At 46.3% G+C, this 121,364-nt stretch overlaps 3 protein-coding genes across 3 annotated transcripts; all 3 read left to right on the plus strand.

The window, feature by feature from the left end:
- Positions 1–13,759: 13,759 nt before the first annotated feature.
- LOC132583093 (vomeronasal type-2 receptor 26-like) lies at positions 13,760–39,412 on the plus strand. The gene is made up of 9 exons (XM_060254759.1): positions 13,760–13,818; positions 18,371–18,662; positions 23,372–23,599; positions 26,909–27,035; positions 27,811–28,687; positions 32,575–32,640; positions 36,390–36,773; positions 38,837–39,128; positions 39,350–39,412. Exons 1-9 carry the CDS (start codon positions 13,760–13,762, stop codon positions 39,410–39,412), a joined length of 2,388 nt encoding a protein of 795 aa, XP_060110742.1.
- Positions 39,413–40,081: 669 nt separating this feature from the next.
- Positions 40,082–52,873, plus strand: LOC132583094 (vomeronasal type-2 receptor 26-like). Its single transcript, XM_060254760.1, has 5 exons — positions 40,082–40,259; positions 40,331–40,947; positions 49,397–49,624; positions 51,149–51,275; positions 51,972–52,873. The coding sequence occupies exons 1-5, from the start codon at positions 40,082–40,084 to the stop codon at positions 52,871–52,873; spliced, it is 2,052 nt and encodes a 683-aa protein (XP_060110743.1).
- A 563-nt stretch (positions 52,874–53,436) lies between these two features.
- Positions 53,437–93,580, plus strand: LOC132583095 (vomeronasal type-2 receptor 26-like). The gene is made up of 8 exons (XM_060254761.1): positions 53,437–53,556; positions 54,354–55,589; positions 64,672–64,886; positions 69,293–69,584; positions 70,498–71,382; positions 74,418–74,645; positions 91,788–91,914; positions 92,679–93,580. Exons 1-8 carry the CDS (start codon positions 53,437–53,439, stop codon positions 93,578–93,580), a joined length of 4,005 nt encoding a protein of 1,334 aa, XP_060110744.1.
- The last annotated feature ends 27,784 nt before the right edge of the window (positions 93,581–121,364 follow it).

Raw genomic sequence — 121,364 nt, forward strand, 5'->3', positions numbered from 1 at the left:
GGGGTTGGCAACAAGCCCAGTCAACGTCCTTACCTTGGCCCGGGCAACAGGGCGCCCTTTGGGGTTTTCCTTCTCACCCACCTATCCCTTATGGTTCGTTGGATTTTCATGCTGTGCCGTTTGGTGACCCGGCCATGCCTTTGGGTGACCACCTCACCGCTGCGACCAGGGAAAAAATCTTGAAAGGCGAATACGTAGATGTATTCAGCTTGTTATATAGAGAACTAGAGAAAAAATCGAAAGACGAGCTTGACGAGAAGGATAAAGAGAAGCTCAAGCGTCGTAAGGTTGACAGAACGTGGGCAAATTGGTTGCCGGGGTTTCTCATTTATGCGGGCGTCATTGCTAGGGCCCAGCCGTGGAGAGCAGCCCCTTTGTTTCAGTATTGCGATATTATATATCGTGCTTACAACGACTTTGCTGGCGGAGCGTGGCTCCAGTATGATGAGCAGTTCCGCATGCGCGCGGCTGTGAATCCTTTCCTGCAATGGAATCAAATTAATCAGCAGCTCTGGCTGCAACTCATGGCGCCTGCTAAACCAAATGTGGGGGAGAGATCTGACAGTGGTCATTTGGTGCAGAAGTCATCAGTAACATCCTTTTCTGGTGCCCGCGTGACCGCGGGGCAGTCGGTTCAGCCACGGCTGCTTTGCTGGGAGTTCACCTCCCAAGGGTCGTGCTCCAGGAAGGCCTGTAAATACAAACATGAGTGCCCGGTTTGCGCGGGCCCTCACGCCTTCACGGCTTGCACCAGATCTAAGCAGCGCTGGCCCATCAAGCGGGCAGGGGGCGGGGCTGGGCAACACCCTCCAAAAGGGCCCCAGCCCCATTCGTCTGAGGGCTCTTAGGCGGTTATTGGAATGTTACCCTCGTCGGGAGGACGCACGTTACCTTGCTGAAGGGTTCTCTGTGGGATTCAGAATCCCATACGAGGGCCCTCGTACTTCAGTTTTTTCATCCAATTTGCGTTCAGTTAGGGGTTTGGAGAGTATTGTCAGGAAGAAGATTAGTAAGGAATGCGCGGAGGGCCGCGTGTTAGGCCCGTTTAAGTCTCCTCCCCTGCCGAATTTGCGCGTGTCCCCCTTGGGAGTTGTACCTAAGAAAGTAGCAGGTGAATACCGGTTGATTCACCATCTTTCTTACCCTAGGGGGCGATCTGTGAATGATGCCATCCCTCCGGAATTGTGCTCTGTTAAATACACTTCATTTGATCGGGCGGTTCAGATAGTTCGACGGTGTGGGCCCGGTGCGGAGCTGGCAAAGTGCGATATAAAATCGGCCTTCCGCCTCCTCCCAGTTCACCCTGGCGACTTTGATCTACTGGGCTTTGCCTTTGAAGGAAGTTATTATGTTGACAGGGCCCTTCCCATGGGGTGTTCGGTTTCTTGTTCGGCGTTTGAGTGTTTTAGTTCCTTTTTGGAATGGGCCTTACAGTTTAGGACTGGAATTCGGGATACCGTTCATTATTTGGACGATTTTCTCTTTGTGGGCCCCGCGGGGGCGGGCCAGTGTTTGTTCTTGTTGAAGGCTTTTGAGGATTTGGCTGAGGAGCTAGGGGTACCGTTGGCTCCGGAGAAGACTGAGGGTCCAGCCACGGTTTTGACTTTTCTGGGCATCGAGCTTGACACGGTGCGCCAGTTCTCCAGGCTGCCCGAGGATAAACGACTCAGCCTATTAGTCCGGATTCGAGCAGTTTTGGTCAAGCGCAAGGTCACCTTATTGGAGTTACAGCAGCTTGTTGGTCACTTGAATTTTGCTTGTAGTGGTGGCTCCAGGCAGGGCCTTTTTACGGCACTTTTGTGATGGTATGGTGGATCTTCGCTTGCCCCATCATTTTACCCGAGTCACCAGAGAGATGCGTGAGGACTTGGCAGTATGGGAGTCATTTCTGCAGGATTTTAATGGTATTTCCTTTTGGCGTAGAGACATGCAGCTCGAAGCTGAGTTGCAGATAGTTTCCGACGCCGCCGGTTCCATTGGCTTTGGGGTGTATTTTAGGGGGCACTGGTGTGCCGAGCATTGGCCACAGGACTGGTTGGGCACCGAGCTGTGTCGGAACCTTACCTTCCTGGAGTTTTTTCCTATTCTCGTTGCCGTGTTCCTTTGGGGCGACACCCTGGCCAATTGCACGGTTCACTTCTGGTGCGACAACATGGCCGTGGTCCATGTTGTCAATAGATTGACCTCTAAGTCTCCGGCTGTTATGCGCCTTGTTAGGGCATTTACCTTGCGTTGTTTGAAGTTAAATATACTGTTTTTGGCTAAGCACGTTCCTGGCATTTGTAACGGGGTGGCGGACGCTCTGTCTCGCCAACAGATGGACCGTTTCCGCCAATTAGCCCCGGAGGCCGACCTGTCGCCCGAGCGCATCCCGGCAGAATTATGGCAGATTGGAGGGAAGAAGTGAGCCGGGCGATACAGCTGGCCATAGCGCCAAGCACTAAAAGGTCGTATGACCGGGCGGCTAGCCAGTTTTTGTCGTTTAGAAGGGGGGCAGGATTGCAGGAAGTGTGGCCGATTCCTGTTGACCAGCTGTTGCAATTCTGTGTGCATCAGAAGCAACGAGGTTTGTCAGTTAGGTCCATTCGAGGCCAGATGGCAGCCCTTGCCTTCATCAGTAAGGCCAGGGGGCACCGCGATGTCACTAAGGACTTTCGCATTCAGAAGGTATTTGAGGGTTGGTCCCGGGAAGCCGGTCCTAGGGCTGATGGGAGGCAGCCCATTTCGCCATCCATCCTGCGTGGGCTTCGTGCTTCTTGGGCTCAGGTTTGCGGGTCTGCTTATGAGGAGGCACTCTTTCATGGCGCCTCATTGACTGCCTTTTTCGGGGCCTTCAGGGTATCCGAGTTGGTCACCCTTTCACGTAATGACGGTTCTGCAAGGGCCCTGCAGTTCAGGGATGTTTTGTTATCCAGTGACCGGGTGGAGTTTAGAGTTCGACGTTCCAAGACCGACCAGAAGCAGCATGGCTGCTCTGTTAAGATCGGGTCTTGTTCGGAAGTGGAGTTATGTCCGGTCGCGGCAATGAAACTTTACCTTGAGTTGCGCGGCAGCTCGGATGGCCCTCTTTTTCGCCATGCCGACGGGGCTCCCTTGACGAAGTACCAATTTTGGGCCGTCACCAGCCGTGCATTGCAACGGTTAGGCCTTGGTGGCCGAAAATTTGGTACCCATTCTTTTAGAATCGGTGCGGCTTCGACAGCCGCAGCGCTTGGTTACGGGGGCGATGATATCCGTCGGGTCGGGCGGTGGAAGTCAGGGGCCTATCGAACTTATGTTAGGCCTTTGAAGCCATAGGGCGGTTTTCTTTGGCTTCCCCCTTAATACTGTTTAACTTGGGCTGACAAAGTTATGTGTTGTTTGGTTTCAGTTCTAATAGTTTTTCTCTTCTAGGGGCTGTGGCCGGCGATGAGAGGAGGAGGATCCTTATATGCGGCCACAGCATTGTCTTTTGGGCGGCACACCAGGCCCGTCGGACGTCGATCGGCTCACAGCTGGGCCTTAGTGACAGAGCGGTAATCACCTGGCTTGGCCGCCGGGGAATGAGGTGGCCTGGGCTTCTGCCTTTGCTATTCAAAGAGCGGGTGGGCCCTCCTCCGCAGATTATTGTAATCCATCTGGGGGAGAACGACTTGGGTCTGATCAAGGGCAGGGCCCTTTCCATTCAGGCCCAGGAGGATTTGGCATTGATAAGGAGGCGGTGGCCGGGCGTCCTGCTTTTGTGGTCGGCCATGTTGCCGCGCCGTGTGTGGCGGACGGCGTGGGACCCTGAAGGTTTGGAGCGCGCCAGAATAAAAGCCAACCGGGCGGTGCGCAAGGCCCTGCTCGGCGGGCTTGGGGAGTATGTACCCCATCCTTTGATTCTATCTAGTTTGCCAGAGCTATACCGGGGTGACGGGGTACATTTGTCAGAAAAGGGCAATGAGTTGTTTTTGTCTGACTTACGGCAAGGGCTGCTGCGTGTTTTATAGTTTGGGGGTTCAGCGGCCTAAGCAGAGGCTTGGCGCTGTCCTTGGCAGTTTGTGGTTGGCATTATGTTTTGGGGATTGGTGAGCTCCCGTAGCATCGCGCCATTTGGTGCTGACTGTCCTGGGGAACCGCAAGCTGTACGGCCCAAGGTTGCCTCCAGGGAGTCCGATGATCCCGGCAAGTGTGAGCGTCCGCATCCCAGGCTGCTGTCTGTGGGGATGGCGGAGCTCAGGTGAGCGGTGATCAAGGTGCCGGGCCGGCCGGGTCTGAGCCGTTGAGTTGGCTCACACCCGGGGCTTTGGGGGCTCGCCCAGTTTCAGGTCATGGAGGTGGTCCGGTTGACCCCTGGCTTGACCTGTCCCCATGTTTTGCCCTTGCCGTTTTGAGTTAATAAAAGTGGCCCTTTAACCCAACCTTGTGTCTGCCTCGTTATTCCGCCTGGGGGGGCAATTCGGCCCCTTCCCAGCCGATCAGTCCATGGACTGCTGAGGCTGGGGGCCGCCCATTGCCTCCCCGCGCGGATGAGAGGCAATGGGATTTTCCGGATGGGAGGGGGTGAGGAGCAGCCTTAAAAGGCTGCTCCCGCCCCCTCAAACGCAGTAGAAAATTGCTCTCGGCCCGCCCGCCCACCCTTTATGCAGTTCAGGCAGAGGCTGGTCGCCTAATTTTGGGGCCGGGTAGGAATTTTTCGCCCTCGGATGATTGGCCATTTCCGGGGGTGTTTTTGCCTACCCTGTACTGCTGATATGTGGTGCTGGCAATTGGTTAGGCGGTGCCGTTATTTAGGTAGGTCACTGGCAGTTTGTGGTTGGCATTATGTTTTGGGGATTGGTGAGCTCCCGTAGCATCGCGCCATTTGGTGCTGACTGTCCTGGGGAATCGCAAGCTGTACGGCCCAAGGTTGCCTCCAGGGAGTCCGATGATCCCGGCAAGTGTGAGCGTCCGCATCCCAGGCTGCTGTCTGTGGGGATGGCGGAGCTCAGGTGAGCGGTGATCAAGGTGCCGGGCCGGCCGGGTCTGAGCCGTTGAGTTGGCTCACACCCGGGGCTTTGGGGGCTCGCCCAGTTTCAGGTCATGGAGGTGGTCCGGTTGACCCCTGGCTTGACCTGTCCCCATGTTTTGCCCTTGCCGTTTTGAGTTAATAAAAGTGGCCCTTTAACCCAACCTTGTGTCTGCCTCGTTATTCCGCCTGGGGGGGCAATAGTCCATGTATACTTCCTCCAAAGCTCAACTATTGTCAAAAATCGGCAAGTATCCTTTAACCTTCCATTGTTTTTCAACATATAGTTGAAAATTTCCCCATTCATTTTTAAACTTCCCTAGATCATTTTCTTTTAACATTCTTGTAAGCTTGTCCATTTCACTCCAATGCATAACTTTTAAAGTCCAGTCCCACTTTTCTGGTAGTTTATCCTGCTTCCACATCTGCGCATATAATGTCCTTGCAGCTGAAAGCATGTACCAAATTATCGTTCTATCTTATTTCGGAAATTTTCCATTTGTAATCCCAACAAAAAGATATCTGGTGCCTTCTTACTATTATAACCCAAAACTTTTGAGATCTCTTGCTGAACCATTTGCCAAAATTGTTTTGCCTTTTCACAAGTCCACCACATATGGTATTTATTATTTTATTTATTTATTTCATTTATATCCCGCCCTCCCCCACCACGGCAGGCTCAGGGCGGCTAACAACATTCTACAATCATACAATAACAAGTAAAACCTTAAAATTACAATATAGAGCAATAAAACATTAAAATATTAACTTAAAACCAATCCAGTAATACAGTTGTGATGCGGTATAGATCTTTAGACCGCATTGGCGGACCCTTGGTTACCGTTTTTCCTAGCAGTCCGAGTATGCTAATTTAAAAAGGGTGGTCTTGCAGGCCCTGCGGAACTGTTCAAGGTTCCGCAGGGCCCGCACCTCCTCTGGGAGTCGGTTCCACAGGGTAGGGGCCGCGATCGAAAAGGCCCGTGCTCTGGTACTCTGATATTTAATTTCCTTCGGCCCAGGGGCAGTCATTAGGTTTTTCCCGGTTGACCTCAGTGCTCTCTGGGGTTCGTATGGGGAAAGACGGTCCCTCAGGTAGACAGGTCCTCGGCCATATAAGGCTTTAAAGGTAACGACCAACACTTTGTACTGGACCCGGTATATAATCGGCAGCCAGTGCAGTTCACGTAGCCCCGGCTGTATATGTTCCCGTTTTGGGAGTCCCAACAACAGCCTGGCCGCCGCGTTCTGCACTAGCTGCAATCTCCGGGTCCGGCACAGAGGTAGCCCCAAGTAGAGGGCATTACAGTAGTCTAGTCTTGAGGTGACCGTTGCGTGGATCACTGTTGCGAGGTCCCGGCGCTCAAGGAAAGGGGCCAGCTGCCTTGCCCGCTTCAGATGGAAGAATGCTGACTTGGCAGTGGCTGCTATCTGGGCCTCCATCGATAGTGAAGGCTCCAGTAAAACACCCAGACTCTTTACCTGGTGTGCTGCTTTCAATGGCGCACCATCAAAGGTCGGGAGAGCTATTTCCCTTCCCAGAGCGCCGCGACCCACGCATAGGACCTCTGTCTTCGCTGGATTCAATTTCAGCCCACTCAGCCTGAGCCATGTCGCAACAGCCTGTAATGCCCGGTCGAGGTTCCCTGGGGCGGAGTCGGGCCAGCCATCCATTAGTAGATAGAGCTGGGTGTCATCTGCATATTGATGGCAACCCAGCCCAAACCGCCGGGCAATCTGGGCAAGGGGGCGCATATAGATGTTAAACAACATCGGGGAGAGAACTGCTCCCTGAGGCACCCCACAATCCAGTGTGCGCCTCCGGGACCGCTCGCTCCCGATAGCCACCCTCTGTCCCCGACCTAGGAGAAAGGAGGAAAGCCACTGCAAGGCCGACCCCTCAACCCCAATGTCGGCGAGGCGGCGCGTCAGTAACCGATGGTCGACTGTATCAAATGCAGCCGACAGGTCTAACAACATCAGTACCGCAACGCCGCCCCGATCCAGTTGCCGTTGGAGGTCATCCACGGCAACTGCGACCCACGCCGCGACCCACGCATAGGACCTCTGTCTTCGCTGGATTCAATTTCAGTAGAAAGATCCTTCATGTTTTTTACATTCCAACATCTGTCCGACACCTGATTGTTCATTTTTGCCAGTTTCTTAGGCTTCATATACCACCTATATAACATTTTAAAACAGTTTTCTTTAATATTATAACATGTCGATATCTTCATAGAGTTCTTCCATAAGTACTCATGACTCCATCTGTATTTTCTTATTTATATTTATCGCCCATTTTATCATTAAAAGATGCACCTATTCTAGATTTATTTTTTTAATAGTTGTACTTTTGGGTTTTAAAGGTTTCTTATGGATCATTTGAATCAGCACTAAAGGAGGAAAGAAATTTCCGTCCCTTTTACCGCATGGTACCCTAATGACGCCCTTCAGTACATAGGAATTGTCCAGTTATTTCTTCATTTCAGGTGGAAATGGGTTGGGCTTATCACAAAGGATGATGAAAGTGGAGAACGTTTCTTGCAGACACTGGAGCTGATGTTTTCCCTGAATGGAATCTGTACAGCCTTTGTATTAAGGACTCAAGAAAATCTGCATTTTGATAGTTTGTTACACATGATCCAAGAGTCTTACAATAATAGTTCAGATTTAGTAGAAAGTAAAGCCAAGGTAGTTGTTGTCTATGGAGAGACAGCCACCATTATAATTCTGGCAGTACATATATGGGTGCCCACATTAATGGCATCATCACCTACATCCTACTTGTCTCTCTCCTTCTTTGCTTCCTCTCTTCACTGCTCTTCATTGGACAGCCTAACAAGGTGACCTGCCTCTTCCAATAAGCAGCTTTTGGCATCATCTTCTCAGTGGCTGTTTCTTCTGTATTGGCAAAAAACATTATTGTTGTGGTGGCTTTCATGGCCTCTAGACCAGGATACATGTTTAGGAACTGGATGGGGAAAGGACTGGCATATTTGATTGTCTTTGTATGCTCTCTTATTCAAGTAATCATCTGTGTTACATGGTTGGGTACTTTTCCTCCATTCCCAGATTTGGACATGAAGTCACTGACTGAAGAAATCATAATAGAATGTAATGAAGGGTCAGTCACGATGTTTTATTGTGTCTTGGGCTACATGGGATTCCTGGCCACTTTCAGCTTCATTATGGCTTTTCTAGCCAGGAAATTATGGTGGCTGTGGAGATCTTCTCCATCTTGGGCTCCAGTGCTGGGTTACTGGGATGCATCTTTTTACCCAAATGTTATATTATTATCCTGTGGCCTGATCTGAACAGCAGAGACATTCTAAAAAGGAATAAGAATTAAAGCATTTGATAATCTATCTGGTCTACAGTCATCTGTGTCCTTGAAATAATTTATGGAATGCGTCAGGCTGTCTGTTTAACTAGTGTATACCTTTAGAGCATTATGCTTGACCAATACAGACTCTCCATAAGAAAAGGTTTAATCTTTAAAGGGACTTTTCCGAAATAAACACTTTAATGAGTATGATTCCAAAATAAAGACAATAATGATGAGTATATCTAGAGCATTATGCTTGTCCAATCCAGTCTTTCCATAAGAAAAGGATAAATCTTTAAAATGATTCTCCCCTCCCCAATACACACAATACTGATGCGTATGTTTTTAGGATTTGGCAACATTCAGGGCAATGGAAATGAAGGAAAATGCAGCTTCTTTCTAGAGAAACTCTTGCATAATCTTGCTTCCTTCCTTCTCTCCTTTAAGAGTTGGAAGCAAGCAGTCATCCATACATTCAGGGTTTGGCGAGTGACAGACTTAAGCTTGATATTCCTGACAATGGGCTGCCTGACAAAGAGCTCTGTCTCTCCCATTCCATTGTATAACTCTCATTGGGAAGGTGGTTGTGCTGTCTGGTCCAATAGGAATGTGTGGTTCTAATTCAAAAATCTTACCAACTCCTAAATTATTTTTATCATTATGTGTAAAATTTGCATAAAGAAGCCGCCGCGCTGGCTGTTTTAAGGCAGTAGCCTTTTCTGGGGGGCGGGGGTCTCGTGGGATTGTGGTGCTTCCTGCCATCCCGGGCCCCTGTTGCATTTGGTAGCCGTTCTCTTCGCAGGGGATCTGGCCTTGTGGTTGCCAGTGGGGGGTGAACCAGTACCCCTCCTCCCCCACCTTTTTTCTTCTCTGGCTGGATAGCCTGGGCCCGCCCATTGGGGTGTGGTCGTTGCTTGGGCTGGGGCTCATTTTTTCAGGTTTCTCCCTCCCACCTCTCCTTTTCCCTTGGGGGCAGGGAGCCTGTGGATACAGGCTGCTGTTTTGGGGCTGTGCTGTGGTTCCTGGCCTTCTGTCTGGGAGTTTGGCTCGCCCCCATTAACCACGCGGTCCCACCACCATACCAATTGTTGGTGGGAGGGGCAGAGAGGGAATTCTGGAGTAACTGGGGGTACCACCCCCTGTTATCTTGCAGCTTGTGTTGGTGGAAGCTTACAGGATGGCACCAAAAAAAGGGCAGGGCAAGTCAAAAAGCAAGCAGCCCGCCCGCCCACCCCGTGGGCGGGGCCAACAGGGAACTCCAGCTGACGAAGCGGGGCAAAGCAAACGGGTCAGGCTGGCTATTATGAGCCAGCTGGATGCCCTGGAACAGGACAGAGTTGCCAGGGGCGCTCCCATTTTGGGGGGGGCGGCGCCGTGCCACTGGCCGGTCGGCGCGGTTTACTTTCGAATCAGAGTTGCTCGCACGGCTATCTGCATTGCAGGGTGGGCCGGCCGAGCCCGAAGCACCGTTGGAACCCGACCAGGAGGAGGACCCGGAGGAAGGCCCATCGGGCGTGCCATCGGGCGGCGGCGCATCTGGCAACGGTGGGCAGCAGACCCCTGGAGGTGTGGGTGTCGTTCCGGGCGATGGTGGTAAGCCCCCTTTCCCACCAGTTCAGGGGTGGCCTTGGGGTCCCATTCAACTTCATCCTCCACCGCCGGCGGCGGGTGGGGTAGCGTGGGGGGCTGGACAGATTGGAGTTGGGGAGCAGTCGGGCCCTGTTCAGCCATGGGCTTGGGGTTTTCATACACCTAGCCCGCTGTGCAGTTCAGTTTTTTCCCCAGTTGGTCAGCAGGCGGGCGCTGTGGCGCCACCTGCCGCCCCTGCCCCCCTGCCCACCCCTGGCATTTTGCCTTGGGGTGGTCAGCAGTTTGGACAAATTCAGGGTGCATGGCCAGCGGCCCAGGGCAGTGGGTGGTTTTATCCCCCCAACCCTTATGCTAACATCCCTTTCCACATCCTCCCCTATGGTGATACCTCCTTGCCTCTGGGTGATCACTTGACAGCTGCCACGCGTGAGAAAATTCTCCGCGGGGAGTATGTGGATGTGTTCAGCCTCCTTTTCAGAGAGCTCGAAAAGAAAAGTAAGGACGAGCTCGATGACAAGGAGAAGGAAAAACTGAAGCGCAGGAAGGTCGATCGGTCCTGGGCAAACTGGTTGCCCGGTTTCCTGATCTACGCCGGAGTTATTGCAAGAGCGCAGCCGGCACGGGTGGTAGCCCTTTTTCAGTACATAGATATTGTCTATAGGGCTTATACGGACTTCGTCGGTGCAGCGTGGCTGCAATACAACGAAGCCTTCCGCATGAGGGCCGCTGTCAAGCCGGGGATGCCGTGGGACCAAATAAATCAGCAACTGTGGTTGCAACTGATGTCCCCGGCAAAACCAAATGCTGGAGATAGGTCTGACTGCGGCCATTTAGTGCAGCGGTCGCAGCAGCAACAATCTACTACAGGGGCCCGCGTTTCTGCGGGCCAGCCGGTTCAAACCCGGTTGGTATGTTGGGAGTTCGCATCGAAGGGTGTGTGTCCCAGGAAACCCTCTAAGTTCCGGCATGAGTGCCCACTCTGCAGCGGCCCCCACGCATTCTCGGCTTGCAGTCGATCAAAGCCCGGAGCGGGTGGCAAGCGCCCCGGAGGCGGCGGGGGCAGTCAGCAGCCCCCTGGTAAAGGGGCCCAGCCCCATCCGCCTCCCGGCTCTCAATAGGTTGTTGTCCTCTTAACCGTCTAAGGCAGATGCCAGATACCTACGGGACGGGTTCACACTGGGGTTTCGGATTCCGTACAGGGGGCCTAGGGCCCCCTTTTTAGCTCCCAATTTGCGGTCAGTAGTTGGGCTCGAGCGTGTCGTCCGGGCAAAAATTGCCAAGGAATGTTTGGAAGGTAGGGTCCTTGGACCTTTCGATGTACCGCCGGTTCCCACGTTGAGGGTATCCCCTTTGGGGGTTGTACCTAAGAAGGCAGCGGGAGAATATCGTATTATTCACCACCTGTCTTACCCTAGGGGAGCGTCGGTGAACGACGCCATCCCTGAGGAGCTGTGCTCAGTGCGGTATACTTCCTTTGACCAGGCGGTCAAAGTTGTCCGGGGTTGCGGGGTTGGGGCAGAGATGGCCAAATGCGACATCAAGTCAGCATTTCGCCTATTGCCTGTTCACCCCAACGATTTTGAGCTGCTGGGTTTTTCCTTCGAGGGGAAATTCTATATGGATCGGGCATTGCCGATGGGCTGCTCTATATCCTGTGCTGCCTTTGAGCGCTTCAGCTCTTTTTTGGAGTGGGCACTCAGGGACAGGACTGGGGTTGGCGACACGGCGCACTATCTGGATGACTACCTTTTCGTCGGTCCAGCGGGATCTGAGCAGTGCGCCAGGTTGTTGAACTCCTTCCAGGAGCTAGCCCTCGAGCTAGGTGTGCCGTTGGCGCATGAGAAAACTGAAGGTCCCAGCACGGTCCTCACCTTTTTAGGCATTGAGCTGGACACTCTGCAGCAGACGTCACGTTTGCCGGAGAGCAAGGTCGCCGACCTTAAGGTCCGGTTGGCCACCTTGAAGGGGCAGTGGAAGGTTTCGCTGCTGGAATTGCAGCAGGTGGTGGGCCACCTTAACTTTGCTAGCAAAGTGGTGGCCCCGGGCTGGGCCTTTTTACGTCGTTTGTGTGACGCTATGGGCGGGTTGCGCCTCCCTCAACACCGGGCCCGCGTCACGGCTGGAATGTGGGCGGACCTTGAGGTCTGGGAGGAATTTTTGGAATCTTTCAATGGTGTTTCTTTTTGGAGGGAGGACCTGAAGATTGAAGCCGAGCTTCAGATTTCTTCAGACGCGGCCGGCGCCAGCGGTTTCGGGGTATATTTCAGGGGCCACTGGTGTGCTGAGCAATGGCCCGCGGAATGGTTGGTCAGCGGGCTCTGCAGAGACCTGACGTTCCTTGAATTTTTCCCCATTTTGGTGGCCGTGTGGCTTTGGGGAGAGCAGCTCGCCAACCATTCGGTCCTTTTTTGGTGCGATAACATGGCTGTAGTACATGTTATCAATTCTTTGACTTCTAAATCTGTGTTGGTCATGAATTTGGTCCGGGCTTTCACCCTGCGCTGCCTCCGGTTGAATATTTTATTCCTGGCAAGACACGTACCGGGTGTATGCAACGGTGTGGCGGATGCTTTGTCTCGCCAACAGATGGAGCGTTTCCGGCAACTGGCCCCGGAGGCGGATCCACGGCCGGCGGAAATGCCCGCGGAACTTTGGAATCTTGGGAGAAGGAAGCCGGTAGGGCCATCCAGTTGGCACTAGCGCCTAGCACGAGGAGGGCGTATGACAGAGCCTCCACTCAATTTCGGGAGTTTAGAAGGGCCGCCGCACTTCCTGATTGTTGGCCGATACCTGCGGCGCACATTATGCAATTTTGCGTGCGCCAAAAGGAGAGAGGCTTGGGTTTAAAAACCATCAGGGGGCAACTCACGGCACTGGCCTTTCACAGCAAGGCCCGCGGTCTCCCGGAGTACACGGGTGATTTTAGAGTAAAGAAAATGCTCAAGGGATGGGCCCGGGAGCGGGTCCAGCGCCGGGATGACAGGCAACCTATCTCCCCATCGGTCCTTCGGGGATTGTTTGGGGGCTGGCCCAGTGTTTGCTCTTCTCCTTTTGAGGCAGCCTTGTTTCACGCTGCCTCGCTTTTGGCCTTTTTTGGGGCCTTGCAGGTTAGCGAGCTGGTTGTGCAGTCGAAGACTGACACTTCTGAGAGGGCACTCCAGTCCAGGGACGTAAAAATTACTAATAGTCAGCTTGTTCTGACGATTCGCCGATCCAAGACTGATCAGAGGCAGAGGGGATCCGTCATCACGGTTGGCATGTGTTCCTTGCAGGAATTATGCCCAGTTAGGGCTGTTCGCCGCTATGCTCAGCTTAGGGGTGAGGCTCGTGGCCCCTTCCTTCTGCACGACGACGGTTCCCCTCTCACCAAATATCAGTTCTGGTCGGTCACAAGTAAGGCCATAGACAGATTAGGCCTGAAGGGCGTCAAATTTGGGACGCATTCCTTCCGGATTGGGGTGGCCTCCACAGCCGCTTCCCTGGGCTATACGCCCTCCGCCATCCAGCACATCGGCCGATGGCGGTCTGCGGCCTATAGAACCTACATTCGCCCCTTGGACACCTAATGGGTAGGTGGGGGGCTTGTTGGGTTGCATTGTTAATTTTGCTGACAGTTGTTTGTCTTTTCAGGTGCTGTGGCTTGTGGTGAGAGACGGCGGGTTCTCATCTGCGGGCACAGCATGGTTTTCTGGGTGGCCCATTTCGCCAGACGGTCTTCAGTGGGCACCCAGCTTGGCCTCAGTGCGTGGGCTACTGTAGAATGGCTGGGTCGTCGGGGGCTGCGGTGGCCTGGGCTCTTGCCCCTCTTGTTCAGGGAGCGGAAGGCCCCACCTCCACACATTCTTGTCATCCATTTGGGCGGGAACGATTTGGGCCTGATGCGTGGGAAGGCCCTCTCCCAGCAGGCGCTGGCCGACCTCCGCATGATTCAACGGAGGTGGCCTGGTGTTACCTTGGTGTGGTCGGCAATTTTGCCGCGGAGGGTGTGGAGGCATGCCATTTCACCCGGTGGTGTTGAACGTGCCAGGCGTAAGGCCAATAGGGCCATTCAGAAAGCCATGGAGGGGGGATTGGGAATTTTTCTCCCGCATCCGGCCATACGGGTCGAGCGAGCCGACCTGTATCGGCCGGATGGCGTCCATCTTTCAGATATGGGTAACCGGGCCTTCTTGGACGAGATTCGGCAGGGGGTGCGGTTGGCTCTGGGCCACCCGTTGGGGCGCTAATGCCTAAGCAGAGGCTTGGCATTGGCGGTGGCTGGAGGAGGTTTGGCCACAGGGTTTTCCAGGGGAGCACCTATGGCCTAGCACCGTTGGTGCGGTGGTCTGCAGGAACCGTAGATGGGCTACACGGCTCAGTGGGGGAATGCAGATCACAGGGAGCCTCACCTGGGTGGATCTTTCCATGGGGATTGATGCCAGCCCAGAGGGTGATGGCTGGAGGCCTGGCCGCTCAGCTACAGCCCGAATACGGCGGGCTTGTGCTGGGGGCAGGGTGGCTCGCCCTTTGGACAAGGCGGGGTCCAGGTGTTGACCCCAGGGCTTGTCTGGTTCTGTTCTTCACCCCCTGCCAGTTACAGTTGTTAATTGTTAATAAAGCGGCCCGATTTAAAACCCAACACTTGTGTCTGCCTCTTCATTCCGACTGGGGGGGGCAAGGTCCGGCCCTTTCCCAGCCAAGCCGGCTTGCAGGCACTTAGGCTGGGGGCCGTCTTTGCCTCTCCGGAAGGAGGGAGGGGCGACATCACCCGACATACGGGTGCTTGTCCTGGGCGCGGAGCTGGGGCTTTATAAGCCCCGGCTCCCCGCCCCTCAGCACGCAGTTTCTTTGGCTCTCTGCCCGCCCACCCTTCCCTTTTTGGCAGTACAGGCGTATGCCGGTCGCCTTATTTGGGGCCAGGTAGGAATTTTTTCACTTCCACACAATTGGCTCACGTGGGGGTGTTTTTCGCCTACCTTGTACAGCCTAGTAGGTTAGGTTGTAGTGTATTTGTTTTGGTCGCAGGCTGGAGGAGCTTTGGCCACAGGGTTTTCCAGGGGAGCACCTATGGCCTAGCACCGTTGGTGCGGTGGTCTGCAGGAACCGTAGATGGGCTACACGGCTCAGTGCGGGGAATGCAGATCACAGGGAGCCTCACCTGGGTGGATCTTTCCATGGGGATTGATGCCAGCCCAGAGGGTGATTACTGGAGGCCTGGCTGCTCAGCTACAACCCGAATACGGCGGGCTTGAGCTGGGGGCAGGGTGGCTCGCCCTTTGGACAAGGCGGGATCCAGGTGTTGACCCCAGGGCTTGTCTGGTTCTGTTCTTCACCCCCTGCCAGTTACAGTTGTTAATTGTTAATAAAGCGGCCCGGTTTAAAACCCAACACTTGTGTCTGCCTCTTCATTCCGACTGGGGGGGCAAGACCATTGTTTCACACAGGGCTTTTTAAAAGAAAAAGGCGAGCAGAAGCTCCTTTGCATATTAGGCCATGCCCCCTGGCATCACCATAGTTTCACACAGGGCTTTTTAAAAAGAAAAGCCCAGCAGGAACTCATTTGCCTATTAGGCCACACCCCCTAATACCAAGGCAGCCGGAACTGTTTTCCTGTGCATTTCTGCTCAAAAAAAGGCCTGAATAAAAGGAATCAATTCCAGTTATGACCTCTTCTGCCTTGTCACTAGCAACAAACCCTCAGAGATTATGAGTATCCCTGTAATTATCGTAATCACTGTCATTTATATTCTCAGTTCAAGTTCCAGAGGCTTTCCAGAAAGAAAAAAAAAACCCTGTTCCATTTACACATCAGATCAGGCAATAGAGATAAACAGTTTTCCAGTTTCTGCTAATTGTCTCTTGATTGGCATGCAAATTTACTTCTGGAACCCTTCTGGGATTACTGATGGTGATGATGGTAGCTGAACCTTTTAATATAGCTACTTGGTCGAGTAAACTGCAATCCTGGACACTTTGTTGTAGGCTTTCAAATGTTAGCGATGATGCTAAAAATTTCTTCAGGAGAGTCTACAACAAGAAGACTTCTGTGATGCTGCTGTTGATACTGTTCCTGATCCCACAACTGGTGTGTGAAGTACATGCATTGCAGTGTACTCAGACAGAACCTCTTCAGATACGACACGAGTGGTACCAGCCCAGTGAGATTATCATTGGTGGGATTGTATCTCTTATTTTTCATAACATCTCCCCAGTTCTCTTTGTGAAACACCCTTCTGAGGCATCTTCTAACTTTCCCATGTAAGGAATCAATTGTGTCCCTATTGAAATGATATTTGAGTTTACTACTTCTGTATATATTTATTCTGCCATATTTAGAGACAGAGAAGAGTAATGTGCATGCATGTTGTTCTGCAAGTAGATTGATATAAATAGTTATGAATGAACAAATGAGTGAATGGATACATTTGCATACCTATCCCACAAACAACATGAGGCAAAATTAATAGTACAAAAAATATTTCGTATGAATAGCTAGTAGATATCAAATATATTTCTTTGGGGTTGCAAAGAGTTACACTCGACTGTGTGAATGAACAACAAATCAAATGTACGTTGAGAATGGAAGAGGCATGGAGATCTAGTATTTTGGTTTCCTTAACCAGTCAAGCACTGGGATTTTAGATTTTTTATAGCATGAGTAAACCTCATTTTTACATTTCTGCATTATGTCGCCTCATTAGATTTTGCATGGTAGCTACAATTCCATTGGGGTCAGGGGTGTATAACCCTCATGTCATCTTCTCACCTGAGAAACTCTAATTAGAATGGGTGATATTATCACAGCTTTTTAAAAATCAGCTTATTTACTTTAATACAAAAACCCACACAACCATTTTAGCCAAAAAATAAAGGATCAAGATACACTGACCTCATGTGACAAGTGTTCAGATGTTGTATACATGGAATGAGATAGTTGAAGCAGATACTGTATAAATTTAGTTTCAGAAAAAAGCTACTAATCAGATGCAGATACATAGATAACTAGCCCAGCTACCTTTTTTTGTACTTTTTGCTATAATGCTATGAAGTTCATTACAAAAGAAGAAAAAGAAAACTGGAATCAATCACAAATATCTAAAGCTGATCTGCGACCATCCATTTATCTTCTCACCAAGAAAGGGAGAGTTTGCCATTGAACTCAAATAAGCCAGAAGCCCTTTTTGAAATGAGGATTTCTTCAAAAGAAATCAAGTATCCACCTCATTTAGAAAAATTAGGAAAGTTACCTCCGTGCTAGCTCCATGCTAGAAAGGGACAATTCTATCCCAACAGGACTATGACAGGGATAGAGAAGGGCAGGGATTTCATCTGGAAATTATGACCTTCAGAACCCCAAGACATTTGGGTGACATTTTTAGGGTGACCAACACAACGTTTTCGTAGTAAAATAACAGTGTGATGTTACTAATGCATCTATATGCAAATTGCTTTATAGAATAATGAGGAGTGAGCATTGCCAAAACCCAGTAGATATCAACTGTTCTTATTGTGGTAACCTAAGGACGTTTTGAATGCTTCATTTTATTTGTCTGACCCATCTATGTATTGCAATTTATTTGTACTTCTAATGTCATGGGATAGTTGCTCAAAGTATTGGTCAGAAGGTTCATGGGGCACAGAATAGCTGTGCTCTGCAATTTCTCTCAGTCTGGCAATCATGAGTCACTAATTTCTATTTGTGTATTGGCAAAGATCTAGCAAGAATGGAAAAACGAAGGATTTAAACCATACCTTTAAAAATAAGATGAGGATGCAAAATATCTGGATTATGGATGGTACAAGAACTATATATCACAATACAAGTCAACATGTGGCATTTATGATTTTAAATGCTGTTCCGTGAAAAGTTAAAGTTATGCTCCATTCTGCTTCTTAGAGAGTTCATTCAATAATTGTACAATTTATTTTATTATGCACTTCTGAGTTGCATTTCACATTATTATTTAACTTCTTTTCTTCCATTCTAACCAATACAGTTGCAGGAGTTTATACGGCATATCATGTGTTGATTTTTCAAAATATAGCAAAACTGCTTTGAGTTGCAGCATCCTCTCCACAAAGAACAGTAAAATGTTTCAGTCCCCTTAGTTCACAACAATGGACCCTAAGAGAAGAAATGAAAAAGCTGTAGAACACACAAATATTTTCTTCATGTTTATGAACTCCTTGGCAATATCTTTAGCACAGACAACAGATTCTCCAGCAAAGGATGTAGTGGGGGATAATGAACTGAATTGATGACATGCCTTGCTTTACTTATTTTAATTGTGAATATTTATAGCCTGCATATGTATTTACGATAAATGAATTAAGATAAATCGACAAGACATATTAGTTTACAAATGGCATCAGGCTGTAGTATATACACTCCTTTGGGGTGCTGGCTGATCCAGCTAGGCTCTTCACATTTTTATAAGCTGTATTATAATATTCTGGTCTTAGGTAGGGTTGAATTCTCTAATGATACCAAGAGGTCATTTTATTTGCAGTTTGGTCCCCAAGTTCTATCAGCACGTTCTGGCCTTGGTTTTTGCCATCAAGGAGATCAATGAGAATCCCTCAATCTTACCCAACGTCTCCCTTGGATTCCACATTTATGACAACTACAATAATGCATGGATGACCTACCGCACCACTATGGACCTTCTCTTCAAATCACACACTTTCATCCCCAACTATGAGTGTGGCATTCGGAAAGGTCTCATAGGAATTGTTGGTGGACTTGGTTTGGACACCACCTCACATGTTGCAGACCTTTCCAGCCTTTACAAGATTCCACAGGTAGGATGAATGAATAGGGTCCTTTTGGTTTCTAAAGATTTTTTATGGCTCATTTGAATCAGCAAATGCCCACAGAAATCTTCATCTGGCTCATTGGTCATTACTTCCCCCACCATAGCTGGCAGAGCTTTATAGTAAAGCATTATTCCTTGTTTCTTGCCTTAGCAGCTGGTTGGTTTCAGTTCCGAGACTATACTAAGCACTTTACTAGAAGTCAAGAAGAAAGCATAAATTGATGTGTCATGAAGGGATCGATGCTGGTGGTGAAACTTCTAACGAATCCTATCATTCTGCTACAACTGCATAAATTACTTCATACTCTGCACAAATGTGCAAAGTTTTTTGCCACCTCCTGACCACAAAGTCGGAACACTTAATTTCCCAGGAACCAGATCAGTAGTGGCACTTTTGCAATGGTTTCTGCTGAGAATTGTCATCATGATTGATAATACAAGGCAACTGTGTGTGTGTGTTTTAGAGTATTTATTTATTTATTTATTTATTTATTTATTTATTCTTCGTATTTATATCCCGCCCTCCCCACCGAAGCAGGCTCTGGGCAGCTAACAAAAATTAAACACCAAACAGTAAAAACAGTGAGCAAACAATTAAATTAACTATCAATTACAGGTTAAACAATTAAAACAATTTAACCAATTAAACAATCAAAACAGTTTAAAATAATTTAAACAATTTTTGGTAGTAGAGTTGCTACAATACATACAGCGGTGTTGGGCATCTACTTATTCTTCGTATTTATATCCCGCCCTCCCCACCGAAGCAGGCTCTGGGCAGCTAACAAAAATTAAACACCGAACAGTAAAAACAGTGAGCAAACAATTAAATTAACAGTGAGCAAACAATTAAATTAACTAACTGACTAAAGGCCAGTCGAAATAGAGGGGTTTTTTTCAGGCCTTGCGGAACTGGGCAAGGTTCCGCAAGGCCTTACATCTTCTGAGAGTTGGTTCCACCAATATTTCAATATATGGCCAATCTACATTACTGCTTATTCTAATAAACTGATAAATTTTGAGGTAGCCTGTACTAGGCACAGAAGTATAATTCTAGCAGGAGCTCCCTTGTACAATAAGCCACACAGCCCTGATGTAGCCAATCATCCAAGAGCTTGCAAAAAAGAGCCTTGTAAGCTTACACAGGACTGGCTACATCAGGGGATGTAGCCTAATATGCAATTGATCTTCTGCTAGAATTCTACCCCTGACTAGGCATATTGATCTATGACATTAATGTGATTAATGTACCATACATATAATTAGTGAAGACAACATGTTATGAGTGAAGGTGCAGCCATTCTAGCCTTTTTTTCTAAAAGGTGTCCTTTTGGTTTCTAAAGATTTCTTATGGATCATTTGAATCAGCACCAAAGAATCCAACAAATTTCCTTCCTTTTTACCGTATGGTAGCCAATGAGGCCCTTCAGTACATAGGAATTGTCCAGCTACTTCTGCATTTCAGGTGGAAATGGGTTGGGCTTTTCATAAAGGATGATGAAAGTGGAGAACATTTCTTGCAGACATTGGAGTCAAAGCTTTCCAAGAATGGAATCTGTACAGCTTTCATAATAAGGAATCAAGTAAATTTGCATTTTGATAGTATGTTACACGTGTTCCAAGACTCTTACAGTAATAGTTCAGATTTAGTAGAAAGTACAGCCAAGATAGTTGTTGTCTATGGAGAGACAGTCACCATTACGCGGCTGGCATGGATCATATGGCTGCCCTTTGTAATGGCACCAGTACAAGAGTCACATTATTTGGAGAAGACCTCTTCAGGAAGGGTATGGATTGTGACTGCCCAGATTGATTTCGCTTTCGATACCTTGCAAAAAACTCTTGATGTGCACATGTTCCATGGTGCTCTTTCCTTCACAATTCAGAAAAATAAGATCCCAGGGTTCCAAATATTTCTTCAGAGTATCGATTCTGCCTTGAAAAACAAAAATGGTTTTATCAAAGACTTCTGGGAACAAGTATTCCATTGTGAATTTTTGGATTCCATTGACACAACCGACATTGATGAAACGTGTACTGGAGATGAGAGAGTGGAAAGTGTTCCAGCACCTTTTTTTGAAATGAGCATGACTGGCCACAGCTACAGTATCTATAATGCTGTCTACGCTCTGGCACATGCATTACATATGAAGTACACAGCAAGAACCAGGCACAGAGCAATTAAATATGGGGACAGACTGGGTATTCTGAATTTGGAGACCTGGAAGGTAATTCCGCCCCATTGTCCATGATTTCTACTGTGACTTTGGTTCAAACCCATTATTGTGAATTTCATCTATCAGTGTGTCATTTACCAGGACTCAGTTACAAAAGCATTGGCACACTTTTATTCTCCCTTGACTAACTCCCTTCCTTGCCAGATATAGATACATCAAAATAATTTTGTTCAGGGGTCGTTTTATAGGAAGATAAGTGGTGGGGCTCATCCAGGAATTGTTATCAATCTGCCCCTAGTATTCAAAGGACATGGTGGAAAGGAGGAGGTAAACTCTCAGAAAGGTTCAGGAGCTGTGCTCCTGTGAGTTTCAGCTGAATCCAAGCCCTGATTTTCTTTATATTTTCCTTATACTATATTATAATGACATGAGCCAAACCACAAGACAAAATCTGTCATAAATTTTGTCCCTGTTCACAGTTCACAAGCAGGAGCTCATGGTTCCTGTTTCACATCTACCATCATGAACGTCCATGAATTTTTAAAGCAGGGGTGTCAAACTTGCAGTCCATGGACCTAATCCAGCCCCAGAGAGCTCCAATGAGGCCTGCCAGCAAATGGCCTTCATCTGCTTCCTTCTCCCTCTCCTGCTTCCTTTGGTAGCCATTTTTATGTTTCTTTCTGTGATGCTGCCAAGCCAAGCAGCCTTTTGCACTTTCCCTCTTACCCCTGCTTTTCCCAAAGGGAGGAGGATGGAGGAGGAACCTCAGCCAATGGACAAGCTTGACTCTGCAATTCTGGTGTGAAATTGATAGAGCCTGGATCTCTTAATCAAACAGCAGAGCTATAGAGCCAAGCCCCTGCATTGGCTGAGGCTTCTCCTTCTCCCTCCTTCTCCCTTGGGGAAGACGGAGAGGGAAGAGGGAAAGAATAGAAGCTGCTTTGCACAGCTGCTTCAATCCCTCTGGAGATTCAAGGAATGAGCTTTTTACCTTGCTATTCTCTCTCTCTCTCTCTCTCTCATATTGTGAGTATGTGTATTTTTAAGCTCCTTTTGTCAGAGCTCTCCTGAGTGCAACTGGATTTTCTCCTGCTTTTCACTGTATCCATGCCCTTATCTAATCTTTCTCAATAGGAAAACAATGGGAACTATTTAGATGAAGAATAACCACAGTCCACAGTGAGGTGGATTTGGTGGAGAGTTTGTGCCCAGCACATTTCCTGTGTAGATTGGAGATTTTGAGCCTAGACTTCCCAGAGAGTAGGTAGATAGTGACCACTATACTGGTTGTCTCTGTTCTTGCACTGACTCACAGGAGTTGTAGTTATTTTTCTGGGGAAGATGATGGGTTTATAGATAAACACATAGCCCTCAGTCTATGTCATGGTGCCTTCACATGTTCATAACCGGCACAAAAAAACCCCAATTCATCTACAAAAGCTCACAATGCCCAGCCATTTCACCTTTTTCTCTTGGGTCTTAGGGCACAGAGCAGTGACGATGAAATTTCTTTAGTGAATGTCAATAAAGCAAAAGTAAGCTCGCACTTTACAGATACACCCCTTAACAGCATAGTCAAGATTGCTACAGCAAAACCATCTCCAAATTTTGACGCAGTAATCCAGAGCAAGAGGTATCAGTTAGAAGAGACTATTAAACAAAATATTGCAAACATACAAAGGTTTTAAGCAAATTTTATTTTAAATAAAAAAGATCTTTAGTTGTGTTTGTCTGTGAGCTATAAAGTTTATATCTCTGCTACCTGGCATTATGACAGGCATGGCGCAGCCCACCAAGTCCTCATTATGTCGGATCCAATCCTCATAACGAATGAGTTTGACACCCCTGTTTTAAAGCAATTTGTAGTGGAACATGGATGAGACAGAAAGAAGAAATTTAAAGGGACTCTGAGCCCCTTTAAACACCTGGTTTTTGTTCACCATGAAAGTTGGAAAAAATCTGAGTGGTAGGGATGTGCTCCCTGTCTCTCAGCTGTTTTGAGGGGGTTTTTTGGTAGTCCCTTTAAAGTTTAAAAAGTCAGCACAAGGCAGCCCAAAACAGCTAAGCATCATGGAAAATACTGTTCCCCACTGTTCAGGGTTGTTTTTTTAATTTCTGCAAACCCCATTTAAAGGGACTGTGGTCCTTTTTAATAGGGCTTTCAGTGCCATGAACCACAAGCTGGCTTAGTTCATGAACAAGCCTCCTGGTTTGGTTCAAGGTTCAGTTTGGGGGTGAAGCCGCTAACCGTGAACCAAATCACATTTTCCTGGATTGTGCCCACCTCTAGTCCAATATGGATATTTTTAGGCATTTCAGTTAGTTCCTGAAAATGATAAAACATCCACATTCATGCTTATCAATAGTTTGTCTTTATCTGCCACTTCATATGTCATATACCTTTAAATGCAATATAACTGCATTCCAAAAATGATAACCTAGATCAAGATAATCAAAATGCAGAAACTATTTCCCAGAACATTTCAATGGCCTTAACTTTCTCAGTCTTTCCATGTAGATTCACTCGTTCCTTCAGAAGATCTCTTTTAACAACAGTGCTGGAGATGAAATTCAGTTTAATGAGGATGGGGAACTAGCAGCTGGATTTGATGTGACAAACTTGATTACTTTCCCAAATAACTCCTATGCCCAAGTGAAAGTTGGAATGCTGGATCCTCAGGCTCCTCCAGGAAAAGAGCTCACCATGGATGAGGACAAAATTGAGTGGCACAAAGTCCTCACTCAGGTGGGATAAGAACTGCATAGTTTCTCAAACAGCAAGATTCATAGTAGTTTGTAGAAAATGGTTTTTCATATAAAGAGAACAAATGGAATGTCTTCTTGATGTTTAGCTGAGAAATCTCACAAAATGAATGGAGCAAATGGTAGTGCTATAACTCTGGCCAAGCATGGGGAACAGTCATAGTTACTGTTGGATTATATCCTTTCCAACAGAGAAGGAACTAGACTTGGTGATGCTGAACCATTCCCTTGAGGTTCTGTTTAGCACACGGATTTCCACATGAAGCTCTGATTCATTTAGGCTCTTAAACATTGCATTGGATCGTAGAAAAAGTTCATCTTTTTTCAAATTAGGTTATTAAATATGGTGATGATATACAGGTATATCTGTATTTAACTAAGCCTCAAGAGGAAGACAGATATGTACTGAACAAACATATGGAAGTTATGGTTAGGTAGATCAATTGGGACAAGTTTTAACTTAATTCACACAAGAAGGCAAGGTGCTGGTGAAGAAGTAGATATTGTGGAAGGGAGTGACTTACCGTATTTTTAGGACCATAAGACGCACTTTCCCCCCCCAAAAAAGTGAGGGGAAAAGTGTTTGCGTCTTATGGAGTAAAGGTACATACCTTCCTGGGGGGGGGTGGAATTTGTTGCCTCTGCCTCTGATCCCAGCGCTTCCCCCGTGCCTGCCTGCCTGGCTCCAGCTTCTTCCAGCAAGCGCTGGGATCGCTCCATGCTGCCGCCACCGCAAACCCAGCGCTTCGCGAGCGCCGGCTGCTGAGAGGGCAGCGTGCTTCCTCCATGCCTGTCTGCCTGGCTCCAGCTCTGACGCTTACAGCAAGCACCAGGATTTCTCCCTCCGCTTTCCCATCCCGGCGCTTGCTTTAAGCATCAGAGCTGGAGCCAGGCAGACAGGCACGGAGGAAGCACCCGCCCCCTCTGCAAACCCAGTGCTTCGCGAGCACCAGCTGTGGAGGGGGCAGCGTGCTTCCTCCTTGCCTGTCTGCCTGGCTCCAGCTCTGATGCTTAAAGCAAGCGCTGGGATCGGAGGGCGGAGGGAGCGATCCTGGTGCTTGCTGTAAGCATCAGAGCTGGAGCCAGGCAGACAGGCACGGAGGAAGCACGCTACCCTCTCCGCAGTCAGCACTCGCGAAGCGGTGGGTTTGCGGTGGGGGCAGCGTGGAGCAATCCCAGAGCTTGCTGGAATAAGTTGGAGCCAGGCAGGCAGGTGTGGGGGAAGCGCCGGGATTGGAGGCGGAGGCAGCGGATCGCCCCCCAGGAGGAAGGTGCGTCCTATCGTCCGGAGCGCCTTATGTTCGGAAAAATACGGTACTTCTCTTCAAAGGGCTAATGTTATGCCATTCACCTGAGGGAAAGAGCTTGGTGGATTCTCTAGGACTCAGGTGCTGCAAGAGTTCATGGGACAATCTTGAAGTGACTGATCTTGTTTCTCCAAGATCAAAGACCATGGGTGCTGCTGGAGGGGGTGGTAGTGAATGTCAATTAGACACCCAATAATATCTGGTGTACCTCAATGGGCAATCCTCTTTCCAATGCTTATATCCATGTGCACCCCTTACCCAGCTCGTTTGGAGATTTGGGCTATATCTGTTGATGGGAAGCTGAATCCAACTACGATGGAAGTTCTGTGGCTAGGCAGGGTGACTGAGGATTGGGAGCCAACTCCCAGCACTTGACAGGGTGCCTCTTTCACTGACACCTACCATCAGGAAACTGGGGGTGATCTTGTACCCAATTATATCTGTAAAAGCTCAGATCACCAATGTTGTCCAACAGGCAGTTTTTGACTGTGCCAACTCAGACAACTGGCCCCATCTGTCTTGCCCTGACCTTGCTACAGTAACACATGGTATGGTCATCTCCAGGCTGGATTGCTTTAACTTGCTTTAAGTAGGACTACCCTTGAGACTGACCTTGAAGCTCCAACTGGTCCAAAATTCAAAAGTGCAGGTCCTTATAGGGAACCCCATGTAGGACATGCATATATCCAGTGCTCTGCAAATTGCATTGGTCTCTGAATCTATCAGATTAGATTCAGATTTCTGGTGCTCACCTTTAAAGCTCTTAATGCTCAGGCACCCACACGTCTTCAGGACTGCATCTCCCAGTACATCTCCTGAAGGGCATTGAAATCTGTGGATAAGAGCCTTCTGGTGGTGTCCAGCCCCAAAGTCATGCGGTTGGCCTCAGCCAGGGCTTGGGCCTTCTCTGCCCTGGTCCAGCCTGGTGGAACTCTCTGTTGAGTAGTATCCATGTCCTGTCTGATCTATTATAGATTCACAGGAATGAAAGGCAGAGATGTTCTGCCAGGATCTTGGTTGAGGCCAATGATGGTTCTTTCCATCTGCCTGGCACCTTAGTCCCCTCTGACTGTGTGCTAACATTGCTATCACTGCCATTTTTGTTTTAAAACATTTCAGTGTTTCTGAATGTTTGATATATTGTTTTTAACTTGTTTTTATACTGTACTGGACCAAATCGTTGTAAACCACCCTAAGCCCTGCAGAAGCAGGTAAGGCAGTAAAAAAATCCAATTAAATAGCAATAAATAAAGATCTTTTTTGACTGCTTGTCTACTTCAGACACAATTCAAGGTGTGGCTTAATGTCTTTAACATCTTTTGTGACTCATGGGACTAAGGTTTCAGGCTTCTAGATGGAGATCTCTCAGAATTACAACTGATCTCCAGATGACAGAGATTAGTTTCCCTGAAGAACATGGCTGCTTTGGATGGTGCATTCTATGGCATTATACACAGCTGAGATTCCCCCCGAAACCCTGTCCTCCCCACGATCCACCTGCACGTATCTAGAGTTGGTGACCCTCCCTGGGATCTCCATACCCAGGTACAGTCTCTGCTGACCTGAAACTACATACAGACATAAGTCAAATTAGGAAGAACTTTTGGGTTTCTTCTCAATCTGTACAGTAAGAAATGTTGTAATAAAAGAACTGCTGTAGTAAGAGCAAGCCCCCACCGTCCCGGGATGTATAACCAATCATTTGGAAATACCTTCAGGAAGATATTGTGGAAGGAGCACTCTCCAGCTATTTCACACAGAACACACAAAACATTTATGTTCTTACAGAAAGCCGTTATGGAAATAATGTTTACAATGCAGATTGTGTTTCAAATTTCTTCTTCTTGTTGAATAAGAAGATGATGATGATGTTTATTTTAAGCAGCTCTCTGTTCCAGAAAGTATTGTTTATGCATTTTTAAAAATGTTAACAAGTATTTAAACAACTTCTTCCAACTTTGAATTCTTTCTTTGCTCAAGGGTAGGTTCCTCCCATTTCTCTGTGCAATGACTTCTGCCTTCCGGGCAAAAGCAGGAAAAAGAAGGAGGGGGAGAAATTCTGCTGTTATGATTGTGTTCTGTGTCCAGAAGGGAAGATATCAAACCAAGAAGGTAGTAGATACGTTGATAAAAATGAGAATCTAACAAATATCCAGAAATCTTCTGGGACTGGAGGCAGGAGTAGTGTTCAGGAGGACCTATATATTTCTGTATGTTTGGACAAAGGGAAAAAATGGCTAGACCTGGTGTTTCAAATGCTCTAGAAACATTCAAAGATCTGTCATTGGAAGAGTAGTGTTTATTGCTTAGGCAGTACAGACAAGGGATGGTGGCAAAATGTCACAAGGCATTTCATTAAAAGGAAGACTCTGCAGACTTTATCATCAGACACCATTCACTGTCTGAGATCTGAGATTCAACATGACATGGAGATGGGAAATTAAAATGTATGACTTCAGTTTGAGCCAAAGGTGAGCCAAGTTGAGTTTGGTGTAGTGGATAAGTGTGTGGACTCTTATCTTGGAGAACTAGGTTTGATTCCCCACTCCTCCACTTGAACCTGCTGGAATGACTTTGAGTCAGTCATAGTTCTGGCAGAGGTTGTCCTGAAAGGGCAGCTTCTGTCAGAGCTCTCTCAGCCCACCCACCTCACAGGGTGTCTGTTGTGGCAGAGGAAGATAAAGGAGATTTTGAGCAGCTCTGAGACTCTGAGATTTGGAGTGGAGGGTAGGATATAAATCCAATATCATCATCATCATCATTAAACTGCTCTGCAATCCTTTGGAAGGTTTGTTAGTACAGAGGTAGGAGGAATCTTGGAAAGGGAGTTTTTAATCCCCAATAAAAATTGCAGTAGCTTTAAAATACTCACATGTTTCTATTTCAGACATGGATTACTGTATCGCTTGCCAAGAAGATCACTATCCAAATAAGGGACAAAATCAATGCATTCCTAAAATTACAAGTTTTCTATCCTCACAAGAAAATTTGGGGATAATTTTAGTTTTTTTGGCTCTTTTCTTTTCTTTGATCACGGTTCTGGTGCTCCTCATCTTCCTTAAGTACCAGGACACTCCCATAGTCAAAGCCAACAACAGAAGCCTCACCTACATCCTACTTGTCTCTCTCCTTCTTTGCTTCCTCTCTTCACTGCTCTTCGTTGGACAGCCTAACAAGGTGACCTGCCTCTTCCGACAAGCAGCTTTTGGCATCATCTTCTCAGTGGCTGTTTCTTCTGTATTGGCAAAAACCATTATTGTGGTCGTGGCTTTTATGGCCTCTAGACCAGGAAACATTTTCAGAAACTGGATGGGGAAAAGACTAGCACATTTGATTGTCTTTGTATGCTCTCTCATTCAAGTAATCATCTGTGTTACATGGTTGGGTACTTTTCCTCCATTCCCAGATTTGGACATGAAGTCACTGACTGAAGAAATCATAATAGAATGTAATGAAGGGTCAGTCACCATGTTTTATTGTGTCTTGGGCTACATGGGATTCCTGGCCACTTTCAGCTTCATTATGGCTTTTCTAGCCAGGAAATTACCTGACACTTTCAATGAAGCCAAGTTTGTCACATTCAGCATGTTGGTCTTTTGCAGTGTTTGGCTCTCTTTTGTCCCAACCTACTTGTGTACAAGAGGAAAAGATATGGTGGCTGTGGAGATCTTCTCCATCTTGGGCTCCAGTGCTGGGTTACTGGGATGCATCTTTTTGCCCAAATGCCATATCATTATCCTGAGGCCTGATCTGAACAGCAAAGAGTATGTAAAAAGGAATAAGAATTAAAGCCTTTGATAATCTATCTGGTCTTCAGTCATGTGTGTCCTTTGAATAATTTATTGAATGGGTCAGGTTGTCTGTTTAACTAGTAAAGACAATGTGCTATTGCAATAAATAAGGTCTACGCCATGCTGGGAATTATTAGGAAGGGAATTGAAAACAAATCAGCCGGTATCATAATGCCCCTTTACAAATCGATGGTGACAAGTACATTTGCATTTTCATAGTATGTTACACATGCTCCAAGAATGTTACAGTAATAGTTCAGATTTAGTAGAAAGTACAGCCAAGGTAGTTGTCTTATGGAGAGACAGTCACCATTATCTGGCTGGCATGGATTATATGGATGCCCATATTAACATCACCAGTACAAGAGTCACATTATTTGGAGAAGACCTTTTCAGGAAAGGTATGGATTGTGACTGCCCAGATTGATTTCGCTTTAATTATGTTGCAAAAGACTCTTGATAGACCAATGTTCCATGGTGCTCTTTCCTTCACAATTCAGAAAAATAAGATCCCAGGTTTCCAAATATTTCATCAGAATTTCAATCCTGCCTTGGCAAACAAGAATGATTTAACTAAAGACTTCTGGGAACAAGTATTCCATTGTGAATTTTTGGATTCCATTGACACAACCGACTTTGATGAAATGTGTACTGGAGATGAGAGAATGGAGAGTGTTCCAGCACCTTTTTTTGAAATGAGTATGACTGGCCACAGCTAAAGCATCTATAATGCTGTCTACGCTCTAGCACATGCATTACATATGAAGTACACATCAAGAACCAGGTACAGAGCAATTAAATATGGGAATCGTCTGGGTACTCTGAATTTGGAGACCTGGAAGGTAATTCCGCCCCATTGTCCATGTTTTCTACTGTGACTTTGGTTCAAACCCATTAGTGTGACATTCATCTATCAGCGTGTCATTTACCAGGACTCAGTTACAAAAGCATTGGCACACTTTTATTCTCTCTTGACTAACTCCCTTCCTTGCCAGATATATAGTCTTATTTTCTTTCTTTTTTTTTAGTTGCCAGGCCAAATATTTACCAGGTTTGTTCACACTTTCAAACGATTTCTGTTTCAAATTTTTAAAATTCCATTCTAATTCTTTATTCAGCAAATGTGTAACTTGGGACTGTAATATCGTAATTTCTTTTATTAATTTTTTCTTCCCTGGTCTTTTTTTCAAGTCCTTTTCTTTTTTATTTATTTCATTTTGCAGTGCTGACGGCCTTTCTTCTTTTGCTCTTTTGTCTTTATTATTCAATGTAATTAATATACCCCTCATTACTGCTTTATAAGTGTCCCATACTGTTTGAAATTCCATATCCTCCGTTTCATTTATTTGGAAGAATGCTGCAGTCTCCTTTTCTAAGAATGACACAATGTCTTTATTTTGTAGTAAATCCTCATTAATTCTCCATCTTCTTGATTTCCTTTGCAATTTTGTAGACCAGCATATTGGATTATGGTCCGCCCAAACCTTTGGAAGAATCTCAATTTTTTTTGTTATGAGGCCCAAGCCTTGGGAACCCCATAACATGTCAATTCTGGAAAAAGAATTATGCCTTGCTGAGAAAAATGTATAGTCTCTTACATCAGGGTTGAACTTTCTCCAAATGTCTTCTATTTTTTCCTGTTTAATCAAGTCAAAGAAAGAATTGGGTAGCTTCCCTTCTTTATCATTCTTCTTTGAACTTGATCTGTCAAGATTATTTTGTATTGTCCCATTGAAATCGCCCATCATCAATACCTGATCATAAGTCTTTTCATCCATTTGTCGATTTATGTCTTTAAAAAAATTGTCTTTCGCTCCATTGGGTGCATAAAGTCCTAGTAGTAACGTTTTTTTCACCTCTATCGTCACCTCAACAGCAATATATCTTCCTTCTTTATCTTTAAAGATTAATTTTGGCTCAAGTTGTTCTTTGATGTAAAAGACCACCCCTCTTTTCTTTTGCTCTGCTAGTGAAAAAAATTCCACCCCAAATTTCTATTCCACAAAAATTTACTGTCTTTTGTTGTATATGAACTTCCTGTAAACAAATTATATTACATTTTTGCTTTTTAATCCAATGAAATGTTCTCCTTCTTTTCTGTGGTGAATTTAGTCCGTTTATATTCCAAGATAGTAATTTGTACTCCATTATGATGTTGGTTCTTTATTTTCTTCAAAAAAGCTATGCATCTCTTGTTCACTTCTTATTGTAATCCTCTTGCCATTTTGTTCAAATCCAAGACCCTCCGGTATTATCCATCTATATCTTGTGCCCTCTGCACGTAGCTGGTCAGTTAGCCTCTTGTATTTTTTCCTATCACTGATCACTTGTCTTGGTAGCTCTTTCATTATTTTAACTCTGCTCCCTTCTATTGCCCAGGCTTTTTGGTACCCTTTGCTCAAAATCTTCTCTGCCACCTCTTTTGATCTTAGTCTTATGACAATGTCTCTTGGCAGGCCTTTATTTTTCGCATAAACTGAGTTGACTCTATAGGCACCCTCCAACATACTCTTAAATTTGTCAGGGTCTTCTTCTATGTACTCAGTGATGATATTCACCATATAGCCCTTTAAATCTGCCTCTTCCTTTTCAGGTACCCCTCTCAGACGAACTTGTGATTCCATCAACTTACAATTGTGTATTATGACCTTTTCTTGAAGTTTTAGCAAGGCAGAGGCCTGTGTATCCACTTTCATCTCTACCTCCTTCACTTTATTTTGAGTCTCTTCCTTAAAACCCTCTATCTCTTTCCTAAGATCTCCAACTTCTTTTTTAAAATCTTTTTTCATTGCCAAATGCAATTTGTCCATTGCTTTTAACATTTTTGCCTCCAGAGCATCAAATTGGGACTGCATCTTATCAAATGATTGGGCTCTTGCACGTGTTATTCTTTCTACTGACATATAAAAAATCACCAAACCTTAAAAAAATCCCCACATAAAGTTTAGCATCCAGTCCAATAGCTTAGAGCAAGTTCTTTCAGATGAGACTAATTTCGTTTTCCTCCCTTCTTCCTGAGCAGAGATATTGAATTTTAACAATTTTGACAGTTTTTCTCCCTTTTAAAATGGCAAACGTTATTTCTCTATGGTACAGTTCCAGTCCAGAGAGGTCTTTCTTAGTCTTTCTTGGTCTTGGACTCAATTCCTTCCTGGTTCAAAGGTTGGATGTCACAGCTTTTGTAATCCTTATAGGCTCTAAATTATTGTCCAGCCCCTTTTAGTTTCACTTCCTGTTACAGCTTGGTCTTGCCAGATATAGATACATCAAAATAATTTTGTTCAGGGGTCATTTTGTAGGGAAACAAGAGGTGGAGCTCATCCAGGAATTGTTATGAATCTGCCCCTAGTATTCAAAGGACATGGTGGGAAGGAGGAGTTAAACTCTCAGAAAGGTTCAGGAGCTGTGCTCCTGTGAGTTCCAGCTGAATCCAAGCCCTGATTATGTTTATATCTTCATCATCCTATATTAGAATGGGCATGAGCCAAACCACAAGGCAAAACTGTCATAAATTTTGCCCTGTTCACAGTTCACAAACAGGAGTTCATGGCACATCTATCGTAATGAACGTTCATGAATTTTTAAAGCAGGGGTGTCAAACATGCAGTCCATGGACCTAATCCAACCCCAGAGGGCTCAGATGAGGCCTGCCAGCAAATGGCCATCATCTGCTTCCTTCTCCTACTCCTGCTTCCCTTGGTACCCATTTTTGTATTTCTTCCTGTGATGCTTTCAATCCAAGCAGCCTCTTGCACTTTCCCTCTCACCCCTCCCTTTTCCCAAAACAGCTAAGCATCATGGAGCAAACTGATCCCCACTGTTCAGGGGTTTTTGTTTTTTGTTTTTTGCTTTCTGCTGAGGCTTCTCCGGGAAAAGAGCTCACCATGGATGAGGACAAAATCGAGTGGCACAGAGTCCTCACTCAGGTGGGATAAGAACTGTATAGTTTCTCAAACAGCAAGATTTATAGTAGTTTGTAGAAAATGGTTTTTCATATAAGGAGAAGAAATGGAATGTCTTCTTGATGTTTAGCTTAGAAATCTCACAAAATGAATGGAGCAAATGGTACTGCTGCAACTCTGGCCAAGCATGGGGAACAGTCACAGTTACTGTTGGATTATATCCTTTCCAACAGAGAAGGAACTAGACTTGGCGATGCTGAACCATTCCCTTGTGGTTCTATTTAGCACAAGGATTTCCACATGAAGCTCTGATTCATTTAGTCTCTTATACATTGCATTGGATCGTAGAAAAAGTTCATCTTTTTTCAAATTAGGTTATTTAAATATGTTTGTTTTTTCCTTTTAGATGCTGTTGTTCCTGGCCGGGGGAGCAGAGTTCTCATCTGCGGGCACAGTTATGTGTTTTGTTATGCGGGCACAGTTATGCGGCACATCAAGCTCGGAGACCTGCTGTTGGCTCTCTGCTGCAGCTCAGCAAACATGTTACGATAGAATGGAGGGGGCGCCGGGGTCTTCAGTGGCCTGGCTTGCTCCCTCTTTAGTTTCATGGGTGTGGGGGCCCTCCTCCGCAGGTATTTATTATTCACCTGGGAGGGAATGATCTCGGGCTGGTTAAGGGCAAGGCGTTGATCTTGCAGGCCCGAGATGATTTCAGGTACATAAGGAACAGATGGCCTGGTACCATTATAGTTTGGTAGGCCATGATTTCGCGCTTGGTGTGGCGCAGTGCCTGGAATCCAGCTGGGTTAGAAAGGGCTCGTTACAGAGTGAATAAGGAGATTCGCAAGGTTCTGGAGAGTGGTTTGGGCCACTATTTGCCCCATCCGGATATTTCTAAGGAATGTCCTGACCTCTACAGAGGGGATGGGGTGCATCTCTTGGAAAAGGGTAATATGCTTTTCCTGAGGGATTTGCGGCAAGGGCTTGTGTTGGCTTTGGGCCTTTCTGTGGGTGCAAAGCCCTAAGTAGAGACTTGGCCTTAGTTGCAAGTTTTTATGGGGTTTATGGCACCATGCAGCCTGGGGAGGACTGGTTAGCCTCCCCCTTTTGGGGAGTTAGGGGTCTGGCAGGATCAACCTTTGGTGTGGCCCGAGGTGTGTGAAAGCAGACTGTCCTGGAGACTCGATTGGATGGGTGCCTTTCTCTGAGACTCGCATCTGGTGTTTGGGCCCTCCGGTGCAAGCCTCCCTGCTGGGCCTGCCTAACGGGAGCTGTGGCTCACAGCTCCAGCTGGGGGGCCGGGTCTCTCGCCCGCTGAAAAGGCAGGGGAGCGGTCTGAGCTGGCCCTGACCTGGCCGCAGTTCGGTTGCCCTTGCCATTGCTGTGTTATTTAATAAAGTGGCCCATAGTTTCACCAATCTAATTGTGTCTGTCTCTTTATTCCGACTTGGGGGGCAAATGGCAACCCTATGGGTTAGGAAAAGTTTCTATATGGGCACCCCTCGAAACTGTTAACGAGGAAGTGCAAGAAATTAATTGGTGGGAAATGTTAAATCTTAAAGGTTATCACAGAGTGGGGGATATGTTTAGAAGTGAAAAACTTAAACCCTTACAGGAAGTGATAGGTAAAAAATATTGGTTAAAAATAGCTGGGCTATATAAGGCAGTAAAAATGATTAGCGAAAATGAAGAACTCTGGATAGATGCACCAATGGAAGTAATATACAAAGAAATGGCAAAGCAGAAAAAGGGTTTGGTAGGGAAAATATATAGAAAGATGATGATAAATAAGGATAAAATAACAGAATACTTACAAAGGTGATGGAGCCATGAAGGTTAGATATCAGAGAAGATGGCAGATAAAATTATGAAAGGAATAGAAGAAATCAAAGTAACCAAATTTAAAGAACTTGAATATAAATTCCTTACAAAATGGTATAAGACACAAGCACAGCTAGCTAACATGATTCCAGGATTAAGCCCGTTATGCTGCCAGTGTAAACACTCTAAAGGCTGGTATGCACACATGTGGTGGGAATGTTCGGAAGTAAAGACCTTTTGGAAGGAAATTATCAAAATTATTAGAAAAGTATGGAATATAACACTAACTATAGCTTTTAATCTAATGTTGTTAAGTACAAAAGGAGTCCCGATGATGGATAAGAGTATTCAAAATTTAGTTAAGGCTATGATACTGGTGGGAAAGGCAGTTATAGCTTTGGGTTGGAAAGACAAAAGTAAATGGACAGTAGAAATCTGGCACAACTATTTGTTTGAATTTATACAGTCAGACATCGTGGCGTCAATCAACAAAGAGACAACATGGGAAGGGAAATCTAATGAAATTAAGACCAGATGGAAGACCTACCTAGATTGGATATTGAAAGAAGGAAGAAAAGACATTCAGTGGAAGATTAAGGGCGTTTTCGCACTGACCTTAATCGGCAGCGACGTCCCTCTTCACCGCGAAGTGTCTGCGCGGATTTCGCACTAATTGCTCCGCAGAACCCGGAAGAGCCGCATAGTCCTGCGGCTTTTGTGTCGCAAATGTAAACTGGCCAAAAACCAGTTTACATTTGCGACGCAGAAGCCGCGGGACTTTGCGGCTCTTCTGGGTTCTGCGGAGCAATTAGTGCGAAATCCGCGCAGACGCTGCGCGGTGAAGAGGGACGTCGCTCCTGATTAAGGTCAGTGCGAAAACGCTCTAAGACTTTGTGCCCATGGCTCGGGTGAAAAGACTAAGAGTAAATAGAAGGAGGGAGGGTGGGAGGATGGGAGAGATGAAAATGTATATAGCTACAAATTTTTGTTGTAGCATACTAAATAGAACAATAAAAAAAATCACTAATAAAAAAGGGTGGGTACCATCAAGAATAAAACAACTAACACTCACTAAATATAATTAAAACAGTTAAAAATACAGCAAAGGGATAAAACTCTGCCTCGACAGTAATGACTATTTACATTTTATTGCTTTGTTCCTGTAAATCTCTGGTATGAAAAGCAGAGAATGATCTAGCCAAGCGGCTAATTCAGCCCTCTGGCACTTTCCTCTCTCTTACATATTTAGTATTATTAACCTGCATATCATAACCAGGATACTGTTACATGGCCTACAGTTGTTGATACAATCAAGGCTTTTTTAGTAGAAAAAGCTCAGCAAGTAATCCTTTGCATATTAGGCCACACTCCCTGACATCACCATTATTTCACACAGGGCTTTTTAAAAGAAAAAGCCCAACAGGAACTCCTTTGCATTTTAGGCCACACCCCCTGACATCACCATTGTTTCATACAGGGCTTTTTGTAGAAAATGCCCTGCAGGAACTCATTTGCCTATTAGGTCACACCCCCTGATACCAAGCCAGCCAGAACTGTTTTCCTGTGCAATTCTGCTCAAAAATAGCCCAGGATACAAAGAATCAATACCAGTTATGCCCTCTTCTGCCTTGATTCCATTGTGAGGATTACTGAAGGCCAATCTGAGTTAGCATAACCCCAAAGGACTATCCCACTAGAGAGAAGGTGCAATGACAGCATAAGAAAATATGTTTGCTTCAGCACTTGTGACATCAAGATGTCACTAGCTACAAACCCTCAGAGATTATGAGTACCCCTGTAATTATCGTAATCACTGTCATTTATATTCTCAGTTCAAGTTCCAATGACCTTCCAGACGAAAAATAACCCCCTGTTCTATTTACTGATCAGTTCAAGCAATACACATAAACAGTTTTCCAGTTTCTGCTAATTGTCTCTTGATTGGCATGCAGATTTACTTCTGGAACCCTTCTGGGATTACTGATGGTGATCATGGTAGCTGAACCTTTTAATATAGCTACTTGGTTGAGTAAACTGCAATCCGGGACAGTTTGTTGTAGGCTTTCAAATGTTAGCGGTGATGCTAAAAATTTCATCAGGATAGTCTACAACAAGAAGTCTTCTGTGATGCTGCTGTTGATAGTGTTCCTGAACCCTCAACTGGTGTGTGAAGTACGAGCATTGCAGTGTACTCAGACAGAACCTCTTCAGATACAACACGAGTGGTACCAGCCCAGTGAGATTATCATTGGTGGGATTGTATCTCTTATTTTTCATAGTATCCCCAAGATTCTCTTTGTGAAACACCCTTCTGAGGCATCTTCTAACTTTCCCTTGTAAGAAATCAATTGTGCCCCTATTGAAATGATAGTTGAGTTTACTACTTCTGTACATATTTATTCTGCCATATTTAGAGACAGAGAAGAGTAATATGCATGCATGTTGTTCTGCAAGTAGATAGATATAAATAGTTATGAATGAACAAATGATTGAATGGAATGTATACATTTTTCATTATTGAATAAGAGCTACATGGTTACATTTGCATACATATCCCACAAACAACATGAGGCAAAATTAATAGTACAAAAAATATTTCTTATGAATAGCTAGTAGATATCAAATATGTTTCCTTGGGGTCTCAAAGAGTCAGAATCGACTGTGCGAATGAACAACAAATCACATATGTGTTCAGAATGGAAGAGGCATGGAGATCTAGTATTTTGGTTTCCTTAACCAGTCAAGCACTGGGATTTTAGATTTTTTATAGCATCTGGTATTTTACAGGGATGGGGTGCAGATGAGTAAACCTCATTTTTTACAATTCTGCAATATGACTTCTCATTAGATTTTTCATGGTAGCTACAATTACATTGGGGTCAGGGGTGAATAACCCTCATATCATCTTCTCACCTGAGGAGCTCTAATTTGAATGGGTGATATTATCTCAGCTTTTTAAAAATCAGCTTATTTACTTTAATACAAAAACCCACACAACCATTTTAGCCAAAAGATAAAGGGTCAAGATACACTGAGTTAGCCATTGAACTCAATAGGCCAGAAGCCCTTTTTGAAATGAGAATTTCTTCAAAAGAAATCAAGTATCCACCTCATTTAGAAAAATTAGGGAAGTTCCCTCCGTGCTAGCTCCATGCTAGAAAGGGACAATTCTATCCCAACAGGACTATGACAGGGATAGAGAAGGGCAGGGATTTCATCTATGACCTTCAGAACCCCAAGACATTTGGGTGACATTTTTAGGGTGACCAATCCAACGTTTTCATAGTAAAATAACAGCGTGATGTTACTAATGCATCTATATGCAAATTGCTTTATAGAATAATGAGGAGCAAGCATTGCCAAAACCCAGTAGATATCAACTGTTCTTATTGTGGTAACCTAAGGACCTTTTGAATGCTTCATTTTATTTGTCTGAACCATCTATGTATTGCAATTTATTTGTACTTCTAATGTCATGGGATAGTTGCTCACAGTCTTTATTGGTCAGAAGGTTCATGAAGGAATAGCTGTGCTCTGTACTTTCTCTCAATCTGGCAATCATGAGTCACTAATGTCTATTTGGATATTGGCAAAGATCTAGCAAGAATAGAAAAACAAAGGATTTAAACCATACCTTTAAAAATAAGATGAGAATGTAAAATGTCTCGATTATGGATGGTACAAGAACTCTAGATCACAATACAAATCAACACATGTGGCATTTATGATTTTAAATGCTGTTCTATGAAAAGTTAAAGTTATGCTCCATTCTGCTTCTTAGAGAGTTCATTTAAAAATTGTACAATTTATTTTATTGTGCACCTCTGAGTTGCATTTAACATTATTATTTGTTTAACTTCTTTTCTTCCATTCTAACCAATACAGTTGCAGGAGTTTATATGGCATATCATGTGTTGATTTTTCAAAGTATAGCAAAACTGCTTTGAGTTGCAGCATCCTCTCCACAAAGAACAGTAAAATGTTTCAGTCCCCTTAGTTCACAAAAATGGACCCTAAGAGGAGAAATGAAAAAGCGTAGAACACACAACTATTTTCTTCATATTTATGAACTCCTTGGCAATATGTTTATCATAGACAACAGATTCTCCAGCAAAGGATGTAGTGGGGGATAATGAACTGAATTGATGGCATGCATTGCTTTGCTTATTTTAATTGTGAATATTTATATCCTGCATATGTATTTACGATAAATGAATTAAGATAAATACTCAAGACATATTAGTTTACAAGTGGCATCAGGCTGTAGCATATTCAGTCCTTTGGGGTGCTGGCCGATCCAGCTAGGCTCTTCACACATTTTTATAAGCTGTATTATGATATTCTGGTCTCAGGTAGGGTTGAATTCTTTAATGAAACCAAGAGGTCATTTTATTTGCAGTTTGGTCCCTAAGTTCTATCAGCACGTTCTGGCCTTGGTTTTTGCCATCAAGGAGATCAATGAGGATCCCTCAATCTTACCCAACGTCTCCCTTGGATTCCACATTTATGACAATTACAATAATGCATGGATGACCTACCGCACCACTATGGACCTTCTCTTCAAATCACACACTTTCATCCCCAACTATGAGTGTGGCATTCAGAAAGGTCTCATAGGAATCGTTGGTGGACTTGGTTTGGATACCTCCTCGTATGTGGCAGACCTTTCCAGCCTTTACAAGATTCCACAGGTAGGATGAATGAATAGGGACTATTCCCCAATTTTGCATGTGTCTCTTTAGAGATCTGAAATTACCATTGATCGTAGGAAGAATCCTGTTTTCTATGCAATGGCACAAGTGTGGGCAAATGCCCACAGAAATATTCAGCTGGCTCATTGGTCAATACTTTCCCCACCATAGCTGGCAGAGCTTTATAGTAAAGCATAATTCCTTGTTTGTTGCCTTATCAGCTGGTTGGTTTCAGTTCAGAGACTATACTTAGCACATTAATAGAAGTCAAGAAGAAAGCATAAATTGGTGTGTCATGAAGGGATCAATGCTACTGATGAAACGTTTTTATCAATCCTATCATTCTGCTACAACTGCATCAATTTCTTCATGGTCTGCACAAATGTGCAATGTTTTTTGCCACCTTCTGACCTCAAAGTCTGAACCCTTAATTTCCCAGGAACCAGATCAGTAGTGGCACTTTTGCAATGGTTTCAGCTGAAAATTGTCATCATGATTGATAATACAAGGCAACTGTGTGTGTGCTTTACAATATTTCAATATATGGCCAATCTACATTATTGCTTATTCTAAGAAACTGATAAATTTTGAGGTGGCCTGTACTAGGCACAGGGGAGTAATTCTAACAGGAGATCCCTTGCATAATAAGCCACACACCCCTGATGTAGCCAATTCTCCAAGAGCTTACAAAAAAGAGCCTTGTAGAGGGGATGTAGCCTATTATGCAATGGATCTTCTGCTAGAATTCTACCCCTGACTAGGCATATTGCTCCATGACATTAATGTGATTAATGTACCATACACATAGTTAGTGAAGACAAACATGTTATGAGTGAAGATGCACCCATTCTAGCCTTCTTTTCTAAAAGGTGCCCTTTTGTTTTCTAAAGATTTCTTACGGATCATTTGAATCAGCACCAAAGGATCAAACAAATTTCCTTCCTTTTTACCGTATGGTAGCCAATGAGGCCCTTCAGTACATAGGAATTGTCCAGCTACTTCTGCATTTCAGGTGGAAATGGGTTGGGCTTTTCATAAAGGATGATGAAAGTGGAGAACATTTCTTGCAGACATTGGAGCCGAAGCTTTCCAAGAATGGGAATCTGTACAGCTTTCATAATAAGGAATCAAGTAAATTTGCATTTTGATAGTATGTTACACGTGCTCCAAGACTCTTTCAGTAATAGTTTCAGATTTAGTAGAAAGTACAGCCAAGGTAGTTGTTGTCTATGGAGAGACAGCCACCATTATTCGGCTGGCATGGATTATATGGATGCCTTTTGTAATGGCACCAGTACTCGAGTCACATTATTTGGAGAAGACCTCTTCTGGAAAGGTATGGATTGTGACTGCCCAGATTGATTTCGTTTTCAATATATTACAAAAGACTTTTGATATACAAATGTTCCATGGTGCTCTTTCCTTCACAATTCAGAAAAATAAGATCCCAGGTTTCCAAATATTTCTTCAGAGTATCAATCCTGCCTTGGCAAACATGAATGGTTTTATCAAAGACTTCTGGGAACAAGTATTCCATTGTGCATTTTTGGATTCCACTGACACAACCGACTTTGATGAAACGTGTACTGGAGTTGAGAGAGTGGAAAGTGTTCCAGCACCTTTTTTTGAAATGAGTATGACTGGCCACAGTTACAGTATCTATAATGCTGTCTACGCTCTGGCACATGCATTACATATGAGGAACACATCAAGAACCAGGCACAGAGCAATTAAATATGGGGGACAGATTGAGTACTCTAAATTTGGAGACCTGGAAGGTAATTCCGCCCCATTGTCCATGTTTTCTACTGTGACTTTGGTTAGTGTGACATTCATCTATCAGTGTGTCATTTACCAGGACTCAGTTACAAAAGTATTGGCACACTTTTATTCTCTCTTGACTAACTCCCTTCCTTGCCAGATATAGCTACATCAAAATAATTTTGTTAAGGGGTCGTTTTATAGGAAAATAAGTGTGGGGCTCATCCAGGAATTGTTATCAATCTACCCCTAGTATTCAAAGGACAAGGTGGGAAGGGGGAGGTAAACTCTCAGAAAGGTTCCAGCTGAATCCAAGCCCTGATTATGTTTATATCTTCCTGATCCTATATTAAAATGGACATGAGCCAAACCACAAGGCAAAATTTGTCATAAATTTTGTCATGTTCACGGTTCACAAACAGAAGTTCATGGCACATCTACCATAGTGAACGTCCAGGAATTTTTAAAGCGGAGGTGTCAAATATGCAGTCCATGGACCCAGAGGGCTCCGATGAGGCCTGCCAGCACATGGCCATCATCTGCTTCCTTCTCCTGCTTCCTTTGGTAGCCAGTTTTGTGTTTCTTCCTGTGATGCTGCCAAGCCAAGCAGCCTCTTGCATTTTCCCTCTCCCCCCTCCCTATTCCCAAAGGGAGGAGGATGGAGGAGGAACCTCAGCCAATGGACGGGCTTGACTCTGTAGCTCTGGTGTGCATTGATAGAGCCTGGGTCTCTTAATCAAACAGCAGAGCTACAGAGCCAAGCCCCTCCATTGGCTGAGGCTTCTCCTCCTCCCTCAATCTCCCTTGGGGAAGAGGGAGGGGAGAGAGGGAAAGAACAGAGGCTGCTTTGCACAGCTGCCTCAGTCCCACTGGAGATTCAAGGAATGAGCTTTTTACCTTGCTATTCTCTCACTCTCTGTCTCATATTGTGATTGTGTGTATTGTTAAGCTCCTTTTGTCAAAGCTCTTCTGGGTGCAACTGGATTTTTTTCTACTTTTCACTGTATTCATGCCCTTATCTAATCTTTCTCAATACGAAAGCAATGGGAACTATTTAGATGAGGAATAACCACAGTCCACAGTGAGGTGGATTTGGCAGAGAGTTTGTGCCCAGCACATTTGCTGTGTAGATTGGAGATTTTGAACCTAGACTTCCCAGAGAGTAGGTTGATAGGGACCACTATACTGGCTGTCTCTATTCTTGCACTGACTCACAGGAGTTTTAGTTATTTTTCTGGGAAGATGATGGGTTTATAGATAAACACATAGCCCTCAGTCTATGTCATGGTGCCTTCACATGTTCATGACCAGCACAAAAAAAAAAAAACCAATTCATCTACAAACGCTCACAATGCCCAGCCATTTCACCTTTTTCTCTTGGGTCTTAGGGCACAGAGCAGTGACCACGAAATGTCTGTAGTGAATGTCAATAAAGCAAAAGTAAACTTGCAATTTACAGAAACACACTGTCAGAACTTAAGAACTTCAAACGGATCCCATACTTGGTTACAAAGTTAGGATTTTATTGAAGAGAACTAAGCACTGGAAAAGGCAAGATAACAGTGATGGCGAGAGCCAGCACCAGCACAATTTTATACACGTAAAGCAAACATCTCACAAAGCCCCAATTCACACCGTTACAGGCACATCTGTCTTCTCACCATCACTATCAGTAGAGAGGATGCCTCCCTACTCCGAAGGCCATGCTGCTCGGCTTCAAAGGGTCCCAGTGTGAGAATGTGCAGAGACATAACATAACTCATTCTACAGCCCCAAATATTTTGGATACCAGTGGGGCAAGGTTAATTACTATTCAAGCACTTTGGGTCAAGCAAGGGTTACAACATGGAGTCAGTTTGGTTCAGTAACAAAGCAGCTCTAAGCCACAGTAAGAGTACAATACAGCATTGGTCACATTATAGGGAACCAGCAGTAAAGATACAAGTTCTGACATACTGCCCCCCCTAAGCGCCCCCTCCCGCGGGGCCAGCTTTGGGCTTGTGCGGGTACAGTAGGTGAAACTTTTTCAGCAGTTGCGGAGCGGCTACGTTCTGAGATTCGACCCATTCGTCACAGCTCGGGGGGAAGTGTTTCCACCTGATCAAGTAATACAGTTTCCCCCTTTTGACTTTGGAGTCCAGGATCTCCTGGACTTCATGGTGACTCTGACCCCTCACTGTCGTCGGAGGGGGCGGTGGGGCCCTGGGATGGAAGGACGTAGCACCAGGGTCTTTCCGAAGCAAGCTGCAATGAAAAACAGGATGGATCTTACTTAGAGATTTGGGTAGTTCGAGTTCCACCGTTACTTTGTTTATTACCCTTTTTATTTTGAAAGGCCCAAGGAACTTCAGTGCGAGTTTACGACAGGACTGGGGAAGGGGGAGGTTTTTTGTCGACAGGAAAACTGTATCCCCCACCTTTAGGTCCCACTCAGGGGAGTGTTTTTTGTCAAACTGCTTTTTGTAGGCTTTTTTCGCTTCCTCCAGGTTTTCCTGAATACCCTTCCAGCCTTCACGGAGGCCCTCCCACCATTGTTGACAGGATGTGGGTTCGGACGGGCTGGCGGGGAGGGCGAGTGTGGGAAACGGCTTGCCCTCGTAACCATTGATAATTTGAAAAGGGGAGGTTTTGGTCGAGCTATGGAGGCTATTGTTGTAGCCATATTCTGCAAAAGGGAGGAGGTCCACCCAGTTGGACTGTTGGAAATTAATGAAGCAGCGGAGGTACTGTTCCAGAAGACCATTAACCCTCTCCGTCTGTCCGTCCGACTGGGGGTGGTAGGCAGAGCTTAGTCCTTGCTCGATGCCAGCTAGTTTGCAGAACTCCCGCCAGAAGTTGGCAACGAACTGCGTCCCGCGGTCGCTAATGACCTTGTCTGGGAACGAGTGTAGGCGTACAATGTGGGTGAAAAAGAGCTGGGCGAGTTTTTTGGCCGTGGGTAGCTTTTTGCACGGGACGAAGTGGGCTTGCTTTGAAAATGTGTCGACAACAACCAGGACGACTGTTTTTCCCTGGGAAGGTGGGAGTTCGACAATGAAATCCATGGAGACTACCGACCAAGGTCGGGTGGCTGTAGGGAGGGGAACCAGGTGCCCTGGGGGTTTACCCCCCCTTCGTTTTGCCATGAGGCAGGTGGGACATGAAAGAACAAACTCCGACACATCTTTTTTAATTTTTGGCCACCAGAACTGGCGGGTGAGTAAGTTGAGGGTTTTGACATAGCCAAAGTGGCCGGCCAGGCGACTCGAGTGGCAACGCTCCAAGACTTCTTTTCTGAGGGGAGTGGGCACATAGATTTTTTCATTGTGCAGCCAGAGCCCGTTTTCGGCTTTAACCAAGTTAGGTGGGCGATCGGCCTCCTGGTTATATTCTGAGAGGAATCGGGGCAGCAGATCTGAATCCGGAGGGCTGGTCTGCTTGCCGGAGCGGGTAGTGACCCCCCCCGAGATGGCTGAGGGGGAAATTAACGAGTCCACTACCTCCTCCCGGAGACTGTCGTGTTGTGGCATGCGAGAGAGGGCGTCTGCTAAAAAGTTCTTTGAGCCTGGGATGTGTTTCAGCACAAAGTCAAATTTAGCAAAGAAACCTGCCCACCGGATTTGTTTTGCAGTCATTTTGCGGCGCCCAGTGAGGGCTTCAAGGTTTTTATGATCGGTCCAGATTTCAAAGGGCACTCTCGCTCCCTCAAGCCAGGAGCGCCAGGTTTTTAGGGCAAACATGACTGCAAAAGCCTCCTTGTCCCAGACCGACCAATTTCTTTGTTCGTTGGAAAATTTCCTTGAGATATAGGCACATGGTCGGAGCACCCCATTTTCCCCTCTCTGCATTAATATGGCTCCCACTGCGGCGTCGGAGGCGTCGCATTGGACCACGAAGGGTTTCAGTTCATCGGGATGAGCCAACACGGGTTCGGAGGTGAAGAGGCGTTTCAGTTCAGTGAAAGCTTTTTGGCAGTCAGGCGTCCACGTTAGGCGCGCGCCTGGCTTCTTCGCCTCGTCACCCTTCCCTTTGGTTTTGAGGAGTTCCGTGAGGGGGAGCATGACTGTAGCGAACCCCTTAATGAAGTCGCGGTAAAAGTTAGCGAACCCGATAAAACTTTGTAATTGTTTGCGGGTTCGAGGGGGCTCCCAGTCTAGTACCGCTTGGACCTTTGCGGGGTCCATAGCCAATCCCTCCCCCGACACCCGGAAACCCAAATAGTCCAGTTCGGTCTTGTGAAACTCGCATTTCGACAATTTGGCATACAGTTTGTATTTGCAAAGGGTGCTCAACACTTTTCGGACTAGGGGCACATGAGACTTTAGATCTTGTGAATAGATAATGATGTCATCAAGGTACACCACCACCCCCTTAAACAGGAAGTCCCGTAGCACTTCATTGATAAAGTTCATGAATACACCAGGGGCTCCTTGCAGTCCGAAGGGCATGACTAGGTACTCAAACTGTCCCAGGGGGGTGTTGAACGCTGTCTTCCACTCGTCCCCCTCTTTGATGCGGATGCGGAAGTACGCGTCTCGGAGATCAAGCTTTGTAAATACTTTTCCCTTTGCTACGGTGTTCAACAAATCCTTTATCAACGGGATCGGGTAGGCGTTGGACATGGAAATCCCGTTTATAGCACGAAAATCTGTGCAAAGCCTAAGAGACCCGTCCTTTTTCTTTCTGAAGAGGACGGGGGCGGCGTGGGGGGCAGTGGCCGGTCGTATGAAGCCGCGCTTAAGATTCTTGTCCAAAAACTTTCGGAGCTCAGCTTTCTCCGCCCAACCCATGGAGTACAGTTTCGCCTTGGGAAGCTGTTGCCCTGGGATTAGCTCAATGGCACAGTCCGTAGGGCGGTGGGGCGGTAGCTCGTCCGCTTCCTTCTCGCTAAACGCTAATCTTAGATCCCGGTACTCCTTGGGAATTGAGGCGACTTCCTCGAGTGTGAGGCAAGCCCGCATGTTTTGAGGGGGGGCATGCGGCCCCCATTCAGGGCGCCAGTGGTGGTGCTCACACCTCCAATCCGGGAACCGGACGATTTGTTCCTCCCACCTTATGTCTGGTTGGTGGCGGGCGAGCCAAGCCGAGCCTACCACCACGTCGAAAGAGCAAGAGGGGGCAATTACGAAAGTCTCAATCCCCCAATGCTCCTCGGTTCCCACCGGGACCGCCTGAGTCTCTAAAGTACATGGTTCCCCCCTCATGGGCCCCCCGTCCATCTGCTGGAACTGCATCGGTTGGGGCAGGGGTGAGGTGGCTAATCCCAACGCCTCAACTAGGCGGGGGGTGATCAGGTCCCTGTTACACCCTGAGTCGATCAGCGCTCGGGCGTGCATGAATCTCTTTAGGTTCGGGTTAAGGAGGGTAACGGCCATAAACAGTAAACCCCCTGTTGCTCTCACCGTGAGGAGTGCCGGCTGTTGTTGGACCTGCTTTGCGGCACCCATTAAAGCAGGTCGCTGTCGTTTCCCGCCGACTCGGTGTCGTCCGACTCCTCGGTCGATTCTTCCACTGTCGCCAAGTCGGTGGTAAAATCCTCGTCAGTCGCCATGGAAGTGGCGACGGAGCCCCGGCTGGGCTCCTTCGAGCGGCTGCTCTTTTTCTTTTTCGGCCCCGGGGTGGTTTGCTTCGCTGTGGGTGGGGTGGAACCCGCTTTCACTGGGCAGTTGGCAGCGAGATGATTTGGGTCTCCGCATTGGAAGCACTTGCGGGCGGGAGACGGGGTGGAGGTCGCCGGGGTCTTCCTCCCTTCGGCTTTAGTCGGGGTGTGTTTGGCCCCCTTCTTCGCCAGCTGCTGTCGTCGCATCCCCACATGTTGGAGGTTGGTCTCCACTTCTCCGGCCAGTTGGATCCATCCGACCAACGTGTCGGGCCTCCCTTGACTGTAGCAGCGGTCGAGGATGTTCGGGTTCAAACCATTGATGAACGCGGTATATTTCATGACCTCGTTCCATCCCCTCGCTGCTGCGCAGTACCCCAGGAACTCGGTGGCATACTCGCGGGTGGAGCGGTTGCCTTGCTCTATGCGCTAAAGGGCGGCGACAGCCTTCTCCTCCCGTAGAGGATCGCCATACTGGCGGAGCATCGCGTGCAGGAACCCCGCCACGGTAGCTAGTTCGGGCTTTCTCCCCATGAAAAGCCCCACGTACCACTTGCGGGCCGCACCTCTCAGTCGGGACGCGATGTGGTACACTCGGCTGGCTTCGGTCGGGTAATCTGCACCCCAGTGGGTGAAGAACGTGTCGCACTGTATGGTAAAATACTCCACGTCCTCCGGATTCCCATCGAAAGTAATCTTCAACTCCCTTCCTCGACCCTCGGCCCCCCCTGGGGCTCGCGGCGCCCCCGGCGGCGGCGCTGGGCCCGGTAGAGCCGGCAGGATCGGGGCGGGTGGCGCCGGGGGCCCCGGAACGGGCAGAGCCGGTGGCGCCGGGGCGGCCGGGGCCAGCGGAGCTGGTGGTGCCGGGGCAGGCGGAGCCGGCAGCGCCGGAGCGGCCGGAGCCGGCGGGGCCGGGGCGGCCGGAGCCTGCGGGGCTGGGGCCGGCGGAGCCGGCGGGGCTACGGGCGGTTGCCCCAGTGGTAGCCCTCCAATCGGCACTCCCAGGACCGCAGTTTGCAAAGTGCGGAGCTGGTCGTAAATCGCACCCAGGTTCTGCTGCAACTCCTCGGCCATCGTCACGCGGGATCGATGCACGTCGTCGTGGATCTCCCGCACCCAGTCGAATAAGTCGTTGCGGAGAGTCCGGATCTGGTCGTCTCCCCCTCGGGGCTCCGGGCCCTCCGCCTGGTCGTCGTCGCCGTCTCCGGCTCCCCCTTCGCCCAACATGCTTCGGTACCGTTGCTCCGCGGCGTCGATTGCTGCCGTGGACTTCCGCGGGCTCCAGGTTCGCGGGGCGGGGAACGCGGCGTCGACCGAGAAAGGCGCTGGGACCTTAATTTTGCGCCGAACCCCCGTCACTTTTGGGTCGAGCGGCGGGTCCTCTGTTGGGGGGGTGGGCTCTCCGTCGTCTGGCACTTTTGCCGCCATCGGGCCAAGCCTCCAGTACAGATAAGCCACGAACAATGGGATCACTGTTATAATGTCAGAACTTAAGAACTTCAAACGGATCCCATACTTGGTTACAAAGTTAGGATTTTATTGAAGAGAACTAAGCACTGGAAAAGGCAAGATAACAGTGATGGCGAGAGCCAGCACCAGCACAATTTTATACACGTAAAGCAAACATCTCACAAAGCCACAATTCACACCGTTACAGGCACATCTGTCTTCTCACCATCACTATCAGTAGAGAGGATGCCTCCCTACTCCGAAGGCCATGCTGCTCGGCTTCAAAGGGTCCCAGTGTGAGAATGTGCAGAGACATAACATAACTCATTCTACAGCCCCAAATATTTTGGATACCAGTGGGGCAAGGTTAATTACTATTCAAGCACTTTGGGTCAAGCAAGGGTTACAACATGGAGTCAGTTTGGTTCAGTAACAAAGCAGCTCTAAGCCACAGTAAGAGTACAATACAGCATTGGTCACATTATAGGGAACCAGCAGTAAAGATACAAGTTCTGACACACACCTTAACAGCATAGTGAAGATTGCTACAGCAAAACCATCTCCAAATATTGACGCAGTAATTCAGAGCAAGAGGTATCAGTTAGAAGAGATTGTTAAACAAAATATTGCAAACATGCAAAGGCTTTAAGCATATATTTTTAAAATAAATAAGGCCTTTAGTTGTGTTTGTCTGTGACCTATAAAGTTTATATCTCTGCTTCCTGGCATTATGACAGACATGGCCCAGCCCACCAAGTTCTCATTATGTCAGATCCAGCCCTCATAACAAATGAGTTTGACACCCCTGTTTAAAAGCAAGTTTAATGGAACATGGATGAGACAGAAAGAAGCAATTTAAAGGAATTCTGAGCCCCTTTAAACACCTGCTTTTTGTTCACCATGAGAGTTGTGAGAAATCTGAGTGGCAGGGAGGTGCTCCCTGTCTCTCAGCTGTTCTTTTTTTTTTGGGGGGGGGGTTAATTTGTAGTCCCTTTAAAGTTTAAAAAGACAGCACAAGGCAGCCCAAAAGAGCTAAGCATCATGGAGCAAACTGATCCCCACTGTTCAGGGGTTTTTTTTGCTTTCTGCAAACCCCATTTAATGGGACTGTGGTCCCTTTTAATAGGACTTTCAGTGCCATGAACCATAAACTGGCTTAGTAAGCCTCCTGGTTTGGTTTATGGTTCAGTTTGGAGGTGTAGCCATTCACCAGGAACCAAACCACATTTTCCTGGTTTGTGCCCACCTCTAGTCCAATATGGATATTTTTAGGAATTTTAGTTAATTCCTGAAAATGATAAAACATCAAGATTCATGCTTATCAATAGTTTGTCTTTATCTGCCACTTCATATGTCATATACCTTTAAATGCAATATAACTGCATTCATAAAATGATAACTTAGATCAAGATAATCAAAATGCAGAAAATATTTCCCAGAACATTTCAATGGCCTTAACTTTCTCTTTCTTTCCATGTAGATTCACTCGTTCCTTCAGAAAGTCTCTTTTAACAACAGTGCTGGAGATGAAATTCAGTTTAATGAGCATGGGGAACTAGAAGCTGGATTTGATGTGACAAACTTGATTACTTTCCCAAATAAGTCCTATACCCAAGTGAAAGTTGGAAAACTGGATCTTCAGGCTCCTCCAGGAAAAGAGCTCACCATGGATGAGGACAAAATCGAGTGGCACAAAGTCCTCACTCAGGTGGGATAAGAACTACATAGTTTCTCAAACAGCAAGAGTCATAGTAGTTTGTAGAAAATGGTTTTTCATATAAGGAGAACAAATGGAATGTCTTCTTGATGTTTAGCTTAGAAATCTCAAAAAATGAATGGAGCAAATGGTAGTGCTGTAACTCTTGCTAAGCATGGGCTACAGTCACAGTTACTGTTGGATTTGGTGATGCTGAACTATTCCCTCAAGGTTCTGTTTAGCACAAGAATTTCCACATGAAGCTCTGATTCATTTAGGCTCTTAAACATTTGCATTGGATCGTAGAAAAAGTTCATATATTTTCAAATTAGGTTATTTAAATATGATGATGATACACAGGTATATCTGTCTTTAACTAAGCCTCAAGAGGAAGACAGATATGTACTGAACAAGCATATGAAAGTTATGGTTAGGTAGATCAATTGGAACAAGTTTTAACTTAATTCACACAAGAAGACAAGGTGCTGGTGAAGAAGTAGATACTGTGGAAGGGAGTGATTTACTTCTCTTCAAAGGACTAATGTTATGCCATTCACCTGCCTCTCCCAGTACATCTCCTGAAGGGCATTGAAATCTGTGGATAAGAGCCTTCTGGTGGTCTCCAGCACAAAAGTCATCCGGCAGGCCTCAGCCAGGGTTTGGGCCTACTCTGCCCTGGCACAAGCCTGGTGAAACTCTCTGTTGAGTAGTATCCATGGCCTGTAAACCGGCCTAAGCCTTGCAGAAGCAGGTAAGGCATTCAAAAAATCCAATTAAATAACAATAAATAAATAAAAATCTTTTTTGGCTGCTTGTCTACTTCAGACACAATTCAAGGTGTGGCTTAATGTTTTAACACCTTTTGTGACTCACGGGACTAAGGTTACAGGCCTCTAGATGGGGCCTGGAGATCTCTCAGAATTACAACTGATCTCCAGATGACAAAGATTAGTTTCCCTGAAGAAAATGGCTGCTTTGGATGGTGCATTCTATGGCAATATACACTCCTGAGATTCCTCCAAAAACCCTGTCCTCCCCACAAGCCACCTGCACGTATCTAGAGTTGGTGACCCTCCCTGGGATCTCCATACCAAGGCACAGTCTCTGTTGACCTGAAACTACATACAGACATAAGCCAACTCAGCAAGAACGTTTTCGACTTCTTCTCAACCTGTACGTTAAGAAATGTTGTAATAAAAGAACTGCTGTAGTAAGAGCAAGCCCCCCCCCCCCCGGGATGTATAACCAATCATTTGGAAATATCTTCAGGAAGATATTGTGGAAGGAGCACTCTCCAGCTATTTCACACAGAACACACAAAACATTTACGTTCTTACAGAAAGCAATTAAGAAAATAATGTTTACACTGCAGATTGTGTTTGAAATTTCTTCTTGTTATTGAATAAGAAGGTGATGATGATGTTTATTGTAAGCATCTCTCTGTTCCAGAAAGTATTGTTTATGCACTTTTAAAAATGTTAGCAAGTATTTAAACAACCTCTCTCAAGTCTGCATTCTTCCTTTGCTCAAGGGTAGGTTCCTCCCATTTCTCTGTGCAATGACTTCTGCCTTCCGGGCAAGAGCAGGAAAAAGAAGGAGGGGGAGAAATTTTGCTGTTATGATTGCGTTCCATGTCCAGAAGGAAAGATATCAAACCAAGAAGGTAGTAGATACATTGAGAATCCAAACAAATATGCAGAAATTTTGTGGGATTGGGGGGAGGTGACGTTTTCTGGAGGACATATTAATTTCTGTATGTTTGGACAAAGGGAAAAATGGCTAGACATGGTGTTTCAAATAGTCTAGAAACATTCAAAGATATGTCATTGGAAGAGTAGTGTTTATTGCATAGATAGTACAGACAAGTGATGGTGGCAAAATGTCACAAGGCATTTCATTAAAAGGAGGACTCTGAAGACTTTATCATCAGACACCATGCACTGTCTGAGATTCAACATGACATGGAGATGGGAAATTAAAACGTATGACTTCAGTTTGAACGAAAGTTGAGCCAAGTTTGATTCCTCCACTTGAACCTGCTGGAATTACTTTGGGTCAGTCATAGCTCTGTCAGAGGTTGTCCTTGAAAGGGCAGCTTCTGTCAGAGCTCTCTCAGCCCCACCCACCTCACAGGGTGTCTGTTGTTGCAGAGGAAGATAAAGGAAATTGTGAGCCGCTCTGATATTCTGAGATTTGGAGCGGAGGGCAGGATATAAATCCAATATCATCACCATCAAACTGCTCTGCAATCCATTGAAAGGTTTGTAAGTACAGAGTTAGGAGGAATCTTGGAAAGGGAGTTTTTAATCCCCAATGAAAATTGCAGTAGCTTTAAAATACTCACATGTTTCTATTTCAGACATGGATTACTGTATCGCTTGCCAAGAAGATCACTATCCAAATAAGGGACAAAATCAATGTATTCCTAAGATTATGAGTTTTCTATCCTCACAAGAAAATATGGGGATAATTTTAGTTTTTTTGGCTCTTTTCTTTTCTTTGATCACGGTTCTGGTGCTCCTCATCTTCCTTAAGTACCAGGACACTCCCATAGTCAAAGCCAACAACAGAAGCCTCACCTACATCCTACTTGTCTCTCTCCTTCTTTGCTTCCTCTCTTCACTGCTCTTCATTGGACACCCTAACAAGGTGACCTGCCTCTTCCGACAAGCAGCTTTTGGCATCATCTTCTCAGTGGCTGTTTCTTCTGTATTGGCAAAAACCATTATTGTGGTCGTGGCTTTCATGGTCTCTAGACCAGGAAACATTTTCAGAAACTGGATGGGCAAAAGACTGGCACATTTGATTGTCTTTGTATGCTCTCTCATTCAAGTAATCATCTGTGTTATTTGGCTGAGTACTTCTCCTCCATTCCCAGATTTGGACATGAAGTCACTTACTGGAGAGATCATAATAGAATGTAATGAAGGGTCAGTCGTCATGTTTTATTGTGTCTTGGGCTACATGGGGTTCTTGGCCACTTTCAGCTTCACTGTGGCTTTTCTAGCCAGGAAATTACCTGATACTTTCAATGAAGCCAAGTTCATTACGTTCAGCATGTTGGTCTTTTGCAGTGTTTGGCTCTCTTTTGTCCCAACCTATTTGAGTACAAGAGGGAAAGATATGGTGGCTGTGGAGATCTTCTCCATCTTGGGGTCCAGTGCTGGGTTACTGGGTTGCATCTTTTTCCCCAAATGCTATATCATTATCCTGAGGCCTGATCTGAACAGCAGAGACCTTCTAAAAAGGAATAAGAATTAAAGCATTTGATAATCTATCTGGTCTACAGTCATCTTTGTGTCTCTTTGAGAATTATAGAATGTATCAGGCTGTCTGTTTAACTAGTGCATACCTTTAGAGCACTATGCTTGTCCAATACAGACTCTCCATAAGAAAAGGTTAAATCTTTAAACGGACTTTTCCGAAATAAACACCATATTGAGTATGATTCCAAAATAAACAGAATAATGATGAGTATGTCTAGAGCATTATGCTTGTCCAATCCAGTCTTTCCGTAAGAAAAGGATAAATCTTTAAAATGATTCCCCCCTCCCCCAATACGCACAATACTGATGAGTATGTTTTTAGGATTTGGCAACATTCAGGGCAATGGAAATGAAGGAAAATGAAATAACATGAACTGGAAGGGAACCAAGATCAAAATTCTGAAAGAGATACCTTGGAGTGTGCGACAGCGGAGATTTAAATTTAAGAAACTGTCCACTTGGCTAATCAAACATGAAATCCAATTCAGATGGCTTATTCCGCAAGGCCTCTTTGTTACATTCCAAACTAAGAGATACAATATCACTACTGAGGCAAAGATGGAAGAATTCTGGGACGAGTGTGTGAAGCGAGATGGTTCCGAATCGGGAGATGAACAAGAGGTAGAAGGTGCCAAGAAGTCGACTGATGAAGAATCTCCCAAAAAGAAATCTGACAAGGTTAAAACCAGACTGCAGAGTAGGAAAGATTTAGCCAAGATACCTGATAGTATTGATTCAGCAAAATGAACTCTATGTCGGGAACTAAAATACTTTCTTATAATATTAACGGCTTAAATGAACCAGGGAAGAGGAAGAGAACCTTCCAACAATTGAAAAAATCGGTCGCGCAGATTATTTGTCTGCAAAAAACCCATATTAGGAGGGACAATGTGAAGTATCTGGAAAACAAGAAATTGGGTACCCTATACACATCATGTGACCCTCTTAAAAAGAAGAAGGGGGTAGCCATATTTATATCTCACCACATTAAGTCGAACTGTTTATATTCGGATGAACAAGGAAGAATTATTATTGTGGAACTGGAACTAAATGGTCTCAAAACTATTCTTGGCAATATTTATGCTCCTAATGAAAACCAAGAGAATTTTTACCAAACTTTGTATCTTAAACTTAGAGAATTCAATTCAGATAGGTACTGTATTGTTGGGGACTTCAATGCAATATTTGACACTAAAATGGACAAAAAATATGATGACCCTCTTCAGAAAAAGAAGAAGAACCGGAACTTGTTACCTATCTCCTTTTTGAAAATGGCTGAAGAATTAAATTTAGTGGACGCTTGGAGAACAAAAAACCTGACTACAATGGACTTTACTTTTTACTCTCACGCACATAAATCTTGGTCAAGAATAGATATGTCTTGGATATCCTTGAGCATGATATTGTCGGTGAATCAAGCTGATATTCTTCCTCAGTCATACGCTGACCATAACCCAATCGTGTTGACTTTACAGGAACAGTCAAGAAGCCCTCGATGGTCCTTAAACTTACAAATTTTAAAAGAGACTCAATTTTTGGAACTGGCCAAAAAAGAGATTCAGGAATTCTTTAAACTGAATTTGGAAAAAGACACGAGGATCCCGGTTATTTCGGATGCATTTAAGGCTTTTTTTAGAGGAGTTGCGATCAGATACTCAATGAAGAGGAAGAGAGAACAAAGGAAAGCCTATAATGAGCTTATAACAAAATTGAAGCACCTTGAGAGACAACAGAAAACTGGAAATCCTAGGGAGGTGAAAGCCAGAATTACCTTTATCCAATATCAAATAAATACTCTTTTGGCGGAAGAAATTGAGAAAAAATTGAAATGGGCAAGACAAAACTATTTTGAGAATGCTAACAAAGTGAGCAGATGGTTGGCCTATAGGCTGCGGAAGGAGAAGGAGAAGAAGATCATAAAAATGTTGAAAAATGAAGCTAAGGAGGAGGTGTTTCAAAATTCCCAAATGAAAGAAATTATTCAGAATTTCTACCGGAACCTTTATAAAAAGCAGAAAATTGAATTACCAATCCAAGAAGATTATATAAAGGGGGTAGAAGTGAAACAATTAACAAGGGAACAGCAAACAAGTCTGGAGAATCCTATTTCAATACAGGAAATAGTTGACGCAATTAGAACCCAAAAAAGTAACAAGACTCCAGGTCCGGACGGACTTCCGATTGAGTTTTTTAGAGCTTTTGAAGACCTATTATTATTGCCTTTTAAGAAGGTAGTTGAGAATGTCTATAACACGGGCGAGACTCCAGATTCCTGGAAAGATGCTTTAATTACACTTATTCACAAGGAAGATACCGACCCTTCAGAAATTAAAAATTATAGGCCAATTTCGCTCTTGAACAGTGACTACAAGATATATGCAGTCATATTAGCAAATAGACTGAAAAAAGCAATTCCTGGTTTAATTCATGAAGATCAAACAGGTTTTGTTCCAGGTCGATTAATGAATCAAAATGTCAGGCTACTATTGAATGCGATTGAATATTACAGAGAACACCCTGATAAAGAATTTGCCGCCATCTTTGTGGATGCCGAAAAGGCCTTTGACAATGTTAATTGGAACTTTATTAAAGCGACATTAACCGCAATTGGTTGTGGAGAAAGGTACTCCAGAATGGTTGAAGCGGTTTACTCGAAGCAGGTAGCAAAAGTGAGTTTTAATGGAGTAATGTCTGACTTAATAGAGAACAAGGTACTAGACAGGGGTGTCCGTTATCCCCCTTACTCTTCATTTTGACGTTAGAACCGTTGGTCAAGAAGATTAGAGAAGACACTCAAATTCAAGGGACCAGAATAAATAATATAGAATTCAAGACTTTGGCGTTTGCGGATGATCTTGTATTTACCTTGGAGCAACCTCTTTCCTCGATAGTTTGTTTGAAGCAAAGATTAAGAGAATTTGGAGAAGTATCCGGATTCAAATTGAACGTCGCTAAGACCAAAATCTTAACAAAAAATATGGAGAAAGCCCAAATTGAATTATTAGAGCAACTTTCAGGGTTCAAGTATGAAAAGAAGATAAAGTATTTGGGAATTCATTTTACAAACGATTTAAAGACTTTATATAGAGATAACTATGAAAAAATATTGAAAGAAATCCGTAACGACTTAACAAATTGGAAAGATCTTCAAATCTCTCTTAGGTAGAATCGCTACAATAAAAATGAATATCCTTCCGAGAATTTTGTTTTTGTTTCAAACAATTCCAATTATCTTACCTAAATTATTTTTCCAGCAACTCAATTCTATGACTAAGACGTTTATCTGGCAAAACAAGAAGGCTAGAATTAAATTGAAAGTCTTACAAGATAGTAAACTAAGAGGTTGTCTAGCCCTCCCAGACTGGAATCTGTATTATAAAGCTTGTTGTATTGCATGGTTGAGAGCCTGGTGTAAGCTAGATAATAAAAAAATTATTGACCATTGAGGGTGCTGATCTGGGGGAAGGCTGGCACAGCTATATGTGGTACCATGCCCCTATAAAAACTGGACGCTTTCTTAGACATGAAATAAGAAGATCTCTTTATAAGACCTGGGACGAAATCAAAGCACAATATACCTATACTCCAAAGTGGTTGTCCCCGATAGAAGCTCTGACCCATCCAAATTTGTATAATTGGGATAACCCTCAAGATTATGCTTTCCTGCTAAATGAGCAGAATGACTTGATTGAAGAGGAACTTCCTAAGTTAAGTTGGTGGCTCCAGTATCAACTTAAATCAAGGTTTCGAAAAGACAAAGAAAAGGGTTTTGCGAACATACCAATTGAACTAGATCTTATTCTAGACTCAAAACAGAAGATAATATCTAAAGCATATGATTGGCTACTTCAAATTAAGATGCAGGACGAGGTCGTAAAAGAAACATGGATCTGTTGGCTGAAGGACTTTGGGTATAATATCGACCTGGAAGAATGGGAAAAATTATGGAAACAGAACTTAAAATTGACGAAGCCAGCAGATCTTAAAGAAAACTTGTACAAAATGGTATATAGATGGTACCTTACACCAGATAGGTTGGCCAAAATTTATCCCACATATTCTAATAAATGTTGGAAGTGCCAAGTAGCTAAAGGGTCCTTGTTTCATATATGGTGGCAATGCAAAGATGCTAAAAAATATTGGACACAAGTTCATATCTGGATCCAAAAAATTCTGAAAATACAAATTAACCATGTGCCGGAATTGTATCTTTTGAATATTTCTAGACAAAACTTGCCTCTGACTAAACTGAAATTGTTATTGTATATAGTTACCTCTGCTAGAATATTGTATGCCAAGTACTGGAAGACTGACAAAATCCCCAATAGAGATGAATTCATTAATAAACTGTTGGATGCCGCAGAATCCGACTTAATGTCCACAAGATTAAGAAATGGTAACGTGCAAAAATGTCAGGAGGAATGGGACCCTGTTTATAAATGGGTCAAAAGTAGAGGTTATGGTTTGGAGTAATTATGGTTTTGTTTTTTCCTTTCTTGATATTTAAACCTCTCCGTCTCCCAGTATGTATGACTGGGTTAGATTGTTTGTATATATTTTGTTTGTATCTATTGGGTTTGTGGTTTTGTTAGGGATGAATGTGTTTGTATTAGGTGTTTGTGTCTTATTCATTTCTTTCTTTCTTTGGTGTATCAATTCTGTCTTTAAATAAAGCTTCTTACTCGAAAAAAAAAAAAAGAAATGAAGGAAAATGCAGCTTCTTTCTACAGAAACACTTGCATAATCTTGCTTCCTTCCTTCTCTCCTTTAAGAGGTGGAAACAAACAATTCAGGGTTTGGCAGGTGGCTGTTGAGTGACAGACGTCAGCTTGATATTCCTGACAATGGGCTGCCTGACAAAGAGCTCTGTCTCTCCCATTCCATTGTATAAGTCTCATTGGGAAGGTCGGTTGTGCTGTCTGGTCCAATAGGAATGTGTGGTTCCAATTCAAAAATCTTACCAACTCCTAAATTATGTGTAAAATTTGGGGTTATGCGTAATTGTAGCTGAGAGTGGTGAGAGATAAGGTGTACCTTTCTTTGGATAGTACAATGCCATGGTAATATTCATTTGATGCTGTCTGAAAGCACATACGAGTGTAGTGGTTAGAGCACTGGAGTAGGATTGGGTAGTTAACAGGGATAAAAATACTCTCAATTCTGAAATGCACTGGGGATTGTGATAGATAGCTCTGGTCAAAACACAAGATGATTCCTTTGGCATCATCTTCTAAGTTACTATATCTTCTGTGTTGGCAAAAACCTTAACAGTGCTGAAATAGTTTCAGAAAATGATTGGGGATGTAATTTGCATTTGTTTTGTTTAGTTAAGAAGAAGAAGAAGAAGATTTTGGATTTATATCCCGCCCTATACTCTGAATCTCAGAGCGGTCACGATCTCCTCTACCTCTCTCCCCCCCCCCCCCACAAGTTAGATACTTCCTCTCGATTCACAGATTTGGAAATGCACTCAATAACTGGAGCAGATTAGTGAAATGTAAGGAAAGGTCAATCACTCTGTTTTACTGCGTCTTGGGCTTCCTTGGTTTCCGGACTATTGTCAGCATCACTGTGGCTTTCCTGCCAGGCAGTTAGTTTCCATGAAGTCAAGGTCATCAGCTTCAGTATGTTTTTTTTTCCTGTAGTGTTTTGCTGACCTTATCCTCAGCCTATCTGAGCACAAAAGGAAAAGACATGGTGGCTGTAGAGATCTTCTCCATCTTGACCTCAGTTATGGAGTGATTGGGCTGCCTCTGTTTGCCAAAATGCTATAGCATAAGAGTAAGACCTGAGAAAACAAGAAATCATTTAAAAGAAAAGGCACCAATGTTTTTAGTTGTTAGGTTGTTTTGTTTCCACTGAAGGCCAGAATTATGAGTAAGTGCTGGAAATTCAATGTCTCTCTTTTTATAAAGAAAATGTAACAATTTTTTTTGCCCCCCCCAGTCGGAATGAAGAGACAGACACAAAGTGTTGGGTATAAAAACCGGGCCGCTTTATTAATTAATTAATCAACCTATAACTGGCAGGGATGGATCTTGAACAGGACAAGCCCCTGGGGTCACACCTGGACCCCGCCTTGTCCAAAGGGCGAGCCACCCTGCCCCCAGCACAAGCCCGCCGTATTCGGGTTGTAGCTGAGCGGTCAGGCCCCAGCCATTCTCCACCTGGGCTAGCATCAATCCCCCATGGAAAGATCCGCCCAGGTGAGGCTCTCGATGATCTGCATTCCCCGCACTGAGCCGTGTAGCCCATCTGCGGTTCCTACAGACCACCCGCACCACTGGTGCTAGGCCATAGGTGCTCCCCTGAAAACCCTATGGCCAAAACATCCTCCAGCCTGCGACTGAATTAAAAATCCTACAGCTAACACCTAACGCTACAAGGCAGTACAAGGTAGGCGAAAAACAACTCCACATGGGCCAATTATGTGAAGATGAAAAAATTCCTACCTGGCCCCTAACAAGGCGACCAGTTGAAACCTGTACTGTCAAGGGAGGGTGGGCGGGCAGAGAGCCCAAAGGAACTGAGGAGATCTGGGCGGGGCCAGGGCTTATATAGCCCCGACGCCTCGCCCAGAAACAGGCCCGGATGTACCGGGCGAAGCATTCTGTCGCTCCCTCCTTCCGAGGGGGCAAAGACGGCCCCCAGCCTGAACGGGAAGGGCCGGGCCTTGCCCCCCCAGTCGGAATGAAGAGACAGACACAAAGTGTAGCCCATCTGCGGTTCCTACAGACCACCTGCACCACTGGTGCTAGGCCATAGGTGCTCCCCTGAAAACCCTATGGCCAAAACATCCTCCAGCCACCGCCAATGCCAAGCCTCTGCTTAGGCATTAGCGCCCCAACGGATGGCCCCGAGCCGACCGCAAACCCTGCCACATCTCTTCTAAAAAGGCCCGGTTACCCAACTCTGAAAGATGAACCCTATCCGGCCGATATAGGTCGGTGTTCCCGATGAGGGAGAAAATCCCCAAGCCATTCTCCATGGCTTACTACAGGGCCCACTTGGCCTTGCGCCTAGAGCGCTCCGTCTCCCCAGGTGAAAGGGAGAACCACCAAGTCTTGCATGGCGATCTAGCTGACCGTACCAGGACCAGCCAAGAAGGACAAGCCCCTGGGGTCACACCCTGACCCCGCCTTGTCCAAAGGGCGAACCACCCTGCCAGATTCGGGTTGTTGCTAAGCGGCCAGGCCCCAAGCCATTCACCACCTGTGCAAGCGTCAATCCCCCATGGAAAGATACGCTCAGGTGAGGCTGTTCAGTGATCTGTAGTCCCCACACTGAGCCGTGTAGCCCATCTGCGGTTCGTACAGACCACCTGCACACTTGATGCTAGGCCATAGGTGTTCCCCTGAGACCGCCCAAGCGAAAGACCCAGATGTGCGGAGAAGGTGCCCTGCCTCTCTCCGCAGTACGGCCCACACTGGCCCCCGGCGACTCCCAGCTGGGTGCCCGTTGAAGACCGCCTGGCTCGAGGGGCCACCTGGAACGCCCTGCCGTGCGTGCAGATGAGAACACGCTGCCTCTCACTACAAGCTACAGCACCTGAAAAACAGAAAAATTGTCAGAACAAGTCACAACCAAGAGGCGATGAACCCTCGCCCTCCAAAAAATGCCCCCTAGGCAACCAACCCATGTTGAATCCCGGCCTGGGGCGCCCGTCCCGCAGTGTCAGTCATTAGGCTGCACAGTTAACTAGCTAATACATAGCGCCCAAAACAGGCCATCAACGTGGCCGCATGAAGCAGCGCGGTCCCGAAAAGGGAACAGCATAACCCGTGCCACGGAACCAGCCAACCAACATGCGGTCCTGCGGTGCTCCCAATTGCCAGAAATTGGGAAGCCGCTTTGTCATATGCCCTTCTGTTAGTAGGTCTTCTCAGCAAACCCATGGGCTTTACCAATAAAGGCCAGCACCGCCAGTTGGCACCTAATAGTCCTCAACTCAAAACCTCTCTCTCAGCAACGCGCAGGATTGCATAATATGAGCCATCGAAATCGGCCAGTAATCCTGCAGCACCGCGGCCCCATGCAACTCCTGAATAGGAAAGCCGCCCTACTGTAATCCCCTCTGGTACTAGGTGCCAAAGCCAGCTGAATGTCCCTGCCAGCTTCAACATCCCGAATTGCCAAAGGTCCGGGGGAATTGCGCCGGCCACGAGTCCACTTCCGGGGCGAGCTGCCGAAAGCCCTACCGCTATTGGCAAGATATAGCGGCCACCGCCCCATGCAGTCTCCGGGTATGTGCCTTACCATGAACAAATATTTCACCGGAGGTAAGGAAGTGTGAATAACCTAACCAGGTTCATCGCCCACGAGACTTAGAGGTCCAAGAGTTGCTAGACATGTACCACCGCCATGTATCGCCCCAGGCAAGCCCAAAGCGGTCGGCGAGTAGGTCACCCCGAAGCCAAACGGCTACTAGAATTGGGAAAAAATTCCACAAATGGCGGGACCCTGTTGAACCCGCTGTCCAAAGCAGGTAACCCCTAGCATCCCAAATACACCTCAAAGAGGCCCCGCCAAGTTCCACCATTTCGCATGCAAAGTTAAGGTGACCAACCGCCTACTGTAATTAGAGCTGCAACACCTTGTGTTGCCCACTAAGAGCAGCCAACCGGCCCCTAAGTCAGCAACCTTTTTCTCCAGAAGCCGCAAAGCCTGCTGGTGGGTATAGAGCTCAATGCCTAAGGAATGTCACCACCGTACTGGCCCCCTCGGTATTCACATACACCAAAGGTACCCCCAGCTTGATGGCCAACTCCTGAAGCATGCAAGAGCCAAGCGCGTCACCTTGTACCTGCTAGACCGACAAAAGGTAGGCGCCCCGATAGTGCACCGTGTCATTAAACCCGGTCCTATCCTATAACGCCCACTCCACCAAGGAGCAATGCGCTTGAATGCAGCGCAGGAGACCGAGCACCCCCTCGGGAGGGGCCAGTCCATCGCTGCCCCAACACCACAAACCCCACAGTACTTTAACCGACTAGTCAAAGGAAGTGTACTTCATACCGAACATAATTCCATAATTCACCGACACCCCACTGGGGTAGGACCGGTGCAGAACCAGAATGGTCAAAGGAAGTGTACTTCATACCGAACATAATTCCATAATTCACCGACACCCCTCTGGGGTAGGACCGGTGCAGAACCAGGCGATATTCCCCTGGCGCTTCCTTAGGCACCACCCCCGGGGGAAATACGCACAATATGGGTACAGCGGCGTACCAAAGGGGGGTCCAAAGACCCCACCTTCCTGGCACTCTATGGAGATTTTAGCCCTAACAACGTGCTCAAGACCCGCCACTGACTGGATAATCAAATGATTACCCTCAGTCGAATGGGGGGGGGCACTGACTGCCACCACTACCCCCGCTGGGGCACCTACCCCCCGGCCACGGCTTCGCCCTAATACAGGCGTAGAAGGCATGAGCCACTGCTCCCCCCCAGTGCAAAATGCCAGGGGAGGGGCGACACCATAGGAACAGCAGGTGTCACTACCGGGGCGGCCTGTAACCCACGGCTGGTAAGCCTGAACTACCCAATGCGGATCCAGAGGGGGCAACACCCTGCGTGCCCCAAGGCGGCACGAAACCCCCCTGCTCGGCGGGAGTCAGGGACCACCCAGTGCCCCAAGCCCCGCACCCCAACGCCGGGGGGGGCATTCGAATAGGACTAAAGGGGCCCCCTAGCGGCTGCTGCAACAGGCGCTACCACCAGTACCAAGGGTGTTCCTGCCCCACCTGTGGTCTGCTGCACTCTGCCTCCAGACGCCCCGCCGCTCGCTTATTCAACCGACGGACACCTGTCCAGGCCATCCTCCTGGTCTGGTTCCATTGAAGTTCGGGCCAAGGTGCGCCGCCCTGTGAAGCAGTAAAGCAGTCCAGTACCGCCGTCTCAAAAGTTAGCGGCGCCGAGCACCCAGAGGCGCGACGACACCCCTCCCAGATGGGAGCACCCCTGGCAACTTTTCCTTGCTCAATGGCCTCTAACTGGCCCATAATGGCGCCTTCAGACCCATTTCCCCTGACCCGGCTCTTCCACAGGGCCGAGCTGCAGGCCTCGCCCCCGGGCCGGGTGGGCAGGCTGATTGCCCTTAGATCTGCCCTACTCTATCATGGGTGCCATCAGGACACCTCTAATCCGCAGCCAGGCCCACAGCAGTAACTGTACCACACCTTCCCAGCCGGTCCCAAGTTCTCCTGTCCAGTGTAAATGCCACAATAAGTGGATGGGTGCCCAAAAGGTTAATCTACCCTGTAGCCACCCGACCCGACTAGGGGAAAAAACAAGCAAGACCCCAAGCAGCACCCAGATGGAAGGCTGAGTCAACCTCGAGCCGGCTACCTGAACACCCGGCCTCCGCCAGGGATCGAACTCCGATCATGAGCAGAGCCTGGGACTGCGGTACTGCAGCGTTAACTCTCTGCGTCAAGGGGCTCTTCCAACTTTCCAACCGCCAGCTGGCACCATGCAAACAGGGGGGGGGGGGTGCTCAACCACGCCGACCGCCCTGAAGCGCAACGACGTCCTTCCCATATGTAAGCCCCTGTGGCCACTATTTGTTACTCAAGACACTCCAGTTGTCCCACGATGGTCAACCGGACTCGCTCCCCTTGTCCCTGCTCCTCCGCTGGACCTGGACCTGGTTGCAGACCCCACCCATGAGACGGGTAGGCAGGAAGCTTACCCATGGACCCTCCTTAACCCATCTTGGGTGCCATAGTGTTGCCCTTACACCAAGCGATCCACATAACGGTAACCAAGATAGCCCACACAGCAACCAAGTAGTCACTGAGTTATGCTAATGTGAGCCACCCAAACCATGAAAGGAATGGTGGAGGCAGAATAATTCGAAGCAGGTCCCAAAACGGCCCCAATGCATGCCAGCCGTCACAATACCCTGAGGAGGGGGAGGGTGGGTTCACTAAATAGGGTATAGCAGCCGAAATCAGTATGGTAACATATGAAGTTGCCTTCTATTGAATCAGACCCTTGATCCACCAAAGTCAGTACTGTCTCAGACTGGCAGCGGCACTCCAGGGTCTCAAGCTGATGTTTTCCACACATCTTCGCATGGACCCTTTTTGGGAGATGCCAGGGAATGAACCTGGGGCCTTCTGCTTACCAAGCAGATGCTCTACCACTGAGCCACCGACCCTCTCTACGAAGCCCAGCTGTGGCTCTCCAGGGTCCCAGGCAGAGATCTTGCCCCCTGCCTGCTGCCTGATCACCTCCACTGCCCTAACTTGTAACTGGAAATGCCGGGGATTGAGCCTGAGCTCCTCTGCCCCACTAACCCAGGGAAACTCCCACGTTAAGATGAAATACAATGAAACCTCTAGCCCCATGGGGAAGGAAACCCAGTCCAGCCCTGAGCAACCGCGAAGCCACCCACGGGCTCAAAAAACTTGGCGGGAGGGGGGGTGGGGGAGATGACTGGCAGCAGAAAAGTACAGGAAAACCCAGTCCCAAGCACTGCCCTGTACTCCCTTTGACAAGGAGGGCTCCTACCCACCCTGGCCTAAAGGGTGGGGTGGGGGGTGGGGGAGATGTTACATGCCCACAAAGGACCCCCCCCGTGCCACTTATAGCCACCTGCAAGTAGCCACACAAGTGGCCTCATGTGGCAGACAAAATGGCCACCGTGTGCGCTTTTCAGACCCCCCCCCCCGAGGCTTAAAATGGCCACTGCATGCGAACCCCACCGCCGCGCATGTCACCCATTCCTGAGGAACGACGATCGGGTGGCCAGTGCTTGCGCGACCCCCGCTGCTCGCTCCTGGCCAGTGCTTGCGTGACCCCCGCTGCCCGCTCCGCTGCTGCCGCCCAGTCATGATGGACGAAAATCAGCTGGCCAGCGCTTGCAAGCCCAGTCCTGGGGGACGAGGAGCAGCTGGCCAGCGCTTGCGCTGCACCCGCCACTCGCGCTCCGCTGCTGCCGCGCCTATCCGCGCCAAACCACAGTCGCACGTTCCTTGGCTCCCTCAGCCAGCGCTTGCAAGGCCCGTTCTCCTTGTGATCTACACTTGGCTCTCCAAACAGAGAGCCAAACAAGACTGCCTGCACAGAGAGCCCAAAGGAACTGGGCGGGGCCGGGGCTTATATAGCCCCGACGCCTCACCCAGAAACAGGCCCGGATGTACCGGGTGAAGCATTCTGTCGCTCCCTCCTTCCGAGGGGGCAAAGACGGCCCCCAGCCTGAACACCGGCGATGCCGGCTTGGCTGGGAAGGGCCGGGCCAAAGCGGAGTTTATGAATGTTGAACACCTCCAGTAGTACTTGTTTCCACAGTTAAAGTCACTAGCGAATCTTGGGAAAGGAGCATCTAAGTATCTATCACAGATTAGCCAGGCTGACTCATTTTTAAATGATTGAAGCAAAGGAATTGTATTTATTTTATTTTATTTTATTTTATTTATAAACTGCCCTCCCTGCAACATAGGTTTAGGGAGGGTACCATCAAGAATAAAACAATTAGCACTCACTAAATATAAATAAAACAGTTAAAAATACCGCAAGGGCATAAAATTCTGCCTCGACAGTAATGACTATTTACATTTTAGTGCTTTGTTCCAGTAAATCTCTGGCATGAAAAGCAGAGAATGATCTAGCCAACTGGCTAATTCAGCCCTCTGGCACTTTCCTCTCTCTTACACATTTTGGATTATTAACCTGCATATCATAACCAGGATGCTGTTGCATTGCCTACAGTTGTTGACACAATCAGGGCTTTTTTAGTAGAAAAAGCTCAGCAAGTAATCCTTTGGGTATTAGGCCACACCCCCTGACATCACAATTGTTTTACACAGGGCTTTTTAAAAGAAAAAGCCGAGCAGGAACACCTTTGCATATTAGGCCACACCCCCTGACATCACCATTATTTCATACAGGGCTTTTTGTAGAAAAAGCCCAGCAGAAACTTATTTGCCTATTAGGCCACACCCCCTGATACCAAGCCAGCCGGAACTGTTTTCCTGTGCATTTCTGCTCAAAAAAAGCCCTGGATAAAAGGAATCAATTCCAGTTATGCCCTCTTCCACCTTGATTCCATTGTTAGGATTACTGAAGGCAAATCTGAGTTAGTATAACCCCAAAGGACTATCCCACTAGAGAGAAGGTGCAATGACAGCATGAGAAATATGTTTCCTTCAGCACTTGTGACATCAATGATGTCACTAGCGACAAACCCTCAAAGATTATGAGTATCCCTATAATTATCATAATCACTGTCATTTATATTCTCAATTCAAGTTCCAATGGCCTTCCAGAAAAAAATAACCCCCTGTTCCAGTTACTCATCAGATCTGCAATAGAGATAAACAGTTTTCCAGTTTCTTCTAATTGTCTCTTGATTGGCATGCAGATTTACTTCTGGAACCCTTCTGGGATTACTGATGGTGATGATGGTAGCTGAACCTTTTAATATAGCTACTTGGTCGAGTAAACTGCAATCCTGGACAGTTCGTTGTAGGCTTTCAAATGTTAGCGGTGATGCTAAAAATTTCTTCAGGATAGTCTACAACAAGAAGACTTCTGTGAGGCTGCTGTTGATACTGTTCCTGATCCCTCAACTGATGTGTGAAGTACATGCATTGCAGTGTACTCAGACAGAACCTCTTCAGATACAACACGAGTGGTACCAGCCCAGTGAGATTTTCCAGTTTTCCAGTTTCTTCTAATTGTCTCTTGATTGGCATGAAAATTTACTTCTGGAACCCTTCTGGGATTACTGATGGTGATGATGGTAGCTCAATCTTGTAATATAGCTACTTCGTCGAGTAAACTGCAATCCTGGACACTTTGTTGTCCGCTTTCAAATGTTAGCGATGATGCTAAAAATTTCTTCAGGATAGTTTACAACAAGAAGACTTCTGTGAGGCTGCTGTTGATACTGTTACTGATCCCTCAACTGATGTGTGAAGTACATGCATTGCAGTGTACTCAGACAGAACCTCTTCAGATACAACACAAGTGGTACCAGCCCAGTGAGATTATCATTGGTGGGATTGTATCTCTTATTTTTCAAAACATCCCCCAGATTCCCTTTGTGAAATACCCTTCTGAGGCATCTTCTAACTTTCCCATGTAAGGAATCAATTGTGCCCCTATTGAAATGATAGTTGAGTTTACTACTTCTGTATGTTTTTATTCTGCCATATTTAGAGACAGAGAAGAGTAATATGCATGCATGTTGTTCTGCAAGTAGATGGATATAAATAATTATGAATGAACAAATGATTGAATGGATTGTATACATTTTTCATTATTGAATAAGAGCTACATAGTTACATTTGCATACATATCCCAAAAACAACATGAGGCAAAATTAATAGTACAAAAATATTTCTTATGAATAGCTAGTAGATATCAAATATGTTTCCTTGGGGATGCAAAGAGTCAGAATCGACTGTGGGAGTGAACAACAAATCACATATGTGTTCAGAATGGAAGAGGCATGGAGATCTAGTATTTTGGTTTCCTTAACCAGTCAAGCTCTGGGATTTTAGATTTTTTATAGCATCTGGTATTTCACAGGGATGGGGTGCAGATGAGTAAACCTCATTTTTACATTTCTACAATATGACTTCTCATTAGATTTTTCATGGTAGCTACAATTACATTGGGGTCTGGGGTGTATAACCCTCATGTCATCTTCTCACCTGAGAAGCTGTAATTAGAATGGGTGATATTATCTCAGCTTTTTAAAAATCAGCTTATTTACTTTAATACAAAAACCCACACAACCATTTTAGCCAAAAAATAAAGCGTCAAGATACACTGACCTTATGAGACAAGTATTCAGATGTTGTATACATTGAATGAGATAGTTGAAGCAGATACTGTATAAATTCAATTTTAAAAAAACCTACTTATCAGATGCAGATACATAGATAACTAGCCCAGCTAACTATGTTGGCCCTTTTTGCTATAATGTTATGAAATTCATTACAAAAGAAGAAAAACAAAACTGGCATCAATCACAAATATCTAAAGCTGGTCTGCCACCATCCATTTATCTTCTCACCAAGAAAGGGAGAGTTTGCCATTGAACTCAATAGGCCAGAAGCCCTTTTTGAAATGAGGATTTCTTCAAAAGAAATCAAGTATCCACCTCATTTAGAAAAATTAGGGATGTTCCCTCCGTGCTAGCTCCATGCTAGAATGGGACAATTTTATCCCAACAGGACTATGACAGGGTTAGAGAAGGGCAGGGATTTCATCTGGAAATTATGACTTTCCGAACCCCAAGACATTTGGGTGACATTTTTAGGGTGACCAATCCAACATTTTCATAGTAAAATAACAGCGTGATGTTACTAATGCATCTATATGCAAATTGCTTTATAGAATAATGAGGAGCAAGCATTGCCAAAACCCAGTAGATATCAACTGTTCTTATGGTGGTAACCTAAGGACCTTTTGAATGCTTCATTTTATTTGTCTGAACCATCTATGTATTGCAATTTATTTGTACTTCTAATGTCATGGGATAGTTGCTCACAGTCTTTATTGGTCAGAAGATTCATGAAGGAATAGCTGTGCTCTGTACTTTTTCTCAGTCTGGCAATCATGAGTCACTAATTTCTATTTGGATATTGGCAAAGATCTAGCAGGAATAGAAAAACAAAGGATTTAAACCATACCTTTAAAAATAAGATGAGAATGTAAAATGTCTCGATTATGGATGGTACAAGAACTCTAGATCACAATACAAATCAACACATGTGGCATTTATGATTTTAAATGCTGTTCTATGAAAAGTTAAAGTTATGCTCCATTCTGCTTCTTAGAGAGTTGATTTAAAAATTCTACAATTTATTTTATTGTGCACCTCTGAGTTGCATTTCACATTATTATTTGTTTAACTTCTTTTCTTCCATTCTAACCAATACAGTTGCTAGAGTTTATACGGCATATCATGTGTTGATTTTTCAAAGTATACCAAAACGGCTTTGAGTTGTAGCATCCTCCACAAAGAACAGTAAAATGTTTCAGTCCCCTTAGTTCATAAAAATGGACCCTAAGAAAAGAAATGAACAAGCTGTAGAACACACAACTATTTTCTTCATATTTATGAACTCCTTGGCAATATGTTTAGCATAGACAACAGATTCTCCAGCAAAGGATGTAGTGGGGGATAATGAACTGAATTGATGACATGCCTTGCTTTACTTATTTTAATTGTGAATATTTATATCCTGCATATGTATTTATGATAAATGAATAAAGATAAATACTCAAGACATATTAGTTTACAAGGGGCATCAGGCTGAAGCATATACAGTCCTTTGGAGTGCTGGCTGATCCAGCTAGGCTCTTCACACATTTTTATAAGCTGTATTATAATATTGTGGTCTCAGGTAGGGTTGAATTCTCTAATGAAATCAAGAGGTCATTTTATTTGCAGTTTGGTCCCCAAGTTCTATCAGCACGTTCTGGCCTTGGTTTTTGCCATCAAGGAGATCAATGAGGATCCCTCAATCTTACCCAACGTCTCCCTTGGATTCCACATTTATGACAATTACAATAATGCATGGATGACCTACCGCACCACTATGGACCTTCTCTTCAAATCACACACTTTCATCCCCAACTATGAGTGTGGCATTCAGAAAGGTCTCATAGGAATCGTTGGTGGACTTGGTTTGGATACCTCCTCGTATGTGGCAGACCTTTCCAGCCTTTACAAGATTCCACAGGTAGGATGAATGAATAGGGACTATTCCCTGATTTTGCATGTGTCTCTTTATTGATCTGAAATTACCATTGATCGTAGGAAGAATCCTGTTTTCTATGCAATGGCACAAGTGTGGGCAAATGCCCACAGAAATATTCAGCTGGCTCATTGGTCAATACTTCCCCCACCATAGCTGGCAGAGCTTTATAGTAAAGCATAATTCCTTGTTTCTTGCCTTAGCAGCTGGTTGGTTTCAGTTCAGAGACTACACTAAGCACATTACTAGAAGTCAAGAAGAAAGCATAAATTGGTGTGTTATGAAGGGATCAATGCTACTGATGAAACGTTTTTATGAATCCTAACATTCTGCTACAACTGCATCAATTTCTTCATGCTCTGCACAAATGTGCAACGTTTTTTGCCACCTTCTGACCTCAAAGTCTGAACCCCTAATTTCCAAGGAACCAGATCAGTAGTGGCACTTTTGCAATAGTTTCAGCTGAACATTGTCATATTGATTGATAATACAAGGCAACTGTGTGTGTGCTTTACAATATTTCAATATATGGTTAATCTACATTATTGCTTATTCTAAGAAACTGATAAATTTTGAGGTGGCCTGTACTAGGCACAGGGGAGTAATTCTAACAGGCGATCCCTTGCATAATAAGCCACACACCACTGATGTAGCCAATTCTCCAAGAGCTTACAAAAAAGAGCCTTGTAAGCTTACTCAGGACTGGCTACATCAGGGGATGTAGCCTATTATGCAATTGATCTTCTGCTAGAATTCTACCCCTGACTAGGCATATTGTTCCATGACATTAATGTGATTAATGTACCATACATATAGTTTGTGAAGACAAACATGTTATGAGTGAAGATGCACCCATTCTAGCTTTCTTTTCTAAAAGGTGTCCTTTTTATTTCTCAAGATTTCTTACGGATCATTTGAATCAGCACCAAAGGATCAAACAAATTTCCCTCCTTTTTACCGTATGGTAGCCAATGAGGCCCTTCAGTACATAGGAATTGTCCAGCTACTTCTGCATTTCAGGTGGAAATGGCTTGGGCTTTTCATAAAGGATGATGAAAGTGGAGAACATTTCTTGCAGACATTGGAGCCGAAGCTTTCCAAGAATGGAATCTGTACAGCTTTCATAATAAGGAATCAAGTAAATGTGCATTTTGATAGTATATTACACGTGCTCCAAGACTCTTACATTAGTAGTTCAGATTTAGTAAAAAGTACAGCCAAGGTAGTTGTTGTCTATGGAGAGACAGCCACCATTATTCGGCTGGCATGGATTATATGGATGCCTTTTGTAATGGCACCAGTACCCGAGTCACAGTATTTGGAGAAGACCTCTTCAGGAAAGGTATGGATTGTGACTGCCCAGATTGATTTCGTTTTCAATATATTACAAAAGACTTTTGATATACAAATGTTCCATGGTGCTCTTTCCTTCACAATTCAGAAAAATAAGATCCCAGGTTTCCAAATATTTCTTCAGAGTATCAATCCTGTTTTGGCAAACATGAATGGTTTTATCAAAGACTTCTGGGAACAAGTATTCCATTGTTCATTTTTGGATTCCATTGACACAACCGACTTTGATGAAATGTGTACTGGAGATGAGAGAGTGGAAAGTGTTCCTGCATCTTATTTTGAAATGAGTATGACTGGCCACAGCTACAGTATCTATAATGCTGTCTACGCTCTGGCACATGCATTACATATGAGGGACACATCAAGAACCAGGCACAGAGCAATTAAATATGGGGACAGATTGAGTACTCTAAATTTGGAGACCTGGAAGGTAATTCCGCCCCATTGTCCATGTTTTCTACTTTGACTTTGGTTCAAACCCATTAGTGTGACATTCATCTATCAGTGTGTCATTTACCAGGACTCAGTTACAAAAGTATTGGCACACTTTTATTCTCTCTTGACTAACTCCCTTCCTTGCCAGATATAGCTACATCAAAATAATTTTGTTCAGGGGTCGTTTTATAGGAAAATAAGTGGTGGGGCTCATCCAGGAATTGTTATCAATCTACCCCTAGTATTCAAAGGACAAGGTGGGAAGGAGGAGGTAAACTCTCAGAAAGGTTCCAGCTGAATCTGTAGCAGGAAAAAGCTCATACGTTACCAATTTCAGCCAGATCAATAACAGAGGCAGCGTGAGGCGAAGTCAGGAAAACAGCTTTCTTTATTTAATGTGCACATGGGCACTGTACACGGGCTTCAGACCCGAGAGTCTGAGCAAAATCAAAGAGGCACGCAGGCCTTGTATCCTTTATATATTTGCATAGGTTATATTGAAGCAGGAACTGATGAGTCTGAATTAAACCTTCAAGGGGACTGAAGGGGGCCTTCAATGCAGCCCAGCCATCTCCTAGTTCCCTAAAATCTAAACCACAAAACATCTGTGCTTCTGTACTTAACCACAGGCCGTCACTGGTTTCGCTTGTGGTAACTTCTCAGTTCCCCTTTTACTCTTTACTTGCATCACAGTTATTTGCAGCTACTTTTCTAACTTCTGCTTTACAGCTCAAGCTATAATATTGCTTTATAGCAAGCTATTATAAGCAATTATAAGCCAATATCTGGGCAAATCCAGACATGTCCTGACAGGCCTCTCTTCTATTGATCCTTGTATCCCAATACATCCCTTTCCATAATTCCAAACACTCCTTCCAATATTTCCTTCCTGGCTCCTGCCTCAAATCCAAGCCCTGATTATGTTTATATCTTCCTGATCCTATATTAGAATGGACATGAGCCAAACCACAAGGCAAAATCTGTCATAAATTTTGTCATGTTCACGGTTCACAAACAGAAGTTCATGGCACATCTACCATAGTGAACGTCCAGGAATTTTTAAAACGGAGGTGTCAAATATGCAGTCCATGGACCTAATCCAGCCCCCAGAGGGCTCCGATGAGGCCTGCCAGCACATGGCCATCATCTGCTTCCTTCTCCTGCTTCCTTTGGTAGCCAGTTTTGTGTTTCTTCCTGTGATGCTGCCAAGCCAAGCAGCCTCTTGCATTTTCCCTCTCCCCCCTCCCATTTCCCGAAGGGAGGAGGATGGAGGAGGAACCTCAGCCAATGGATGGGCTTGACTCTGTAGCTCTGGTGTGCAATTGATAGAGCCTGGATCTCTTAATCAAACAGCAGAGCTACAGAGCCAAGCCCCTCCATTGGCTGAGGCTTCTCCTCCTCCCTCAATCTCCCTTGGGGAAGTGGGAGGGGGGAGAGGGAAAGAACAGAGGCTGCTTTGCACAGCTGCCTCAATCCCACTGGAGATTCAAGGAATGAGCTTTTTACCTTGCTATTCTCTCACTCTCTCTCTCATATTGTGATTGTGTGTATTGTTAAGCTCCTTTTGTCAAAGCTCTCCTGGGTGCAACTGGATTTTTTTCTACTTTTCACTGTATTCATGCCCTTATCTAATCTTTCTCAATACGAAAGCAATGGGAACTATTTAGATGAGGAATAACCACAGTCCACAGTGAGGTGGATTTGGCAGAGAGTTTGTGCCCAGCACATTTGCTGTGTAGATTGGAGATTTTGAACCTAGACTTCCCAGAGAGTAGGTTGATAGGGACCACTATACTGGCTGTCTCTATTCTTGCACTGACTCACAGGAGTTTTAGTTATTTTTCTGGGGAAGATGATGGGTTTATAGATAAACACATAGCCCTCAGTCTATGTCATGGTGCCTTCACATGTTCATGACCGGCACAAAAAAAACCCAATTCATCTACAAAAGCTCACAATGCCCAGCCATTTCACCTTTTTCTCTTGGGTCTTAGGGCACAGAGCAGTGACCATGAAATTTCTGTAGTGAATGTCAATAAAGCAAAAGTAAACTTGCAATTTACAGAAACACACCTTAACAGCATAGTCAAGATTGCTACAGCAAAACCATCTCCAAATATTGACGCAGTAATTCAGAGCAAGAGGTATCAGTTAGAAGAGATTGTTAAACAAAATATTGCAAACATGCAAAGGTTTTAAGCATATATTTTTTAAATAAATAAGGCCTTTAGTTGTGTTTGTCTGTGACCTATAAAGTTTATATCTCTGCTACCTGGCAGTATGACAGACATGGCCCAGTCCACCAAGTTCTCATTATGTCAGATCCAGCCCTCATAACAAATGAGTTTGACACCCCTGTTTAAAAGCAATTTGTAATGGAACATGGATGAGACAGAAAGAAGCAGTTTAAAGGAACTCTGAGCCCCTTTAAACACCAGGTTTTTGTTCACCATGAGAGTTGTGAGAAATCTGAGTGGCAGGGAGGTGCTCCCTGTCTCTCAGCTGTTCTTTTTTTTTGGGGGGGGGGTGTTAATTTGTAGTCCCTTTAAAGTTTAAAAAGACAGCACAAGGCAGCCCAAAAAAGCTAAGCATCATGGAGCAAACTGATCCCCACTGTTCAGGGTTTTTTTTTGCTTTCGGCAAACCCCATTTAAAGAGACTGGTCCCTTTGAATAGGGCTTTCAGTGCCATGAACCATAAACTGGCTTAGTAAGCCTCCTGGTTTGGTTTATGGTTCAGTTTGGAGGTGTAGCCATTAACCATGAACCAAACCACATTTTCCTGGTTTGTGCCCACCTCTAGTCCAATATGGATATTTTTAGGGATTTCAGTTAGTTCCTGAAAATGATAAAACATCCAGATTCATGCTTATCAATAGTTTGTCTTTATTTGCCACTTCATATGTCATATACCTTTAAATACAATATAACTGCATTCATAAAATGATAACTTAGATCAAGATAATCAAAATGCAGAAAATATTTCCCAGAACATTTCAATGGCCTTAACTTTCTCTTTCTTTCCATGTAGATTCACTCGTTCCTTCAGAAAGTCTCTTTTAACAACAGTGCTGGAGATGAAATTCAGTTTAATGAGGATGGGGAACTAGAAGCTGGTTTTGATTTGAAAAACTTGATTACTTTCCCAAATAAGTCCTATACCCAAGTGAAAGTTGGAAAACTGGATCTTCAGGCTCCTCCAGGAAAAGAGCTCACCATGGATGAGGACAAAATCGAGTGGCACAAAGTCCTCACTCAGGTGGGATAAGAACTGCATAGTTTCTCAAACAGCAAGATTCATAGTAGTTTGTAGAAAATGGTTTTTCATATAAGGAGCACAAATGGAATGTCTTCTTGATGTTTAGCTTAGAAATCTCACAAAATGAATGGAGCAAATGGTAGTGCTATAACTCTTGCAAAGCATGGGCTACAGTCACAGTTACTGTTGGATTATATCCTTTCCAACAAAGAAGGAACTAGATTTGGTGATGCTGAACCATTCCCTTGAGGTTCTGTTTAGTACAAGGATTTCCACATGAAGCTCTCATTCATTTAGGCTCTTAAACATTTGCACTGGATTGTAGAAAAAGTTCATATTTTTTCAAATTAGGTTATTTAAATATGATGATGATACACAGGTATATCTGTCTTTAACTAAGCCTCAAGAGGAAGACAGATATGTACTGAAAAAGCATATGAAAGTTATGGTTAGATAGATCAATTGGAACAAGTTTTAACTTAATTCACACAAGAAGGCAAGGTGCTGGTGAATAAGTAGATACTTTGGAAGGGAGTGATTTACTTCTCTTCAAAGGGCTAATGTTATGCCATTCACCTGAAGGAAAGAGCTTGGTGGATTCTCTAGGACTCAGCTGCTGCAAGAGTTAATGGGACAATCTTGAAGTGACTGATCTTGTTTCTCCAAGATCAAAGACAATGAGTGCTGTTGGAGGGTGGTGGTGAATGTCAATTAGACATATCTGGAGTGCCTCAAGGGGCAATCCTCTTTTCAGTGCTAATAACCATATGCACACCTTGCCCAGCTCGTTTGGAGATTTGGGCTGTAACTGTTGATGGGAAGCTGAATCCAACTAAGATGGATGTTCTGTGAATAGGCAGGGTGACTGAGCATTGGGAGCCAACTCCCAGCACTTGACAGGGTGCCTCTTACACTGACACTTACCATTAGGAGACTGGGGGTGATCTTGTACCCAACTATGGCCCTTTTCACACTTACCAGTGGAAACCGGAAGGGAATCGGTATTGTGCCGCTTGCAGTAATCCGAGACAGGGATGGGAGTTTTCAGACACATGTTTTTTTTTTCCGGTAGGGTTCCGTGATTGAAGCGAGCCATTTCACACTGTTCCGCTCTTATCTCGCTTCCACCAGCGCCAGCCGTTTTTGCCTGCCGGCTCGCGATCTCCAGCTTATTTTTTTTTTTGGAACGTCGGGCTAAGATCGCTATAGCGCTATAGCGACGTATCACAACAGCAACACCATAGAGATGGCTAGGCTTTATTGAGATAAGTTACCAGGTTTCAGCGATGGCGATATCTGGCATCTTAATGGAGCCCAGGTATCCCTATGGTGATGCTGTTGTGATACGTCGCTATAGCGCTATAGCGATCTTAGCCCGACGTCCCCCCCCCCAAAAAAAAGCCGGAGATGGCGCGTGCCGGCAGGCGAAAAAGGGTGCGAAAACTGCTCCCGGGTTAGATACTGGACATTTCACACAGCACCCCATAGCGAATTCAACCCAGAAGGAGGGGTTGAAAAGTGGAAGAATCTGCTCTTTGTTTGTAACGACTCAGGCACGCCTCACTACCGGGACAGCCGCGGGAGTGTGTGAAAAGGTGAGAGTATTCCGGTAGCAGCCAATTACTGAATCGGGTCTGTCTGAAATGCCAGCAGAAACCCGTTACTGTTCAGTAACTGACCAGCTTCCATACCGGAATACATAGACTGTGTGAAAAAGCCCTATGTTATGAACAGAAAAGAAGTTCCAAACAGGATCAGTGAAGCAAAGCAGTTTATTGTAACAATTTGCAAAGTGTGGAAATACCCTGGGCCAAAAATTACCCAAAGGTCCTCCAAAGTCTGCAACGCAGGCAGCTCATTATTAAGCCTCCCTAGTTCTGCCTTCTCTGTCTTGTCAACCAATTGGCTAACAAGCTCACAATCTATTCAACCTATACGTGTACACTTCTAACACGCGTGCTCCCCGTGTTTCCCCATGTTTCCCCCTCCCTGTTCCCCTTAAGATATATTTTGGTGTTTTTTCTACGGCTGTGAAACCTTGGCTCACTTTCCTTATTATATTCTGTTTCTTTGTTCTTAAGCAAAGGATGTGAGTTGTCTACTGCTGGCGGTGTGCCTACTTTTATTTGGTGGCTCAAGCGATGTTCTTCCACTGCATGCCTAATTAACTATGTATGCTTATATGTCCTGTCACGTATATACGTCCAGGTGCTTTATCACAAAATAAAACAATTTCCTTTAGCCCTTTTACCCTATCAATCCCATACCCTTTTTCACTAAAATATTTTATTTTGTTACCTCTGGGGGTTTCAACATCATTTGTATCATCGGGATCACTTCCTCCTCACCTATTACAAACATTCACTTAGCCTGGGGTTCTTTCCCTATCATGCCTTCCACCGCTTTCTGTACCAGATGTCGAATCAGTGGTATAAGACATGGGATGAGCATGAAACCTCCTATTATTATGAGACCCATCATTAAAGTTTGTTTCCAATTGTTAAACAAGCCTCCTAACCATCCCCCCCATGTCTAATATTCCAGACCATTTTTGCACTGGCACATGGGCCAGGCTCTTCATCCTATCTGTTATCTCTTTCATATCCTCTTGAGTGTCACCTATTTCTAAACAACAGTTGGACGGATTAAATTTCCCACACAAGCCTCCTTCTGCAGCCAGAAGGTAATCTAATGCCAGCCTGTTTTGGTATATAGCATTTCTAAATTTTGTTTGTTGTCTTGCTAAAAGATTAAGGGCCTTAGCAGTGTCATTAGTTATAAGTTCAACTACAGCTTGCAACCTTATAAGCCTATTGAGTAAATAAATTGGGGTCCGGTAACCCCAGCAGAAGTAGCTGGCCCATAGTATTGAACAATCCTTTCTGGGGGCCATTCAACATCTTTCCAATGACCAATTTGCAATTCCCTCTTTTTTCTAGAATATAATCTTTCCCCCAACAACTGGCCTTGGGTCAGTGGTATCAGAAAGAATGAAAGTCTTATTGTTCCTAGGAAACAAGTACCATACCATTTAGGAGAGAGTTTTGATTATGCTTTTCCCCCACATATCCAATATAGGCCTGGGGGTGCCATCCCTCCCCCTATAACGATCCCATTCTTCCATACTACTCTGGCCCTCTTCGTCAGATTTGCCCATGCATTTCGGGTTAGGTTTCCCTATTCCACAACCTTGGAGCCATTGTGTATTCTCTTTCCCAAACAGTTAGAGTCTCCCATATAGGTCCCATCAGGGTCTCCCTGTTCTCTTCTTACACAATTTCTTCCCACCACGTTAGAATGGAGTTGCCACTGACTAGAACCATGATGTGTAGGATAAAGGGACAAATTGTATACCTGGGAGGTGTTCCACTCCTCTGTCTCCCAGGGCCATTGGTTCCCCCGTGTGAGTTCCTCCACATACAAAACAATTAGAAACATTGAGAGACCTAGCGACATTTTCTGCTAGCTCTAAGAATAAGTTCTGGGTCTGCTCTGAAATGGGCCAGGGATCCTGAGACATGTCTTCCCAAAAATAATGGTACATATGATGGGTTGTGCTTGCAATTTGCTCCTCCCTTTTCACCATCCTCAGGTGTATTCCCGGGTCGTCCCCCTTGGCATTTATCCTTATTCCAAAGGTTCTGTCCCACAATTTAGCTGAATCCCAGAGCTTTATGTCTAGAATGGTAAAATTAACAGGGTTACAAGCTCCTAAGGAGCAGTCTGGTCGACTAGCTCCTTTTGTTAAAATAGCATATTTTGCATACTTTCCTGAAGTTAACCAAGTGGCCCATGTAACACATGGCCAGTATGGGATATAATACTCAACATAGTCGTTACATCCCTTAAAAGGATCTCCACTGTATCCCATATATTTATCCTGTGCCCTATATATCCTCTCCCAATAAAGATCCCAACAATGATTGTTAAAGCAAGCATCAAATGTCACGCGTTTCTGGTGTTCAGGTCTGTACAGGGCTCGGGCCTTTCTCTTTGTATGCCCTTACTTCAATCCATGTTCTGGAGACAGGGGTTTTAGGGTCAAAACATGTTTCACCATCACATATGGAGCATTGAGTTTGATTATAAGTACATTGGGAAATCTTCCCCTCACATTTATAATGGGAATGATATATGAGGGTTTGCATAATTTTCCTCCCCTGCTTAGTCTGTTGAATGCATGGGCAGGTGGTCTGATCTGTCATGACAGGAAGGCATATTAAAAATATCCAGAACACATTTCTGCCCAAATTATACAGTCCTCTGTGTCCCAGGGATGTAGCCCATGTCTCAACATTTCCTGCCAATTTGCCTCTATCTCTTCCTCCGTATCTGTAGAATTGCTGGTGTCCCCATGAAGGGGACTGTTTGGGTTGGGGCATTTTACACAGTATAACTGGTGCCAATACTCAGGGTTTACTAGCTCGCTAGGATTTCCTGTGTATACTTCTGGTTCTTCTGCTCCTCCCTCTGAACACTCCCAATTTCTCCACTGGTTCAAATAGTGATACAAATGACAAATAAACCTCACCTTCTTCTTCTGGTGTTTTGCTGGATCCTCGTGTTGAAAATGCACCACCACCCACTCAGGATTTCCCCCCAAATATTCTCCTGCAATGATCCCCTTTTAAAACTGACAAAATTCCCCTTCCCACAATATATTTTGCAGAACTTGTGTGAAAGGGAGGGGAAAGCTCTCTTTTATTTCTTCAAGTCTTCCTTCTGGAGCCCACACAGGATTGTCTTCAGATGTCGTTATCAGCCACCACTGGTCCATCGGCTCTCAGAGTCAACTTCAGAGGGTCATCAGGGTAGGCTTCCCAACCAGGGCGGGGGACCCCTGAATTTGCAGCCTCCTTCCCGCTCTCAAAAAATCTGGAGGCGGGGGGCGGGAAGAGAACATACCTGTAGGCATCATGTTGTTGTAGAGCTTCTGATCCATTTTTAAAATGTGTGCCCCTTTAAGGCTGCCCAGGAAACAGGAAACAAGAATGGCTTCATGGAAAAGGGTCAGTAACAGTTTCCATGGAGAATGGCCCCTTCCTTTCTTTTCCTGTGCAGCCTTGCTTTCGTTTTCACAGTAAGCAAAGTTCTGCTGGAAGAAGACCAAGTAAATATTTGTGTGTGTGAGAGAGGGAGGGGGCAGGGAGGGGGGATTCCCTGGTATGGAGGCCCTCCCCCCCTTTAGAAAGTGTGTGTGTGGGGGGAGGGAAATGTCTACTAGGCACTCTATTATTCCCTATGGAGAACGATTCCCATAGGGAATAATAGGGAATTGATCTGTGGGTATTGGGGGCTCTGGGGGGGCTATTTTTCGTATAGCATCTAGTGCCTCTCCCCAAAATACCCCCCAAGTTTCAAAACGATTGGACCAGAGGGTCTAATTCTATGAGCCCCAAAAGATGGTGCCCCTATCCTTAATTATTTCCTATGGAAGAAAGGCATTTAAAAAGACGTGCTGTCCCTTTAAATGTGATGGCCAGAACTCCCTTGGAGTTCAATTATGCTTGTCACATCCTTGTTCCTGGCTCCACCCCCAATGTCTCCTGGCTCCACCCCAAAGTCTCCTGGCTCCGCCCCCAAAGTCCCCAGATTTTTCTTTAATTGGACTTGGCAACCCTACATCAGGGTGTAGCTCAGCTCGCCAACATTTCGGCTGGGTACCTGCTTTAACCCTCGTATGATGACTCCAACCCCATTCTGGATAGAGGTCTCAGTTGTCAGCAAGATCTGAAATGGGCCATCTCAAACTGGTCCCAGTGGCTGCGAGTCCCACCTTTTCACATACACCCAGTCGCCAGGTTTGAATGGATGCACAGCGACCTCTAGTGGTGGCGTGAGGTGGATCAAACCTCGCTTCCTGTTGTGAGACAAAAGTAGAGAAAGAGACTGCAAGTATTTTCAAACAAAACTGTCTTTGATTAGATGCAGGTTGTCTGAAGCTTTATCAGGCATGACTTGCCATATAGAAAATATATAAAGCATTTCAAATGGTGATAGCTTTAACCCTGCCCTTAGCTTAGTGCGGACAGCAAACAGAGCAAGAGGAAGGACCTTAGTCTACGGCAGCTGGATTTCCAAGACTAATTTCTTTATTGCTTTTTTCAAAGTAGAATTCATTCTTTCTGTCTATCCACATGAGGGGGGGGGGTGCTAAGGAGTGTGCAGTTTGAGGCTGATTCCTAATTGTTCTAACACCATTTTAACTATTTTTCCCACAAAAGAGGGTCCTCTGTCTGTATCAAATGTTTCCACCAGACCCACCTCAGGTATGACCTTTTCTAGCCACAGTTGCTGCAGTAGTGGTCACGGTGGGGAAAGCCATGACCTACCCCGTTAATTGGTCTGTGAGGACCAGAACATGCTTAAGCCTCCCAATCAGTGGTTAGATCAATAAAATCCATTTGTACATGTTGAAATGGTCTGATGGGTAGTGGTCGGCCCCGCTTCTGTCCCTCTGACTGCCCCCCTTTGTTAACTTTGTTACAAACCACACACCCCCTCAGAATTTGCTTGGCCAAAGTCCATCCCCTGTAAGCCAAGTACTTCTGCTGGAAGGCGTCCAGAAGGCCTTCCACTCCCCAATGCCCCCCCCCCATGCAAAGCTTTTAACACTTCACGGGCAGTCCCTTCCGGCAGCCATTCTCTTCGATCGGGGTGAATCAGCCTTCCGTGGGTCTCTACTGCCCCCTCCCCTTCAGCTATCTGCCTTTCCTTATCTGTATACTTGAGGGGCGGGCTTTCAGGAACGCTCAGTCCCTGAGGAGTCACAGAAAGCATTGTTTGAGGTTTGAAAAATGCTTCCTTGGCTGCTATGTCTGCCAATCGATTACCCTTGGCAGTATTTGTGTTACTTTTCTGGTGTCCTGGTACATGTACGACTGCCACCTGTGCTGGCATGAGAAGAGCATCGAGAGTTTGCCTAATTAGCTGCTCGTGAGCCAAAGCCTTCCCCCTTGTTCCTAACAATATTCTCTCCCTCTAGATTTTTCCATAAGTATGCACAACCCCTACAGCATATCTAGAGTCTGTGTAGATATTAATATCCTTTCCCTCCCCTTTCTCTACTGCTCTTTTCATCCCATATAGTTCTGCGGTTTGAGCTAACCATGAGGGAGGCAGGGCCCCTTGTCCTATAATTAAACCGGTACGGCCCTGCAATAGCATAACCGGTTCTCCTTTCCCCATTAATTACCCTGGAGCTCCCATCTATAAACACATCCCATCCTGTCTCACTGGGTGCATCATTTAAATCTTCTCTGACTTTGGTCTGGAGGGATATTAACTCAATACAGTCATGTTTTTCCTGCTTTCCTTTCCATCCCACTAAAGAGAGCAGGGGATTGGGTTGACTGTCCACAACCAGTGACAGGTTTGGGTGTTCAAGGAGGGCTGCTTCCATTTGAGTTAAGCGTACATGACTCAAATGCGGCCGTGCAGCCTGGGTCAGGACAGGCGGTATGTTATGTATTGAATGTATCACTATGGACCCCATCCAGTAGATCTTTCTGGCTGCCGTCAAGGCCAAGACTGCTGCTCCACAATGTTGGAGGCACACTGGCCAACCTTGCTGCACTGGGTCTAACAAAGCAGAAAAATAACCCAATGGTAAATGTTTTCCTTCCCTTTCCTGATAGAGAACTGCTCTCATAAAATAATTTCCATTCAGACCCACCACCAGGCGTAGTTTCTTTCTATAGTCTTGTAGCCCTAGTGCTGGAGCCTCAAGGAGGGCCTTTTTCAATTCTTCCACAGCCCTGCTATTCCTCTTTTCCCATTCTAACTTGTAAGGTGTCCCTTCCTTAATCATTTCATATAAAGGTGCTGCTTTTTCAGAGAAAGCTTCTATCCACTGTCTGCAATAGTTAAATCCTCCCAGTAGCCCCCTTAGCTCCTTTTGAGTAAGGGGGAGCGGCAAGTCCACCAACCCCTGGATGCGTGAGGGGGAGATACACTTGGATCCTTTTTTCAAAACTACTCCTAGATATGACACCTCCTGTTCCACGAATTGTACCTTATCTTTGCTAACTCTGAGTCCCACTTCTCCCAAGAAATTGAGCAGACTGATAGTTCCTTTCGTAACATGCTGTTCCTTTCTACCTGTCAATAAAAGATCATCTACATAAGTAACCAGCACACATCCCTCTGGGGTTTCCCATTTATGTAGCACCTCACTCAGAGCCTCACTGGAAATGCTTGGGGATTTGGCATATCCCTGTGGCATAACTGTCCATTGCCACCTACTCGGGACTCCAGTTTCGGGGTGTGGCCATTGAAATGCAAAAATTGGCCTTGATTCCTCGGCCAGAGGTACAGAAAAGAAGGCATTCTTAATGTCCACCACCGAAAACCAGGAATCCTCTGGGTGCATAGCTTTTAAGATGTCATAGGGATTTTGGACCAGTGGAGTTCTGATGACTGCCCTTCTGTTAATTTCTCTTAGATCCTGCACCATCCTATAGGTCCCATTTGGTTTCTTTACAGGTAGGATGGGTGTGTTAAAAGGTGAGGTGGAAGGCTCAATCAGACCTTGTTTCAAAAGGTCTGCTAGTACTGGTGCTAAGCCTTCCTCCTATTCCCTAGATACTGGATATTGTTTTCTATACAATGGTCTTGGGTCATTTAGCTGGATGACCAGAGGTGGAACTGATAATTACCCTGGATTGTCTAGGGCAGCCCACACCTGAGGCATTATATCTTCTGAATCCTTTTCTGTGAGTCTATTCATCCTCACTAAACATGTATCCTCTTGAAATTTAATCAACATCCCTAACTTCCCTGCCAGATCTCTCCCCAACAGGTTTATTCCTGCCTTAGGCAACCACAAGAATTGGTGCATAAAGCTGGACGTTCCATCTTCTTCCCTCACCAACACCGGGGTAGAGAGTGGGGTCATTCTCTGATTCCCTTCCACACATATTATTGAAAGTTTACAATTTGAAATTTGGACCCCGGGGGGGTAGCTGTGCCAGGGAAGACCTTGTTGCCCCTGAATCTACCAAAAAATCTACCTCCTGTCCTTTTTACCCCACTTTTAAAGTTACCTTGGGCTCTGCAGAAGTGGGGCCAAAATGCAGAATGCCCTGACCCCCCTAATCTTCATCATCTCCGTCATACATGGTGGCCACATGGTGTAATTTGGCCTGGCCTTGTCAACGTTTTGGACATTTGCGACTCCAATGTCCGCTCATCCGGCAGGACCGACACATATCCCTGGGGAGGGGTGGTTGGTATTCTCCCTGATCCTGTCTTTCTTCCCTTCCCCGCAACCAGTCATCTCACCCTCTGCCGGGCCTCCGAGGGGAAGGTCCGTACCTTCCCTCCGGTATTGAAGAAGGGGGCAGTTGTGCCACCTCCGGTCTCCACCTTATAGGTGGAAGTGGGGGCCTCAAGGACAGGGATGGGGTTGCCCCCATCTCCGGTTTCCCCCACTTCCTATCAACCTCTGCATCTCTTTCACTGTTTGAACCATCAGTTTAATCCTTATTTTCTCTTCCATCTCCTGCCTTCTCGCCACAACCTTCTGTGCCTCCCCCACTAAGTCCGGTAAAGTCTTCTCCATTAAACCATCTATCTTTTGTAACTTTTTTTCTGATGTCTTCCTTGCTTCCCGACACAAATTGGAGCTTCAAGACTGCCTTTCCTTCCCTGGAGTCAGGGTCAAGCCCTGTAAAGGCTGCCATCCCTTCTGTTAGCCTGGTTAGGTACTCCTCCTTTTTCTGAGGGTGCCCAAAAGCCTTTTGTGGATTAAAGACTTTAGGTATCATTTTAACAATTCCTCCTAGCAGCAGCCCCCTGTGAGTAACACAGTAGGTACGTCCCTCTGTGGTCTGAACATCTAAATTTTCTGGATTGGTTTCAGGGAGGACTCTTAAAGACCCTGCTTCATCCCTATCATTTCCTCCTTTCAGCCACTCCGCTCTGGCAGTCAGAAGTGTCTGTAGTGTCTCTTCCATCCCCACCAATTATTTGCAAATGTGTGTCAGCTCACTGGGTGTATAAACTGATGGGCCCAAAAAGCCATCTAGTTTATCCCTGAATAGTTTAGGATTTTCATAAAAGGAGGGCAATTGAGTTTTTATGGTGCGTAGTTCCGTGGAGGTTAGTGGGACATCCACAAAGCCTACTCGCCCATTTCCCATTGGGACCTGACGGAGGGGGATTGTCCTTTCCCCTGTTACCCCTTCGCTAATCTCTTCTTCTTCACTACATTCTCCTGCCTTCTCATTCAACAACTTCTTTTGCTCCGCTTTTGACTCTGTTTCACCTGCTTGATCTTTTCTTCTAACCTCCTGATTTTTGTCTCCCCACATATGATCTCTTTGAATTATATCTCTCAACTCTCCATGTTTAACTCGTCCCCTATCCTGTTGGCATGAGAGGGGCTGCCCTCATCCATTTGCAGGAGGGGACCGGCTACCCTCCTCCAAAGGTGGAGCATTAGGCGTATTATATGGTGGTGGGTGATCCAAAGGATCCCACCTTTTCTCTTCTTCCTCTTTTTCTTTTTCTAATCTTTTATCTGCATTCCTCCCTACAGCCATCACAACCGTTTGTGATGTGAAAGCTAACCACACATCCACACAATGAAGATTGTCTGGAACTTCCTGTCTTGGCTCCAAGCGGAGCCAATACTGTTCCATGTCTCTTATTACTCCCCGATCTTTAGTGCCATATTTGGGCCACTTGTGGTCCCATTGCAAATCCCTAATGAGTGGCCACTCATTTAAACATTTATTAACTGCCATATCTTTAGAGACACCATAATCTTTGTATTTCTCCCACTCTTGGCACAACTGCCCGAGCGGAGAATCCCGAGAGAACTCAACCTCTGTCCCCCTCCCCTTTTTACCGTTAACGTCCCTTGGTCTTTGTAACGGGGCATCCCCCTTGACATTTGGTCTTTGTAGCGGAGCGTCCTCCTTGACCACCTTGGACCCTTTAGGCGCCTTATTTCAAATAGTATCTAGCTTAACCAGGAGTACTCACCCAGGGATGATGACCGTCTCTTTCCGTCGAGCACGTCATTCGCCTCCCTTGCCTGGGGAGCACTCACCTGAGGGCGACAGTCTCTTTCCGTCGAGAACATCGTTGTTGTCCACCCCCTTCTGATAGGCTCCCTGATCCTCTGGAATGGTCCGGCTCCATGAGGCATCAAAACAGCACGGAGAAAACAACCATCCTCTGGCCCCAAACAGGGGCCAGGGGGCCCACGGACTAAAAGGATGTCCAGTCAGCACTCCGACCCTCACTCAGGAGTCTTTGGGCGCCAAATTGTTATGAACAGAAAAGAAGTTCCAAACAGAATCAGTGAAGCAAGGCAGTTTATTGTAACAATTTGCAAAGCGTGGGAAGACCCTGGGCCAAAAATTACCCAAAAGTCCTCCAAAGTCTGCAACGCAGGCAGCTCATTATTAAGCCTCCCTAGTTCCGCCTTCTCTGTCTTGTCAACCAATTGGCTAACAAGCTGACAATCTATTCAACCTATACGCGTACACTTCTAACACGCGGGCTCCCCCGATCCCCTTAAGAGATCTCTCTCGGCTTGGCTTCGCGAATGAAGATTTAAAAAGGGTGCAGCAGTCCACGTCTGCTGCAGGCTCGCTGGTGGCTGACAAGACCAATGCGGGACAGACAGGTCCAGCCACAGTGGCTGCAGGGAAAAGTCTGATTTGGGGTTGGTGCTGTAGCAGTGCGATTCTTCCTCAATCTCCTTTTGTCCTCAAGACCAGCTATGCATGCGTTCTCAGCCTGGTGGATGGTGTGCCTCCATGCTTTGCGATCTGAGGCTAGGTCAGACCACTGGTGATGGTTGATGCGACAGGTGCCAAAGGATTTCTTCAAGGAGTCCTTGTACCTCTTCTTTGGTGCCCCTCTATTTCAATGGCCGGTGGAGAGTTCGCCATAGAGGGCAATCTTGGAAAGGCGGTGGTTTTCAATCCTAGAAATATGCCCTGCCCAGCGCAGCTGCGTCTTCAACAGCAGTGCCTCGATGCTTGTAGCCTCCGCCCTCTTGAGGACTTCAGTGTTGGTCACAAAGTCACTCCAGTGGATGTTGAGGATGGTGCGAAAGCTGCGCTGATGAAAGCGCTCAAGGAGTCGCAGGTGATGACGGTATAAAACCCACGATTCGGAGCCGTAGATGAGGGTTGTCATCACAACCGCTTTGTAAACATTGATCTTTGTGCCTTTTTTCAGATGCTTGTTGCTCCACACTCTTTTGTGCAGTCGGCCAAATGCATGGTTTGCCTTTGCCAGCCTGTTGTCAATCTCCTTGTCGATCTTGGCATCTGAGGAGATGATGCACCCCAGGTAGCTGAACTGCTGGACTGTCTTCAGAACTGATTCACCCACAGTGATGCAGGGAGGGTGATAATCTTCCTGGGGTGCAGGCTGGTGGAGAACTTCTGTCTTCTTCAGACTAACTTCTAGGCCGAATAGCTTGGCAGCCTCTGCAAAGCAGGACGTCATATGCTGCAGAGCTGATACCGAGTGGGAGACGAGTGCAGCATCATCAGGAAACAGTAGCTCTCGGATGAGTTTTTCCATTGTCTTGGAGTGGGCCTTTAGTCGCCTCAGGTTGAACAGGCTGCCATCGGTGCGATAGCGGATGTAGACACCATCGTCATCATCTAGATCTACTGCGGCTCTTTGAAGCATCATGCTAAAGAAGATCGTAAAGAGAGTTGGAGCGAGAACGCAGCCTTGCTTTATACCTGTGCCTATTGGAAAGGGCTCCAAGAGGTCGTTGCAGTGTCTGACTTGGCCTCGCTGGTCTTCATGTAGCTGGATGATCATGCTGAGGAACCTTGGGGGACATCCTAAACGTTCCAAGATTTGCCACAGGCCTTTCCTGCTAACGGTATCGAAAGCTTTGGTAAGGTCGACAAAAGTCACATATAGACCCTTGTTCTGTTCCCTGTATTTCTCTTGGAGCTGCCTGAGAATAAATACCATGTCGGTGGTGCTCCTGTTAGCTCTGAAGCTGCACTGGCTCTCTGGGAGAAGTTCTTCTGCAATGGTGGGCACCAGTCTGTTCAGGAGTATTCTGGCAAGGATTTAGCCTGCGATGGAGAGCAGGGTTATCCCCCGGTAGTTGGAGCAGTCTGACTTTTCCCCTTTGTTCTTGTGTAGGGTGATGATGATTGCATCGCAAAAGTCCTGTGGTAGTTTGCCTTGTTCCCAGCAGGTGACAAGTACTTTGTGAAGTGTGCTATGTAGTACTGTGCCCCCATGCTTCCAGATCTCTGGTGGGATTCCATCAACTCCCGCTGCCTTGCCACTTTTCAGTTGCTTGATGGCTTTAACAGTCTCTTCTAGGGTGGGGATCTCATCCAACTCTGTTTTCACTGGTTGAAGTGGGGTGAGGTGGATTGCTGAATCTTGAACTACGCGGTTGGCACTGAAGAGAACCTGAAAATACTCCGACCACCGGTTCAGTATGGATGCCTTGTCTGTGAGGAGCACTTGGCCGTCTGCACTACGCAAGGGACTCTGGGCTTCGTAGAACCCTCTTAAATCACTAGTGTCTGCACACAGCTGGGTTCTCTCTGCAAGCTTGGTCCACCACTCGTTCCAAATGTCTCGAAGCTTGTGCTGGAGGTTGCTATATGCAGCGCGAAAGGTTGCTTTTTTCCCAGGACAGGAGGGCTGAGCAAGATGTGCTTGGTAGGCAGATTTCTTTTTCGCCAGTAATTCTTGGATCTCTTGTTTGTTCTCATCAAACCAGTCCTTGTTCTTCCTTGTGGAGAACCCGAGGACTTCTTCAGAGATCTGCAGGATGGTAGTTTTTAGGTATTCCCAGAGTGCTTCTAGAGAAGGGTCTGTGGGGCAACTGGGGTCCTCAATTCTTGACTGGAGTTTTGCCTGGGAGGCAGCTTTAACTTCGGCTGACTGGAGGCTGCCAACCTGAAACTTCCTCCGAAGGATGCCTCCTCTCCTGGGTGTGGGTTTAAAGTGAAGACGGAGATTGCAGCGTACAAGATGATGATCAGTATGACATTCTGCACTGGGCATTACTCGGGTGTGTAAGACATCTCGAAGGTCTCTCTGGCGCACCAGAATGTAGTCGATAAGGTGCCAGTGCTTGGACCGTAGGTGCATCCAGGTTGTCTTCAGACTGTTCTTCTGCTGGAAGATAGTGTTGGTGATGGTGAGCTGGTGCTCCATGCAGATTTTTAGCAGGAGGCGCCCATTGTCAATGCCGTGTTTGCCAAGTACTCCTTTCCAGGCTTCCAAGTCTTTACCTACTCTGGCATTGAAGTCGCCAAGGATGATCACCTTGTCCTCTGTAGGGGTCTTCCGTACGAGGTTGCGTAGATCAGCATAGAACTTTTTCTTTTCTGCAGGATCTGCTTGAAGGGTGTTGCATGCTGCTTGATTTGAAGTGGCAGGAGCATGGACATGATACGATCTGAGTGACCCGTTGGCAGGTTTTCGAGTTTGGAGGCAATGGAGTTCCTGACCATGAAGCCAACGCCAGAAAGGTGGCTCTCAGCCTTTGGCTTACCTGACCAGTAGAGGGTATAGCTAGCACCGTGTTCTTGAAGAGTACCTTCCACAGGGAAATGGACCTCACTGAGAGCTGCTATGCCGATATTCAACCTGAGAAGTTCGTGGGCAACTAGAGCAGAGCATCGTTCAGGGTGACCACTGTCTACTGTGTCAAGCATGGTTCTGATGTTCCAACACGCAAACTTTAGTCTTTGCACACTTTGTGAGGCAGGTGCATGCCTTTTCTTTGTTGTTATTTTTGACCGCAAGTAAGGATGCCCGTTGACCGCGGCTAGCCAACTGGGGGGGGGAGGAGACGAGCTTTGTTTAGGCCACCTTTTCTAGGCCCCTCTTCGTGTGGAGCAAGCAGTGCTGTCCCTAGATAAGGCTTCTTGGTCGTTTAGGGTGCTGCCGAAAAATGGTTTCATCTCCGGGTCAGCATCAGGCGACCAATACCCTGAACCGCCTACATGCAGGATCAGAACTGTGGCTTCCAGTGGCACCTTCCACCTTCCGTTTTGCCCCTTGCACATCGCTGCAGGACTTGGTGTGTTGCGGGTTGTGTATGTGGATATGCCCTATAGGCCTGCGCAGAGGAATTTTTAGGTGAACCGTAGTGTGTGTGGTACTGGCTCCACCCTTTCACCTGGGGGTCATCTGCCATGGCCCAGTAAGCCGGGACGCCGGCAGCGAGTCCTCCAGGTGGTAGGTGTTACATTAACGAGCTCTATCTGCCCAGTTTTGATGTTAGAGCTTTCCTTCTCCTAGGCTGGCGAGGTTAGTGGGCCCAGCCTGCCCATCCGGTTATACCGCCGGACATTCAGTGGCACCATGATGTGGCAAACTCTGTGAAAAACGGGGGGGGGGGAGACCAGCGAGAAGGTGTTGCCACGGATGCAGTAATGCAGGAGAGGCCATTGCAGTGACCATCTGCCAGGCATAGCCAGACAGTGACCACGCGGCGTTCACTACACCGGGAAAGGAGAGGCGATGTATTGCACATACACTTTCCCTGGGGGGGCAGGAGACCCAGAGGGAGCCCACCCCACCCATTAAGAGATATTTTGGTGTTTTTTCTATGGCTGTGAAACCTTGGCTCACTTTCCTCATTAAATTCTGTTACTTTGTTCTTAAGCAAAGGATGTGAGTTAACTACTGCTGGCGGTGTGCCTACTTTATTTGGCGGCTAAAGCAATGTTCTTCTACTGCATGCCTAATTAACTATGTATGTTTATACGTCCTGTCACGCATATAGGTCCAGGTGCTTTATCACAAAATAAAACAGTTTCCTTTAGCCCTTTTACCCTATCAACTATATATATTAAAGCTCAGATCACAAATGTTGTGCAACAGGCAGTTTTTTGACTGTGCCAACTCAGGCAACTGGAACCATCTGTCTTGCCCTGACCTTGCCACAGTAACACATGGAATGGTCATCTCCAGGCTGGATTGCTTTAACTTGCTTTACGTAGGGCTACCCTTGAGATTGACCTTGAAGCTCCAACTGGTCCAAAATGCAGACGCGCAGGTCCTTATGGGGACCCCATGGAGGACATGCATAAATAAAATGCTCTGCAATGTGCATTGGTCTCTGGTGGAGTATCAGATTACATTAAATTTCTGGTGCTCACCTTTAAAGTTCTTAATGCTCAGGCACCCACATGTCTTCAGGACTGCCTCTCCCAGTACATCTCCGGAAGGGCATTGAAATCTGTGGATAAGAACCTTCTGGTGGTCTCCAGCACAAAAGTCATCCGGCAGGCCTCAGCCAAGGCTTGGGCGTACTCTGCCCTCACCCCAGCCTGGTGAAACTCTCTGTTGAGTAGTATCCATGGCCTGTAAACCGGCCTAAGCCCTGCAGATGCAGGTAAGGCATTCAAAAAATCCAATTATATAAAAATAAATAAATACAGATCTTTTTTGGCTGTTTGTCTACTTTAGGCACAATTCAAGGTGTGGCTTAATGTCTTTAACACCTTTTGTGACTCATGGGACTAAGGTTTCAGGCCTCTAGGTCAGGCCTGGAGATCTCTCCGAATTACAACTGATCTCCAGATGACAGAGATTAGTTTCCCTGAAGAAAATGGCTGCTTTGGATGGTGCGTTCTATGGCATTATACACTGCTGAGATTCCTCCCAAAACCCTATCCTCCCCACAAGCCACCTGCACGTATCTAGAGTTGGTGACCCTCCCTGGGATCTCCATACCAAGGTACAGTCTTTGTTGACCTGAAACTACATGCAGACATAAGTCAACTCAGCAAGAATATTTGGACTGCTTCTCAACCTGTACGTTAAGAAATGTTGTAATAAAAGAACTGCTGTAGTAAGAGCAAGCACCCCCCCACCGGATGTATAACCAATCATTTGGAAATATCTTCAGGAAGATATTGTGGAAGGAACACTCTCCAGCTATTTCACACAGAACGCACAAAACATTTATGTTCTTACAGAAAGCAATTAAGGAAATAATGTTTACACTGCAAATTGTGTTTCAAATTTCTTCTTCTTGTTGAATAAAAAGGTGATGATGATGTTTATTGAAGCAGCTCTCTGTTCCAGAATGTATTGTTTATGCATTTTTAAAAATGTTAACAAGTATTTAAACAACCTCTCTCAATTCTGCATTTTTGCTTTGCTCAAGGGCAGGTTCCTCCCATTTCTCTGTGCAATGACTTCTGCCTTCCGGGCAAGAGTAGGAAAAAGAAGGAGGGGGAGAAATTTTGCTGTTATGATTGTGTTCCGTGTCCAGAAGGGAAGATATCAAACCAAGAAGGTAGTAGATACGTTGATAAAAATGAGAATCCAAACAAATATGCAGAAATTTTGTGGGATTGGAGTCAGGTGTAGTGTTTAGGAGGACATATTAATTTCTGTATGTTTGGACAAAGGGAAAAAATGGCTAGACATGGTGTTTCAAATGTTCTAGAAACATTCAAAGATATGTAATTGGAAGGGTAGTGTTTATTGCTTAGGCAGTACAGACAAGTGATGGTGGCAAAATGTCACAAGGCATTTCATTAAAAGGAGGACTCTGAAGACTTTATCATCAGACACCATGCACTGTCTGAGATTCAACATGAAATAGAGATGGGAAATTAAAATGTATGACTTCAGTTTGAGGCAAAGTTGAGCCAAGTTGAGTTTGGTGTAGTGGATAAGTGTGTGGACTCTTATCTGGGAGAACTAGGTTTGATTCCCCACTCCTCCACTTGGACCTGCTGGAATAACTTTGGGTCAGTCATAGCTCTGGCAGAGGTTGTCCTGAAAGGGCAGCTTCTGTCAGAGCTCTCTCAGTCCCACCCACCTCACAGGGTGTCTGTTGTGGCAGAGGAAGATAAAGGAGATTTTGAGCAGCTCTGAGACTCTGAGATTTGGAGTGGAGGGTAGGATATAAATCCAATATCATCATCATCAAACTGCTCTGCAATCCTTTGGAAGGTTTGTTAGTACAGAGTTAGGAGGAATCTTGGAAAGGGAGTTTTTAATCCCCAATAAAAATTGCAGTAGCTTTAAAATACTCACATGTTTCTATTTCAGACATGGATTACTGTATCCCTTGCCAAGAAGATCACTATCCAAATAAGGGACAAAATCAATGCGTTCCTAAGATTACACGTTTTCTATCCACAAAAGAAAATTTGGGGATAATTTTAGTTTTTTTGGCTCTTTTCTTTTCTTTGATCACGGCTCTGGTGCTCCTCATCTTCCTTAAGTACCAGGACACTCCCATAGTCAAAGCCAACAACAGAAGCCTCACCTACATCCTACTTGTCTCTCTCCTTCTTTGCTTCCTCTCTTCACTGCTCTTCATTGGACAGCCTAACAAGGTGACCTGCCTCTTCCGACAAGCAGCTTTTGGCACCATCTTCTCAGTGGCTGTTTCTTCTGTATTGGCAAAAACCATTATCGTTGTGGTGGCTTTCATGGCTTCTAGACCAGGAATCATTTTCAGAAACTGGATGGGGAAAAGACTGGCACATTTGATTGTCTTTGTATGCTCTCTCTTTCAAGTAATCATCTGCGTTATGTGGCTGAGTTCTTCTCCTCCATTCCCAGATTTGGACATGAAGTCACTTACTGGAGAGATCATAATAGAATGTAATGAAGGGTCAGTCATCATGTTTTATTGTGTCTTGGGCTACATGGGGTTCTTGGCCACTTTTAGCTTCACTATGGCTTTTCTAGCCAGGAAGTTACCTGATACTTTCAATGAAGCCAAGTTCATTACATTCAGCATGTTGGTCTTTTGCAGTGTTTGGCTCTCTTTTGTCCCAACCTACTTGAGTACAAGAGGGAAAGATATGGTGGCTGTGGAGATCTTTTCCATCTTGGGGTCCAGTGCTGGGTTACTGGGTTGCATCTTTTTACCCAAATGCTATATTATTATCCTGAGACCTGATCTGAACAGCAGAGACCTTCTAAAAAGGAATAAGAATTAAAGCATTTGATAATCTATCTGGTCTACAGTCATCTCTGTGTCTCTTTGAGAATTATAGAATGTATCAGGCTGTCTGTTTAACTAGTGTATACCTTTAGAGCATTATGCTTGTACAATACAGACTCTCCATAAGAAAAGGTTAAAACTTTAAAGGGACTTTTCCAAAATAAACACTATAATGGGTATGATTCCAAAATAAACACAATAATGATGAGTATGTCTAGAGCATTATGCTTGTCCAATCCAGTCTTTCCATAAGAAAAGGATAAATCTTTAAAATGATTCCCCCCTCCCCCATTACGCACAATACTGATGAGTATGTTTTTAGGATTTGGCAACATTCAGGGCAATGGAAATGAAGGAAAATGCAGCTTCTTTCTAGAGAAACACTTGCATAATCTTGCTTTCTTCCTTCTCTCTTTTAAGAGTTGGAAACAAGCAGTCATCCATACATTCAGGGTTTGGCAGGTGGCTGTTGAGTGACAGACTTTAGCTTGATATTGCTGGCAATGGGCTGCCTGACAAAGAGCTCTGTCTGTCCCATTCCATTGTATGTCTCATTGGGAAGGTGGTTGTGCTGTCTGGTTCCAATAGGAATGTGTGGTTCTAATTCAAAAATCTTACCAACTCCTAAATTATTTTTATCATTATGTGTAAAATTTAGGGTTATGCATAACTGTAGCTGAGAGTGGTGAGACATAAGGTGTACCTTTCTTTGGATTCTACAATGCCATGATAATATTCATTTGATGCTATCTGAAAGCACATACTAGTGTAGTGGTTAGAGCACTGGAGTAGGATTGGGTAGGGTAACGGGGATAAAAATACTCTCAATTCTGAAATGCACTGGGGATTGTGATAGATAGCTCTGGTCAAAACACAAGATGATTCCTTTGGCATCATCTTCTAAGTTACCAGTTATTCTGTGTTGGCAAAAACCTTAACAGTGCTGAAATATTTTCAGAAAATGATTGGGGATGTAATTTGCATTTGTTTTGTTTCGTTAAGAAGAAGAAGATTTTGGATTAATATCCCGCCCTATACTCTGAATCTCAGAGTCTCAGAGCGGTCACAATCTACCTCTCCCCCACAAGTAAGCTACTTCCTCTCCATTCACAGATTTGGAAATGCACTCAATGACTGGAGCAGATTAGTGAAATGTAAGGAAGGGTCAGTCACCATGTTTTACTGTGTCTCGGGATTCCTTGTTTTTCTGACTATTGTCAGCATCACTGTGGCTTTCCTGGCCAGGCAGTTACCTGATAGTTTCCATGAAGTCAAGGTCATCACCTTCATTTTTTTCCCTGTAGTGTTTTGCTGACCTTATCCTCAGCTATCTGAGCACAAAAGGAAAAGACATGGTGGCTGTAGCGATCTTCTCCATCTTGACCTCAGTTATGGAGTGATTGGGCTGCCTCTGTTTGCCAAAATGCTATAGCATAAGAGTAAGACCTGAGAAAGCAAGAAATCATTTAAAAGAAAAGGCACCAATGTTTTTAGTTGTTAGGTTGTTTTGTTTCCACTGAAGAATCGAGGGTGAGTGTCTGAATCCCATGAAGGCCAGAATTATGAGTAAGTGCTGGAAATTCAATGTCTCTCTTTTTATAAAGAAAATGAAACAAAATTTTAAAGCGGAGTTTATGAATGTTGAACACCTCTAGTAGTACTTGTTTCCACAGTTAAAGTCACTAGCGAATTTTGGGAAAGAAGCATCTAAGTATCTATCACAGATTAGCCAGGCTGACTCATTTTTAAATAATTGAAATAAAGGAATTTTATTTATTTTATTTATAACCTGCTCTACCTGCAACATAGGTTTAGGGTGGGTACCATCAAGAATAAAACAATAGACACTCACTAAATATAATTGAAACAGGTAAAAATACAGCAAAGGGATAAAACTCTGCCTTGACAGTAATGACTATTTACATTTTAGTGCTTTGTTCCAGTAAATCTCTGGCATGAAAAGCAGAGAATGATCTAGCCAAGTGGCTACTTCAGCCCTCTGGCACTTTCCTCTCTCTTACACATTTAGGATTATTAACCTGCATTTCATAACCAGGATGCTGTTGCATTGCCTACAGTTGTTCATACAATCAGGGCTATTTTAGTAGATAAAGCTCAGCAAGTAATCCTTTGCATATTAGGCCACACCCCCTGACATCACCATTGTTTCATACAGGGCTTTTTGTAGAAAAAGCCCAGCAGAAACTCATTTGCCTATTAGGCCACACCCCCTGATACCAAGCCAGTCGGAACTGTTTTCCTGTGCATTTCTGCTCAAAAAAAGCTCTGGATAAAAGGAATCATTTCCAGTTATGCCCTCTTCCACCTTGATTCCATTGTGAGGATTACTGAAGGCCAATCTGAGTTAGTATAACCCCAAAGGACTATCCCACTAGAAAGAAGGTGCAATTACAGCATAAGAAATATGTTTGCTTCAGCACTTGTGACATGAATGATGTCACTAGCAACAAACCCTCAGAGATTATGAGTATCCCTCTAATTATTATAATCACTGTCATTTATATTCTCAGTTGAAGTTCCAATGGCCTTCCAGAAAAAAAATAACCCCCTGATCCATTTACTCATCAGATCTGCAATATAGATAAACAGATTTCCAGTTTCTTCTAATTGTCTTTTGCTTGGCATGCAAATTTACTTCTGGAACCCTTCTGGGATTACTGATGGTGATGATGGTAGCTGAACCTTTTAATATAGCTACTTGGTCGAGTGAAATGCAGTCCTGGACAGTTCGTTGTAGGCTTTCAAATGTCAGCGATGATGCTAAAAATTTCTTCAGGAGAGTCCCTAACAAGAAGACTTCTGTGATGCTGCTGTTGATACTGTTCCTGATCCCTCAACTGGTGTGTGAAGTACATGCATTGCGGTGTAGTCTGACAGAACCTCTTCAGATGCGACACGAGTGGTACCAGCCCAATGAGATTATCATTGGTGGGATTGTATCTCTTTTTTTTCGTAACATTCCCCCAGTTCTCTTTGTGAAACACCCTTCTGAGGCATCTTCTAACTTTCCCATGTAAGGAATCAATTGTGCCCCTATTGAAATGATATTTGAGTTTACTACTTCTGTATGTTTTTATTCTGCCATATTTAAAGACAGAGAAGAGTAATATGCATGCATGCTGTTCTGCAAGTAGATAGATATAAATAGTTATGAATGAACAAATGATTGAAGGGATTGTATACATTTTTCATAGCATCTGGTATTTCACAGGGATGGGGTGCAGATGAATAAACCTCATTTTTAAATTTCTACAATATGTCGTCTCATTAGATTTTGCATGGTAGCTACAATTTCATTGGGGTCAGGGGTGTATAATCCTCATGTCATCTTCTCACCTGAGAAGCTCTAATTAGAATGGGTGAGATTATCTCAGCTTTTTAAAAATCAGCTTATTTACTTAAATACAAAAACCCACACAACCATTTTAGCCAAAAAATAAAGGGTCAAAATACACTGACCTCATGAGACAAGTGTTCGGATGTTGTATACATGGAATGAGATAGTTGAAGCAGTTTCAGAAAAAAAAAAAACTACTTATCAGATGCAGATAGATAGATAACTAGCCCAACTACCTATCTTTGCCCTTTTGGCTATAATGTTATGAAATTCATTACAAAAGAAGAAAAAGAAAACTGGCATCAATCACAAATATCTAAAGCTGATCTGCCACCATCCATTTATCTTCTCACCAAGAATGGGAGAGTTTGCCATTGAACCCAAATAGACCAGAAGTCCTTTTTGAAATGAGGATTTCTTCAAAAGAAATCAAGTATCCACCTCATTTAGAAATATTAGGAAAGTTCCCTCTGTGCTGGCTCCGTGCTAGAAGGGGACAATTTTATCCCAACAGGACTATGACAGGGATGGAGAAGGGCAGGGATTTAATCTGGAAATTATGACTTTCAGAACCCCAAGACATTTGGGTGACATTTTTAGGGTGACCAACCCAATGTTTTCATAGTAACGAAGCCTCCAGAAGCCCGCTGCAAGCAGCGTGGCTGAGGAGGTAATTTTTGCCCCCCCTTGGAGGGAGAGCGGATCTTTCAGCGCGCTTCTGAGCGCGTTGGGGAGTGGGCGGGGCTTCAGCGTTGTTTCTGAAGCCCCGTCCGACGCCGTGGCAGTCTTCCCGGCGTTTTTGGAGGCTTCGGAGCGTGCGTGCACGCTCTGGGTGTCTGGGAGCTGCTTCTGCTGATCGCTGCTTCGTCCGATCGCTGCTGGCTTCGCCGGGATCGTCGTGGGACGTTTGCTGTTTGTTCTGTGCTGAGTTTCTTCTGTGTTTATCTTTTATCTTGGATAGCCCTTGGTGTTTGGGGTGCCTTCTTGGTGGTTGGTGGCCCCTACAATTAGGGCACCTAGCCTTTGGGGTTTTTCTACCCTCCCCTCCCCCCCCCCCACTCTCTCCTACAAGTGAGACATTTGGGGGTTCTTTAACTGGGCTGGTCAGCCATTCTGGGGTGCTTTTCTTGAAGGCTGTGCTGATCTTATTGGGCTTCTTTATAGCTCTGGGTCTTTGGGGTGCCTTCTGGGCGGTTGGTGTCCTCTACATTCAGGGCTCCTAGCCTTTGGGGTTTGTTCTACCCCCCCTCCCCCCCGCCCCTCTCGCCTCAAGTGAGACATTTGGGGCTTCTTCTTTGAGGGCTGGGAGGTATTAAAGGCTGCAGGTCCAGGGCTGGGTGTTAACTGGGCTGGTCGGCCATTCAGGGGTGCTTCTCTTGAAGGCTGGGTGTTATTGCTGGCTGCAGATCCAGGGCTGGTGGTTAGCTGGGCTGGTCGGCCATTTTGGTTGGGAGCCATTTCCTCACTAGTGGGAGGTTGTTGTTTGTCCTTCTTGCTGGTGCAGGGCGGCCATTTTGGATCCTTTCCTGGTGGGAGGCGGCGGCCATTTTAGAGGCTTGTAGTAAGGGTTGTGGAGCGGCGGCCATTTCAGGGTGTGTAGAGCGGTGGCCATTTTAGGTGCAGGTTTTGGCCTGTTCGCCCTTCACGTCCCCCCTCCCCCCCCCCGCTCAATTTTTATTCAGGCCGCTGCCTTGAGGTGCGCATTTCTTTCTTGCGCTTTAATTGCTCTGCACACTTTAGCACAGCATGTCGGGCCGTAAGGGTTCTGGTAAGCCTAAGGGGAAGCAGCCTGCCCCTAGGGCCCCCAAGCTGCCACCAAAGCGTCCTGCGCCTCCCTCATCTTCGGATGATGAAGGCGATGACGATGTTAATGCAGTCATTTTTCAGCGACTGCAGGCTTTGGAGCGGGCTTCGGGTCTTCCTCCTTCTCAAGTGCCCAATAAGGGGCAGGTTTCCAAAAGGATGTTTCAGGCTGATATTCTGACACGCTTGTCTCTCCTTGAGGGTAGATCAGCAGCGGCGGCTGGTGGTGCTGTGGGGCTTGGAGGCCCTGATGTTGGTGCTGGCCCTTCGTCTGGTGCTGGCGGTGCTGGGTCTTCGTTGGTGCCTGCTGTGCCTTCAGGTAAGACTGGGAATGGCTCCCTACCACACATGGGGCATGCATGGCCGTGGGGTGCCTGGGGGTATGCTGGCAATAGTGGTGTTTGCTCCTCGTTAGGGGCTGCTTCTGCTGGGGGCTTAGAGCAGCCTGTTAGTTGGATGGGGCCTCAGAGTCAGTGGGGCATGTTGGGTCAATGGCCCGGGGCCGGGCAGCAGGGGATAGGTGGTGCCTTGCCTGGTGCTTGGGGTTTTCCTTCGCCTTATGGGGCGGTGCCATTCAATGCCATGCCTTCTGGTGAGGTCGCCTTACCCTTAGGCGATCACTTGCTGCCTGCCACGAAAGAAAAAATCTTAAAGGGAGAATATGTGGATGTATTCTCCCTTTTGTATAGAGAGCTGGAAAAAAAGGACAAAGAGGAGCTTGACGACAAAGATAAGGAGAAGCTTAGGAAAAGGAAGGTCGACCGGACCTGGGCCAATTGGCTTCCTGGGTTTCTGATCTACGCGGGAGTTATTGTGCGGGCTCAGCCCTGGCGGGCGGCCGCTCTTATACAATATTTGGACATCATTTACAAAGGGTATACGATGTTCAGTGGCCCTGCCTGGAGCCAGTACGACCAGGAGTTCAGAATGAGGGCCGCATTGTACCCTTCACTCCCATGGGATCGGATCCACCAGCAGTTGTGGCTGCAGGTGATGTCACCGGCACGGCCCAATTTGGGGGATCGATCCGACAGCGGTCACCTTGTTTCCAAGGGCTCCGCTTCTCTTTCAGGTGCGTCCTCTTCCCCCCGCAGTGTTGCGGGGCAGGCGGTTCAACCCCGCCTGCTCTGTTGGGAGTTTGGGTCCCAGGGGGCTTGCAGTCGTAAAGACTGCCACTTTAAGCATGAATGCCCCTTGTGCGCCGGCCCTCACTCCTTCAACACCTGCCCCAAAGTCCGATCTCGCAAGGGTCAGAGAAAATCAGGGGGGGGTTCTTTGCCTGGAAAAGGGTCCCAGCCCGATAAGGGTGGGGCCTCTCAGTGATTGGCTTAGTAGATACCCTCATAGGGAGGAAAGTTGTTATCTTTTGAATGGTTTCACGTTAGGTTTTAGGATTCCTTTTCAGGGTCCTCGGGTACCAACTCGGTCCAGGAACCTTAGTTCAGTTGTGGGTTTGGAACATATAGTTAGGGAAAAAATTGCTAAGGAGTTGGCTGCTGGCAGGATTTTGGGCCCATTTGCTAGCCCTCCTGTTGTTAATTTTAGGGTTTCCCCGTTAGGGGTTGTGCCAAAGAAAGCACCTGGTGAATTTCGTTTGATTCACCACCTTTCTTATCCTAGGGGTTCATCCGTTAATGATGGCATACCGGAGGAGCTTTGCTCCGTTCAGTATACCTCATTCGATCAGGCTGTGGGCGTCGTGTGACGCTGTGGGCAGGGGGCTGAGATGGCAAAATGCGATATTAAGTCGGCATTTCGCCTTCTCCCTGTCCACCCCGATGATTTTGAGTTGTTGGGCTTTTCGTTTGCAGGGCAATTTTACATGGACAGGGCGTTGCCTATGGGCTGCTCTGTTTCATGTTCTGCTTTTGAGTGCTTCAGCACCTTTCTGGAATGGGCTGTGCGCGAAAAAGTGGGTTTGCAGGAGGTTGTTCATTACCTGGACGACTACCTGTTTGTGGGCCCTGCCGGCTCGGGTCGTTGCGCTCAGTTGTTAGCCGGCTTTGTTGAGTTGGCTGCTGAGTTGGGCGTGCCATTGGCCGAGGAGAAAACTGAAGGCCCGGCCCAACGCCTTGTTTTTCTAGGGATTGAGCTAGATACCTTGGCTCAGTCATCCAGGATTCCCGAGCAGAAGCTGTTGGATTTGAAGGGAAGGATTCATTCCTTTCTGGGAAGGAGGAAGGTTACGTTGCTGGAGCTGCAGCAGCTGGTGGGGCACCTTAACTTTGCTTGCAAAGTGGTCGCCCCAGGTAGGCCTTTCCTGCGTAGGTTTTGTGATGCTATGGCGGGCCTTCGCCTGCCACAGCACAGGACTAGGGTTACTAGCAGCATGAGGGAGGACCTGCGGATGTGGCAGGAATTTTTGGAATCCTTTAATGGGATTTCTTTTTGGAGGGAGGACATGAGGCTTGAAGCTGAGCTTCAGGTTATGTCAGATGCTGCTGGGTCACTAGGGTTCGGTGTCTACTTCCGTGGACATTGGTGCATGGAAGAGTGGCCTGAGTCATGGGTGCAGGCCGGTTTGATCAGGGATCTTACCTTTTTGGAGTTTTTTCCGATTTTGGTTGCGGTTTGGCTGTGGGGGAAGGATATGGCCAATTCCACCGTTCATTTCTGGTGTGATAACATGGCGGTGGTCCATGTTATTAATTCCCTTACATCCAAATCGCAGCGGGTTATGAGGTTGGTTAGGGCCTTCACTCTGCGCTGCCTGCGGCTCAACATTTTGTTTTTGGCCAAGCATGTCCCTGGGGTGAATAACGGAGTGGCTGACGCTCTCTCTCGTAAACAGATGGAGAGGTTTCGTCAGCTGGCTCCAGACGCCGATATGGATGCGGTGCCAATGCCCCGGGAGCTATGGCTGATTGGAGAGCCGAGGCCTGCAGAGCGATAGGCTTAGCCATTGCACCCAGCACCAGGAGGTCCTATGAGCGCGCCGTGCGGCAGTTTGAGGATTTTAGGGCTGAGGTAGGGTATCGGATTGTTTGGCCCATCCCAGTGGAGCAGTTGCTCCATTACTGTGTTGCTTTGAGAGGTAAGGGTTTGGCCGTGCGTTCAATTCGGGGGCGCATGTCGGCGTTGGCCTTCGCTAGTAAGGCTTTGGGGTTCAAGGAGGAGACAGCAGATTTTCGTCTTCGGAAGATGCTGGAGGGGTGGTCCAGGGAGGCTGGGCCCAGGCCTGATACTAGGGCCCCTTTGTCTGCTGAGATCCTTAAGGGTCTCAAAGGGGTGTGGAGCGCAGTGTGTGCGTCTCAATTTGAAGTAGTGTTGTTTCACGCAGCCTCCTTGGTGGCCTTTTTTGGTGCTCTGAGGATTAGTGAACTGGTGGCAAGCTCCAAGAGTGATGTGTCAGGTAGGGCATTGTTGTTGAGGGACGTTATGTTGCTGGGAGGTAAGGCGGTCCTCACTGTCCGGCGGTCTAAAACTGACCAAGAAGGCGCGGGGACGGTGCTGGAGTTGGGTCCGTGTTCAGATGGGGAGCTTTGCCCAGTTGCCGCATTGGCCGCTTATTTGGCTGTGCGGGGAGGCTGCGATGGATTGCTGTTTTGTCATGCAGGGGGCAGTCCCCTGACAAAGCATCAATTTTGGGCTGTGACATCAAAGGCTTTAGCCATGCTGGGTTTGACTGGAATGAGGTTTGGTACCCATTCCTTTCGAATTGGGGCAGCTTCTACTGCTGCTGCCTTGGGTTATTCAGCTACGGCCATACGACGCCTTGGCCGTTGGCGCTCTCAGGCTTACAAAAGCTATATTCGCCCTTTGCTCCGCTAATAGGAGCTGGGGGTACCTTGATGTTCTGGTGGTATAACTTGTGTGTTTCTTCTTTTTAGATGCTGTGGTTCCTGGCCGGAGGAGCAGAGTTCTCATCTGCGGGCACAGTTATGTGTTTTGGGCAGCACATCAAGCTCGGAGAACTGCTGTTGGCTCTCAGCTGGGGCTCAGCAAACATGTCACTGTCGAGTGGAGGGGGCGCCGTGGTCTTCAGTGGCCTGGCTTGCTCCCCCTTTTGTTTCACGGGGCGGGGGCCCCTCCTCCGCAGGTATTAATCATTCACCTGGGAGGGAATGATCTCGGGCTAATTAAAGGCAAGGCGTTGATCTTGCAGGCCCGGGATGATTTCAGGTACATAAGGAACAGATGGCCTGGTACCGTTATAGTTTGGTCGGCCATGATTCCACGCCTGGAGTGGCGTTGTGCCTGGAATCCAGCTGGGTTGGAAAGGGCTCGTTACCGAGCGAATAAGGAAATTCGCAAGGTTTTGGAGGGTGGCTTGGGTCACTATTTGCCCCATCCGGACATTTCTAAGGATTGTCCCGACCTCTACAGAGGGGATGGAGTGCATCTCTCGGAAAAGGGTAATTTGCTTTTCCTGAGAGATTTGCGGCAAGGGCTTTTGTCAGTTTTGGGTCTTTCTGTGGGTGCTAAGCCCTAAGTAGAGACTTGGCCTTAGTTGTGGCAGGTTCTACGGGGTTTATGGCACCAGGCGGCCTGGGGAGGACCGGATAGCCTCCCCCTTTTGGGGAGTTAGGGGTCTGTCAGGATCTACCTTTGGTGTGGCCCGAGGTATGTGAATGCAGACTGTCCTGGAGACTCGATTGGATGGGTGCCTTTCGCTGAGACTCGCGTCTGGTGTTGGGGCCCTCCGGTTTGAGCCTCCCTGCTGGGCCTGCCTGACGGGAGCTGTGGCTCACAGCTCCGGCCAGGGGGCCGGGTCTCTCGCCCGCTGAAAAAGGCAGGGGAGCGGTCTGAGGAGACCCCTGGCCCTGACTTGGCCGCAGCTCGGTTGCCCTTGCCGTTCTTGGTTAATTTTAATAAAAGTGGCCCATAGTTTCACCAAATCATTTGTGTCCGTCTCTTTATTCCGCCTTGGGGGGGCAACGAAGCCTCCAGAAGCCCGCTGCAAGCAGCGTGGCTGAGGAGGTAATTTTTGCCCCCCCTTGGAGGGAGAGCGGATCTTTCAGCGCGCTTCTGAGCGCGTTGGGGAGTGGGCGGGGCTTCAGCGTTGTTTCTGAAGCCCCGTCCGACGCCGTGGCAGTCTTCCCGGCGTTTTTGGCCCACCCGCCCGCCCTGTTGGTTATGCAGGCAATTTGCTGGTCGCTTCAGTTTGGAAGGGCCGGGTAGGAATTTTTTCACTCCATGGCTATTTGGCTTTGGTCTGGGGGTGTTTTTTGCCTACCCTGCATAGCACTTCAGTGGATTGTGGAATTGGCTCTGGGTTGGTGCCTTGGTAGTGTCGGTCACTTTTTAAGGCAGGTTCTACGGGGTTTATGGCACCAGGCGGCCTGGGGAGGACCGGATAGCCTCCCCCTTTGGGGGAGTTAGGGGTCTGTCAGGATCTACCTTTGGTGTGGCCCGAGGTATGTGAATGCAGACTGTCCTGGAGACTCGATTGGATGGGTGCCTTTCGCTGAGACTCGCGTCTGGTGTTGGGGCCCTCCGGTTTGAGCCTCCCTGCTGGGCCTGCCTGACGGGAGCTGTGGCTCACAGCTCCGGCCAGGGGGCCGGGTCTCTCGCCCGCTGAAAAAGGCAGGGGAGCGGTCTGAGGAGACCCCTGGCCCTGACTTGGCCGCAGCTCGGTTGCCCTTGCCGTTCTTGGTTAATTTTAATAAAAGTGGCCCATAGTTTCACCAAATCATTTGTGTCCGTCTCTTTATTCCGCATTGGGGGGGCAAAATAACAGCATGATGTTTCTAATGCATCTATACGCAAATTGCTTTATAGAATAATGAGGAGCAAGCATTGCCAAAACCCAGTAGATATCAACTGTTCTTATTGTGATAACCTAAGGACCTTTTGAATGCTTCATTTTATTTGTCTGAACCATCTATGTATTGCAATTTATTTGTACTTCTAATGTCATGGGATAGTTGCTCATAGTCTTTATTGGTTAGAAGATACATGGGGGACAGAATAGCTGTGCTCTGTACTTTCTGTCAGTCTGGCAATCATGAGTCACTAATTTCTATTTGGATATTGACAAAGATCTAGCAAGAATGGAAAAACAAAGGATTTAAACCATACCTTTAAAAATAAGATGAGGATGTAAAATGCCTGGATTAAGAACTATATATCACAATACAAATCAACATGTGGCAGTTATGATTTTAAATCCTGTTCCACGAAAAGTTAAAGTTATGCTCCATTCTGCTTCTTAGAGAGTTCATTTAAAAATTGTACAATTTATTTTATTATGCATCTCTGAGTTGCATTTCACATTATTATTTGTTTAACTTCTGTTCTTCCATTCTAACCCATACAGTTGCAGGAGTTTATACGGCATATCATGTGTTGATTTTTCAAAGTATAGCAAAACTGCTTTGAGTTGCAGCATCCTCTCCAGAAAGAACAGTATAATGTTTCAGTCCCCTTAGTTTACAAAAATGGACCCTAAGAGGAGAAATGAAAAAGCTGTAGAACACACAAATATTTTCTTCATATTTATGAACTCCTTGGCAATATGTTTACAAGTGGCATCAGGCTGTAGCATATAAGGTCCTTTGGGGTGTTGGCTGATCCATCTAGGCTCTTCACACATTTTTATAAGCTGTATTATAATATTCTGGTCTCAGGTAGGGTTGAATTCTCTAAAGAAACTAAGAGGTCATTTTATTTGCAGTTTGGTCCCCAAGTTCTATCAGCACGTCCTGGCCTTGGTTTTTGTCATCAAGGAGATCAATGAGGATCCCTCAATCTTACCCAACATCTCCCTTGGATTCCACATTTATGACAATTACAATAATGCATGGATGACCTACCGCACCACTGTGGACCTTCTCTTCAAATCACACACTTTCATTCCCAACTATGAGTGTGGCTTTCGGAAAGGTCTCATAGGAATCGTTGGTGGACTTGGTTTGGATACCTCCTCGTATGTGGCAGACCTTTCCAGTTTTTACAAGATTCCACAGGTAGGATGAATGAATAGGGACTATTCCCTGTTTTTGGATGTGTCTGTTTATTGATCTGAAATTACCATTGATCGTAGGAAGAATCCTGTTTTCTATGCAATGGCACAAGTGTGGGCAAATGCCCACAGAAATATTCATCTGGCTCATTGGTCAATACTTCCCCCACCATAGCTGGCAGAGCTTTATAGTAAAGCATTATTCCTTGTTTCTTGCCTTAGCAGCTGGTTGGTTTCAGTTCAGAGACTATACTAAGCACGGTACTAGAAGTCAAGAAGAAAGCATAAATTGGTGTGTCATGAAGGGATCAATGCTGATGATGAAACTTCTTATGAATCCTATCATTCTCCTACAACTGCATCAATTACTTTCTGCTCTGCACAAATGTGCAAAGTTTTTTGCCAGCTTCTGACCTCAAAGTCTGAACCCTTAATTTCCCTGGAACCAGATCAGTAGTGGCACTTTTGCAATGGTTTCTGTCGAAAATTGTCATCATGATTGATAATACAAGGCAACTGTGTGTGCGTGTGTGTGCGCTTTACAATATTTCAATATATGGCCAATCTACATTACTTCTTATTCTAATAAAGTGATAAATTTTGAGGTGGCTTGTACTAGTCACTGGGGTATAATTCTAGCAGGAGATCCCTTGCATAATAAGCCACACGCCACTGATGTAGCCAATCCTCCCAGAGCTTGCAAAAAAGAGCCTTGTAAGCTTACAGAGGACTGGCTACATCAGGGGATGTAGCCTATTATGTAATGAATTCTACCCCTGACTAGGCATATTGCTCCATGACATTAATGTGATTAATGTACCATACATATAATTAGTGAAGACAAACATGGTATGAGTGAAGATGCACCCATTCTAGCCTTCTTTTCTAAAAGGTGTCCTTTTGGTTTCTAAAGATTTCTTACGGATCATTTGAATCAGCACCAAAGGATTCAACAAATTTCCCTCCTTTTTACCGTATGGTAGCCAATGAGGCCCTTCAGTACATAGGAATTGTCCAGCTACTTCTGCATTTCAGGTGGAAATGGGTTGGGCTTTTCATAAAGGATGATGAAAGTGGAGAACATTTCTTGCAGACATTGGAGTCGAAGCTTTCCAAGAATGGAATCTGTACAGCTTTCATAATAAGGAATCAAGTAAATGTGCATTTTGATAGTATGTTACACGTGCTCCAAGAATCTTACAGTAAGAGTTCGGATTTAGTAGAAAGTACAGCAAAGGTAGTTGTTGTCTATGGAGAGACAGTCACCATTACGCAGCTGGCATGGTTTATATGGCTGCCCTTTGTAATGGCACCAGTGCCAGAGTCACATTATTTGGAGAAGACCTCTTCAGGAAAGGTATGGATTGTGACTGCCCAGATTGATTTTGCTTTCAATATATCGCAAAAGACTTTTGATATACAAATGTTCCATGGTGCTCTTTCCTTCACAATTCAGAAAAATAAGATCCCAGGTTTCCAAATATTTCTTCAGAGTATCAATCCTGTTTTGGCAAACATGAATGGTTTTATCAAAGACTTCTGGGAACAAGTATTCCATTGTTCATTTTTGGATTCCATTGACACAACCGACTTTGATGAAACGTGTACTGGAGATGAGAGAGTGGAAAGTGTTCCAGCACCTTTTTTTGAAATGAGTATGACTGGCCACAGCTACAGTATCTATAATGCTGTCTACGCTCTGGCACATGCATTACATATGAAGTACACATCAAGAACCAGGCACAGAGCAATTAAATATGGGGACAGATCGAGTACTCTAAATTTGGAGACCTGGAAGGTAATTCCGCCCCATTGTCCATGTTTTCTACTGTGACTTTGGTTCAAACCCATTATTGTGACATTCATCGATCAGCGTGTCATTTACCAGGACTCAGTTACAAAAGCATTGGCACACTTTTATTCTTTCTTGACTAACTTCCTTCCTTGCCATATATAGATACATCAAAATAATTTTGTTCAGGGGTCGTTTTGTAGGGAAAAAAAGTTGGAGTTCATCCAGGAATTGTTATGAATCTGCACCTACTATTCAAAGGACAAGGTGGGAAGGAGGAGGTAAACTCTCAGAAAGGTTCCAGCTGAATCCAAGCCCTGATTATGTTTATATCTTCCTGATCCTATATTAGAATGGACATGAGCCAAACCACAAGGCAGAATCTGTCATAAATTTTGTCGTGTTCACGGTTCGCAAACAGAAGAAGAAGAAGAAGAAGAAGAAGAATTGCAGATTTATACACCGCCCTTCTCTCTGAATCAGAGACTCAGAGCGGCTTACAATCTCCTATATCTTCTCCCCCCACAACAGACACCCTGTGAGGTGGGTGGGGCTGAGAGGGCTCTCACAGCAGCTGCCCTTTCAAGGACAACCTCTGCCAGAGCTATGGCTGACCCAAGGCCATGCTAGCAGGTGCAAGTGGAGGAGTGGGGAATCAAACCCGGTTCTCCCGGATAAGAGTCCACGCACTTAACCACTACACCAAACAGAAGTTCATGGCACATCTACCATAGTGAACGTCCATGAATTTTTAAAGCAGAGGTGTCAAACATGCAGTCCATGGACCTAATCCAGCCCCCAGAGGGCTCCGATGAGGCGTGCCAGCATATGGCCATCATCTGCTTGTCAAGTTGACGGATTCAAGAATGAGTCAAAGTTGTTACTAAGACTACATTTATTGATAACCGGTATTCTGGCGCAAGCCTCTAGCTTGTTAAGAATGAAACCAATACATTGATACATGGGTTTTAAGATACACTTCAAAAACATTCCTACGGTGGGGGTTCCAAGAGGGTGAATTCACAAATAACTACAGATACTTTCTCAGGCGGTTATCTAGCCATTTGTCCTTGTATTATCATGCAAGGCTTCCTCCCACCTCAGGCCCTGAGAAGGCGCCGACTACTTCCTTCACACCAGTTACAAATCAAAATGAGAAAAGGGGGGAAGGGAATAACTAAGGGTAAAACATTAGAAGCAGTGGATCCATTATGATTTTAACCAGGCCTGATACAACACGCCAAGAGCCCCTCCAGTCTTTAGTCAAAATCAGTCGATCTTGACACTGCTTCCTTCTCCCTCTCCTGCTTCCTTTGGTAGCCATTTTTGTGTTTTTCTTTCTATGATGCTGCAAACCAAGCAGCCTCTTGCATTTTCCCTCTCCCCCCTCCCTATTCCCGAAGGGAGGAGGATGGAGGAGGGCCCTCAGCCAATGGACAGGCTTGACTCTGTAGCTCTGGTGTGCAATTGATAGAGCCTGGATCTCTTAATCTAACATCAGAGCTACAGAGCCAAGTCCCTCCATTGGCTGAGGCTTCTCCTCCTCCCTCCTTCTTCCTTGTTGAAGAGGGAGGGGGGAGAGGGAAAGAACAGAGGCTGCTTTGCACAGCTGCCTCAATCCCACCGGAGATTCAAGGAATGAGTTTTTACCTTGCTATTCTCTCACTCCCTCTCTCATATTGTGATTATGTATATTTGGGGTTTTTTTAGGTATTTGAAAATTTATTAAAAATTCAAAATTACAATAATTCATTCACCAAACATCGATATCATATTACATATCTATATCTCCTTTTCGAATTATCTCAAACCATAAAGCAAAAAAAGGAAAAAGAAAAGAAATGAAAAAATACAGGAGTGGGATATAATAATTTCTTATATATAAACTAATTTAATTTATATATCATTATTTCCTTTCCAATCCTATATTCTTAATTTCTGTTTAATCTTGAGCTATACTTATAGCTTCCCCATTTTGTTCTTTTTCAGCTCTGCTCTTAATCCAACTATAGTGCTTTTCCCATTGAGGTGGATTTGGTGGAGAGTGTGTGCCCAGCAAATTTCCTGTGTAGATTGGAGATTTTAAACCTAGACTTCCCAGAGAGTAGGTTGATAGTGACCACTATACTGGCTGTCTCTATTCTTGCACTGACTCACAGGAGTTTTAGTTATTTTTCTGGGGAAGATGATGGGTTTATAGATAAACACATAGCCCTCAGTCTATGTCATGGTGCCTTCACATGTTTATGACCAGCACAAAAAACAACTCATCTACAAAAGCTCACAATGCCCAGCCATTTCATGTTTTTCTCTTGGGTCTTAGGGCACAGAGCAGTGACCATGAAATTTCTGTAGTGAATGTCAATAAAACAAAAGTAAACTTACAATTTACAGAAACACACCTTAACAGCATAGTCAAGATTGCTACAGCAAAACCATCTCCAAATTTTGACGCAGTAATTCAGAGCAAGAGGTATCAGTTAGAAGAGATTGTTAAACAAAATATTGCAAACATGGAAAAGTTTTAAGCATATTTTATTTTAAATAAATAAGGTCTTAAGTTGTGTTTGTCTGTGACCTATAAAGTTTTATTTCTGCTACCTGGCATTATGACAGACATGGCCCAGCCCACCAAGTTCTCATTATGTCAGATCCAGCCCTCATAACGAATGAGTTTGACACCCCTGTTTAAAAGCAATTTGTAATGGAACATGGATGAGACAGAAAGAAGCAATTTAAAGGAACTCTGAGCCCCTTTAAACATCAGCTTTTTGTTCACCATGAGAGTAGGGAATAATCTGAGTGGCAGGGAGGTGCTCCCTGTCTCTCAGCTGTTTTTTTTTGGGGGGGGGTTAATTTGTAGTCCCTTTAAAGTTTAAAAAGACAGCACAAGGCAGCCCAAAAGAGCTAAGCATCATGGAGCAAACTGATCCCCACTGTTCAGGGGGTTTTTTTGCTTTCTGCAAACCCCATTTAAAGGTACTGTGGTCCCTTTTAATAGGGCTTTCAGTGCCATGAACCATAAACTGGCTTAGTAAGCCTCCTGGTTTGGTTTATGGTTCAGTTTGCGGATGTAGCCATTAACCATGAACCAAACCACATTTTCCTGGTTTTTGCCCACCTCTAGTCCAATATGGATATTTTTAGGAATTTTAGTTAGTTCCTGAAAATGATAAAACATCCAGATTCATGCTTATCAATAGTTTGTCTTTATCTGCCACTTCATATGTCATATACCTTTAAATGCAATATAACTGCATTCATAAAATGATAACCTAAATCAAGATAATCAAAATGCAGAAACTATTTCCCAGAACATTTCATTGGCCTTAACTTTCTCTGTCTTTCCATGCAGATTCACTCGTTCCTTCAGAAGATCTCTTTTAACAACAGTGCTGGAGATGAAATTCAGTTTAATGAGGATGGGGAACTAGTATCTGGATTTGATATAACAAACTTGATTACTTTTCCAAATAACTCCTATACCCGAGTGAAAGTTGGAATGCTGGATCCTCAGGCTCCTTTAGAGAAAGAGCTCACCATTGATGAGGACAAAATCAAGTGGCACAAATTCCTCATTCAGGTGGGATAAGAATGACATAATATCTCAAATAGCTAGCTTCAGGCTGATTCTGCACTTACCTTGCTCCTGGCTAGGCTTTTGTTTCTCTCTGGAGCAAGCTGGCAATTTCGCACCAGTTGCTCTTCGCTGCCATTTTGCTCAGGGAAGATCTGCTGCACAGCAGCTTAAACCTGTTTTTTTCAGCATAAACATGTAACCTCCCAAACCTGCAGGTTTTTCAGCATAAACCTGCAACCCCTGACCCAATGTGTAAGCAATCACCGGGAATTATCTTCATGATGATTTTGTGGAAGGAGCACTCACTGGCTATTTCACAAGGAACACAGAAAACACTTTTGTTCTTACTAAAAGCCACTAAGGAAATGATGTTGATACTGTAGATTGTGTGCTAGTTCAAATTTCCTGTTGACCATCAGGATGAATATGAGAACGATGATGATGATGTTTATTGTAAACAGCACTCAGTTCCAGAAAGAGTTGTATATGCCTTTTGTATATAAAACAACTAGTATTCAAACAACTTCTCTCAACTCTGAATTTTTCTTTTGCTCAAGGGAAGGTTCCTCCCATTTCTCTGTGCAAGGTCCGGCCCCTTCCCAGCCGAGCCAGCGTGCTGGCTATTAGGCTGGGGGCCGTTTTTGCGCCCGCGAAAGGAGGGAGGGGCAGAGACATCACCCGACATACGGGTGTCTGCCCAGGCGCGGAGCTGGGGCTATATAAGCCCCGGCTCCCGCCCTCCTACGCACTTTGGAATTGGCTCTCTGTGAGAGAGCCTCGTGCGTGGGAGCTGCGGCAGGAGTGAGGCCTGGGCAGCTCGGGACGTCGCGTGCGGCTCAGCAGAGGCTTCGGGCGGCGGCGGTTCCGACGATCAGCTGATCGGCGCGGCGGGGCGTTGCGCAGCGAGGCGCTTGCGGCGGCTAAGTCTCGGGGCTTTGGGAGGTGGCCGGGGCTGGTCGGGTCGGCGTGGAGCTTCCCAAATTAGGGTGCCTTGGGGTGCAGAGCCTGGGGGGAGTTGTGTTTGCATTCCTCCCTTCGCCCGAATCAGGGCAGAGCGCAGCGGCAGCTGGCAGGGTGCGCAGGCGACTGGCCATTATTAGGCAGCAGCCTTCCCCCGTGGTTTTCTGGGCCACCTAGGTTCTTTAATTTTCCTCCCGGAGGGCGAGTGGGCCACTGATTTGCTTGTTTTGGGGGGTGGTGAAGCACCCCCCCCCTGTTGGCTGTTCTTTGGGTGCATCGTATCTGGCTACCCCATTTCACTGCTTGGTGCTGGGGCTTGTTTCAACCCCCCCCCCTCTCTCTCTCAGCACCTTCCCCTTCCCTCCTTCCCCTGGGGGTTTGGGAGTGTGTAGGGAGGGTGCCTGCTCTTTGGTTTGTGCCCTGTTAGTCTGGGTCCCAACCCTTTAACTATACTCCATTTCCTTCACATTAGTGGAGGTGGGTGGGGCTGAGAGGGGCTTCTGGGTGGCCGGTGGGCGTCAGCCTTTGTTGTTGGCTTTTCCCAGTACAAATGGCACCGAAGAAAGGGCAGGGGAAGTCTAAGGGCAAGCAGCCCGCCCGCCCACCCCGGGGGCGGGGCCAGCAAGGAGCCCCAGCCGAGGAGCGGGATCAGAGTGAGCAGGTCCGACTCGCTATTATGAGTCAGTTGGATGCCCTTGAACAAGATCGTGTTGCCAGGGGTGCCCCCATTTGGGAGGGGCGTCGCCGTGCCACCGGCCGGTCGGCGCGGCTGACTTTCGAGTCAGAGTTGCTCGCACGGCTGTCTGCTTTGCAGGGTGGGCCGTCGGAGCCTGAAGAGCCGCTGGAACCCGATCAAGAGGAGGACCCCGGCGAGGGCCCATCGGGCATGCCATCGGGTGACGGTGCATCTGGCAGTGGGGGGCCGCAGCCCCCTGGAGGTTCGGGCGTCCTACCGGGTGATGGTGGTAAGCCCTTTATTCTGCCTGTTCAAGGATGGCCTTGGGGTCCCATTCAGCCGACACCCCACCAGCAGGGGGCGAGTGGGGTGGGGTGGGGGCCCGCGTTGGTAGGAGCCAGTGAGCAGTTGGGCCCCGCCCAGCCATGGGCTTGGGGTTTGCATACCCCTGGTTTGCTTTCCAGTCCGGTTCTTACCCCTACTGGTCAGCAGGTGGGCGCTGTGGCGCCTCCTGCAGCCCCCCCTCCCCTGCCCACACCTGGCATTTTGCCTTGGGGTGGTCAGCAGTGGGCACAACTGCAGGGGACATGGCCTGCAGCTCAAGGGGGCGGGTGGTTCTATCCCCCGAACCCCTACGCTAGTATCCCCTTTCATGCTCTCCCTTATGGCGACACTTCCTTGCCATTGGGGGACCATTTGACGGCTGCCACGCGCGAGAAAATTCTCCGCGGGGAGTATGTGGATGTGTTTAGTCTCCTGTTTAGAGAGCTCGAGAAGAAAAGTAAGGACGAGCTCGACGACAGGGAGAAGGAAAAGCTAAAACGCAGGAAGGTCGATAGGGCCTGGGCAAACTGGTTGCCCGGCTTCCTGATCTATGCCGGTGTTATAGCAAGAGCCCAGCCGGCTAGGGCAGCTGCCCTCTTTCAGTACATTGATATAGTTTATAGGGCCTATACGGACTTCATCGGTGCAGCATGGCTGCAATACGACGAGGCTTTCCGGATGAGGGCCGCAGTCAACCCTGGAATGCCGTGGGACCAGATAAATCAGCAGCTGTGGTTGCAGCTGATGGCCCCGGCTAGACCAAATGCTGGTGATAGGTCCGACAGTGGCCATTTGGTACAGAGATCGCAGCAACAACAGACTACCGCAGGTGCCCGCGTTTCCGCGGGCCAGCCGGTTCAAACCCGGTTGGTGTGCTGGGAGTTTGCTTACAAGGGCGCGTGCCCCCGGAAGCCCTGCAAATTCCGTCACGAATGCCCGTTGTGTAGTGGGGCCCACGCTTTGTCGGCCTGCAGTAGATCGAAGCCTGGGGGGGGTGGCAAGCGCCCCGGTGGAGGCGGCGGGGGTCCGCAGCCACCTGGAAAAGGGGCCCAGCCCCATCCGCCTTCCGGCTCTCAGTAGGTTATTGGCGGCATACCCGTGTAGGGCTGATGCTGTATATTTGCAGGACGGGTTTACTCTGGGGTTTCGGATTCCTTACAGGGGGCTTAGGGCCCCCTTTTTGGCACCCAACCTAAGATCGGTTGTGGGGTTGGAGCACGTGGTCCGGGTTAAAATTGCCAAAGAATGCCAGGAGGGCAGGGTTCTAGGACCCTTTGATGCACCGCCGGTCCCCACATTGAGGGTATCCCCGTTGGGGGTGGTGCCCAAGAAGGCAGCGGGAGAGTACCGGATCATTCACCACCTGTCTTATCCTAGGGGAGCTTCGGTGAACGATGCTATCCCCGAGGAGCTTTGTTCGGTGCGCTACACCTCCTTTGACCAAGCGGTCAAAGTAGTTCGTGGCTGCGGGGTTGGGGCTGAGTTGGCGAAATGCGACATTAAGTCGGCATTCCGTCTCTTGCCTGTCCACCCCGATGACTTTGAGTTATTGGGCTTTTCATTTGACGGGAAATTCTATATGGACCGGGCATTGCCGATGGGCTGCTCCATTTCCTGTGCAGCGTTTGAGCGATTCAGTTCCTTTTTGGAATGGGCGCTCAGGGACAGGACGGGGGTTAACGACACGGCGCATTACCTTGACGACTACCTTTTCGTCGGCCCAGCAGGGTCTGGTCAGTGCGCCAGGTTGTTAAGCTCCTTCCAGGATTTAGCCCTTGAACTGGGCGTGCCACTGGCGCACGAGAAAACCGAGGGTCCCAGCACGGTCCTTACCTTTTTAGGTATTGAGCTGGATACGCTCCAGCAGACATCACGGTTACCGGAAAATAAGGTCTCCGACCTTAAGAACCGGTTGGCTGCCTTGAGGGGGCAGCGGAAGGTTTCCCTGTTAGAGCTGCAGCAGGTAGTGGGCCACCTTAACTTTGCTTGCAAAGTGGTGGCCCCTGGCAGGGCCTTTTTGCGGCGCTTTTGCGATGCTATGGGCCAGCTGCGCCTCCCTCACCATAGGACTCGGGTCACTGCTGGAATGAGAGCGGACCTAGAGGTTTGGGAGGAGTTTCTGCAATCCTTCAATGGTGTTTCGTTCTGGAGGGACGACATGAAGATTGAAGCCGAGCTTCAGATTTCTTCGGATGCGTCCGGTGCCAGTGGATTTGGAGTATACTTCAGGGGCCATTGGTGTGCTGAGCAGTGGCCCGCTGAATGGTTGGATAGCGGGCTTTGTAGAGATCTTACGTTTTTGGAATTTTTTCCCATTTTAGTGGCTGTTTGCCTTTGGGGAAAGCAGCTTGCCAACCATTCAGTTTTGTTTTGGTGTGATAACATGGCCGTAGTACATGTTATCAATTCCTTGACTTCTAAATCGGCCGCGGTCATGAACTTGGTTAGGTTTTTTACCCTGCGTTGCCTCCGGTTGAATGTTTTATTCCTGGCTAGGCACGTACCGGGCGTATGTAATGGTGTGGCGGATGCTCTGTCTCGCCAACAGATGGAGCGTTTCCGGCAGTTGGCCCCAGAGGCAGATCCATGTCCGGCGGAAATGCCCGCGGAACTCTGGAGGCTTGGGAGAAGGAAGCCGGTAGGGCCATTCAGTTGGCGCTAGCCCCTAGTACAAGGAGGGCATATGCCAGGGCGACCGCTCAGTTTGGTGAATTCAGGAGTGCGGTGGCACTCCCGGATTGTTGGCCGATTCCGGTGGCGCACATCATGCAATTTTGCGTGCACCAAAAGGAAAGAGGCTTGGGGTTAAAAACTATAAGGGGACAACTGGCAGCATTGGCCTTTGACAGTAAGGCCCGCGGCCTCCCGGAATTCACGGGTGACTTTAGAGTCAAGAAAATGCTTGAGGGCTGGGCTCGGGAGCGGGTACGGCAGGTAGATGACAGACAGCCCATCTCCCCGTCCGTCCTCAGTGGTTTGTTTGGGGGATGGCCCAGTGTTTGCTCCTCCCCATTCGAGGCTGCATTGTTCCACGCTGCCTCGCTGTTGGCCTTCTTTGGGGCCCTGCGCGTGAGTGAGCTGGTAGTGCAGTCAAGGGCTGACACTTCTGGGAGGGCGCTCCAATCCGGAGATGTAAAAATTACTAATAGCCAGCTAGTTCTGACGATTCGCCGGTCCAAGACTGATCAGAGGCAGAGGGGGACCATCATCACGATCGGCATGTGTGCATCGCAGGAATTATGTCCGGTCAGGGCTGTTCGTCGCTACGTGCAGCTCAGGGGCGAGGCCCAAGGTCCTTTTCTTAGGCATGATGATGGCTCCCCTCTTACCAAATATCAGTTCTGGTCGGTCACAAGCAAGGCCCTAGTTCGATTAGGTCTCGCTGGCGTCAAATTTGGGACGCATTCCTTCCGGATCGGGGCGGCCTCCACAGCCGCTTCTATGGGCTACACGCCATCTGCCATTCGGCATATTGGCCGATGGCGGTCGGCGGCTTATAAGTCTTATGTGCGCCCCCTGGTCACCTAGTTGGTAGGTGGGAGGGGGGTTGGTTGTTTGCATTGTGTATGTTATGCTGACAGTTGTTTGTTCTTTCAGGTGCTGTGGCTCGTGGTGAGAGAAGGCGTGTTCTCATCTGCGGGCACAGCATGGTTTTCTGGGCGGCCCACTTCGCCAGACGGTCTCCTGTGGGCACCCAGCTTGGCCTCAGTGCGTGGGCTACTGTGGAATGGCTGGGTCGTCGGGGACTGCGCTGGCCCGGGATCATGCCACTGTTGTTCAGGGAGCGTAAGGCGTTACCTCCGCACATTCTTGTCGTTCACTTGGGAGGGAACGACTTGGGGTTGCTGCGTGGGAAGGCCCTTTCCCAGCAGGCTTTGGCCGACCTCCGCGAAATTCGGCGCAGGTGGCCGGGGGTCCTACTAGTGTGGTCGGCAATTTTGCCGCGCAGGGTCTGGAGGTACGCCTTTTCGCCGGGCGGAATCGAACGGGCCAGACGTAAGGCCAACAGGGCCATCCAGAAGGCCATGGAGGGGGGATTGGGAATTTTCCTCCCGCATCCGGCCATACGGGTCAATCAAGCTGACCTGTATCGGCCGGATGGTGTTCATTTATCTGATTTGGGTAACCGGGCCTTTTTGGATGAAATTCGGCAGGGGGTGCGGCTGGCTCTGGGCCACCCGTTGGGGCGCTAATGCCTAAGCAGAGGCTTGGCATTGGCGGTGGCTGGATGAGGTTTGGCCACGGGGTTTCCCAGGGGAGCACCTATGGCCTAGCACCGTCGGTGCGGTGGTCTGCAGGAACCGTAGATGGGCTAAACGGCTCAGTACGGTGATGCAGATCACAGGGAGCCTCACCTGGGTGGATCTTTCCATGGGGATTGATGCCAGCCCGGTGGGTGATGGCTGGAGGCCTGGCCGCTCAGTTACAACCCGAATACGGCGGGTTTGTGCTGGGGGCAGGGTGGCTCGCCCTTTCGGCAAGGCGGGGTCCAGGTGTTGACCCCAGGGCTTGTCTGGTTTGGTTTTACCCCCCCCTGCCAGTTACAGTTGTTAATTCTTAAATAAAGCGGCCCGGTTTAAAACCCAACACTTGTGTCTGCCTCTTCTTTCCGACTGCGGGTGCAAGGTCCGGCCCCTTCCCAGCCGAGCCAGCGTGCTGGCTATTAGGCTGGGGGCCGTTTTTGCGCCCGCGAAAGGAGGGAGGGGCAGAGACATCACCCGACATACGGGTGTCTGCCCAGGCGCGGAGCTGGGGCTATATAAGCCCCGGCTCCCGCCCTCCTACGCACTTTGGAATTGGCTCTCTGCCCGCCCCCCCTTCCCATTGGCAGTACAGGCTTACGCCGGTCGCCTTTTTGGGGCCAGGTAGGAATTTTTTCACTTCCACACAATTGGCGTCTGTGGGGGTGTTTTTCGCCTACCTTGTACTGCCTAGTAGGTTAGGTTTGGTTAATGGTATTAGTTTGGTCGCAGGCTGGATGAGGTTTGGCCACGGGGTTTCCCAGGGGAGCACCTATGGCCTAGCACCGTCGGTGCGGTGGTCTGCAGGAACCGTAGATGGGCTAAACGGCTCAGTACGGTGATGCAGATCACAGGGAGCCTCACCTGGGTGGATCTTTCCATGGGGATTGATGCCAGCCCGGTGGGTGATGGCTGGAGGCCTGGCCGCTCAGTTACAACCCGAATACGGCGGGTTTGTGCTGGGGGCAGGGTGGCTCGCCCTTTCGGCAAGGCGGGGTCCAGGTGTTGACCCCAGGGCTTGTCTGGTTTGGTTTTACCCCCCCCTGCCAGTTACAGTTGTTAATTCTTAAATAAAGCGGCCCGGTTTAAAACCCAACACTTGTGTCTGCCTCTTCTTTCCGACTGCGGGTGCAATGACTTCTGCCATCCTGGTAACAGCAGGAAAAAGAAAGAGGGGGAGAAATTTTGCTGTTATGATTGTGTTTCATGTCCTGAAGGGAAGATATCAAACCAGGAAGGTAGGAGTTATCTTGCTAAAATTGAGAATCTAATAAAAAATCCAGAAATTTTGTGGGATTGGAGGCAGGAGTAGTGTCCAGGAGGATATATTAACTTCTTTATGTTTGGACAACAGGAAAGAATGGCTAGACATGGTATTTTCAAACATGCTAGAAACATTTCAAAGATGAGTAATTGGAAGACTAGTGTTTATTGCTTATGCAGTAAAGAAAAATGATGGTGACAAAATGTCACAAGGCATTACATTAAAAGGAAGACTGCAGACTTTGTCTTCAGACCCCATGCACTGTCTGATATCTGAGATTCAACATAGTGTACAGATGGCAAATTAAAATGTGTGACTGGGAACTGATCTGTAATCCCTTGAAAGGAATTTTTAATCTTCAATAACGCAGTAGCTTTAAAATATCCCTATGTTTCTATTTCAGACATGGATTGCTGTATTGCTTGCCAAGAAGATCACTATCCAAACAAGGGACAAAATCAATGCATTCCTAAGATTATGAGTTTTCTATCCTCACAAGAAAATACGGGGATAATTTTAGAGTTTTTGTCTCTTTTCTTTTCTTTGATCACGGCTCTGGTGCTCCTCATCTTTCTTAAGTACCAGGACACTCCCATAGTCAAAGCCAACAACAGAAGTCTCACCTACATCCTACTTATCTCTCTCCTTCTTTGCTTCCTCTCTTCACTGCTCTTCATTGGACAGCCTAACAAGGTGACCTGCCTCTTCCGACAAGCAGCTTTTGGCATCATCTTCTCAGTGGCTGTTTCTTCAGTATTGGCAAAAACCATTATTGTAGTGGTGGCTTTCATGGCCTCTAGACCAGGAAACATTTTCAGAAACTGGATGGGGAAAAGACTGGCACATTTGATTGTCTTTGTATGTTCTCTAATTCAAATAATCATCTGTGTTATGTGGCTGAGTTCTTCTCCTCCATTTCCAGATTTGGACATGAAGTCACTGACTGAAGAAATCATAATAGAATGTAATGAAGGGTCAGTCATCATGTTTTATTGTGTCTTGGGCTACATGGGGTTCTTGGCCACTTTCAGCTTCACTATGGCTTTTCTAGCCAGGAAATTACCTGATACTTTCAATGAAGCCAAGTTCATTACATTCAGCATGTTGGTCTTTTGCAGTGTTTGGCTCTCTTTTGTCCCAACCTACTTGAGTACAAGAGGGAAAGATATGGTGGCTGTGGAAATCTTCTCCATCTTGGGGTCCAGTGCTGGGTTATTGGGTTGCATCTTTTTCCCCAAATGCTATATCATTATCCTGAGACCTGATCTGAACAGCAGAGACCTTCTAAAAAGGAATAAGAATTAAAGCATTTGATAATCTATCTGGTCTACAGTCATCTCTGTGTCTCTTTGAGAATTATAGAATGTATCAGGCTGTCTGTTTAACTAGTGCATGCCTTTAGAGCACTATGCTTGTCCAATACAGACTCTCCATAAGAAAAGGTTAAATCTTTAAAGGGACTTTTCCGAAATAAACACCATATTGAGTATGATTCCAAAATAAACACAATAATGATGAGTATGTCTAGAGCATTATGCTTGTCCAATCCAGTCTTTCCGTAAGAAAAGGATAAATCTTTAAAATGATTCCCCCCTCCCCCAATACGCACAATACCGATGAGTATGTTTTTAGGATTTGGCAACATTCAGGGCAATGGAAATGAAGGAAAATGCAGCTTCTTTCTACAGAAACACTTGCATAATCTTGCTTCCTTCCTTCTCTCCTTTAAGAGGTGGAAACAAACAATTCAGGGTTTGGCAGGTGGCTGTTGAGTGACAGACGTCAGCTTGATATTCCTGACAATGGGCTGCCTGACAAAGAGCTCTGTCTCTCCCATTCCATTGTATAAGTCTCATTGGGAAGGTCAGTTGTGCTGTCTGGTCCAATAGGAATGTGTGGTTCCAATTCAAAAATCTTACCAACTCCTAAATTATGTGTAAAATTTGGGGTTATGCGTAATTGTAGCTGAGAGTGGTGAGAGATAAGGTGTACCTTTCTTTGGATAGTACAATGCCATGGTAATATTCATTTGATGCTGTCTGAAAGCACATACGAGTGTAGTGGTTAGAGCACTGGAGTAGGATTGGGTAGTTAACAGGGATAAAAATACTCTCAATTCTGAAATGCACTGGGGATTGTGATAGATAGCTCTGGTCAAAACACAAGATGATTCCTTTGGCATCATCTTCTAAGTTACTATATCTTCTGTGTTGGCAAAAACCTTAACAGTGCTGAAATAGTTTCAGAAAATGATTGGGGATGTAATTTGCATTTGTTTTGTTTAGTTAAGAAGAAGAAGAAGATTTTGGATTTATATCCCACCCTATACTCTGAATCTCAGAGTCTCAGAGCGGTCACGATGTCCTCTACCTCTCTTCCCCCCCCCCCCACAAGTTAGATACTTCCTCTCGATTCACAGATTTGGAAATGCACTCAATGACTGGAGCAGATTAGTGAAATGTAAGGAAAGGTCAATCACTCTGTTTTACTGCGTCTTGGGCTTCCTTGGTTTCCTGACTATTGTCAGCATCACTGTGGCTTTCCTGCCAGGCAGTTAGTTTCCATGAAGTCAAGGTCATCACCTTCAGTATGTTTTTTTTCCTGTAGTGTTTTGCTGACCTTATCCTCAGCCTATCTGAGCACAAAAGGAAAAGACATGGTGGCTGTAGAGATCTTCTCCATCTTGACCTCAGTTATGGAGTGATTGGGCTGCCTCTGTTTGCAAAAATGCTATAGCATAAGAGTAAGACCTGAGAAAACAAGAAATCATTTAAAAGAAAAGGCACCAATGTTTTTAGTTGTTAGGTTGTTTTGTTTCCACTGAAGAATCGAGGGTGAGTCTCTGAATCCCATGAAGGCCAGAATTATGAGTAAGTG

The sequence above is a fragment of the Heteronotia binoei genome, chromosome 15 (genome assembly GCF_032191835.1).
Source record: "Heteronotia binoei isolate CCM8104 ecotype False Entrance Well chromosome 15, APGP_CSIRO_Hbin_v1, whole genome shotgun sequence".
Taxonomy (NCBI): Eukaryota; Metazoa; Chordata; class Lepidosauria; order Squamata; family Gekkonidae; genus Heteronotia; species Heteronotia binoei.

Coding starts and splice junctions, on each gene's coding strand:
- LOC132583093 (XM_060254759.1), top strand. CDS start 13,760: ATGCGTGGGAAGGCCCTCTCCCAGCAGGCGCTGGCCGACCTCCGCATG. Junction 27,036..27,810: donor GAAGATATCAAACCAAGAAG/GTAGTAGATACG, acceptor TTTCTATTTCAG/ACATGGATTACTGTATCGCT. Junction 39,129..39,349: donor GCCTTTACAAGATTCCACAG/GTAGGATGAATG, acceptor TTGCCTTATCAG/CTGGTTGGTTTCAGTTCAGA.
- LOC132583094 (XM_060254760.1), top strand. CDS start 40,082: ATGGTAGCCAATGAGGCCCTTCAGTACATAGGAATTGTCCAGCTACTT. Junction 40,260..40,330: donor CTTTCATAATAAGGAATCAA/GTAAATTTGCAT, acceptor CAGATTTAGTAG/AAAGTACAGCCAAGGTAGTT. Junction 40,948..49,396: donor TGTTTTCTACTGTGACTTTG/GTTAGTGTGACA, acceptor CTTTCCATGTAG/ATTCACTCGTTCCTTCAGAA.
- LOC132583095 (XM_060254761.1), top strand. CDS start 53,437: ATGGAAGAATTCTGGGACGAGTGTGTGAAGCGAGATGGTTCCGAATCG. Junction 53,557..54,353: donor CCAAAAAGAAATCTGACAAG/GTTAAAACCAGA, acceptor TTGACTTTACAG/GAACAGTCAAGAAGCCCTCG. Junction 74,646..91,787: donor GGCACAAAGTCCTCACTCAG/GTGGGATAAGAA, acceptor GCTCAAGGGCAG/GTTCCTCCCATTTCTCTGTG.